At 38.8% G+C, this 144,179-nt stretch overlaps 6 protein-coding genes, 2 long non-coding RNA genes and 1 pseudogene across 9 annotated transcripts in view; 7 read left to right on the forward strand and 2 right to left on the reverse strand.

Annotated features, from left to right (window-relative positions):
• Window positions 1-25,116, forward strand: part of LOC124863347 (inactive phospholipase C-like protein 2) — an 85,482-nt gene extending 60,366 nt beyond the window's left edge. The window contains exons 4-6 of the mRNA XM_047357696.1: window positions 5,232-5,307; window positions 16,611-16,720; window positions 23,294-25,116. Coding sequence (XP_047213652.1) covers window positions 5,232-5,307; window positions 16,611-16,720; window positions 23,294-23,758 — 651 coding nt within the window. The 3' untranslated portion in view covers window positions 23,759-25,116. The remainder of the gene's footprint in view (window positions 1-5,231; window positions 5,308-16,610; window positions 16,721-23,293) is intronic.
• On the reverse strand, window positions 5,620-6,666 carry LOC124863348. Its single transcript, XR_007037110.1, has 3 exons — window positions 6,587-6,666; window positions 6,404-6,477; window positions 5,620-5,757 (listed from the first exon to the last, which is right to left on the reverse strand). It is a non-coding gene; the product is annotated as an uncharacterized LOC124863348 (long non-coding RNA).
• Window positions 25,117-28,065: 2,949 nt separating the features above from the next.
• On the forward strand, window positions 28,066-31,244 carry LOC124863474 (orexin-like). Its single transcript, XM_047357858.1, has 2 exons — window positions 28,066-28,230; window positions 30,794-31,244. Exons 1-2 carry the CDS (start codon window positions 28,174-28,176, stop codon window positions 31,103-31,105), a joined length of 369 nt encoding a protein of 122 aa, XP_047213814.1. The 5' UTR covers window positions 28,066-28,173; the 3' UTR covers window positions 31,106-31,244.
• A 2,507-nt stretch (window positions 31,245-33,751) lies between these two features.
• LOC124862488 lies at window positions 33,752-53,053 on the forward strand (annotated as a pseudogene).
• Window positions 37,801-39,450, reverse strand: LOC124863442. Its single transcript, XR_007037134.1, has 2 exons — window positions 39,175-39,450; window positions 37,801-39,103 (listed from the first exon to the last, which is right to left on the reverse strand). It is a non-coding gene; the product is annotated as an uncharacterized LOC124863442 (long non-coding RNA).
• Window positions 53,054-57,183: 4,130 nt separating the features above from the next.
• Window positions 57,184-67,374, forward strand: LOC124863445 (ras-related protein Rab-5C). 2 transcript variants are annotated; one of them, XM_047357813.1, is made up of 6 exons: window positions 57,184-57,340; window positions 61,816-62,164; window positions 64,693-64,844; window positions 64,962-65,084; window positions 65,165-65,258; window positions 66,234-67,374. In XM_047357813.1, exons 2-6 carry the CDS (start codon window positions 61,999-62,001, stop codon window positions 66,359-66,361), a joined length of 663 nt encoding a protein of 220 aa, XP_047213769.1. In that variant the 5' UTR covers window positions 57,184-57,340; window positions 61,816-61,998; the 3' UTR covers window positions 66,362-67,374. The 2 variants fall into 2 exon arrangements, with proteins under 2 accessions (XP_047213769.1, XP_047213770.1); XM_047357814.1 differs by lacking the exon at window positions 57,184-57,340 and adding an exon at window positions 57,570-57,737.
• A 2,762-nt stretch (window positions 67,375-70,136) lies between these two features.
• LOC124863328 (histone acetyltransferase KAT2A) lies at window positions 70,137-87,535 on the forward strand. The gene is made up of 18 exons (XM_047357662.1): window positions 70,137-70,425; window positions 70,712-70,835; window positions 72,796-72,941; window positions 73,031-73,120; window positions 73,205-73,386; window positions 73,480-73,671; window positions 76,995-77,101; window positions 77,755-77,859; window positions 78,425-78,561; window positions 81,584-81,792; window positions 81,874-82,000; window positions 83,632-83,742; window positions 83,829-83,972; window positions 84,058-84,172; window positions 84,252-84,288; window positions 84,398-84,461; window positions 85,485-85,569; window positions 85,823-87,535. Exons 1-18 carry the CDS (start codon window positions 70,222-70,224, stop codon window positions 86,014-86,016), a joined length of 2,373 nt encoding a protein of 790 aa, XP_047213618.1. The 5' UTR covers window positions 70,137-70,221; the 3' UTR covers window positions 86,017-87,535.
• Window positions 87,536-90,004: 2,469 nt separating this feature from the next.
• On the forward strand, window positions 90,005-94,112 carry LOC124863156 (probable ATP-dependent RNA helicase DHX58). Its single transcript, XM_047357419.1, has 12 exons — window positions 90,005-90,271; window positions 90,346-90,565; window positions 90,674-90,878; window positions 90,969-91,159; window positions 91,245-91,358; window positions 91,704-91,836; window positions 91,963-92,148; window positions 92,249-92,499; window positions 92,595-92,906; window positions 92,997-93,187; window positions 93,281-93,380; window positions 93,475-94,112. The coding sequence occupies exons 2-12, from the start codon at window positions 90,389-90,391 to the stop codon at window positions 93,658-93,660; spliced, it is 2,046 nt and encodes a 681-aa protein (XP_047213375.1). The 5' UTR covers window positions 90,005-90,271; window positions 90,346-90,388; the 3' UTR covers window positions 93,661-94,112.
• Window positions 94,113-122,999: 28,887 nt separating this feature from the next.
• LOC124863352 (zinc finger protein 385C-like) overlaps window positions 123,000-144,179 on the forward strand; it is a 210,300-nt gene continuing 189,120 nt past the window's right edge. Inside the window, exon 1 of the mRNA XM_047357699.1 lies at window positions 123,000-123,077. The gene's annotated coding sequence lies outside the window, so the exon portion shown is untranslated. The remainder of the gene's footprint in view (window positions 123,078-144,179) is intronic.

The raw sequence follows: 144,179 nt of genomic DNA on the forward strand, positions 1-144,179 counted from the left end.
AGAAGCTATTATTCCAAAAGCAACATAAAAAGCAAGATTACAGTTTGCAACTAGGGGCAAATACCTTAGTTAATGACATATGACATGACATGTTCTGTGGACACTTTAAGAAAGTTTACAAACCTTTCCAAAAAAGTTTCTGATTATTCTGGCATTTAGCAGAGATGTACACTTAGTAATATGAACAGAACTAAAACAAAAAAAACTTAGTTTGATTTATTGTCAGACAGTAGGAAAAATTGGTTATGTGTCTTTTTATACAGTGTATGTGAACATCTGGTTTTACATATATATTTTACTAAATACTTTATTTCATAAAAGCAATTGTTCACATTGTTTATGTGCTGAACTTTAAACATTCATTTATTTAGTTTTATGTGTGCAAACTGATTTCAGAACATTCTGTTCATAAGGCATAGCACAACTACAGATCTGCAGTAAGACGTAGCGCTACAGGAGATCCTTCCTGCTCACAGCCATCAGCATCTACAACGGCTCTTTGAGGAAACCTTCATAATATGAGCTACAACAACATTTAATTTCCCTTTGGGATTAATAAAGTATTTTTGAATTGAATTGAATTGAATTGAACACTGCCTATGAAAAACTGGACAAAAAACTAAAATGCATTCTGGACATTTTTAAAGAGAGTCCTTGAAGTTGAGCTTTGAGTCACTGTGTGTTTTGTAGGACTGTTTGTAGGTGTTTAGCAAAATGTATTTTATTGGAATAAGACATTCAGAGTTTTACTAAGTAAAAGTGGTAACACAAAAGCGTAAAAACCAGAAAGTCTCCAATCAGTAATCAATCACCATCAACCTTTAGCCTAACCAGAGGCTGATTCTGCAATAAATTTTATATTTTTGACTTTTTGCAATTCTGCGATAAAATCCGCTCTTTCACATCTGAGCCATCTTCCTCTGCTAAACTCCTGTGCATGTGCACTGTGCACATGTAGGAGTCCACAGACTGCTCCACACACCAGACAGATTCACTTCTGCTTCTATTTTGATGTAAATATGCACAGTGTGTTTCACACTGAGTGGTGCACCATATGCTGATGCATAGGACAGCTCTGTGGGTATCACTCTTTAACATGAGTGACGTGCAGACTGTCATACATTGTTAGGTGTGCACAGTCTGTCAGCTTGATTTTGAGATAATTTTATTCATCTGTTATTTTGAAGAATACATTAAAGTTTGATGTTGCAGAATGAGAAAACTAACCCCACCGGTAAATAGTCGGTTTGATTTTTTTAATACTTGTTTGGGTTCATCCTGACTATATACCTGAGTCAGACCTACCCCACCATTAGGGCACATTAAATCAATATTTTTTAAAACATCACAATCAGCACACACAAATAAACGCAAACTTCTAAATGCATCTTACTTTATGACGCTATTGTAAATCAGTATTATAGTCTTAATCATTTTAATATCTGTTTAGGTAAAGACAAAGTGCAGGTAAATAAATAGCTTCGTATGCTGATTTTTAGGCATATGATTGAAACATTCACACAGCTGGATGAGTCAAAGCTACCAGACATGACATAAAACCACCTGCAGTAATTGACCTGTCAAGCTGTCAAGATGCAGCTGCTTATTGAGTAAAAGCGCTTTTCCTTCTGCTTCCTTTCTTAGAAGACCTCAGTATTTTTCACAAGTTGACATATGAGCAACGCAAATAGATTTGAAAGAGTCTAATATTAGTGATCACCTGCTGTTTTACACCTTTGCTTTTTTATTTATTTATTTTTTTGGAAGCTGGGGAAGTGAGTCTTTTGTAAGGTTGCAGCCTTTATGTTTCACTTGTGAACCGCACACACACACATTTCCACAAAGAGATCACTACTGCTTTTTAATGATTATTTTAGTTTTATCTTTAGCCTTTAAAGCAGTACATAAACAAACTGTTCAAATGACATACAACAAATGAGCTATATGAGCATTTTGGCAACCATAACAGCTGTTCAAAAAATATTTTAATAAACTGTCTGTCAAACAACATATTGTTAGTTGTTTCAAATCTCAGTTTGCTTCCCAGTATCAATCGTTTTATACAGTTTGTCTCAAAATATACACACAGTTTTAAACTTTATTTTACAATTTGTCAGGTTAGTACCACATCTCTTTATAATTGTGACTTGGATTGTTTCTTTACAAGTGTGGCTTGCATATGCAGGCAGTATGGCAGCATCATGCTATAGGGATGCTTTTTTTGCAGGCACAGTAAAGATGATCAGAGTTAATTAGAAGATGGGCTGGAATTAAACTCAGGATATTCCTGGAAGAAAACCTGTTGCAGTGGAGGTGTACCTTCCAGCAGGACAATAACACAAAACATATAGTCGGAGCTGCAAGGTATTGGTTTAGATCAAAATTCATGTGTCGGATTAAGTCTGTGGAAAAACTTGAAAGTGGATGTTTACAGATGTTCTCCATTTAATTAAAAATTAAAATGTTAATGCATCTGTGAAAAGCTGGTGTAATGACAACAAAAGACTTATAGCTGTAACTGCAGTGTAAGGTGGTCTACAAAGTGGTGGTCAGGGCGGCTGAATACAAATGCACACCACACTATATAGATATTTAACTTCAAGGCATTCACGTGAAAATAAAGCTTTTTTACGACACTGTATATTGTATTACAATGTGCTACAAGACTTCGCCTTTCAAAAGCGGAATTAACAACCTAAGGATCTAATAAATGGTTGTCTGTATCTTCATTCACATATGGTTTTTGTCTTTGATGATAGGGTCATGGTAGCTAAGTGCTCACTTCCTGCTGTCACACCCTTGCTCAAGAACAGAGGGCCCAGTCTATGTGCATGTGTGTGTATCTGTGCAGTGTGTGAAGCCTATGACTTCACTGCTGTGTGGCTTGCCAACTCCAGGCCATTTTCTGTTGAATATCAGTGTGAAGTCTTTAGTAACCCACATGTATGTTGTTGGCAGCGAACGTCACAATTTCTTGCAAAACAAGACATCAGTGCTAATATGTTTTCAGTGCTTAGGGCTGGCTGTCATGTTTTTATAGCTACACAGAAAATACATTTCTGCTTTTTCTAGTTTCCCAGATAATATATTGTATTAGAAAACATCAGGTAGCTGTAGTTAAAGAAATAGTCGTTGGACTAATCAGCATTCTTTTTAGGAAATAATTTTGTTTTGTGTTTCTGTCAAATTCAGAACAATGTTTGGGTTCCAGAAATACTCTTCTATATGCATGCATTTTATTGTGCCCACACTCATGGGGTTGGACAAATAGTCTTCATGTTTTGCATTTAAACAGTTTTGTCTCCAGTCATTTCTTCAGCAAGTGTGCTGTCTATTATGGGAACACTGCAGTTAAACCATCTCCCAGGAGAAGATTACTTTGAAAAAGACATGTACATGCATATACTCATCCAAACAGTATGGCAGTCCACTTTCTGTCTCCCACAGGAGAGTAAAACGTAATTATCCTGCCTCTTTGTGCTGGAGCTCTCCTCCAGCTGCTCCTGATCAGCCCTGTTAGATGATGTCTCAGCACCACATCAAACATAGTTTTGCTCTGATGTTAAATTTTGTCATGTTTACCTTCGTAGATGTGCTAGTACGTGTGGTCAGAATCTGACAAAATCAGTTGCATGTTTTGTTAACTTAAAAATGGTAATGATTGGGGAGTAAAAAATCACTCGGCAAGAACAACACCTCAATAATACGTTAAACGTATTTCATTATACTTTTCTAAATAGTGTGACAGGTAGGAATGGAATGAGCAAGTATGAGATTTTCATGGTGGGTTAACCTTCAGTAAAAATACCACAGATTCATGGTATTTACAAAATAATTTTTAAACAACTGTTACTTTTGTGTTTTTAATTCTAACAGTTACCCCTGCTGCTGCTTCTATAATAAAACATATTAATTATTAAATGTGCAAAAATACTATATATACAGTATATTTATTATTTTGATATAGACTTAAGAAAAATTTTGAATAAAACACTAACCAACTAAATTTATCAGCAGTTTTTAAGGGGACTTTTTTATTTTCTCAGTGTTATACTGTTTTGCTGATTTGCTGTTTGAAGAGTGACACGAGTTAATCAGCACAGGCTGCTAACCTGCATTAAGAAGCTTGCCAATAGCAGTTTTAAAACAGGGTTACCTGAATATGAGTGAAGGGTGGTGCCTCTTTAGTTTCCACACCCAGATTGGTTGTAGTTTGTTGCAACAGTAAATGTTGCCAAACAGCCAGATTTGTCTTTCTTGTAAGCAAGGGAAAATGTAGGAGTCTTATTTCAGCTGTTTGAATCCTGGCCTGAGGCCTTTCTGCACGGAGTTTTCGTGCTTTGCCCGTGGGTATTTTATGTATAAACCGCAGTCCAAAACATGACTCTTAGGTTAACTGATTGTTTTGAATTGCTATACTTAAACTAATTTCAATGTCATTCAAAAATAGCCAGAGGAAATACAAATTCACAGTTTTCAGATGGTGATTTCATTCATTGAGGGAAAAAAAGCTGTACGAAACCAAGTTTGCCATTAGTAAAATCGTGAATTACCTGTAATTAAACACATGTTTTTGGAGAGCCAAGTTCTGTTAAATTAGCCACAGCCAGGTTTGATTACTACGAGATTTCTTTTACTTAAAAGGAACGTGTATGACAATATGAAGTAGACTAAAACTTTTCAAAAAGCAACACATTATTGATCTAAAGAAATTGTAGACTAGATAAGACACAAAGGTATTGACATCTCATGTTAGAAAACCATTTCTAAGGCTATGGGACTCCCCCACACTGTTTACACACGGGCTAATCATGAATTTGTCTTTGGTTTCCTGACAAAAACACCGTACAGTCTCTGTTGCCTGTGCTGGAAATGAGCTAAGAATCATCTGCTTTTCTTAATTGCAATCTTAATGAAATATAATTACATTTTTTACAGTCTAATAAAAACATTGAAATGACAGCAAGCTTCTCCAGCATTAAGAATTAGAATCTGAGAGAGTTCAGCCCAAATCTTACATAAGCTCTGGCTAATGAGAAGATCAAATTGGAAATAATTTGTGTGAAATAACTAGCCCTTCTAGCATTTCATGTAGTCTTTTCCTCACATTACTTTTCTCTGGTTATTATCGTTATGTATACAGCTTGGCTGCGGCTCAGCTGAAGGGTTGTCTTGTAATGACATTCAGATGCACTGCAAATTAACTCTTTGTCCTTTTTTTTGTCTTCCAGATGATCCAAACCAGCAAAACTCTGATTGAGTCAGCTGATGTTGTTTACTCCAAGCTCACACAAGCGCAACGGGCAGGTATGTAGCATGAAAGTATTCAGCTCAATTTAAAAAAAATCCCTCACAAAGGGAAATTGAATATGTTTGAACATCTGCTTGAGTTGAGCAAAATCCTGAAAACTTTGTTATTTTTCATGAACTTAAAAAATTTGCTATGTTTATCTGCCACTGTGATAAGACTGACTCACTATTCAAGGACATGAATCAAATTTTCTCACTTACAGACATTTTTATTTTTTCTACATTGATATCATGAGAAAGCAACTTTTTATTCTCTTGCTATAAGATCCAGAGAGTGTGCCTCTTGCCTAGCAGACTAGGCATGACGTCCCTTACACCGCAACATCTCCGTCAAAATCAACAGCGGTGTCTGCTGTCAGTAGAAGTGGCCATCATCAGTGAGTCAGCACGGCGTAGTTATAGGCAGTGAGCAGGTGAAAACAATCAGCGAGCCACTCAGACAAAGGGCTGCAGGGGAGAAAAGACAGAAAGTGTAAACATCCTTTGAAAGTAGGAGAGAAATGAAAAAGTTTGACATTGTAGGCAGTGGGGGAGGAGGTATGGTAAAGGGAGGGAAAGGGCAGAGTTAAAGTAGCATTAATCAGTGCATCTTTGGGCAAAGATGAAACCCCACAGAGGACAAAAACCATAAAAACTATAAAGATCATTACAGAAACGGCTTCAAATCAGGAAATCCTTGTGGCTTGTCCTCACCAGCTTCTTTTGGATTCCGCTCTAATTCCTCCTCATTTGCCTGACTTCTAGCCCCAAATGGAAGCACATAGCTGGAACACTGACATCTTAATTTTGCATGTTCCTAACTCACATTGTGCTGCTACAGTCAACCAAAGAACTGCAGATCTTGGCCAGTTATATGCTTTGATAGAGCTGGTGTAAACCTGGCAAATTATATTTTATGCCCTTCCCCTGCTTATTGTTTTGTGTATAACAATTAGGGCTTAGTTACACATTTCAGCCCAATATCATGAATCAAGTGAGCAATTTTAAGGCTCCTATATGCCAAGATTTACTCCCTAGTGTTACACAAAAGGAGGCATATGCTTTTCTCCCTTTAACATAATAAGCTAACCTAATATTCATGCTGTCTAATTACCCAGGGATGTAGGCTGAATGCTGGGGCTTCAATCACAGAGCTGTACCCTGGCTCCATGGTTTCCCAGCCAAGAGCTGGAAGAATGTTCAAAGGCGATGATTTCAGAGTTAAGCAGACCTTAAACCCCACACAGCCACGCTCACAGCTGTTTCTATTACTCAATACTAATGCTTAGCTTCTTACCTCTGTCAGGTAAAAGAACCTGTATGCAACTATAAGACAATGAAACTAATGCTTCTAGTGCAACTAAGGGACAAATCTGGACATTCTTCTATTCAGAGCTGCAAGCTTTTTATGTAAGTGAGAAGAATGATACACCAAGGAAAGGGGGAGCAGCGACAGCCCTCAGGCGCCTCAGCAGCATGCCAAACATAACATTCACCCCATCGCCCACTCTCTCTGCTGTGCTGCTGGTTCAGACACACATGCCTCAAATCAAACTATTGCCTTTTCCAAATATTATGTCTATTTTACATCCCTTCAGTGTCTTTTTATTAGTGCTTTCAGACATTTGTTGCCAATTTGATAACAATAAATTTGGCAGGGAGATGGAAAGAAACAAAAAGCTTCCTTTTCTCTTGTATAATGCACATTAAGGAATGCTGAAAAGAACTGGGTTCCTACTTGCTCTAGAAAGTATGGAATTTTATTTAGGTATTTTCCATGTTTGGATAACTAAATAAAAAGAGTAAAGACAAATATCCATATGTATTTCTATTTTCATGTTTAATTTTTATAAACTTGCCATTGTAAAAAATATTTAACATGAATTCAAAGTAAAGTTTTGCATTTATACTTTTAAAGTAAGCTAAAGCCGACTGAGAACGTTTTAGAAAAGAAGACATTTTGGAATGGAAAACGTGTAGGAACCCCAAAAAGAAGCAAATGCCCCTAAATTTAGCGTTTTACAGGTCCTTCTCAAAATATTAGCATATTGTGATAAAGTTAATTATTTTCCATAATGTCATGATGAAAATTTAACATTCATATATTTTAGATTCATTGCACACTAACTGAAATATTTCAGGTCTTTTATTGTCTTAATACGGATGATTTTGACATACAGCTCATGAAAACCCAAAATTCATATCTCACAAAATTAGCATATTTCATCCGACCAATAAAAGAAAAGTGTTTTTAATACAAAAAACGTCAACCTTCAAATAATCATGTACAGTTATGCACTCAATACTTGGTCGGGAATCCTTTTGCAGAAATGACTGCTTCAATGCGGCGTGGCATGGAGGCAATCAGCCTGTGGCACTGCTGAGGTCTTATGGAGGCCCAGGATGCTTCGATAGCGGCCTTTAGCTCATCCAGAGTGTTGGGTCTTGAGTCTCTCAACGTTCTCTTCACAATATCCCACAGATTCTCTATGGGGTTCAGGTCAGGAGAGTTGGCAGGCCAATTGAGCACAGTGATACCATGGTCAGTAAACCATTTACCAGTGGTTTTGGCACTGTGAGCAGGTGCCAGGTCGTGCTGAAAAATGAAATCTTCATCTCCATAAAGCTTTTCAGCAGATGGAAGCATGAAGTGCTCCAAAATCTCCTGATAGCTAGCTGCATTGACCCTGCCCTTGATAAAACACAGTGGACCAACACCAGCAGCTGACACGGCACCCCAGACCATCACTGACTGTGGGTACTTGACACTGGACTTCTGGCATTTTGGCATTTCCTTCTCCCCAGTCTTCCTCCAGACTCTGGCACCTTGATTTCCGAATGACATGCAGAATTTGCTTTCATCCGAAAAAAGTACTTTGGACCACTGAGCAACAGTCCAGTGCTGCTTCTCTGTAGCCCAGGTCAGGCGCTTCTGCCGCTGTTTCTGGTTCAAAAGTGGCTTGACCTGGGGAATGCGGCACCTGTAGCCCATTTCCTGCACACGCCTGTGCACGGTGGCTCTGGATGTTTCTACTCCAGACTCAGTCCACTGCTTCCGCAGGTCCCCCAAGGTCTGGAATCGGCCCTTCTCCACAATCTTCCTCAGGGTCCGGTCACCTCTTCTCGTTGTGCAGCGTTTTCTGCCACACTTTTTCCTTCCCACAGACTTCCCACTGAGGTGCCTTGATACAGCACTCTGGGAACAGCCTATTCGTTCAGAAATTTCTTTCTGTGTCTTACCCTCTTGCTTGAGGGTGTCAATAGTGGCCTTCTGGACAGCAGTCAGGTCGGCAGTCTTACCCATGATTGGGGTTTTGAGTGATGAACCAGGCTGGGAGTTTTAAAGGCCTCAGGAATCTTTTGCAGGTGTTTAGAGTTAACTCGTTGATTCAGATGATTAGGTTCATAGCTCGTTTAGAGACCCTTTTAATGATATGCTAATTTTGTGAGATAGGAATTTTGGGTTTTCATGAGCTGGATGCCAAAATCATCCTTATTAAGACAATAAAAGACCTGAAATATTTCAGTTAATGTGCAATGAATCTAAAATATATGAATGTTAAATTTTCATCATGACATTATGGAAAATAATGAACTTTATCACAATATGCTAATATTTTGAGAAGGACCTGTATAAACCGAAACCGACTGTTGTTGCCATTTCTTTAACACTTCGGCTCTCAGCTTGCTCTTCCTGCTCTCTATTCACATCTTTTCTTATTGAATCTATAAATAAATCTGCAGTAAATGGCAAGATGATTTCAATTAACTTACCTAACAGAAAATATGAAAAAATCAGGCTTCAGAAGAGCTAAAATAATGCGCTTTGGGTAACTAAAACTGCTCTGAACTGTTATAAAGAAATAGTTGATGAAACACTTAGGCTCCTTTAATTTAGTTTTTGTTTTAATAACAGTTATTAGAACTAATAAAATGCAAAACACATTTACCTTTTTGCACTCATGCTACAGCTTAACTCACTCTTTAACTGAGGTTTTTCCTCATCTATGACATTTCTGTTTTATTTAGCCTGTGTTTCAGTAGATTATAGTAATTTCTGTTCGTCCTAAAATCTGATTATCCAGAGATAGTATTGTGTTGAACCCCATCCATAAGTATTTGTAATGAAAGTATTGTAACAAGTATTGAAAGATCTTTTTAGAAACTCTCATAAAGCATATGTACAGACTGACAGCATTAGGACATACTGGTTGAACACAGAAAGCGAAGCAGAGAGAGGGATATGAAGAGACGGTGGATTTGCATGGAATGGAGGGTTTTGTCTGTATGATCATTCAAGACGACTAAGGTATAATTTAGGTTTAATGGCTGTGTGAGAAACAAAAAATGGGGCTAATAGAAGATACCCTGTCAGTATTAGGAGGACAATGTGGCGATGGGGTGGGATTTGTTTAGTTTTTCCTACTAATCAAAACCTACCAGGCTTTCGCCCTTCGCATTGCTCATCGACTACATGCTATTGTGACAAAGCCACAATCACAAACGATGGCTGTGCTGTAAAATAATGAAATCTCACTCAACTGTCACCTCTTATTTTTTTTTTTATAATACCAGGGCAATATGCAAGATTAGAACCAACAGCTTGGAACAGGTTTGGATTTGTTTTCCCTGTCCTGCAGCATCTTCCATTTTCTTCCTGTGCTCAGTTTATGCACAGTCATTGTTGCAGCTAATCAGTTTAATTTGAGCAGTGAAGCTTATGTGTTGATGAGGATGGAGAGGTGCTAGATGATTCCCCTGTGGGCCTTATTGGTGGCTCACCATCACGCACAAGGATAATGGGCAACCAGGAAAACAGCTGCGATGCACACTCTGGCACCTCCAGATGCTACCACCGTGTTTTTTGTGTCCACTCTGTACACAGGCTCTGTGTTGGCACCGATATCAGATATCTTTATGTGGCAACTCCAATTCACTCTTCTTTTTAATAAGTAATCATGTCTTTACTTTGCAGTGTTTATGTTTTTTAAAGCATTTAATTGGTTTTTGTTGAAGAAATTAATGAGCACATGCACATCAAAATAAATTACACACAATTTATTTAGAGATCTATATTCTAATACAGTACCTTGCAAAACATTTCATACCTTTTGTGGAGTTGTTACAGTCTTGAAAGATCTGAAAAGGAAGTTAATTTGTTTTTATTATTTTTCAGGTGTGGGGTAGAATGGAAAAATGCTGGATTTTCCAGACTTTTTTTCTTCCTTCATTTCTTAAAGGAAAAACATCTAATAATATATAGTAGATTTACCTTGATTGGCATTTTCTTTTATTTCTACATCATTGATTTTAACATTTTACCCAACAGTATTTTGGATATTAATTTATTGATTACAGGCACACCTGTTTCACTTCTTCTTTACACTCTAGGCAACTTTAAATTCACGCTGAACTGGACCTGATGTCCTGGGTCTGAATATATCACCAAACTATGCAGTAAACTGATATTTTTGGGATATTTTACAAATAGAAAAAAGGTGCAAAAGATTACAAACTGGCTTTGAAGAATCAACATTTAGTATAGGTCAATCAATACCTTACAAGTTCTCGCAATCCAAGACTTTTGAAATAAAGCATTTTTATTTTAGTCCAGATGCCAACAAGAGGTGAAGTGGCTCTATACCACTGTCAAAAATGAGAAGCATTGTTTTGTTTCATGATTTCTTTAGGTATAAAATAATTCAACTTGTGTTGAAGCAGTTGAAGGTTAATATTTGGTGTTGTTATTTCCAAAATGTCATAAAGTCCTAAGATTAAATCCTAGAAATTTAAGTTTGGTAAAATATGTGAATTTAAAAATAAGAGTGTGTAAGAACCCTGCCCTTAAACGTTTTCTAATGTTGTCTTGCTACAACCATAAACTATTTTACTGGGATTTTATGTGACAGACCAACACAAAGTAGTGCATAATTGTGAGTTGGAAGGAAAATGTTGTATGGTTTTCAAAAGATTTTACAATTAAAAATATCAAAAAGTGTTTCCCATGTATGTATTCAGCTCCTAGTTTTTTTTATTAAACCACCTGACACTGCAATTACAGCTGCAGGTCTTTTGGGGTATGACTTTACCAGCAGGGCACATCTACAGCCTGAACTAGTCTTTTTATAAAATGGTTTACGCGCAGATTGGATGGTGAATGTCTGTGATAAGCAGTTTTGCCACACATTCTCATGGGATTTTATGTGTGGTTTTTGACTTGGCCATTCTAACACATGAATAAGCTGTGATGTAAACATTTCTATTCTAGCTCTGGCTGTATGTTGCCAAAAGAGGAAGTGATTTTTTTGTTAGTGAAATGGAACCTCTGCTTGAGTCACAAGTCTTTTTCAACCTTTAACAGGTGTCTTTCAGGATTGAATTAGATTTACTGTAGCTCCTTTATCTTCTCATCAGTTCTCACCAGTTTCCCTGTCTCTGTTGAAGAAAGGCATCCCCACAGCATGATGCTGCCTCCAGCATATTTCACTTTGGGAATGATGACTTCAGAGTGATAGGTATTGATAGTTTTCTGCTACACAAAACATTTTTGTACGCAGCTAAAAAGTTCAGTTGTGTTCTTTTCTGACCAGAACACCATCTTCTGCATGCTTGCATGCAGACTTTTGGGGTTTTTCTTTCAGCAATCACTGTCTTCTTTCTACTCTTCCATAAATTAGTTTTCGAATGCAAAATGTATAGTTGTCTTGCTGACAGATTCCTACACCTGAGCTGTGGAAATCTGCAGCCCCTCCAGAGTTACCATGGGTGTTCTGGCTGCTTCTCTGATTAATGCTTTCCTAGGGGAAAACATTGAAGTTTGTTGTTGTTAAAAGAGAACTGTGGATAATCTTCAAAGGAAATGATTTTATTTTTGCAATACACAGTATGCAGTTGTGCTGTCATATATTTTTTTCTGATTAATGAACAATCGATTAATATTTAAATGTTGCCCAAAATAGATGTTGCTTTCTTTATTTATACTAGAATAGTATGGTGATGCGGGTAATACAACAGGACAAATCATCATAAAAGAAAAAGAGGTGTACCTGGAAATGAATAGATGAAAACAATTGTAAATACAGAAAAGCACACAGAGCTAAAGTTTGATAACTTCACGAAAAAGACTGATTCATCATCAATCCCATCCATATTTTATCAACTCTGTTGTTTTTGTCTATGTCCTCTTCCATGCAAACACGCTTTCTCTGCCTAACAACTGTGATTTTGTTCATTTTGTTTTTGACAGCTTTCTCGCTGTGAAAATCCAAGATAAAGACATTTCATTCCCATTTTCGTCTTTGGCTTTGTAGAGTCATTGTTTTCCCAGCTCATTTAAAGCCAGAAAAAATCCCGCTCTGTGTTTGCAATGATGACACTCCACATGGACTCTGGAGTGTGTATGAATTGGGATAAATTATGCAAATACTGGTAACGAATCTCCCTTTCACCATCTACCATTTCTTTTCACTGAAACAGGATCCACTTTATGGATCTGCATGTACGTTTGGAACACTTGTCATTATAAATGCAAAAGACGTCTGTTGTTTTTAAGGACTGTAAGCCATATTCTGTAATTGTGTGGCTATTCAGAAGAGATGTTGTCTCTTGTATCCTTCCATCTGAGCACCGCTTTCTCAGCACATACCCATTAGGGAAACAAACTATAAAGTCCCTGTCTTTCCACAGCATACCATGGGGTCACAATTTGCTTATTAGCCTGAATTTCCTGGAGTTAAAGTGACAGTAAGGAACAGGAATTACGTTAATGTTACAGGGAGATGGCTCTTAATCATTGGCACATTAAATACTCTGAGAAGCTATATTGGTACAGACCGCCAGCAGCTAATTTCGTATCCTTTACAGCTCCCTGCTTGCTGGTTTCTGCCCCATCCTGTGTTCACACTCTCCCCTTACTCAGCTCTGCACAAGCAGCAGCCCATTAACTATAGCAGATTACAAAATACTTATTTCTGTTAAATTTCTGGCTCTGGAGCTAGTATTCTGTAGTAGCACTACATCTTTTATAGTTATAAAATTAAGAAAGAGCAGCCTGAAATTGTAGATGGAGCATTAAAAAATTGACCATCAAAACATAGTAGTTTAATTTTCAATTTTACATCTTTTCCAGCCTTCTAAGATGTTCTTTTGGATGACGTTGCTATGTAAGAAAAGCCTTTCAGTTGGTTTGAGGTTTTCTCTAGTTTTGTTTTAGAAAATGCATAATTTACTTGTTCACAGCAGAGGTACAATATCTTCTCATATGTTGATAGGAAGTGCTGAAAAAATAACTTGAGATGACAGCGATTCTGTAGTTTAGAGCATCTACATGCATTGTTTCTTCAATGCCAGAAATCAAAGCTTCTGTTGCTTAAGGTCATCTTTCAGGGACAGACAGCAAGCAAGCTAAGTCTTACAGGTTTACAGGGAATTTATTGCTAAACCCTTTGGAGATTAGGAATGCCTTGGCTGCAATAAAACCTGACCCACTCTGAAGCCTAAGATGTTAGTCTCCATTGTACTACTTCAGTTTTAGCCCTATAAGCAATCCCAGACATCCATCTTTTATATATACCTGCTTAACTCTTGCTGAGTCGTTGTTATGATTTGGGGTTGTTTGGTTTTTGGTTTCTGTTTTTTTCTTATGTTTTTCACAGTTAAGGTTTTGACTTGTTCTTTTGTTATTATTCTTCTTAGATTTTGAATCATGCTTCTGTTATTTTCCTGGTCATGCTTTAGTTTTGTCGTCTTGTTCATGTTTTGTCACGTTTGGTTTTGTTTGTATATTAGAGTCTCTGTTTTTGCCGCAGCCACGTTTTGTTCTGTCTGTCAATTAGTTTATTCGGTTCACCTTTCCAAGTTAATCTGTCTCCTTGCTCCACCTGGTTTTCACTCCATATATACACACCTGTTCAGTTAGTTGTCTCGGAAACATTTTCTCATGTCTTGTTCTCATGCTCATGTCTTGTTTTCATGCTCATGTCTTGTTTTTTGATCATGCCATGCCTGTCTTGCCTGCCCGTTTGTTTTGTTCCTGCCTCCTGTAGTGAGTGAGTTTTTTGTGATTAAATCTGTTGCACTTAACGTCATGCTGCCTTCTGGTCTGCATTCTGGGGTCCTATATCTTGCAAGCTATAACAGTCGTGGTGGGGCCTGGTTCTTATATCTCCAGCAATCAATGACAAAGAGACGAGATACACTTTGCAGAGCATGTCAGTGCATCACATGGTAACAAGAAAACAAAATGTTTAAAAAAATGTTTGTTTTACTGAGGGCAGTTTAGACTCTCCAATTAATCTAACAAGCATGTCATTGGACTATGGGAGAAAACCCATGCATTCAGGTGCAGATCCTGCAAACTCAACACAGAAAGGCCCTCTGCTGGGATGTTAATTTAGGGCCTTCTTTCTACAACAATGCTTTCAACTGTTTTCAATACCAGACATTATGTGGTGAATGCAGCTCTGTTTTTCCAGTTCTTTCTCATCAATGTTAGTTAAGATATAAACGCTGGCTCTCGAAAGTGTACACGCCTATTTTAAAATGAATTTTGAGAACTAAAAAAACTGAGAACATGATGTATTTATGCTTTTTTTAATAACTGTACAGTATTTTTATGCTGTATATTGTGCCCTTACTGTACAGTCTCAGTCTTATTTTTTATATATATTTTTTACCTTTGTGTGTACCGTCATGCTTCCATTTGTCTTTCACTTTCCTGCTGGTATGCCTGAATTTCCTCGTTATGGGACAATAAAGGATACTTCTATTCAGTTCAAACTTTCCTCTTTTAATGTGACATTGAACCTGCAGCACTCAGCTGATGAACAAACAAATCTGTTAAAGGATGTCCACAAACTTGTACTTTTTTGCAACACCTTTTGATGCAATTCCAGCATTCCTTCTTCTTAAACAGCTTGCATTAATCAGAGACAACGTTTTTAACTGTAATTAAAGTTCAGCTCTTTATTAAAGTTCAGCTGTCCTAGTAGGATTCTTTTTAAATTTGCATCCTCTAGCTAAAGCAATATTTTACAAAAAGGCTACAAAGTATCAAACATAATCCACAGCATATAGCATGGTACACTAAAGGCAATATTTAGATAAAACATGGAATAACCATACTAAAACCAAATATTTCCCAAAAGTGATAAAAAAGAAGAAATGGGAACTGGTCAGGGAGACTGAGAGACTGGCAGCAGCACTAAAGAATATACGAGAATGTCTTCATATATCTAGACTTAGAGTAGGTTTCAAAATTAAAAACTTTTAAACTCTTGCAAAGCAAACATTCAGGCCTAGTTAAAACTTCCCAAAACCTTGTGGTGCGATGGAACTAAAGTTGAACTTCTGATTAACATTTCAACATTTTCACCAGATAAGTTTGGTTCCAAAACAGCACAGGACAACACTAAAAGAACACTGTACGTACCTTTCTTCATGTGGAACTAGACTTTTGTCTAGTTGGATGAACTCATGAATAATACCAAATATCAGTCAGGTTTTGACCCAGACCTTAAGTTATCTGCTTGAAAGCACAAAGGTCATGAGGGCTTTTATTATTAGCATCACTATGAGTCCAGCCATTTACTAAAACTAACAAAAGAATAGTTTCCCCTGAAGAAAACAGAAAAGTTTCGAAGTACACAAGCCTAAGTCCAGTCTCACTAAATCTGATAGAAAATGCTTGAGGTCTCTTTAGAAGATCTGGTAGAAATGGAAAAAACCTTTGCAAGGTATAGCGAGCAAATGTTTCCAAGTAAAAATGTGGGACAAAGTAGTTAAATCTTGTGCAAACTTATGCAACCAGGTTATTGCAGCTTTTTATTTTATATGTTTCTTTCTTCTAACAGATTTGTTTGCAGGTGTCATTTTTGTGTCACAAAATGTTTCCACTTTAACAGAGGTGTTCACACTTTTTAAGCCCACAGTAATATTGAATATAAAATTTTTCCACATTTCATTTGATCAGTTACTACTATACAAAGACGGGTTTTTGTGTTTCCTCGTGTCTGTTGTTGTCTTGAATAACAAATCTTTTAGCAAACGTGCCTTGACTTTGAAACCTGCTTTATGTAAGACCTTTAAGATCTTAACAGGACAATACAAATGTTGTTATTCCAAAAGTCACGCATATACTTATGCAATACTGATGTCTTTCATGGGTCCATGCTTATAAAAATGTGTTGACTTCAATAAATTAATAATCAGCTTGTTTTATTTTATTAAAATACTAACCTCCAATGTAGACTATAGCCTTCTTAGAGGTATTTGTGTTTTTGGAAATTGCTTTTTGGTCAAACATGTCTGTTTGTCCAATCCAGGTCTGGACTTCCATGAAGATCTGCATCGAATTGGAGTAAAGGAGGGTCTGAAAGGCCGTAAACTTCAGAAGGCCATGGAGAGCTATGCTTGGAACATCACCGTGCTTAAGGTGAAAAAAACATCACCTATCACGAGGCTTCAAACACAACTAATTTTATTTCACTGCAATATATTTAGAGTACAGACAACTGTTATGAAAGATAGGAAGTTGAAGGATTATCTTAAAAACTGCAACCAGCTGGACAAGCAGTCCTAGGCACTGTTACAGAGATTTAACCACATGATGTCTTAAGACAGCTTCTTGGGCTAATTGCGTCTCTCTCCTTCCTAATTCCTAAATCTCTTAAGTAATTAGTGTTCATTCCAAGCATTATTTCATTTATTTGCTCTTGTATCTATCTTAACAAGACTTGGATCATTCACACTTGCTGGAAGACATACAGCTACACGTATTTGGCCATATGTCCATGAGTAAAATATGATGCATTCTTGTCACTGCTTGCCCTGTGACTCCAGAAAAAAGGCCAGCCAATCCGCTCATCTCATTGCCTCTTTGAATACCGGTGATAGGAAGCTAAATGCGGACAGAGCATAGTTCGTATAATACCTCATTGCATCACCTTGACATCAGTTACTTGTAACTGATATTGACGATTGCACTTTATAAAAGCTTCAACCAGACGTTTATACTGTTGATTCTAATTTCCTTAACTTTTATGAGGGGTTATATGTCATCACAGTTTACTTTAGTCCAAGTAGATGTCTTTTAAGTACATATGCTGATGCATGTTTTTAATGATGTATATGTAGTTAAATACTACAATTAGTTATGTTGAGTTTTCTGATAATATTCTGATTCTTTCTGACAAGCTCAAGAGTCTGTGGGCAGACTTTAAAATCAAAGAAATAAATCAAAGCTGAAAGGAATAATAACACATAATCATTAGAAAGGTTTTGTGATTTTAGGTTTTCACAGAGCTGTGCATCCTTGAACTTCTGGCAAGGTATTATTTAATGCTGAAGGATCCTTGTTTATTATAGCCATTAATCGCCAAAATCTAAACAATGTCCTCATCAATGCTAATATTTAACTCTACCAAACACACTCACAGTAATAGTTATATGTCTAAGTGGTGGGCACCCAGGACACAATCATGTGACCAAATCTAAAACTGTTACTTCTCTATCTCCATGTAGCGGTTAGCTGTGCTACAGTGCTAATATTAGTAATATTAGTAATATAATGGCCTTTTAAAAAGGATTCTTATTACAAGGGTGTCACAACCGACATCACATGATAGACAAAACCAATGAGCTCAAAACATACTGATGGCCATAGTGTTGTGCAACAATAGGTTTGGCTTGGCTGTGAATAACTGTTAATAAGTGTCAAAGGCAGTTTCTAAGAAAGTTAGTCATTTTAATCAAAATTTCCAAGTCGAGGCACCACCTAATTATCAGGAAATAATAGCCCTTGGTCTCTGTCAGTTATTGTTCTATAAATACCTGCCTGGTGAGGTGCGGTATTATGGAACAAAAGATGGAGTGAATTTGCGCCTTGGTGTTTTTAAAAAAGGAAGGAAAACTGCTTCATAATTAGAGACAACATCTCTTCTTGAGGATTGTAAAATTCTTTCAGATTTTTTCAGCAGGGGCTCAGACAGCCAGTTTCAGGTGCCAAGTCTTATTTTTGGCCAGGGTACAGTCACAGGTTACACAAACAACAGACTGTATTTTACTTTAGCTTTTCTACAGTTTCCTTAAAGATGCTGTCTTTTACTCAGTCAGTCCTTCCCAATGCAGCTTGTGGAGAGCTGCGGCAAAGAAAAATAAATGCTGCTGAGTTTTCTAGATCTATGATGTCACAGGGAATTCCAGCTTTGACTCCACCTTCCTGGGAACTGTCATGAAAATCGGTTAATACTGTGAAATCCTGGGAATTTTTTTCCAGTCTCTTGTGTTCTCTGTGTGTAGTACAGTCCTTTTTTACCTCCCATGTGCTGGACTTAACAATTGATTACATAAAAATTTCTGAACTAGTGAAGGTTCCAGTAAGCACTTTTGGGACTATAATCTCGAAGTGGATACTGCATCATTACACCATAAACCGCCCATGACCAGCTGCTCCCCGCAGGATTTCAGACAGAGGAGGTAAAATATTTATTAAAGACCCAAGGACTATTTACCTTTGTTAAAGCACATTTAGATTTTGCTGAACAACATGTAGACAAGCCTGTGAAATAGTGTGAGAATTTATTGTGGTCAGATTAGACCAAAGTTAAAGTATTATTAGATGCCATAATACAGACCATGTTTGGAGGTCAAAAGGCACTGCATATTGGCCCAAGGTAGGATAAATGGACGAATGTACCGAGACATTGTTAATAAAAATATGCTGCCATCTCACCAGGATGATGAAGATAAAAGGAAGGTTTCAGAAAGACAATGATCTCAAGTCCCCTTAAAGGAAACTCTCAATTTGTTTCAGAGAAAATGAATGAAGCTGCTAGAATAGCCCAGCTCAATCACCTGACCATAATCTTACATCTGTGGAAAGAAGTAAATCTCAGAGTTCATACAAGGGGCCTGTGAAACATTCAGGATTTTGTAACAGTTTGGAAGAATGGGCCGACATCAAACTGGAGCAATGCATGCGGCTAGTTTCTCCATACAGGAGGCGTCTTGAAGCCGTCATAACCATCAATGGCCTACGTACAAAATATTTCATACATTTCATTATGCATGTTGTCTTATTTCTATGTCATTCCGTTTTATTACACATGAATTATGGACATCTATGGTGTCAAAAAGGGTGTTGAATCTATGCCATGCGATCAGTTAATCACATTTTTGTCTGTATTGATGTATCATCACACAGTTGCTACAGATTTGTCGGCTGCACAATGATGAAAGTCTCTCGTTCGCCACTTCCCAAAGATGCTAAACTTAACAGAAATTTGCTGACTGTGGACCATTGTATAAATGCCAGGGCCTAAATCTGAGTGCCGCAGCTGAAATCCAGACTTATGACCAGGCAACATTTCTCCTGTTTATTATTATTGGATTTTAGTTAGCCTGTAAAGTGACTGATAAATTGTAGATATACATATATTTTTAAAATCTTCAACAATAATCATAACTGAAATAATTTCTCATGTATATTTGATTACAGAGATGCTATGGCAATAGTTTTCCCACAATCTGGCAAAATATTACGTAATGCTGAAGAAACTATATTATTCTTTTAAACTCCAGTATCTAAACAATGTCCTCAACAATGCCAGAATTGAAAATGTTTAAACATTCTCACTGCAATAAATATTTAACTGTTTGGCACTCGGCAAAAATCAATAAACAAATCTTGAACTCTGATTTCCTGTACCAGCTAGCTGTGCTACAGTGTTAATTACAGTTGGCACAAGTGGAAATTATTTTGAATTATTATAAATAACTAAATTACTTCTATAACTATATTTGTTTAAAGTGCCTGTCTTATTTTTCAAATGTATTTTTTTTTTTGCTGGGGTTTGCTGCTATAGCAGCCAACCACTTCCTGCTCTAAAGGTTTCTCTCCAAAGGTTTTGTTTTGTTTCACCTCCCTATGTTATTACTGTTACTGTAGAAATGGTGCTGTCAGTTTGACCTGGTTTCAGACCTTTTTGCAGCTTACAACCCCAACAATCTTCATGTTTTAACTAGAACAGTCTGAAGGCTTATCTGAGAGGCAACAGTCATGGTTTCAGGTTTTTATGAGCATGCTACTTGTGGTTTGTGAAGATAAATCTAAAGCATTACTGTAAACGTAAAAAGGAGAACAGGATGCTGAGAAGCAACAAGCTGTACTCATCTAGAAAATTAGCAAGCATTTTAATCTCAGAATGTCTATTTATTTAACCTCTCCATCATCTCCCCTGACCCTGTTCCATCTATATCTACCTAACCCATCCATCTCCACCATTTCCGTTTGTCCTTTAAGTTGCCCGCTTCCCTGTGTAAAACTGAAAGCCATCTTGACATCCGCACAACTCCTCCTCCTCTTCCTCCCATTCTTAATTTATAATCTCTCTCTCATACAGAACATTTGGTGTGAGCCTAGAGCCTGTTTGCCAAGGCTGGCAGTCATACCTTGTTATTTCACCCCTCAACCTTTTTCAGATTCTCAGCAGGCTGGAAAGTGCTAGCTGGTAAAAGCTTGGGACAGAGAAATAGGCAGCTGAGTGGAAAAGAAGAGGTGTCCTGTCTTTCCTTCTCAGCTTCACAAACTCCCATTTCGACTGTACTTTGACAGTGACAGAAAGATCAGAGCTGTCATGGCAGATTATGTTTTTTGCACATTTCTGTCACTCATTGTACCTCTGTCAAACGAAAACCAGAAGCAGAGAGACAAAAAGGGCAGTTTTGAAGCGAATGTCAAGCCTATTGAAGTTCTTCTTTAAAAGAATAAAAAGCTCCTTAAAAAACTCATGGTAATGTGTGCTGTAATTAAAATGTCTCTAATGAATGCAGATTTAATGACGTCTCTACAAAAATACTTCAGATTGTTGGCAGCCATTACAATTTCGGCCTCTTTGGTTGCACCTTTAACTCTTTCTTTCAATGCCTGCCTTACGACCTATAAATAATATGCAGTAAATTCAAGGTATTTCAAAGGAATTGTCTTTTAGACAAAAAAAATGTAACTGTTATTCAGTAAGGGTACTACAGTGGGATAAGGTGGGTATCACTGCTTTGTTTTAGCCCCCTGTGGATCGCTTTGGGCCAGTTGTAGGAGTGAATACATCAACAAGAAGCGCAATCATTACTTGCTTTTTGCAGCTCAGGACCAGCTTCATGCTGTCTGTCATAGCCTGTTTCATAGGCTGTGAGTCATGAGTTACATAATTTTTATTTTTTAAACATATGACTTATTCATTCTCCTGTTTTTTATGCTGGAATGTCTTGGATAAAAGGCCACTTGGAAAGCATTAGCATCACCTGGGAGCTGAACGTTGACTGTTTAGTGGAGGGCAGCACATTTACTCCGTCTGCAATATGTCAGACTGCCATGTGCATTGTATTTGCTTAACATTTACCCTTCACTGTGTAGTACAATAGGTTAGCATGTGTCACTTCAGTGGGACGTCACTTAAAAAATATGTCACAGTAAGGGGGGAAATATTTACAGAATCACAGATCTGAAGCTCATGTCAGAGTGGGCAAACTGGAGAACACAAGCTCAAATTATTCTTGTTACTCTTTTTTTTAATCATTTAATATTTAATATATATATATAAAGGTGTGTGTGTGTGTACTTCTTCCACACGGAAATACCTCCACCCTATTTCCACACAGCAGAGACAGCTAGCTTAGGGAAGCAGGCTGAAAATGGCCATGGCCCAGATTTACTTGACAATGCTGTGCACACAGAAAACCTGTCCTGACCACTTCCTTCATATATGGCATACATTCATCTCTGGGATGCTTAAATAAAGAGCAGAAAACATAGTGGTAACATTATCACCATATGAGAGCACAGTTCACCAACAGAGAGGAGCTGTACAAACTGCTGGCATACATCCAGCGGCGTTTCAGTGGGTTTGTACTGCCCCCTTCTGGTTGTTTTTGGTTAATGCAAAAATAAATTAAAAGAATAACAAGGCGTTTAAACACAAAAAGGATTTCATATTATTTTAATCCAGGCTAAGTGTAATAAGTAAGTATCAAGTATTCAAAGGTCATTCTGGAGTTGTTGCCAAAAGTTCCACAATGTAATAATATTTTGTTTAGCACATGTAATAAATAAAATAAATAGGTCAATGCATTTCATAATTATTTAAATGTGGCAGATAATTAAAAGTAGAAATAAATTTTGAATGTGAAATTAAAAAATTTATATTCAAGTATTTAATTATTTCATGGTTAGTGTGCAGTAAAGGATCATTTAAAATGTCACAGCATTTGATTAGTTGAACTGCATAGCAAGTCAGTTTCAGACAAATTACATTAACAGGAGCTCAGCATTCACTGAGACTCTGATGGGAAAGGCTGACAACCAAAATAAATTCATAATGTATGGAAAGACAAAACCATCAAATAAATAAATTGTGAAATAATTATAGTTACATTTAAAAAGATAAATTTTATTAACAACATATTTCAATGTATTATATATTTGATAAGCTAACTATTTGTTTTTTGATTTATATAATCAGAACAATTAACTAATATTTTAGTCATTTATTGATGTATTGAATTAAATAATCAAATACATAAGTTTCCAATAATGTGTCCAATGTGTAATGCACTGACTGAAATTTTTATTAAGTATATTTTAAAACCATATATAATTACTATTTCATTGTTTTCTTATTCCAGTGATGCAGTGCAAATAATAATTTAAACCATCAGAGCAGCTTTTCAGATAGAACTCAATATTTATAGCATTCAACTGGGAATAATTAAAGTAAAGTGAAATACGCATTCTCAAGTAAAGATAGTAAAGATATATTTAGTAAATTATGTAATTTATATATTAAATAAATTATCTTTTCAGTTCTACTTAATAAAGGACCCTTTTAAGTCATATACCTATATGTTTATTTATTGTATTTAGGTGCATTTGGACCTCCACAGTTTTCTTTCTGATTCAAACTTGACTTTAACACAATATTTACACATCTGTCTCTTTTTTTCTTAATCTCAGGGCCAGGCAGACCTGCTGAAGCACGCAAAGAATGAGGGATTGGACACTTTGCGTCAGATCCACTGTGCAGCTCAGTCCTGCGGCCTTAGTAAAAATGGAGCGTCTTCCCCGCAACTTCCTCACCATCCTCACCAACAGCCACCACAAGTACAGCAACAGCCTCAGGCCAAGCTCCACCCACAACCTCTGCTGCTCCACCCACCCCACACTCCTCTGCAGCCCCATACTTCACCTCAGTCATATCTCCACACCTATCAACAGCAATATTCCCAGCTGCATTCCCAGCCACTTTCTCTCCCTCCCATCCAAACTGTTTTAAAACCGCCGGCCTACCCACATCCTCCACCCTTACCCGCAAATCAGTTCCAGTCACAAAGCCAGCAGCAGAGGGTGGCAGCATCTCTCGATACCATCGCAGAGAGAGAAAAAGAGATGGTCAGCGACGGTCCTGCAGGATCCTGCTGACTAGCAGCCTGCGCCCACAGTGAATCCCACCAAATGAGAGACAGAGAGATAGAAAAGCATAAGGAAGCAGAGGGAAAACTGGGTACTAATGAGGAAGGAAAGGTAGAGGACGTTACAGAGAAAGTTAAAGAGGCGATGGCAGTGAAAAGAAGTCACCGCCGTATTCGAAGCGAAACACAAGTCTGAGAAAATACACAACAGATTTAACATTCAAGTCATACATTTCTAAACAGGATGTTCTTATCTCAATTGTGAGCATAATCCATTTCAGCATGAAATGCCTTCTACCTTGCAAGAACTAAAAAAGAGGAACATTTTGGGCTCGTGTTTCTGGTTAGGAATGTAGTCCGTAGGCTGATCAATGACAAAGCTATCGGTCTCTCTCTGGGCATTGCTAGTTACATGCGAATTCACAATGTACACTAGCTCTGTGGGTGCAGGCTTTACCTCACATCAGTGTTTTATGCCACAAATATGCCTTTTTTCATTTCAGAGGCACTTCATGTGTTTTGAGATTTTATTTTCTCATATTCTCACGCCTCTCCCAGCATTTTAGATGTAATGCTCAGCATATACCCTCACATCTTTCCATAATGAGGGTGCGTTTTTAATTTTAAATGCACAAATTAGAGCAGCTCTGCTAGGCTGAGCACTGTAGGAGTCACAAATGACCTTTTTAGCACAAACCAGGGAGCATTATAGTATAGAGAAAAAAAATGAGCATTTGTTCAGTGTTCGTTCATTTATGCATTTTTAAGCTGCTGTCAACCTCCATCAGGCAGTCCATATCTCTTGGGTTGTGCATTCAGGTTTGAGTTCATTCCTGGACACTCCCCATAAGATTTTTTTGTCCTCTACCCAGGGGCTCTGCGTATGATGTTATGTAAGTTGATGTTTTGGTCCCCAGGGTGGAGCTAACCCACATCCTTCAGTGGCGGAGCTCAGTCAAAATCACAACTGGAATATTTGACTCTCCCTTTTAGAGGTGAAAGGTCAAAATCACCATGGTACTGCTGTCTGTGGAATAACACACTAACTATAGATGTAAACTTTATGTACAATGTATGAAGGGAACATATATTGCTATAAATCTCAGACAATTATGATTGATATTCTTATTGTTGTAGGTTTTATTGATATTGAGATTCTTTTTTTAACATTACTTCCACATGTACAGTGTTTTGACTCCTGTTGTTCTGTGGATCGGATCAAGACATTTGGAAAGGTAACGATGGGTTACAGGTTAGCGCCACAACACAAGGTTCAAATGATGAAATGACAGATCTTTCACTTAAAAGTGAGTGTGTAAACTGTAAGAGCTCCTTTGAGTTGCCCATTAAAGCTGGCTTCATTGGTTATTCTGTCTCCTTATGTTCATTTTTGTCTAACAACACATAGACACCCTCTAAACAATAACCAGTTTAATTAATATAAACAATTTTGTAAAACATTTTTGACACTTTTTGGTAATTTAAACATAGGTGTCTTGTCCACATAAACCTGGATTACACATTTTTAATCCTCTATTTTAATTTGATTGGAAGATGGTCTTTTTATCTGAAACAATAAGGCTGAAGAAGTACTTTGTTTTGTTACCTGTTGCTGCACCTGCTAGTCAGCTGGCTAAAAGAAAACTTTTTTTTTTGTTCTAAAAAAAAAAAAAGAAATTACATTTTTTGAAATATTTTCAGTAACAGAAAATGCTGACAGATGTGGTGTGGAAACTAAAGAAGCACGCCCAGTCATTCTTGTCAAGACAACTAAGAGAAAAGGCCGTGACAATTACAAAGACACAAAAACAATAAGAAGAGACGGTAGGGGCCTAGGGCGCAGGGAAATGACAGTCCAGTTTGGACTGGAAGTAATATTACATTTTAGAGTAGCCAAGCACGAGTGCCGACTTAAATCCGATAGAGAATCTGTGCAGGTGACTAAGGATTAGGGTGATGGCAAGGACCATTCCAACCCGAAACAATTGAAGCTCATCACCAAAGATAATTTGTCAAAATATCAGTGGAAACATGCAAAAACCTGATCAGTAATTATAAGAAAGGTTTGATTGCTGTAATGCTACTGAAAATGTTTCCACTTATTTTTGGCATGCCATTTGTTAATAATAAACTCTAAATAAAAACAGCTAAACAGATTTTTCCTAAATCAATACTCCTTTTATATGTTTGTGCCTATATCCATGTATGCATGTGTGTTTAGGTGTGTGTGTGTGTGTGTGTGTGTGTGTGTGTGTCTGCATGTTAGGGCTACTTTAGTTAATCTTATCTCGGTAATGATGTTTAAATCTATAGTTAGTATGTCTGTTAAGCAGCAGACTGCAAGCTGGTTTCCTGAGCAGATAGCACAATGAATTATTCAGCTAATTTAACCTTGTTATACTTGTATTGCGCTATAAAAAACAGATGGGCATAAAAGTATATTATTTTGTGTAGTAATTTAGCTGTTTATTCTATATTACTGATCAGTCTATATATCGAAATTCAAACTAATGTTAAATATAACATTATCTGCATATTAGGGCCACTAGTAACTGTGATATAGTGAAACGGGGGTTACTTTTACACAGTGAGAAGCTGATTCTGGCCCATGGCTGTTGTCGGTCTTGTTAAATGAATGAACCCAGATAAAACTGAAACAAGACAAACTGATTCATTCAGCAAATAATTCAAAATTAGTTCACCCAAATAGTTATATTGAAAACAGCCAGTTTTAGATGAATTACATCCAAGAGTCTATCAGGAGCCCAGAAACTCATCTACTAGTTTTAGACAAACATGCATTACAAGCAAACAGACCACAGGTGTGGATGTTTACCTTTAGTAACCAGTTAAACTTGGATGTATCACGGTGTTTTCCAAAGACTTCTATGCATATATATAAGAACTTTTGCACACTATTATATTTTGAAAATAATGAATTTTCAACCCAGTAAAACATCTAGTTGATTTGTGAAATGCTCTTCAATAAGCAAAATAAACAGTCATAGTCAATAAATTGGAATGTGTATTCTGTTAACAGTGTGTAAAAGTACAGTTTTTATTTAAAAGTGTTTAAAGGGGGAATATTGCAAACAGAATAAGTGACCTTTTTAAATGGCTTTCTGAGCCAGAGGGACTTCTGCCTGCCTGAGTAAAAGGTATTACAAATGTACTTTCTTTATTAGTCTTGTGTAATATTCTTATCCCAACTATCTTCTTTTCATTAGCTGTGAGTGGAAAATTGTCATAATTAAGATTCATAATGTGTTTCATTTAGTAAATTGAGTTACAGAAACAAATTAACTTTTTATGAAGATTCTATTTATCAAACGAGTCTAAATAACACAACAAACTAAACCTACTATTTTTGTAACATGTGAATGGATTTTTGTTCAAATAAATGAAACATCGCATTAGCTGTTTTTTTCAGGTCAGGAATAAACAACATTCTGATGCTAAATGAGACCCCAAATGTAAATGGGGAGAGTTTACACATTGACCGAACGGAGACCTGTTCAAACAAACACGGGTAACTCCTTAGAATACATTGATAGCAGCCCTCACATTCAATTTAAAGTAATCAATAAGCTTCCCAAATGCTTAATTGATTACTTCTGATGCACTGTGAGGCAAAGTTACTTCTCTTGACTTAAAAATATTTTTTTTATCGATCTAGGCTTTTCATTCTGCCATGAAAGGGTCCATGTATTTAAAGCAGTGCTTCCTGTTGTCCATAAGATGGCAATAAACATTAGCTAAATGGATGTTAGAATGAGAACAACATTTTGTGGCTGCTTTTAAGTTGTTGTCCTGACGTTTTGACATGAAATTCGTGTTTGTTTATTCATTATTAACCTGAGGGTTAGTTGTTCATTTATATAGATCCTTACCTAACCCCACCTGAACCTCTTGATGTTTTTAGTTGTGCAAATCTCCAGAGGAGGCTCTCAGTAACAGGACACTGCCCAGACCTTTGTTGATGTGTCACTATAGACCTTTTGTATGAAAAATGAAGGCACATAGAGCCATGCTCATTAGCATGCCCTTTAAAAAGCTTGTTAGTTTTTATTTATTTGTGTTATATTTTTGAGTTTACTGGACACATTAGATTTAGTCTTTTACTACTCATAGTGATGGTATGTGTTAATAATCCTTCCCTTTGCAGCCACAAAGACATACCTGTAGCTTGTCAAATCTCCATGGAAATGGTCTCTATCAGAGGTCTAATTAACAGTCACAAGCTTGACAGCAAACTTTAAATGAGCATGAAGCAGAAAAAAAGGATTTGTGGTTTTGTCTGTTTGTGGCTGGCCTGAATGACGTTAAAGAGGACCGATGATGTGGACACAGTAGGACCATATAAAAGATACGTCCTTCTGTAGGAAATAAGAAGATCAGAGGATTCGCCATCACACAAGAGTGAAGATGACATGGTACAACACCAACTTCCAGAACACTGCTGGGATGGACACATCTCACAAGGTAAGACATTTTAGAGTACGGTAAGTTTTTGTACAAAGGAACAAATAGCATTTGATGTACTCAATAGAGCCTTGTTTTAAATGTATCACACTCATAATCAGTGATCCAAAAGTAACACAATGAAGCAGTTCTTAGTTCTAGTGACACTACATTTTCTTCTCATTTATAATTTTGGCTTCCTTGAAAAAGGACTTTGTGTTAATGAATAAATCAAGAAATTGAAGTAAAATGTATAATAAGATCATTAGTATTAAAATAAAAATGCAATAGGACCAAACAAAAATAAAACTTGAAGTAGAAGTTCTACAAATAATTCAACAAAGGTTAAAACTGTAAATGTTTTATTTATTTAACACTCAGGTCTTCTGGAAGGATGTTCTAACTGTGAGAGTTGTATTGAGTGTATGACCCTAATTTTAGACACCAACAGAAGACCTTTCTCAGAAGAATGGTAGGGTCTAGACATTTTCAATAGTAAATGCAAACATGTTGAACTAAGACAGTTAATACCAATAAAATAAAACCATAAAATCCATGCTAAAAATGCACAGGTAGCAAATTTACTGACTTTAAAATCTATGTGATGTGAGCTTACACTCTGGTCCTCATCCTCATGCTTGCAGATCAATTTAATAAAAGAGGAGAGGAGCCATGCTCTTCGGATGACCAGAAAACTGATAGCATTGCAGTTGTCAATTCTGCATTTTATGAAAGTATCTGCATTAGAACCTAAGCAGAAATGACTGAACACTCGGGATGATCTTCATATAAGATTTTTTCTTTGTATCATTTTTAATGTAATTTTAAAAAGAATTACATTTGGATCAAATCTACCACTCAGGTTTTTGACTTGGCGTGCACAGTTAGTTGCCAATATGCAAGGTTGAGCTATGTTTTTCTCTCTCTTAACGTCTGTGCCAATAACTAAGACTTCAGTTTAGCAGGGAATATTGTCCATGACTTGATATCCCAACTACATTTCTAACGTTCATCAGTTATCAGGAGATATGACGTATCAGAGTTACGTTTTTGTTTTATTGTTATCTGAATTTTCTGTTTTTAACAGTTGATTTTTGTTATTTGAATAAATTTTCTTAATTATTATAATATTATTATTATAAATAAATTGTAAAATAAAACATATACTGTCGGTTATGCGTTTAACATACATTTTAGTTTGCTAATTACCTCTGGCGATGCCTTTCCAACACAAACAGTTGTACTCACCAACAAGCCCATTTAAAACCAAAATTACAATTTTTGTTAGATGAGGATTTTTATAACTGGATATCAGTCTGCACAACAACTGAGAATGCAATAGAATGCATTTGTGTGGAATTATTATGTAATATTTATGGAATTATTATGTAATATTAGTATGGAGTTATTGCATTAAATATACAGTACAGACCAAAAGTTTGGACACACCTTCTCATTCAAAGAGTTTTCTTTATTTTCATGACTATGAAAATTGTAGATTCACACTGAAGGCATCAAAACTATGAATTAACACATGTGGAATTATATACTGAACAAAAAAAAATTAAATAAAACCCATTTATAAGGCTTGAAATCCCACTTATTAAACCTGACAGGACACACCTGTGAAGTGAAAACCATTTCAGGTGACTACCTCTTGAAGCTCATCAACAGAATGTCAAGAGTGTGCGGAGCAGTAATTAAAGCAAAAGGTGGCTACTTTAAAGAACCTAGAATATAAGACATATTTTCAGTTGTTTCACACTTTTTTGTTCAGTATATAATTCCACATGTGTTAATTCATAGTTTTGATGCCTTCAGTGTGAAGCTACAATATTCGTAGTCATGACAATAAAGAAAACTCTTTGAATGAGAAGGTGTGTCCAAACCTTTGGTCTGTACTGTATGTGTTGGGGCATTTTTTTTATCATTTCTGTATAGACAGATGACTAGGCAAGGTAGAATTGTTGCAGTGTATAATAATTAAGTTCAGGTTGGATCAGTCCAAAACAATCTAGATTTTAAGTTAGACATGATCACTGCTGTCCAAATTTCTTTAAAAATAACTGCGAAGTTGTGTTTTACTGAGGCATCAGAATCAGAAGCTACAGAACCGAAAGCAACTTTAGGCTGCAGCAGGAGAACAGGGATATTTTCTTACAATGCTTATGCTGTGTAACACTGGGTGAGGTGAGGTTGCCCACTCCTTTTGATGGCTCATTCAATTAAGCAATAGAAAACTGGACTGAGGGACTCACAAGTGTGTTCCACCTTGGGCAATGAGCCATGTTGCCCAAATCAAAACCTTTGGATTGCACTGCTACTATCCAAACAATCGATCAATACACTGAGAGACCAACATTTTTCACTAGTTTTTACAGGGATTTGTATCAATATGAGGCATTCTAAACAAAGAATTGAAACTTGTATTTTTCAACCTGTTTCAGTATCTATACCTACCATGTTAAATAATGCTTCTTGCTTATAAAGATATGCTCAGTATTAGCTACATGCTAGAAAATTTACAAAAGTTGAATATATATATAAAGAAATACATTCTAAATCTAATTTCTTCCTCAAATAGAAGGCTCTGGTGTTCATGTTGCTACTGCTGCTGGCTCAACTGGGATGTAACGCGCAGAGTGTGCCTGAGTGCTGCAGACAGCCAGCTAGCTCCTGTCGCCTCCAAGTGCTGCTGTGTCGTTCCGGCAGCAAGAGCATGGGGGGAACCATCACAGGAGATGCAGCCGCTGGGATTCTCACACTGGGTAAACGGAATGAGGATGAGTTTCATTTGCAGAGCCGACTCCATCAACTTCTTCATGGCCACAAGAACCAAGCAGCTGGGATACTGACTATGGGGAGGAGGACCGCAGAGAGGGATAGAGAGAGATAAACAGACTAGTTGGGTCTCTCAAGAAATGCTATTGTGACACTTTTGCCTGTATAAACTAATAATGTTCATACAATGTTTATAGAAATATTTTAATTATATGAAATATTGTATGTAAACAAATAAAGAAAATTTAATAATTTACTTTATCTGTTTGAATATAATTTCAAAGAGATTTAGAAATTTGTGGTGATGTAATTAAATATTTAAGCTGATGATGTGTCTTTAATAAAGTGTGAATGAAGAACATATCGATGAGTCACACTAACATTGATCTAAATGCATTTAAACTCTATTTTGACCGAAGCAGAAAACATTTGTTTTATATTTCGCCCCTCCACCATGTAGAAGAAGGTTATGCTTCTCCTGTGGATGGTATAAACAACAGAGGATGGTGATTAAAAAAAGCACGACACATTGAAGACTACTTGAAGCATCATAAGGCAATAAAAGGAAAGAAACGAAAGCATGTTTCACAGAACTGGACCAATTGAACATTACATAAAAACTGCAGACCAGATCAATTGTTCACAGGATAGAGGAAGAAGGACCTAAAAACTGCTGTAGGTTTTTCAGGACTCAACCCACCTCCCAGAGGGCAACACAGTAAAAACATCAGAACCAGGGTGTGATAAGTCTATAGATGTATGCTCCTCTACGGAGGATGTCCTATTGGATCATAACCATCACAGAATTGCTCAGGGGCTTGTGCAAGTTTAAGTATCCAGTCCTCATGTGTTTTGTGGATCCTCCAGATCCACAAAAGGGTTATGATCATGACGTTTTGGGTATTTTGTGAGCGTCACGCAAAAATATGGCTTTTAGGGGCTTTTCGGTCCTTGTATTACCAAAGCAAGAGTTGTGTCCAGCTTGTTCAAAGCACAGGTAGGACTCTGTTAGGGGTTCCCCTTGACTTTGATTCCATCTGTCTCATGTCTGCTTTTTGGGGATAATGTGGTTCTGTTCAGGTCATGACCTTCAACGTGCACAAGGGGGTCCTGGGTGGAGCAGCTAGAATGAAAGTCAGGTCCTCTTAATCTGAGGTCATTGTTCTCAACTAGAAATGGTGGAGATAACTTTCCGGTTCAGGTTTTTGCCTGAAGTGGGAGAGTTCAGGTTTCTAGGTGTCTTGATCATAAGTAAACTGGTTCTGTCTTTTGTGCTGAAAAAAGAGCTGAGCCGAACCGCAAAGCTCCCAATTTACTGGTCTGTCTTCCTTCTGTCCCCCACTTGTGGTCATGACCCTAACCCTCACTTCAATGGGCTGGTCAAATTCAACCTTAGAGCTAAGGTAAGGAGCTTTGTCATCAGGTGGAGCTCACAGTAGTACTGCTGTTCCTATGCACTGAAAGGAGTCAGCTGAGGTAGTTTGGGCATCTACCTCTAAATAGGATGCCTCCTTGGTACCTCCTTTGAGAGGTTTTCTGGGCAGATCCCCTGGGAGGTCAGGCCCAGAACTGGATGGAGCGACTATATACATGTTTTAGCCTGGAACGCCTTGGGATGCCCCAGAACAAGCTGGAGAATGTTCCTGGGCCAAGGGATATCTAGGTTTCCTTCCTGGACCTCACATCTAGATGTCAGATAAATGGACAACAATAGATCCAAACTGTTAGTTGTGCCACTAAGTACACTACCAGTGATTTTTGTTGAAAATACATGACTGTTGATATGTGAGTTTGGATTCCACATTAAACTAATGTGCTCAAATTAAAAGTTGGATTTCCTTCCAATGTCAGAGTGTGCTACTGCATTATTATTGAGTTTTTTGAAAGACTTTCAGCCATTTTCACTAGAGGTGCCAATTATAGTAAAAAAAGCTTTGGGTGGGTTTAGGTACAACAAAGAGGACAATGTCATGTGTTTGCTTATAGCGTTTTGCTTTTATTGCTATTTATGACTGCATATTTAAGACTTGCTTTAGACCTTTTCATATATTCCTGTTTGTGTACTTTCTTATTTGCACTTGTTTGAAAAGTACGTGGATTAAGCTGAATTGAGGAATATTTGTTTCACTGTCTTACAAAATTACTTTCTGTGTTTCAGGGTATCCACAGCAACCAGCACCAAATGAAGCTCTGACCTAGTGTTTTACACTGCACAAGTAAAGTTAATTGATGAAATGCACTGAGAAACCTCTTTTTACATCCTAATGATGAGCTTGTAACAGCAAGGGATGTAAAGAGTGAGAAAGAGGGAAGAGATGGAGAATGAAGTCAATTTCTATACTTTTTTTAAGGGAAAGATAAGTAGGAGGAGCCAGGCATTTTTAAAGAAGGAAAGAGATATTGAGGCTTCCACGGTGGGAGGAGACTGGAGATGGCAGGAACCATGCTTTGTGGAGTTAAGACTCACAGAGTGGTAGAGCATATGCCGTGATGCCGTTGCAAGACAACACTGAACAATGCGCAGCTGAACCTGATAATTGTACTGACAGAAAAGCTTTGGAGAACTGCAAATATCCTCATCTTCTGAAAAAGAAATACAGTTTATCTGAGAATCTCTGCTTTAATTTTTGCATCCAGCAAAATACTTAGAACGTTATATTCCCAAGCAAGACCAAGGAGCAGCACTTTATCTCTCTTTTAGGTCTTGGATTAATGACAAACTCCTGAAAGCTGAAGCTCTCCTTTTAACATCTAAAACAAGATGCCTGTGATGAAGGGCCTCCTTGCTCCACAAAATACCTTTTTGGACAGTGTTGCGAATCACTTTGATGGAACTCGTAAGTACTTTAAAGAGTTGTCCTATATTTCCATATTTTTTACCAAATGATCAGAGATAGCTCAGCGGCTCACTTGTTAGCAATTCAGGTAAAAAAAATACTCAGCCCCAAAGAGGGCAGGAATTATTTCACTGTACTCTTTTATTGTGAATAAAATAAAATATGACATTGTTATTTCAGGTTTTTTGTGGATATACCAGCAACTTGAACAAAAAATGGAAAAATCCAGAAATGTATATAAACATTAATTTACTTAGTAAAACGTGGTGAGGCTGTTTCCACTAAGGTAAATATAATTAATAGGATTCAGGAATACGCAAGATACACAAGAAGGCCGACATAAAAAGGGACATACCGTGTACATGTATGCATTACTAAGAATATCTTTGCTAATTTATTTTTTTGGTCTTGGTTTTTTTGATAACTTGGTCTTAAAACTGAGCCAGTTTTGACAGAATTATATTTCTTATTTCTAGAAGATGGAAAATGTTCTTTATACTTTCAGTGATTCTTGTTAGAATTCTTTTTTAAAGTATTTCCAGTATCTTTTTTTAGTTTCGGTCATATTTTTGCGGTGATTTTCTGCCATTGCCTCTTTAATCAGCCCCTGCTTTATGCAGGTCTCACAGTTTTCACCTGTGCCATGCTCTATATATACAGTACACATCTGTTATGTTTACTCCTCGCTAGAGAACTCTGCTTGCTCTTGTCATGTCTGCTCATGTTTATAATGTGCTCTGCAAAATACAATTACTGTCTTTGCCAAAGAACAAGTTAAAGCCCACAAAATTGATGAAATAGAGTACATTTTGTTCTATTTGGATTTCCTATTTTATGAATCAAAGGGCTCCAAGTAATGGTTCTTTCATTTGGATAATTCTTTAAATTTTAATTGCTTTGTTTTAGATCGACTGAGCCAAGTCGGGTATTCTCAAGCAAGTAACGTAATGTGCACCTAGTCACATAAAGCTAGACATAAATACATTCAAGGACTGATAGGAATGTGGATGCCTTTTACAACCTTTACAATGTAAATTCATGAATTTTCCGTGATGACACTCCCAGACATGCCATTGCATATTCATGTAATCTTGCTTTGTGTGAACCAACAGAAATTTGTGACAGTGACCCTTCAAAGCAACAGTCTTAGCTGTCAAATAATTTGATTAGAGAAAGTTTCTGTAACAAACACTCTTCATTCTATGAATTGTCTTGAACCTGTCCTGATTGAAATGTGAGCACCGACATTTGAAAACACAAAGCCAACACGAATGTAGAAAGTATTCACTTGATCCTGCTATGAAGCCAGGGAGATTGATTAAAATGAATTATGCAGTGGTGGAGAGCTTATCAGACGTCAACTGAGGTCTTGTTCAGTCAACCTTTTTGAAAACTGGAAAATACCCTAAATTATTCATCTTGTCACCTACCACCTTGAAATATAGAAAACCTTTTCAGCTTTTTTTTTTTGTTTACTGATATCTGCCTCCTTATGGTCACTTTTTTGACTCAATTCTGTATTTCTGAATGCTGAATTATCTATCCATTCATTCATCCATTTTGTAAATAATTCTTGCTGGGTTGCAGGGGCTGGTACCAGTGGTCAACATGCAAGGTGCATTACTAGTTTATGATTATTAACAACAGGAGACTGGGATTTATATAAAAACAGGAAATGCACTTGGTTGAACACAACTGAACACTCTGCAGTCAGAAAAAAATATTTTTGCACTGTTTCACTGTCAACATTTTGTAAATCAAGCCCGCTTAAACTTGTTTGCTTGGTGGAAAATGACAGGTTTGATCAAAATGACAAGACTTTTTTTCCACATTACACTTTTGATTATGACAAATAAAAATAGAGAACTCTTGGAATTTCTGACTGTAAGCAATGGAAGAGTAGTAAATGTTTATTAAAAGCACATAGGAAATTATTTGAAAATAATTACAAATGACAAGTCCAAATACTTACGTGGCAATGGTCAGTTACTTTAAGAGTAAAATACATGCACTTGATGTGTGCTGCTAGATGTGTGGATGTTTTCTACTAAAGTATGTGGAGATAAAGTCAGAAAGCTAATAAATGATCTTTCTGCATTAGTGTTGCCATGGGGATTTCTATGATTTAGAAAAAGAAGGAAAACATCTGGCAATGCTGCCTTTCTAAAAGAATTCAGTTCTGGAACACAGATTGAGCCAAGCAAGCATGCAATATGCAATATTAGATTAAACTTATGTGGACGGTAGAACAGATTTTATCTTCTACAACTGAGTATTTCTTAGATAAATGTATGAGCACTTAACTGCTGAAAATGACCCAGCAGAGACTGCACCTCCTGGGTGTGCTTAGGAAAAATACAGATACCGCTGGTGTCCTTTTATCAGTGCTCTATTAAAGGCATAATACCCTACTGCATTTGTGTGTGGTACATCAGCTCAGAGGAAATCGCTCCAAAGGGTCATTACTGTTACCCAAATGATCCTTAGCTGCCATTTACCCACACTTGAAGAACTTTACACTTCCCACCGTCTCCAAAAAGCATAAACGACAAACAGCATAAAGGACATTTCTTAGGATATTTTATTATATTCTATTTTAAAGTTATGCTTCTGAATGATAAATAAGCTGTTCTGCATGTTTACTTTGTTTTTGGCAGAGATAATACAAAGCTCCCTTTGCATTCAGGCAGCAGGTGCTCTGCGCTGTTCTTTGAACTACATAATTGTCAAAATGTTTGCTATATCAAACCTTTCAAAATGCTGTTTGTTCATACTGAAAACTAAACTTAATTACTGGGTGAACAAGGACACCTTACTCATTATTTGCACAGAAATAGAAGGGAAATGTGCCAGTTAGTTTGCTTTATTGAATTAAGGACCCATTACCCCTAATAATTCCTTAAATAATGCTCTTCAAATATTAACATGTAGCTGATGTAATTAAACTATACAAACTGATTTCTTTACAAACATTTTAGAACATGATATGAACATCAATCTGCCGAGTGAATACCTTTCCTATCCTGGGGGCTACAGCTGAGCTAAACTATACACACCTCTGTTAAGGCCAGGTTTTGTGATTCATCACAGTCCAAACAATTGGACTGTGATGAATCATTTCAAATAATTTATTTTTTCACCTTTAATGTGACATATACCCTCGATAACTCAGCTGAAAAAACAACAAAAATAAACTGTTAGACCAAAAACTCAAAAATTGGTTAAAGTGATAAATGTAAAAAAGTATGAGCTGCAACAGCCTGGTAGCACAAGTCCATTTTGAAGAACATATTTAATTAAAGACCACCATTTTCAAGTTCACACATTGCAGCAGTGGCTTTAACTAAAGCCATAGTTTACAGAACCTTATTGTGCAAATATATCAGTCAGGGGAAGCACAATAAAATCCCACAACATTTTACTTATATACTACTAACCAAAAGTTAGGAATATTTGGCTTTTTGGTGAAAATTCAGGATGAACCTAAAATGTACTTTAACCTTTACAGGTGAACTTAATGTGACCTTCTCTAAACATTTGAATGCACATGTCCAACTGTTCAGTGTCTCAGTACTTTTAGCACAACTTGCTGTTCTCTAACAAGCAGCTTAATGGCAAAACTCATAACTGGTGTTTCATCCAAGAATTAAACAATACATTTCCTGGTTCAGTCATAATTGGTATCTAAACAGTCCTCCCCATCATGCTGTCCACATTTTGACATCATAAGACCAAGAGGACACCTAACAATTTAACAGTAACAGATCAACAGTACCTCACCATTGCAAGGGTTAAGACATGATATTCTCAGACGGAAGTGGCCACTGAGCTTAGAGTGTCATCAGCAGGTTGCAACAGAGATACAGAGAGACTGGAAGAGTCACAGAAAGGCATAGAAGTGGACATCTTTCGGCCACGTCCTACACTGATGACCGCTTAATTGTTGTAATGTCTTAACAGAGGAGGCTTTGGCTATGTTCGTACCTCTTTATTGTTGTGCTATTTTTCCAAGAACAGAGAGAGAGAACTTGCACGTCTCAGAATACAAGGACTGAACCAACTCAGAATAATCACAGGGGTGAATACACCACATCATCCCCTTTTAGATGGAAATAACTTTTTTATCTACATTAACTAAAATAAACTAAGGTCACTTATTTCAGCTTAAGTGCATTTTCATATAGAACCAAACAATGACCCAAATATGTATTTGCTTGATAATCAAGAATTTTTTTTCTTTCTGTTTACCTCTGCATCTAAACTCAGATGTAACCCATAATGCAACAAGAATAATAACAGAACACAACATGCATAACTGTTATGCCTAGATAAACACAAGGTTATTTCAGATATTGTTTTGGCGTATTCTGTGGTCGCGTGGAATGCCTCACAACCACTGAAGGATCTGGGGAACCAGGGGGGTGCACTCCAGAGTCCACAGCACTTTGTTCAGGTGTAATGTTTACATCACTTTGCTCTTGTGTTGGTGTTTGAGAGTCCTTGATCTCTGGTTCAGCTACAGTTTGGGTACAAAGCTGGACCCCATGTCGTCTGTGCACAGTGTTTGAGTACCACCCTTTCACTTCATAAGAGAAGAGACTGGACCAGTTTGTCTTACCACCTGTCCAGGTGTCCACTTGTGAACTCCTCCCCCTGTGTTGCAAAGATACACCATCAACAGAAAAGGAACAGTCCACAGCAGTGAAGTCATGTTGAGCTTTTTGTCGATACTGCTTCCTGCGAACGGTCTCCTCAATGTTAGGTTTGATGAAATCCAGTCTGGTGCAGATGTGTCTGTGCAAGAACAATTCTGCTGGAGACTGACCTGTTGTGCAGTTCGGCATAACACGGTACTGCAGCAAAAACAATGAAAGTTTGTCCTCAATGCTGCACGAGCGGCTGGCTAGCTTTTTCATGCCCACTTTAAATGTCTGCACATATCTTTCAGCCAAACAGTTTGTGGCAGGGTGTCCCGGTGCGCTTGTTGTGTTCAAAATGCAATTTTGCACACAAAATGTTTACAAAATTTGGGCTGCATTTCAGGTTTGACCCCAATGGTAGCTTTAATGTCTTTCAATGTGCCCAACTTCTCATTGAATACATCACTGTAAGTATCCAAAAGCTTATTGAGTGATAGGTGTTTTGGCTCACCTGTCATGATTTTTACAGCCGACTTAATCCACATGCAGAGACTCTCAGAGAACTTTGTAAAAGGAATAAGTTTTTATTGAAAGATTGATCAGGAACAACAGGAGCAACGAGTCTAATCTTCCTTACTGTGAAAACACAAAGAGAAAAGATAAATAGCTGAACCTCAGAAACATGAACCAACATAAACGTATCTTACTGGAGATTCCGGAATAACCCGCCAGGGAGAGAATAAATGTCAGGAAAGGAGTTCAGCTTGCCATGCACAGACTAGATCAGGAAGTAGCCTTTGCCACTACAGAGGACTGGAACAGATCAGGTAGGATTCACATCTGGAACAGGTAACAAAGCAAGTTAGAGTTTGCAACAACAGATCCTTCAAAAGATATCCATGGTAAAAATGATGCAAAGATTTCAGAGCTGGCCAGAAATTACCACGGAGGCAAAAACACTCAGGCGCCAAGGTGTTGGCAACCTTCCTCTATATGCTTCCCAGCTGATGAGTAGATCCACAACACCTGTCGCCTCAGGTACACTCCTACTGGCGGCACCTAGTGTCGAAAAGGTGTAAGCAGCAGGCAGCAGAACTCCAAATCCTGACATCACCCACGTATTTAATCTGCAGCCAGTTAAGCCGGAGTTTTGTCAACCAGTTCCTTCCACACAGTGATGCGCCATGTCCCTTAACAACCAACAGTGGCAAATCCACAGCTTGGTCTTCATACCCCACGATTGATACAGAACTTTTTCAAATATGTAGTATGTGAAATGACACTTTTTGCTGCTCTTGTGTCAATTTCCATTTCCAATTCAACATTGTCTATAGCAAATGTTGCTTTATATCGTTCACCATTCTCAGCACTAACAGTCAAAACGGCTAACTCCTCTTCTGGGTCTTCCTCAACTGCCACATACTTTGTCTTTCTGCTTGGCACACTTTTTTCATGACCCTTTTGCACTTTAGCTCAACATGCTTTCCTAATGTGTCCAATCTTCCCACAATTATGGCATTTAGTCTCTTTGAAATGACATGTATTTGCATTGTGATTTTTTCCTTTGCATCTGTAGCACATATTTGTTTTTACTGGCATCACCTTGTGAATGTTTGCCTCAATAGCCCGTTCACCCTTCGCGCCTCTAAGCTGTCAAGTGTCTCTGTCTGCGGTCTCCATATTGAGAGCAATCTCAAAAGCTTTGGCGAAGGTCAGCCGGTCCTCCGAAAGTAACCTCCTCTGGCACGCTTCGTTTTTAATTCCACTTACGAACCAGTCCCTCAGTGCATAATCCAGCGACGCACCAAAATCACAGTTAGCTGTTTGTTGTTTTAGCTTTGCAACATACAGGTCCTTCTCAAAATATTAGCATATTGTGATAAAATTCATTATTTTCCATAATGTCATGATGAAAATTTAACATTCATATATTTTAGATTCATTGCACACTAACTGAAATATTTCAAGTCTTTTATTGTCTTAATACGGAGGATTTTGGCATACAGCTCATGAAAACCCAAAATTCCTATCTCACAAAATTAGCATATCATTAAAAGGGTCTCTAAACGAGCTATGAACCTAATCATCTGAATCAACAAGTTAACTCTAAACACCTGCAAAAGATTCCTGAGGACTTTAAAACTCCCAGCCTGGTTCATCATTCAAAACCCCAATCATGGGTAAGACTGCCGACCTGACTGCTGTCCAGAAGGCCACTATTGACACCCTCAAGCAAGAGGGTAAGACACAGAAAGAAATTTCTGAACGAATAGGCTGTTCCCAGAGTGCTGTATCGAGGCACCTCAGTGGGAAGTCTGTGGGAAGGAAAAGGAGTGGCAGAAAACGCTGCACAACGAGAAGAGGTGACCCGACCCTGAGGAAGATTGTGGAGAAGGGCCGATTCCAGACCTTGGGGGACCTGCGGAAGCAGTGGACTGAGTCTGGAGTAGAAACATCCAGAGCCACCGTGCACAGGCGTGTGCAGGAAATGGGGTACAGGTGCCGCATTCCCCAGGTCAAGCCACTTTTGAACCAGAAACAGCGGCAAAAGCGCCTGACCTGGGCTACAGAGAAGCAGCACTGGACTGTTGCTCAGTGGTCCAAAGTACTTTTTTCGGATGAAAGCAAATTCTGCATGTCATTCGGAAATCAAGGTGCCAGAGTCTGGAGGAAGACTGGGGAGAAGGAAATGCCAAAATGCCAGAAGTCCAGTGTCAAGTACCAACAGTCAGTGATGGTCTGGGGTGCCATGTCAGCTGCTGGTGTTGGTCCACTGTGTTTTATCAAGGGCAGGGTCAATGCAGCTAGCTATCAGGAGATTTTGGAGCACTTCATGCTTCCATCTGCTGAAAAGCTTTATGGAGATGAAGATTTCATTTTTCAGCACGACCTGGCACCTGCTCACAGTGCCAAAACCACTGGTAAATGGTTTACTGACCATGGTATCACTGTGCTCAATTGGCCTGCCAACTCTCCTGACCTGAACCCCATAGAGAATCTGTGGGATATTGTGAAGAGAACGTTGAGAGACTCAAGACCCAACACTCTGGATGAGCTAAAGGCCGCAATCGAAGCATCCTGGGTCTCCATAAGACCTTAGCAGTGCCACAGGCTGATCGCCTCCATGCCACGCCGCATTGAAGCAGTCATTTCTGCCAAAGGATTCCCGACCAAGTATTGAGTGCATAACTGTACATGATTATTTGAAGGTTGACGTTTTTTGTATTAAAAACACTTTTCTTTTATTGGTCGGATTAAATATGCTAATTTTGGGAGATAGGAATTTTGGGTTTTCATGAGCTGTATGCCAAAATCATCCGTATTAAGACAATAAAAGACCTGAAATATTTCAGTTAGTGTGCAATGAATCTAAAATATATGAATGTTAAATTTTCATCATGACATTATGGAAAATAATGAACTTTATCACAATATGCTAATATTTTGAGAAGGACCTGTACTTCCTTTGTTCCATGCAAAATCTACCTGGAGAGTTTTTTGACAAAATGCTCAATCTTAGATTCATCTGACCAAGTTAAAGTCCCAGTACAGATTAGCAAACTCCACATGTTTATGTCAGCGATGGTCAGACAGGAAATTAATTTTCCTGGCACCACGTACTATGTAGCCATTTTTTGGCAACAAGTTTATCCATATCTATAACTAAAATTTTGCCCATTCTTCTAAAGATTCTTTTTTTTCCCAGTATTCTAAATTCTCATTAACTTTTGCCAGTTGCTAACAAACAAGAGGATCTGTTTAGCTTAAAAAGTTAGATTACTATAAAGTGAAGAATAATACAGGAAGTGTTAATGTGATTGCTAATATCAACTAGAAATAGTCGGGCTCACCTCCACACACAGCATGGGCTCTGGAACCCAGCTCCTCGGGAAGATGCGGCGAGCTGGGGTGGGTTCGCTTGTTGCCCCCCAGATCAGCCGTCTCGTGTAAGGGTTTACCCCGGTGGATGAGAGGGTCGCATCCCTGCAACCTCGGGTCGAGGACAGGTCTCTGACTGTCATTTCGGCCAACAGGCCAAGCGGTAGTGCGAAGTACCCTGCCTTCTTGGCGTCCTTGTCGGGGATGCTGCATAGTACCCCTCCCGGGGACTCTGTTATTCTGCTGGGAGACTTCAACGCCCACATGGGAAATGACAGTGACACCTAGAGAGGCGTGATTGGGCGGAATGGCCTCCCCGATCTGAATCCAAGTGGTGTTTCATTATTGGACTTCTGTGCTAGTCACGGATTGTCCATAATGAACACCACGTTCAAACATAAGGGTGTTCATCAGTGCACTTGGCACCAGGACACCCTAGGAAGGAGGTGGATGATCGACTTTGTTGTCGTTTCTTTAGACCTTTGGCCGCATGTTTTGGACACTCTGGTGAAGAGAGGGGCTGAGCTGTCCACTGATCACCACCTGGTGGTGAGTTGGATCTGCTGGAAGAGGAGAAAGCTGGACAGACTTGGCAGACCCAAGCACATAGTGAGGGTCTGCTGGGAACATCTGGCTGAGCTCTCGGCCAGGGATGTATTCAACCCACACCTCCAGCAGAGCTTGGACCAGATTCCGGGGGAGGTTGGAGGCATAGAGTCCGAGTGGACCATGTTCTCCGCATCGATGCACCCGTAGCTGTGGCCATAAGGTCTGCTGTGCCTGTCGCAATCCCCGAACCTGGTGGTGGACACCGGCAGTAAGGGATGCTGTCAAGCTAAAGAGTCCCATCAAGACTCCGGAGGCAGTTGACGGATACCGTGAGGCCAAGCGTGCTGCGGCACAAGCTGTGGTAGAGGCAAAAACTTGGGTCTGGGAGGAGTTCAGTGAGGCCATGGAGAAGGACTACCAGTTGGCCTCGAAGCAATTCTGGCAAACCGTCCGATGCCTCAGTAGTGGGAAGCAGTGCTTTGCCAACACTGGTTACAATGAGGGTGGGGAACTGCTGACCTGGACTGGGGACATTATCGGCCGGTGGAAGGAGTACTTCGAGGATCTCCTCAATCCTGCCATCACGCATTCCCTGGTGGAAGCAGAGGCTGGGGACTCAGGTTGGACTCTTTCATCACCCAGGCTGAAGTCACCGAGGGGGTTAAAAAGCTCCACTGTGGCAGGGCTTCGGGGGTGGATGAGATCCGCCCTGAGTACCTCAAGGCTCTGGATGTTGTGGGGCTGTCATGGTTGACACGCCTCTTCAACAATGCGTGGCAGTCGGGGACAGTGCCTCTGGAATGGCAGACTGGGTGGTGGTCCCCCTTCATAAGAAGGGTGATCGGAGGGTGTGTTCCAACTACAGGGGGATCACACTCCTCAGCCTCCCTGGTAAGGCCTATGCCAGGGTATTGGAGAGGAGAGTCCGGCAGACAGTCGAAGCTCGGCTTCAGGAGGAGCAGTGTGGTTTTTGTCCAGGCCATGGAACACTGGGCCAGCTCTACACCCTCTGAAGAGTACTTGAGGGTTCATGGGAGTTTGCCTAACTGGTCCACATGTGTTTTGTGAACCTGGAAAAGGCATTCAACTGTGTCCCTCGAGGTGTCCTGTGGGGGGTGCTCCAGGAGTACGGAGTCAGGGGCCCTTTATTAGGGGCAATCTGGTCTCGATACAAGTGGAGCAGGAGTTTGGTCCACATTGCTGGCACTAAGTCGGACCTGTTCCCGGTGCATGTTGGACTCTGGCTGGGCTGCCCTTTGTCACCGATCCTGTTCATAATTTTAATGGACAGGATTTCTAGGCGCAGCAAAGGGCCGAAGGGGGTCTGGTTTGGGGACCGGTGGATTTCATCTCTTTTTTTTGCAGATGACGTGGTCCTACTGGCCCCCTCTAGCCAAGACCTACAGCATGCACTGGGGCGGTTTGCAGCCACGTGTGAAGCAGTTGGGATGAAGATTAGCTCCTCCAAGTCTGAGGCCATGGTTCTCAACTGGAAAACGGTGGCTTTCCCTCTTCAGGTTGGAGGGGAGTTCCTGCCTCAAGTGGAGGAGTTTAAGTATCTTGGGGTCTTGTTCACGAGTGAGGGGAGAATGTAGCGGGAGATCAACAGATGGATCGGTGCGGCTGCTGCAATAATGGGGGCGCTGTGCCAGTCTGTTGTGGTGAAGACAAAGCTGAGCCATAAAGTGAAGCTCTCGATTTACCGTCACTCTACGTTCCTACTCTCACCTATGGCCATGAACCTTGGGTCATGACCGAAGGAAATGAGCTTCCTCTGTAGGGTGGCTGGGCACTCCCTTAGAAATAGAGTGAAGAACTTGCCCGTCCGGGGGGAGCTCGGGAGGTTTTCCAGGCCCAGGACATGGCCCAGGATATGCTGCAGGGACTATGTTTCTCGGCTGGCCTGGGAATGGCTTGGGCTCCCCCCAGAGTAGCTGGAGGAGGTGTCTGGTGCAAAATGTTGTTGCTGAAGGTGGGGACTTAGTGGCCCAGTTGTAATTCATTGCTTTTCTTTATTGTTTCGCAGAGTACTAATCTTTTGGTGTGCTATTTGTTACTTATCATTGCTACTTCTTTGAATGTTGACCTCTTTTGCAGAGGTCAAAAAGGGGAATTGTTGAGAATTAAAATCATTGAGTTTCATACTATGTGTTAAGTTTGCATGTGTGAGGTTAAAACTGAGATATAACGTGTGGGACCACAGGGAGACAGAGGTCACAGCAGGCTTCAGGCTGGAGGAAGGGTCAATCTCAGGTCAGAATGTTTGCCAGCAGCTGTAAGCAGTAAATGCAGGCTGTTCGGCATGATATGGGCAATAAAGTACTCCCATAGAGGTTAACTAATTTGTAGTGGGGACACAGGAATGTAAAAAACTCCATTAGGGACCTGTGGCTTCGTAACTAATTCCTTAAAAGGAAGTTTCAGCAGTCAGCTTTGAAGTTCGTTAAGGGTATAAAAAGCTTTAATACTGATTGTGAGACAGACCACTCGGTGAATACAACCTCGCTTTGCTGACCGAGCTCTCCCAAAGGGCCCTTTGTTAAATCTTTCTCTGGGGAGAGGGAAGTCTGGGTGTCTCTACTGAGTCTGCTGCCCCCACGACCAGGTCTCGGATGAAGCGGAAGACGAGTACAAGTGTTAATGTGTGTTCTGCTTTCCCTCATCTTGACCAGACCTCATTGCTGCACCTTCTGAAGACAGTTCGTCTGCTGCGCTTGCTGCGTCTCTTGCAGAAACTGGATTGTTAGTCCCAGTACAGCGCAGTGGTCCTCACGCTGCTCATGTCTGTGTTTGCCCTCCTGGCTCACTGGATGGCCTGCATCTGGTATGTCATTGGACGCAAGGAGATAGAAAGCAGTGATCCTGTTACTTGGGATATAGGTGAGTTCAGTATGTCCCAATTCAATTCAATACAGTTCAATTCAATTCAATTCAGTTTATTTATATAGTGCCAATAGTCTCTTTTAATTGGAAGCTACTTCTAGTTGATTTTTTGGCAGAACATCTCAAGTCATGATTGAATGCTTGAATGCCTGTGGCTTTTCTCTTAATCTCAGAGCAAGTATTGATCTCTCCAAATTGTATGACCATTTTCATGACTTGCCAAAGCAGAAATGTCCCTCCACTAAAGAAGAACAAAGCAGTGGAATGAGAGTAGCTAATTTAATGATATGCTTCCATACCATCAGGATGGCTTCAGGAGTTGGGGAAGCGTCTGGAGACACCATACATCAACACCACCATGGGTGGACCCTCTATTCACAGTGCCTACATCGCCTCCCTCTACTTCTTCCTCAGTAGCCTTACCAGTGTCGATTTTGGCAACGTGTGTGCCAACACAGATGCAGAGAAAATCTTCTCCATCTGTATTATGCTGATTGGTGGTGAGTTTATAACTGAAGAACTGATGAACTGAAATTTCCCACGTAGGCTAAACTTTCTAAGATCACCTTTACTGTATTTTCCACCATCAGCCCTGATGCATGCAGTGGTCTTTGGCAATGTAACGGCTCTTATCCAGTGCATGTACTCACGGTGCTCACTCTACCACACCCGCATGAAGGATCTCAAGGACTTCATCCGTGTGCATCGACTTCCTCAGCAGCTGAAGCAGAGGATGCTGGAGTACTTTCAAGCCACTTGGTCGGTCAACAATGGCATAAACACAAATGAATGCTACTGACGGTCAGATGGCTGAGAAAAGACATTTCGCTCATGCTTACAGAAAAGATAAATTTGACTGTTTAGAATTTGGCTGAACCAAAAAACATGACAAGTAATGGTGTGAAAAGTATACCCCTACTCTTCACTCTTGTGTTAAAACTACACAGTGGGAACAACTCACAGTGGGATTTGTGTGTGCTGCATTAATATTGTTTGCAGTATCATCCAAACGTTGTATAACTCTTAACCTGAAATTTCTATGAAGTGCTAAAGCACTTGTAAAGCACTTGTTGTAAAAACAAACACGTGCAGGTACAACCATCTTACTGGCACTCCCCCTTCTGAGTATTGTAAGGGACATTCACATTGCATCATCCTATGCAACATGCAACTACTGCATGCTAGGCTTTTGTAAGATCAACTTTTACATACATCCTCATTCCAGATCAAGCGAATGCCCCATTACCCTGCAAAACCTGATAATTTGCTAAAGAGGTATTTCAGCCATTTGATTTCAATGTGTTGGAGCAGGGATCCATTTAAAAGCTGCAGAACAGTGGCTCTGGAGGACTTGAAATGAACAGTAGCTAAACCTACGTGCAATGTTATATGCCTGAGCATAGAGCTTACCATGTTGTCTTTATATATCTTCACCATCGCCATTAATTTGATAATGAATGGTAATAGGTATTTTATATTTTTTACAGATCTCAAAATTGTTGCTAAACAGCCCAAACCAATTTAGTCTGTTGTCTGGCTTGGTTGGTCTTATGAAAACAACACTTTTACTGGTATTTTACACCATATTATACACAAACTATTATTTAAAAGCAAACAAAACATGCTAAATATTTGTAAAATTCTTCATATACATGGTGTGAAATGGGAAAACTATGACATTTTTGCACCTTTTTTTACAGTCATCCTGCATTAAAAACTTATACCTACAACACATTTATTTGTTTACATATGTCTTTTTTGCTCATATTTGTCTTTGGCTGACAATATGTTGCATGAAAAATCAAAACAATATGCTAAAAGTAAATACAATAATAAATCTTTATTTATCCAAATGAAACCTCACTGAGATTTAAAATCTATTTTCCAAGACTGACCTGGCAAGACACCACCAATTCAAAGTATCACCAATTAGATAAATCTTAGAGTAAGTAGATAAATCTTAGAGTAAGTAGGTAATTTATTTGCACTGCCGAATGATCATATTTTGGTAACAAAAGCCCTTTTTTTTCATTCGCCCTCAGCTATTGCATGACTTCCCAGATGAGCTGCTAGCAGATATTGCCATGTATCTGAACAAAGACATCCTGCAGCTGCCTGTGTTTGAGAGAGCCAGCAGAGGGTGTCTGCGGTCCCTGTCCCTTCACATCAAGACTTCCTTCTGTGGACCAGGGGAGTACCTCATCCGCCATGGGGATGCCCTGCACATTAATTATTTTGTCTGTTCTGGTTCTCTTGAAGTCCTGAAAGATGGTATAGTCCAAGCTATTCTGGGTGAGTGTACACAAAGAGCGACACCCTTTTTGCTGTTGATTAAGCTCTGTGTCTCCTAGCATCTCCTCTCTCTGACTATCACTACAGGCAAAGGTGACCTAATAGGGGCTGACCTGCCAGAGCATGATCAGGTGATCAAGACAAATGCAGATGTGAAGGCACTCACCTACTGTGACTTGCAGTACATCAGTGTTAAGGATTTGAGGGAAGTCCTGAGACTGTATCCAGAGTACAGCACTCGCTTCAGCTCTGACATCCACCACAACCTTACCTACCACCTGAGAGAAGGCAGTGAGCCTCACGTAAGAAATATAACTTTGTTTCACTGCAGAATTATTCTAAGAGGTCCTTTCACTGAACAATAACAAAATAAACTCACTGACTACCTCATTAGGTGTGCCCTGTTGAACATCTGCCACAAAGAAAAAAGGCAATCCAGTACTAGCAAGGGGACCTTGATGTAAATCTATTGTATATTAAGATCTGCTGGCTGTGGAGATCATTGTAGTACAGTGAATAAGAAGCTAGTGGGGGATAATTTGAGATTAGTGACATGGTGAATTTTTCTGCATGAGGTGGCTATCAGATGGACACACTGTTGTCATATAGGGATGAAAATGGCCTGCAACTTTACTCAGACTCCTTGTTTAAACAATTCTCTTCTAAAGAATCCAAAGGGTGCCAAATAATCTTCTCCACACCCTTACCACCAGCAGCAGTCTGAGCCACTAATATAATGCAGTATGTTTTGTGCCTTCATCTTGTTTTTGCCAGAATCAGTGGACGAGGTGACATTTTTTCAGTCTCTTATTGTCCAATTTTAGAGAGCAGTCTCAGTTTCCTGTTTTTAGTGTCAGGCAGTATGGTCTTCAGTTGTTGTAACCCATCTGCTCTAAGGTTCCACAATTTGTGGCTTCAGAGATGGTATTCTACCTTTATTGTAACGAGTGGTTATTTAAACTACTGTTGCCTTTCTATCACCTTAACCCATTTGGCCATTTCCCGGGGACGTCTGGCATCAACAATGCAGTCTCATTCAGCTGTTGCACAAACCATTCTCTATAAACCCAAGAGATGGTTGCATGGTACATCCAAGTACCGTGCCACATTCAAAGTAACTTAAAACCTGTTTCTTCCACATTCTGATGCTTCATTTGAACTTTAGCAAGTCCTCTTCATGAAATGCCTAATTGCCTTGATTGGCTGTTTGTTCACAACCAACTGAAAAAGGGTACCCAATAACTTGGCCAGCAAGTGTATATTTACTGTGCATAATAATACTTTAAAAAATAATTAAATAATTAATTTGTTTTCTTTGTTATATCTGCAGATATTAAGGAGATTTCCATGGACTCCTAGGCAGTCTGTGGTATGTGCGTCTTTCTATGGGTTATGTTAAGATTTCCTGTAATGCCTCCCCTAACTTTAACAGAGATGAGTCAGGTGTTTCTTTTATGAAGACTGGGCATGACAAACAAAAGTGAGGAAGCATTATGCAGTTTATGGCAACTACTGATGATCAGTGAACAAAAACAGTATAAACTTTAGCTAAGATACTCTAAATAAATGCCTATTACTTCTCAGGTTAAGCCAACACTTTTGTTTAGTTGCATCTTTAACACTGTGCTCATGCTATGTTATGTATGCAACCTTTCAGAGGTCAGAGAGGAAAAAATAGAGGTAACATTTTGTTACATTGAAGCTACCAGATAAAATCATTTTATGTGGGTGTTCTGAATATTTTAATCTTGTGATTTAGTTAATGTTTGCCAAGAACATACTCACAGCAATGCAGCTTATCACTCACTGGACCCATGGTTTGCATTTAATGAACTCTAGCTTAATTTAAATTACTGGAATTGTTTGTAAAATTATGACCTAATTATATTTTGGCAAAGCATTCCTCTGATCTAGGGAACATTAAATTATTTAGTGCATTATGTGACATTGCAGAGGGAGCCTGGTTTGCTGTCCTGAGTATTTATGGTTAACTACACTAATATAATTTAAAATATTTAACGACATATAAAATGAATCAGATTTAAGTAATCAGCCATCCAAGTTATTGCTTCCATCAGTGCCTTGTGTTAGTCCCCTAAACCTGAGTCCCAGGTGACATTTTCCCCGTTTTTACACTTACTTACTGTTTGCGCTTTTTAAAATGATGTGACATCCATTTGTTTCATTGACAGGATCGTGGATGGAATTGAGGACAATAGCCACACATTTCAGTTCAATATAGAGCAGGACAAGACGAGGACTAATGTGTCAGGTAAACTTTTAAAAAAGCATGCTGACTGCAATTCTTTTAAGTTAATGAGGAAAAAAAAAATTCAAACAGTTTTGTGAAATGCTTCGCTAACTGAACTGGCATGAGAAACTAGACTTTTTACATACTTGCTTGTTTTAATTTCTTCCAATATTTAAACCTCTCAGTTTATGTTCAGATTGCTGTGCATTGTAAGTATCAAAGACAATGATTTCAGGTTAACCCCTTTTCTTTTCATTTTTTTAGATGAGTTACAGGTGAATGTGAACCTCCTAAGTGAGACAGAAGAGGTGAAACAGAACATGATCAAATTAAATAAAGAGGTAAGATTCAAACATAAATCGTAAAATAATTATGCTCCATGAAACTCCATCTGTTTTCCTTTTTTAAATGCAATACTTCACTCATATTGTATTATAAGTTACATGGCATCTTTATGCCTATCAATAATCCACAAGGTTCCCATTTTATTCTTTAGCAAAAGGATTTTGTGCTTAATTCCCAGTATAGATCTATCTGTTTGAATTATAGCTATAGTTTTATAAACTGCCTCTGGTAGAAATGAACTTTTTTTTTTATTGATTTGAAGGCTTGAATATGTTGTGACATTCTAGTTTCAATTCAACACCAAGCTCTTTGGTATTACAAGTATGCTCCAGGCACTGCATATGACTCTTCCTTGCCCCTAATTTTCTGAAGCAGAAAACTCTGGTTTTCCAAGGATCCAAAGAAAGTCTTGGTAGTGTCCACTTCTAATTGTCAGGAAAGACTCATCAGCAGTGTAAATTGACTATGTGTCTCCATCCTTATAGCTGAAAAGCTAGTGAATTCAGGTCTAGGGTCCCCAAGAATGACCCGAAGCAGAGCAAAAGCATGCTGCTGCCACGAAGCCAAGGGATTGGACAGGATGATTTTGCATATACCGATATGCAAACTAATTAAATAAAAAAAACACATAACATTAAGTTTTAAATTTGAGTTTAAATTTTCTAAGGCAATACAAGTTTATTTATATAGTAACATTCATACACAGGATAATGTAAAGTGCTTTACAGGAAGAACAAAGGAACAGAGAAAGATAAAAATGCCTGATACATAAAAAAGACAAATGAAGCATCACCTAAAAATATGAGACATAAAAGAAAGTAACCTTAATATAAAACAAATAAACAAATTAAAGTCTAACACATATGAAGGACGTGATAAAGCAGTCTTTGGTCTTAATGGGTGAGTTGCACTACACAGTAAAGTTTTCAGTCCTTCTTTAAAAAAAGCCAACGGTTTCTGCACATTTTAGGGTTTCAGGCGGTTTGTTTCAGAGATGCAGGCTGTAGAAACTAAATGCTGTCTTTCCTTGTTTAGTTTTGGTCCTGTAAACAGAGTGAAGAGGTCTCTGATAACCTGAGGGTTCTATACGGTTCATACCTGACCAGCAACTCTGAATATATTTAAGCCCCAGGCCCAGCAGTGCCTTAGAGATATCAACCGCATTACTAAAAATTGTTAATGCTTTGATCTAAGACCATTTATTCTGGCAAAGTTTTAAAGATTTAGTAGTTTGATGATATATTGTTTTTTTTTTGTTTGTAAGTCCAGGATAAAATGTAAAAAACACACCATTAATACAGTGAAACATGGTGGTGGCCGCATCATGCTTAGGGGCATACCTTTCTTCAGCAGGGACAGCAGAGCTGGTCAGAGTTGATGAGAAGATTGGTGGAGCTAAATAATGTGAAATCCTGGAACAGAACATGTTAAAGGCTCAAAAATGCTTTTTGAATAAAACAGATAAACTTCTCAAACATATCTTCAACTTTTCTTTTCTCTCTCAGGTTAACAACTTAAATGAAGAAGTCTTCAACCTGATGAAGGAGCTCCATGGCATAATGCATTTCCTGCAGTCAAATATCCCCATGAGTCGTCATGTCTCTCCCCCTGGTGTGACAAGCTGTAGCCACTGGCACCCTAATGTCTCTTTAGATTCATCTAGTGAACTACACCTACATCATGAAACGATTAGCTACCCAGCTAGAAATGAATGGGACTGTGGTGGAATGCTGTCTCACAGGAGAAATTCCACTTTGCTGCATTCATCAAGCTCTGTTTCCACTTGTTTGCATCTATGCTGCTCTGACAAAGAGGGAACATCAGCTGAACGGCTACAGAGCCAGTACAGTCCATTTCAAACACCCAGAGCCACCCCAAGCTCCCCTTGTATAATCCACCCTTACAACAATATAGGTTCACCCCTCCTTGGCAATAGCTCAACCTTTAGCAGCTTCCCGGTGATTTGTCAGTGCCCACCAGCTACCTACAAAATATCTAGCCCGGCAAAAGATAACACTAATCCAGTATCTAATCACCCTTATCCTGTATTGAACTTGCTAACCAACTCACAAAGTCTCGCCAATCCCCAGACACCAGTTAATTCTGCCAACAGTCACATTGGACAACCACAGTATCACACAGCCTTCAGCTCTCTGATACCCTCAGGAGCCCGCACTTTAGTGTCCACAGAGCACAACATGAGCCAGCTGAGCTCTACAAGACAGAATGACCCAGTGGGTTCCAGCCCTGTCCATCACTCACAGAATTATGCATGTTCTTTGATGGGACAGGTTTCAAACAGAGAGTGTGGAGGTTCACTCTATCATGAACGGACAGACAACTGTGGAGCAAGTGAAAGTGTATTAGAAGAATTACAACATGAATGACATCTGCCCGTGTTATTTTGGAATAATCATCTGCTCTTGAAAAGATGTGAGATAAAGGGATGTAGTGCCAATGTATGGTTACATAAACAAAATGCACAGATTGGAATTAATAACTGAGCAAGAAAAACTGTATTGGATGGAAATCATCCTCGTCGTACTTGTCGTCTCCCGCTTTATCCAGGACCGGGTCGCGGGGGCAGCAGACTCAGCAGAGACACCCAGACATCTCCTCCAGCTCCTCCAGGGGGAGCCCAAGGCGTTCCCAGGCCAGCTGAGAGACATAGTCCCTCCAGCGTGTCCTGGGCCGTCCCCTGGGCATCCTCCCGGTGGGACGTGCCTGGAACACCTCCCGAGGAAGGCGTCCAGGAGGCATCCGGTATAGATGCCCGAGCCACCTCAACTGGCTCCTCTCGATGTGGAGGAGCAGCGGCTCTACTCCTAGCCCCTCCCGGATGGCCAAGCTCCTCACCCTATCTCTAAGGGAGTGCCAGAGGAAGCTCATTTCAGCCGCTTGTATCCGGGATCTCGTTCTTTCGGTCATGACCCAAAGTTCATGGCCATAGGTGAGGGTAGGAACGTAGACCGAGCGGTAAATTGATAGCTTCGCTTTTCGGCTCAGCTCTCTCTTCACCACAACGGACCGGCACAGCGCCCCCATTACTGCGGCAGCCGCATTGATCCGTCTGTCGATCTCCCGCTCCATTCTTCCCTCACTCGTGAACAAGACCCCGAGATACTTAAACTCCTCCACTTGAGGCAGGAACTCCCCTCCAACCTGAAGAGGACAAGCCACCCTTTTCCGGTCGAGAACCATGGCCTCGGACATGGAGGAGCTGATTTTCATCCCTGCCGCTTCACACTCGGCTGCGAACCGCCACAGCGCATCCTGTAGGTCTTGGCTAGAGGGGGCCAGCAGGACCACGTCATCTGCAAAAAGAAGAGACGAAATCCTCTGGTCCCCAAACCAGACCCCCTCCGGCCCTTGGCTGCGCCTAGAAATCCTGTCCATTAAAGTTATGAACAGGACCGGTGACAAAGGGCAGCCCTGCCGGAGTCCAACATGCACCGGGAACAGGTCCAACTTAGTGCCGGCAATGTGGACCAAACTCCTGCTCCGCTTGTACAGAGACCGGATGGCCCCTAGTAAAGGGCCCCCGATTCCATACTCTTGGAGCACCCCCCACAGGGCATCACGAGGGACACAGTCGAATGCTTTCTCCAGGTCCACAAAACACATGTGGACCGGTTGGGCAAACTCCCATGAACCCTCGAGTACCCTGTAGAGGGTATAGAGCTGGTCCAGTGTTCCACGGCCTGGACGAAAACCACACTGCTCATCCTCATAAATCCTATTATTTTGTTAAAAAGAAAGTTTCCATGACAATATCAATGTAGTTAAGGGCAAAACTATGTACATATGTGGTGCATCGAGTGCATTTTAGACGTAAAGTAGCAACCAGGGGCTTTTTCTGAAATTCAATTAATGAATTGATCATCAGTAGGTATGACTTCTTCTGTAAGAGCACATCGGTACAACACATGGCCTCACATACAACTGCAGCATTAACAATCCAAAAAGACAAGTGTTAGGTATTATTTAGTCAACTCAGAGGTAAGAACGATACAGTCAGAGTTACTTGCAGCAAGGGTAGCCCACTTTGCAGTGAAACTACAAAGTTTTTGACACCCTATCTCTTTATTTATATGCACAGTTCAACAGACAGTTCAGACAGGGTGTGTGTGTGTGAGACGGAAAGGAGGCTGGTTCTCACAAAGATAACAATGATCTCACACACACAGGGAGGAAGGCATAGTGCAGGTGCCTTGCAACACAAAGTTTTTACATGAGTGATAACAAGTTTTTGCACCCATCCAACAACAAGCAAATTTACAACAGAACGACTGGAAAAAAGTGAACTGCAACAAACAGACCTACATCTGGCTAAATGTAAATGCCATGGCTGCAAAGCTGAATCAACTGAAGCAATCTTAGGAAAAAGTGGGTCAAAATTCCTCCACAATAATATGAAAGACTGATCAAGCCTTTCATTGCATTCTCAAAATTTATTTCAATTTAATTTGAAAAAAGAACAAAAAAGAAAATGATGCTTAAACCATCCACACCTTCCTTTCCAGCCCTACAGAAGAACAACACAGTCTACAGGTGTATAATTCATTCACAGTTTACTTTCAACATACATAACAAAAAAGTTGTAAATAATTTACTAATACTTCCATAATGTTTGCACAAAAACATGCATATTTTAACTACTGAGGCCTCACAGATTGACATGGATGCTATATTGCTGTCAATATAAATTACTGTCTGCGGTAACACAAGGTTTGTGGACACAAACTAGAAAGACTGCCCTAAAATCAAAATAAAGACTAGATAAGCAAGCTTTAACAATATTAGATAAAAGGCGAAACTCATATCATCACTGCAATGTTTTAACTAAACATATTAATTTTTCTTGGGATAAGGTCATTAAATATTTTGATATTCTATATATGTATAAAATTTGGCATTGTCTGCACCTCCCCCATGAATTAAGCAAAATCAAAACTTTTCCACAAGAGTTGTAACCAGAAGAGACTGTAAGATCCCTCAAAGGAAAAGTACTGTCTCGTATCAGGCAGCTTACACTCTCAGTACTGCACAGCCAGAAATAAGTAAGGCTTTATTTTAAAGACGGTTCTCCAAATCCATAAAACATCAGTTAGTAACTGATTAAATCTGTGATCACACAAGTGTACTGTCTTTATAATACAGCATGGTTTTTAAAACAGAAATGTTATGTAGAGGCCACATTATAGCTTAGAGAATCATGGGAAAGACTGCTAACTAGACAGTTGTCCAGCAGACAGTCATGACACCCTCCACAAGGAGGTGGGTAAGCCACAAAAGGTCATTGGTAAAGACGCTGGGTGTTCACAGGGTGCTGCATTCATGCATATTTATGGCAATTGCGCAAAAGAAAAATATGTGGTAGAAAATGGAGCACAAGCCACAGGGATAACCACATGATTGTGAAGAAAGACCTATTCAACACTATCGCCGTGTATCACATGTTGTTTAGGACAAGGGATTGCTGAAAAGTCAGTGACATGATAACTTGAATATGTTTTACCAACTGGCATTGTGGGATCAAATTGAAATGTATGTAATTGAATTTTAATGTCTATATGATTGTACTGATTTAATATATATCTGTACATAAATTGTGTTTGATTGTCTGGTAAAGTGACTTGAGATTCAATTTGTTGTGAATTGGTGCTACATAAAACAAAAAAACTTTAATGAATTAATTTCAAATGTTTTGGAAAGATTGTGGCTGGAGCCCATGCCTCCAGAGCTACCACACAGAAACATTTCCAAGATATGGGCTATATCTGTCACATTCCTTCTATTGTCTGAACCAGAGACCATGTAGCAGGCATCCTGCCTGGGAGAGGAAGAAAAAAAGGACTGGGCTGTTGCTCAGTAATTCATAAAAGTAAATTTTGAGTTGTATTTGCAAGTCAATATCTCAGATCCTGGAGGTAGACTGGAGGCTAAGAATGCAAGTTGCTTGAGGTCCAGTGTGGGGTTTCCACAGTCAGTGATTTGAGAAACAATGTCGTCTATATTTTAGTAAGCCCAAAGTCAGCGCAGCCATCAAACATAAAATTTAGAGCACTTTATAGTTCCTCTGCTGGCGAGCTTTATGGAGATACTGATATCAAATTCCAGTAGGAATTGGAGCCTGCCCACACTGCCCAAAGCACCAAATACCTAGTTTAATAACCCTTGTATCACTGTGCGATGGGCAAGCATCATTTTGACAAACTGAATTTTGGGATTTCATTAATCAATAATTCAAATCAATAATTCAAATGAACAGAAAAAAAAAACTATACTAATTTTATGTGACAAACACATAAAATTAGTTTCCTTTTTGGAATTTATTGATTTACTGAAATAGATGAACTTTTTAATTACTTTAATTTTTCATTTTAAGCTGGTTAATGTGCATTGTAGCTTTTAAATAAATAAAGTAAAGATAGAAGCGAGTGGCATAGTATACCTGTCAGTGGCTCGCTGAAAAAAAAAAAAAAAAAGTTCGGATCATGACCGGTGTTCTGAATCTAATGGGTTGTGCAGGCTGACGTTGCCATTGGTCAGACAGCCACTGACAAAACCAGTGGGAGGTTCCCGGAAAAATCGCTTAGCGGAAGGGAAGGCCAGACCCAAAGAAGCAGAAGACAGCCGCTGCCGATGAGGCCAACGAAAGAAGGAAAAGTCACGTAAGTCGAACTGCTTCATTTGATCGAACATGTTGAGAGAAGGAACCCTAAAAGATTGTGGACTTTCTTTTATCAAAAAGCTGTTCAGCCTTATTTGGTACAATTTCGTGGAACCGATTAGCCAAGTCCGAGCTCAGTCTAAATGTCCATTAGAGTGGATCGAGTGAGGCTACGAGCTTCAAACTCTTAAGAGACTGCAAATTGAGAAAGCCGTGCTACAACCGCTGCTGGCAAGCTTCTGATGCCGTTTCATGGCAGGAGGAATCGCAGAAATAAAAAAAGACCCCGAATTTCTCACGGACTGCGTGGAACAGCTGACGACGTACGGGGCCGAGAAAATGAAAGTTGTCCTAATGACGTTTCTGTCACAGCTGCTAACAATGCTATCACACGTCAAGTTAAGCAATTTTTACCTTCTTTTTTTTTTCTAACCATAAACGAATTCATTTAGTCGTCGCATTTAACACTTTAAACAAAGTTTCTGTTTCAGCTGCAGTTAGTTTTGTTGTCGTTCCACGCCAGGAGGCTAGTGCTACAATGCTAGGCGAGGAGAAAATATTAAGAGTTGGCGTTTGTTTCAGGCATTTAGTCAGATGTATAGTGCTGACATTATTACCGTCCACAATCAGACTTTTATATAGTTCAAAAAAAAATCTGCTGAATAATTAATCTTTCATTTGCCAGCCAACGTTGGGCAGGCTAGCTCTTGTGCTAAAGCTAACCACAACCAGAAAGAAGTTTAGCTAATTTGGAAACATTAAAACATATGAAGCATTTCATGTGTGTTTAGACGTCACTTGTTTTGGTTTTATCTATGAAACTTGGCAGTCTCACTGACGGAATCATAACTAAGCGGTTTTCTTACAGAACACACACCTAGGAACTCTTGTGAGGTCATTTCACGTACATTTTATTACTTTATGATTTTTGTTTTGACACTTAATATAATTTTGCGTTGAAAAGTTCACCCAAATCATAAATATCTTTCAATTTCCCACTTGTATATCTCTAAACGTCCACATTATCATCTCATAAAAATGTCATTACCATTGACGGGTGTTGTGTTGCAGAGAGCTAGGACCTTTGAGACACAAAGGGATAACCAGTTATGTGCATGGGCTGTTCTGGTGTTTATGGTGTGTGAACCTTGGCCTCATAAAGCTGCAATGCATTTTGGCAATGATGAGAGGTTTATCGTTTTTTAAAAGTATGCACAAGTCTGTTTTGGTTCCAACTATTTCTGTGTATGCTGTTCTGTTTCACATTGTTTAAAGTTGTAGATCACAACACCTGAATGGAAGCCATGGTTTCTATTTCTTGTTACGAACTTGTAAAAAATGGATGGCTTTGTGTTTTGTGAAGTCATTATTTCTGTAGTGATACCTTAGCTTTGAGATATATTGAGCTTTTTGAGGAAAAAGCTAAACAGTTGAAGGTCTACTTATCCAAAGAGGTGAATAATAATACAATATACTTACTAGAAAATAATGTTTTTTTTTGTTTGTTTTTAGTTTCATTGGTCATTTGGAAACATTCAACTAAATAAGATGGTGATTGGACTTCTGATTAACTATTCTTTTCAGTTTGTTTCTGAGTTTTTCACATAGACATCACAAGGAAGAGGAGTGCCTGTGATTTTCTATCAACCTTGAAAGTGATTACTATCTTGTATCTTGTATGCTTGTCCTATGTTACATCAAAGCTTTTGAAACTTTCATGTCAAACAAATTCTTGATTTGAAACAAAGTTTCAAGCACCATTGATGAAGAGGGTTCCTCTTTTCATTATCGATCTTAGGTGTTGCATCCACCTGCAGTGAGCAGAACCTGAAATCTTAGTGACTGTATATTTGAAACTGCCATAGCGAATGCTGGGTAGCTTCTTGTTATAGTGGACAAATGGAGATCTTTTATATCAGATACCACCAGCTGTTTGGTGACCACACCCGTTTCCACAGCACGTGTCTCTCCCTGCTTTCCATTCAACTTGGAACTGGAAGACCCATTAAGACCTGAGGTCTCATCTATATGAACATACTGGCACGTCAGTATGTTGCTTACAGATATGTATTATTTTTTTCTGTACTAAAGGTAAGGTTTTTGTAATATTTTGCACAGGGATTAAGTTGAATATGTAAATAATTTAGATTTGTTTTTGCATGAATTTCAATTTATATTATAGATTCATTTGGTGTTAAATATGCAAATAGACCACAGTTGTCATGGTAGAACTCAGACAAGTAGCATGAGGTATACAAGGTAAATATTTACCTGAGGGACAACAAATACCTTTAGTTTATTTAATCTTAACTGGTATACAGGTATTTAAAGTTTGCACACATTATCATATTTTGCATTAAATCTACTTCACTCCCTGTTAGTGTCTTGGACATCGTGCTGGCAGCAGAGCAAACAGGAGGCCATGATGAATATTTAACAGGCTCTTGTGACTGCTCCCTTTTTTTCCCCTGACCATGTCCTGCTTTTTTCTCTCTCCGTCCCATTTCATCATTGAAGTTCTTAGTGCACTTTATGGATGCCATCAACGCATCTCTCTTATGACGCATGATTATGGTGTAAGTGTAACAAAAAGTCTTGGTGGTATTTTAGTTATTGCGATTATTATGACTGATTCCTTAAATGAGAAATGCAGGTGATGTCTGCCTAGCTACCCGTGACCCAATAAGTACAGACTGACCTTTGTTTGTCCAAATGAGGAGATCGCCTTCCTTCCTTCCTTACTTTTGATGTGATGTGAACTTAAATATGAATGCTTGTCAGCAAGTTCAGAGTCCAGAGCAACCTGCATGGCAGTGTTTACATCTGCAATGTAGGGAGAATGCTTCACATACATACACTCTTTCGAAAATGGATTTTGCAGCTTGCTGTTGTTTAATTTTAATACATTAGTGGAACATGATTGCTGTACTCCCAAAGAAAACATGCAAGTCCTGAATATTTTATGGCCAAAGCTGTGATCTACAGTCACATGCTAAAAATTAAGAACGAATTCAGCTTCAAGCTGGAAAAAAAGCTCTGCTCACTTAAACTGTCTGCGCTTATGTATTTATTTTAGCACATTTCCACTCTCCACCAGCGGAGATCTACCCTCGTATTTTTACGTATTGAACGAGTCCTGCGTCAAACAGTTTGTGTTAGAAAGCTGGATTTATTGTGTTCAGCAGTTAAGTGTTCTGCAATCTTCACTTCCTGCTTTTAGCTGAGTTGTTTCCTGTCCTTTGACTGAGGAGAATGTGACTGACCTAATGTGTATCGTCCAGCTGAAAAATAGATTAGGAAAGTTTAGGACAAATAGGCTGACAAACGTGAAGCAAAATGCACCGGTGTTTAGGTATGCTCAGAAAATCCTCAGTAGTGTCGTCTTTACTAAATTACGAGTAATCAAAAAATTGTGATGACTAGCTTCTGCCTCTTTTTTAAGTTCCCTTTTTTAATATTGACTGCACTGAGTCAAGCATGATTAAAAAATGAGTTAAATTTACATAGTCTCTACAAAACAAGTGTGACTATTGAAAGTGGACATTTTAAAACCTGTTTAAATTGCAATTTAGGGTTTATGTTCATGTTAAATCAACATGAATGATCAGTTTTCTTTTGGCCGGCGGGCAAAAAAATCCCCTATATTTTTATAATAGTGAAAGGTTTAACAAACAGTTTTAAACAATTTCTGCTCAGTGAAAAATTGTCTATTTTAAGCTTGAGTTTAACCATTTTAGATTTTGAACTAGAGATGATTAAATGCTGCCCAGACTCATAAAATCATAGGATCTGCATGCCTGATTTTTTACATGTTATGGACTGCAGACCTGTTATTCATCAGACACTTAAACATGACATGCTAGAACCAGCACCGGTGCGCTCCATGGAGAGAAAGCTCTGCTTCTTTGCATGTTCTAGAGATAACAAACAGGCCCAGGTAGAGCAGTGTGGTGCAGCTTATGGTTAATAGGTTGGTTTTTGCCATGGACTGAACTCATGTTTTCATAATCATGTTCAGTAAATTAATTTTGCATATGTGGATTAAAGAAAGCCAGTAATTCTAGTAATTCAGCATTGACAATTTCTGCATTTGGTTTCAGCCCTTAGTGTATGGAGTAACATCTTAACAAACTTGGTGTGATCTGAGCAAAACCTGTGGGAGAAAAACAGGGGGGGACCATTTCAGATGAGCCATTTAGCGTTTTCCTTCAGCTCTTGTTTACACTAAACAAGGCAAAATGAATAACTCTCAAAATTGGTACTTTGTGGGCTTTGATGTAGTGTTTTGCATCAACAATTTCAGTTTTAACGCAATTTAGTTTAAATCCTAGGTTTTGGAAGCTGAGATCATAGATCTAGTGCTGATAGATGTGTGTTTAAGTGAATTTTGATGTTGAGTAACTATTGTATTCAGATACCATGGCTGTTTAATAGAAATGCTATAGAGCTTAACTGGTTTTCTTGTTCTTTTTACAGCTCCCACTACTGAGGAGTTGTGTTGCTCCAGGAAAGCAACCTGCATCACCTGAGCCCACCTGTGTTTAACTCAGATTCACCGTCCTTCCGCAAAAAAAAAAAACCCTTAAGTCTTTACTCATTCATCCTCCCCTCCCCCGACACACAATCTTTTTTTTCCCTCCTAATTTTCAACGCTGCAATATGGCAGGGCGAGGCGGACCAGCACGGACCAATGGCACCGCTGCAAGCAGCAAGATCTGTCAGTTCAAGCTAGTGCTACTGGGAGAGTCGGCAGTTGGAAAGTCCAGCCTGGTGCTGCGCTTTGTCAAGGGCCAGTTTCACGAGTACCAAGAGAGCACCATTGGAGGTAAGGAGTCCAGGATTTCTACATGTTTTCCATTTGAAACTAACAGATACACATTTCAAAATTTTTCAGTCTTTATAGCAATCTTTACATTTGAGTACAAAACATTTAGTTATTTGGGTTTTGTTATTTTTGGATTTAAAAACTCATAAAACAACACGGCACTGGTCCTGGCTTCCAGTTCAGCATTGTGGATATTTCAGGCTATTTTTGACCTTTAAACCTTCTTAAATCAGCTCTATTTGAAAACCTACAACACTTAGACGTGTACAAACTGGAGTGGATTCCCCTTCACTAACTACAGATTCTTTAAAGAACAGTTTGTAAAATGTGATATCTTTTATTTTGGGTTTTTTTATTTAAAAAAATGGGACATTTAAGCTTTGTTCGACTTATGAAATTTCCAATGAATAGTTTTAATTTGAATGTTTGTACGTTTATAAACAGTCAGTGTTCAATGCTTCAACACCAACACAATCAGTGAGTTAGACTAAAACTTTAAGGATACGTGGCTTAACCAGAATAATCAGAAATTCTGATTATCTTTTTTGATAATGAAACAGGGAATAAAGTCTGTAAACTGCAACAATTTTCCATACTCAGTTTTTTCATATATAGATACTTAGAAATGTATCCAGTTAAATTGCATACTTTTACAACAATGCTGGATATGAAGAACCCTGGGAATCCAATTTGAGTCTGCTTTTTGTGCTATATGATTTGCACCAACTGGTGGCTTACAGAGGTTCTTCACAAATCATTTTAGAAATTTAATAGGCCCCAGAAAACTGTTAACCTGAAAATGAAATATTACTTTTTTCACATAAACTCTTACGGTGGAGTCAAGTTATTCTGTTGTTAAAATACTGTCCTTGTCAACCATCCACCTCGGGGTTTACTTATAAATAATGTATACCCCTGATTAAAACATCAGAGCTTTAGAGCTGAAGCAGAAGACCCCATGTCAGTATAAAGGAACTGATTTCTGGCAGGTCTTAATCATTTATGTTGTTGGAGAAGTCAGGAGAAAGACCTGTAAAACCGGATTTTACAAGAGGAAAGGTTGGCTTCAGTTGGCTCTAGGCTCTTAACACAAATAGAGACATTTTTATCAAACCTGGTCAAACTGCAGAAATTGACGGAACCACAATTGGGGATTTCCTTCACCACCTATTAACTATTTAAGCTGACCTAGATTGTAGCATCAGATCAAAATGAGAAGAAATGCCAATTCAGTGGACATAAATTCAGCTTTGAATTAAAGGAGGGATATCGTACTCGTCGCCTTCCGCTATATCCGGACCGGGTCGCGGGGGCAGCAGGCTCAGTAGACACCGAGACGTCCCTCTCCCCAGACATCTCCTCCAGCTACTCCGGGGGGAGCCCAAGGTGTTCCCAGGCCAGCTGAGAGACATAGTCCCTCCAGCGTGTGAGTTGGTTCCTTCCCCCCAGCATTCTACGTCCCTTGGGTCAGCCTAAGCATCCGGAGATCGGGCCGCCGAGGTCTCCACCATCGTCTGCTGCCCAATCTTCTTTGCAGCGGTCCCTCATGGTTCCCCCTGCAGGGGGTGGGCCCACTGGCGGATGGCCCTGTGTCTCTCGTTCGGGCTTGGCTCGGCCGGGTCCCGCGAGGAGCAGCCTGGCCACCAGGCGCTCTCCGATGAGTCCCGACCCCAGGCCCGGCTCCAGGGAGGGACCCCGGCTCCGGCGTACCTTGCGACGTCACGTGCATCGATTGTGTGGTCCTCACAAAGGTGTCTTGAACCTTAAAGGAGGAATATTAATAATTGAATTACTAAATAAACATTTTGATAATCCATCTGAAACCAGAAACTATCCACCATTTCAAGTCTTTGTCACTGGTATTCCACAGCCTCAGGATTGTGTGGTTTTTGGACATTTCTGCCCTTTTTAGACAATACAAACACGTCATTGTCTAATAGAGTAACTGTTTTAGAAAGGTTTGTCGTGTAAACATGCTCCATTAGAGTTTTTAAAGAATAAAAAGGTCCAGTATCTTAAGGGAAATCACCTGCAAATTTAAAATGGTAAATATGTGAAAAAGGTCATTTAATAGTTACTATTTTCTTAACTGTTTTCATTTCTTTATCCAGTGTCTGATGAGTCAAGTTTGCAAAGGATGTAGAGACAGGATACTCTCCAAAGAATGGGGGGAAAAAAACAAGTCAGCATTTTTCTCGTTTGCATTCTACTGAACTTTTGGTCAGAAGCATGCCTGGTCAAAGATTACAAAGCTCTAAAATATGTGCGATGTAAGAAGGAGCTAAGCTTCAGGTGTCATGTGAGATTTGGCTGATTGTGTGAAATGAGTGCAGTTCATAAACTTACATTTCCTCCTGGTACTCCATACGTGTTGCTTTCTTTTTGTGTATTTCTACAACATTTTATTTTTTTCTAACCGATTTGTGTTTCCAGCAGACTGGTAGCATAAATAACTGTTATTTATTTGTCTTTTTTTTTTTGTCTCTATATTTAATTGGGGTCTAAAAATTTCTATATTCCTTTTTTAGCTGCCTTCCTCACACAGACAGTATGTTTGGATGACACAACAGTTAAGTTTGAGATATGGGACACCGCAGGACAAGAACGGTATCACAGCTTGGCACCCATGTACTACAGAGGAGCCCAGGCTGCCATCGTGGTCTTCGACATCACCAACACAGTGAGTAACATGAGCTAATGCAAGACAGTGACGGTGGCCAATCAGACGCGTTTCTCAATTAAGTCAAATTAAAGGATTAAAACCATGTCACGTGATTGTGCACATTTCTTTGTAAAGGATACATTCACACGTGCAAAGAACTGGGTGAAGGAGCTCCAGCGACAAGCAAGTCCCAACATCGTTATTGCATTGGCCGGAAACAAAGCCGACCTGGCTAACAAGAGAGCCGTAGATCTCCAGGTAAAGAGGAATAAACAAAGTATCTCGATCAGATTCTACTACAGATTAATATACAGTCAGTTTTTCCATTGGTCTCGTAGGAAGCACAAGCATATGCAGACGACAACAGTTTGCTCTTTATGGAAACTTCAGCCAAGACCGCAATGAATGTTAATGAGATTTTTATGGCTATAGGTGAGTGTTTCTCAGAAGTCCAACTAACTCATTAATCATTTAGGCAGGCTAAAAATAGATCGGTACTTCCTAGTAACACTAGAAATGTACTTTCTAAAAATTGGTCAAAATCCAAAGAAGTTTTTATTGCTTTTATTTATTTACATTACTGGTCAAAAGCTTTAGATACACATTCTGACTTAATGGGTCTCTTTATTTTCATGACTATTTACATTGTGGATTCTCATCAAAGGCAACAAAACTGTGAATGAACACGCATGCAATTAAATAGTAAACAAAAAGTGTGAAATAAGTCTAAACATTTTTATATTTTAGATTCTTCACAATAGCCACCCTTTGCTTTGATGACTGCTTTGCTAACTCGGCGTTCTCTCCATGACCTTCATGAGGTGGTCACCTGAAATGGTTTTCCAAAGAGTCTTGAAAGAACTTCCCAGAGGTCCATTGAGAAACGTCGAAAGGTTAATATTTTAGTCATCACAGCAAAGGACTACTTTAAGGAATCTATAATATAAAACATTCAAAGTTCTTTTGCAATGTTTGGTTTGCTACATAATTCCATATGTGTTCATTAACAGTTTTAATGCCTTCAGTGAGAATCTACGTACAATGGAAATAGTCATAAACATAAAAAAGAACAGAAAATGAGAAAGCGGTTTTAAAACTATTGACCGGTATAGTGTACATCTGAAAAAATATCAGATCCTTCCCTCTTTAATATTTCAGCGTCAAGGAAGATTTCTGTTAATTATAAACATTTAATGATTTTAGATTCTGAAATTTTAACATTGGCTTACTTTCTTTTGTATCAAACAACTTATTTAATATCTGTTTTAGAAAAAATGTGATTCTACTTGAAATTCTGATCATTTTTCTCTAGTTTTTAGGTTCACACCTTATTATGAATCAGTATGGTCTGTTGTTGAGTTAACCCAAAGGCAGAGAATAACTGATATTTTTCATTCTCTGCAACAGCCAAGAAACTTCCAAAGAACGAGCCTCAGGGTGGAGCGGGACCAGGTGGACGGGCCAGAGGTGGCGTGGACCTGCAGGAAGCTGCTCCACAGGGCAGAAGCTCTCAGTGCTGTGGGGGTGGAAACTAACTAACTCAATTAATCAGCTGATCCAACCGATTTACAGCTTCAATCAACCACACCAGATATTAGCCGGCTGTAAAACGACACCTTATTGGTCAAACCAAACCATCAAAAGACCAACTTATCCTCTCAGCACCAATTAACTGTTTGAAAAAAAAAAATGAGCATACTGGCCAGTAGACTGCCAGATTCCACTGAAGGTTCCAGCTTGATGAACCTGCCAAAAATACCAAGAAATCAACCTACAGGCTTATTCACAGAATCATGTTTTACACCCTGGACTCGCCAACCTATGACCTCTCTTTTGATGATCGACACGACTTCACCTTGGAGGGAAAACCAAAATCCCTCTCATGGAAGGAAAACAAACAGAAGTTATTACCCATTGTTCTGTGTTTTGCATAGAGGAAAATTAATTAACAAAAAAGGAAGGATAACCCTGTCCTTGCTGTACAAGGACTCACTTTACAAGTGCACCATAAATGATTCTATCGTGGTCTTATGTTAAAGCAAGGTGCATGTAGAGTCTTTAAGGACCTGGATCAGGAGAAAACAAACGGGTGAATTTCTTATAGACCTGAGTAGAATAAATGATTGATGTTATCTCTATTATTACAGTTTTTCTTTGGCACAGACTGGTCAGTATGATTTTGAAACCTATCCTAAGGTTTTACAATCATTTATCTATGTTATCGAAGCATATACAATGAATGCAACTTTATTAACAATTTCACCCGTATGTAATTTTAGCATTAATGTAATGTTTTTGAATTATCAGTGTAAAATAGGAGACATGTAAAGATTTTCTTTATTGTCCAAAATCACGACCGCATTTAAAACATTTCTGTATTTGTAACAGACTTGAGGTTTGTAATCGATCTGTAGTTACTGTCAAATGAAAAAAATCTTCCCAATCTGTCTGTATTCTGTCAACCTTAATCGTTTTTTTTTTTTTCATGTCTTAACTTCTTTTTCCTCTGGAGATTTATGGTATTAAATGCACTGGTTCTGTCTCATCAGCTTTGTGAATTGAGATGTTATCCTCTGCTTCTCTCGTTTCAAGGAGGGATTGGTTTTGAGTAATCTTGTCATCCTGCTGTGGCATCAACATCTTGCACAAAAGAACTTACACCAGAACAGGGTTCACTGCTGTGAAGTAGGAGGATAACGGGTAGAATGGACGTGTAGAGAAAGGAAAGAAAATGTAATTTTACAAATAAAAGAGTGGAAGGTATCTTTTTGAGTGTTTCAATCTTATTTTATATTAAGCATTAACTTTTAATGATTATACAGGTCCTTCTCAAAATATTAGCATATTGTGATAAAGTTCATTATTTCCATAATGTCATGATGAAAATTTAACATTCATATATTTTAGATTCATTGCACACTAACTGAAATATTTCAGGTCTTTTATTGTCTTAATACGGATGATTGTGGCATACAGCTCATGAAAACCCAAAATTCCTATCTCACAAAATTAGCATATTTCATTCGACCATTAAAAGAAAAGTGTTTTTAATACAAAAAACGTCAACCTTCAAATAATCATGTACAGTTATGCACTCAATACTTGGTCGGGAATCCTTTTGCAGAAATGACTGCTTCAATGCGGCGTGGCATGGAGGCAATCAGCCTGTGGCACTGCTGAGGTCTTATGGAGGCCCAGGATGCTTCGATAGCGGCCTTTAGCTCATCCAGAGTGTTGGGTCTTGAGTCTCTCAACGTTCTCTTCACAATATCCCACAGATTCTCTATGGGGTTCAGGTCAGGAGAGTTGGCAGGCCAATTGAGCACAGTGATACCATGGTCAGTAAACCATTTACCAGTGGTTTTGGCACTGTGAGCAGGTGCCAGGTCGTGCTGAAAAATGAAATCTTCATTTCCATAAAGCTTTTCAGCAGATGGAAGCATGAAGTGCTCCAAAATCTCCTGATAGCTAGCTGCATTGACCCTGCCCTTGATAAAACACAGTGGACCAACACCAGCAGCTGACACGTCACCCCAGACCATCACTGACTGTGGGTACTTGACACTGGACTTCTGGCATTTTGGCATTTCCTTCTCCCCAGTCTTCCTCCAGACTCTGGCACCTTGATTTCCGAATGACATGCAGAATTTGCTTTCATCCGAAAAAAGTACTTTGGACCACTGAGCAACAGTCCAGTGCTGCTTCTCTGTAGCCCAGGTCAGGCGCTTCTGCCGCTGTTTCTGGTTCAAAAGTGGCTTGACCTGGGGAATGCGGCACCTGTAGCCCATTTCCTGCACACGCCTGTGCACGGTGGCTCTGGATGTTTCTACTCCAGACTTAGTCCACTGCTTCCGCAGGTCCCCCAAGGTCTGGAATCGGCCCTTCTCCACAATCTTCCTCAGGGTCCGGTCACCTCTTCTCGTTGTGCAGCGTTTTCTGCCACACTTTTTCCTTCCCACAGACTTCCCACTGAGGTGCCTTGATACAGCACTCTGGGAACAGCCTATTCGTTCAGAAATTTCTTTCTGTGTCTTACCCTCTTGTTTGAGGGTGTCAATAGTGGCCTTCTGGACAGCAGTCAGGTCGGCAGTCTTACCCATGATTGGGGTTTTGAGTGATGAACCAGGCTGGGAGTTTTAAAGGCCTCAGGAATCTTTTGCAGGTGTTTAGAGTTAACTCGTTGATTCAGATGATTAGGTTCATAGCTTGTTTAGAGACCCTTTTAATAATATGCTAATTTTGTGAGATAGGAATTTTGGGTTTTCATGAGCTGTATGCCAAAATCATCCGTATTAAGACAATAAAAGACCTGAAATATTTCAGTTAGTGTGCAATGAATCTAAAATATATGAATGTTAAATTTTCATCATGACATTATGGAAAATAATGAACTTTATCACAATATGCTAATATTTTGAGAAGGACCTGTATTAAGTTTCTGTTTTTTAGAGAATAACTCAAGCTGCAGTAAATGCTACAAATCTAACAAACTAAAATATAAAAACAAAATATTGCATTTACCTCTAAGCATAGGCTAGTTACCAATATTGGGGTTTTAGGGTTTTAAAAACTTACAGGTTTAAAACCTCAACACTTTACAGTTGTAAAGTTGTTGGAATAAGCAGAGATCTCCGGTTGTTTTAAGCATAGTGAAACACGACGCTGCCCCTCCCTCTTCCGTTGCTACACACTTCTGGCCAGCTGGTTGAGAAAAGGCTGCTACAATAGCCATGAATTTGTTTGTTGGTTCGGGTTTAGAAATGTTAGTTTTCCTATTTGTTTTATCAATATGTAGGCCAACTAAAGAAAAAAAAAAAAAAAAAAAAACAGCCAGCCTGATCTGTCATTTAATACCCCCACTGTTGCGCGATAAAATGCAAAACAGTACAAAGGTAAGCTATTTTGCGCAGTAAACACTTGAAAAATGCTGAATTTTGCATATTTACTCTACTTTTGCTTAAGTCTGTGTATAAAAAGAATAAACTTTACATAAACATTTTAACAGTAGTAGGAAATGTTTTTGTGTACATGCTTTGATTGCACGGTAGTTTTATTTAAGTTTGTAATGCCATCAAAACTGCATTCATATGTCCAAAGTTGACAGTAATTGTGTTGCAGTTTCCCTGTATATCCACTAGGGGTCAGTATGGACTTGCAGGTTCACTTTTGCTGTTGCTGATAATCTCAGTTTAGAAGATAAATATTATGTTTTACGAATAGAATTTGCTTTTTAACATAGCGTGACATAACATTATTACATCTGAATATAAAACGATTTCTAGGTATACGGTACCGCGAAGTCTGTATGTGGAAAACCCATTTTTCTGACTGCACCTAAAGGCAGCACTGTATGAGCTAATCTGTAGCGGAGGGAGCCTGCCGCCGCAGCGTGGATATGTCGGACCCGGCTACACAGGCCTTACAGCCCCGGCTTCTCCAAGCCCAGTCGAGTGGCTCAGCGGGGTCCGGCACAGGGAACAGCGACCCGGTTAGACCAGGACTTAGCCAGCAACAGCGTGCGAGCCAGAAGAAAGCCCAAGTCCGAGCTTTCCCACGGGCGAAAAAGCTTGAGAAACTTGGCGTATTCTCCGCGTGCAAGGTAGCTAACATGGCTAGCCAAAGTTCACAACAACAAAACAATGATCGGATTGTATCACATTTAATATGCCTAAATTATAGCAAACTATTAACACAGTTAACCAGCATAGCTGCAGAACATTGTAGCTAGCTACGCTGGCAATGAAACAGGCACTTATAATAACCTCAAACCTGTGGAAGGATTTTTCTCCTTGACTAGCTTAATTGATGTCAGTAATTGGCATGCAAAAACGTTAATTGCTATGCAGTTAAAGTCGCTGTTGAGGCTTTTTTGTTCTTATTCTCAGGCCAGTGACACATGCAAGTGCAATGGATGGAAAAACCCGAACCCCCCCTCAGCTACACGGATGGATCTGCAGCAGCAAGCAGCTAGCCTGAGCGAGCCCTGCCGCAGCTGTGGACATGCCCTGGGTACAAACTGACCAGCCCCCCGAATAACAAGGAAGCATTCGGCATTTTACTTGTAGTGGCTCAAACTGCAACGTTGATTCGGTTAATCAATCCTCTAGCAACCCACACACAAATAATGTTTTGCCTTTATATAACTAGAAATGTCCCATAAAGTCTCTTATGTTGGAGTGATGCTCAAGATACGGTATAACTATAAATATGAGGCGCCCCTGTTTATATACAAAAAACATTTTAAGATGATAAAACATTTAAATAGGTAATGGCGAACACAAACATATCCAACTAAATCTGAAATTGTTATTCAAGTGAAAATCAGCAAGTCTTGATTAACATCAAATTAAATATGCCAATTTCTTAAATGTCATCTCAATGTAAATTTACGGCAAATGGGCAATCGATATCCAATTAAATTCATTATTTTTTTTATTAAATCTAATTAATGAAACCTAATAATGTCAGAATTGGGATTTGGGGCTAGTTCCAAATAGTTCAGTTCTGTCCAAAAACTATGCAATACAGTCAGATTCAGTTAATTATAATCTGGCAAATGGCAAAAAACAAGATTTATCTCAGAAAGCCTAAAATCCTCACTTGGGTGTGCTCCTTCATCCTGATGGTGAAGATAAATCATTTCCCTTTAACACAACCGGGCTCAGGATGACCGTCCACAAGTGCCTGAACTAGCTGAGCGTTGAAAGGAGAGGAAACAGACACCACAAGAAGCACTGGAGCATGCATAGTTAAATGAACAAAGAGAACTCCAAGTTAATAGCAGTTATAATTGGAAACAATGCATAAACAGAATGTGGTAAAAGTAAAAATGGAGTTCTTAAAAGATGCTTAAGATGATGAAAAGAGGAAATATCTGAAGACAAGGCAGTTATACCAAATTCTAATTCCAACCTAGATCATTAACCACAATCAAACTGGTACCTCATATCATAACTGCTAATATGATAAATAGATAGTTTAAGCAGCTGGTACACAAAACCTGCCTAAAGCTGACCTAAAGGGGTGTGACCTGCAACGCGTGGCTTTTACCAGAGCAGTCATTTTAGGTGTTGTACATATGGAGAAGAGCTCAGGTATATCTGCAAAGGTATTTTGTCGTTTAGGCGTTGCGTCAACACGGATTCAGGGAAACCAAAAACACAAATTTTTAAATCAGGTCCCAGAGTGGAAACATTTCAAAGTGCCAATTCCATGGCCTTTTCTGAAACCATGACATCATAGCTCCACCTTTCTCTGTAACCCTCATCTGTCTCTTTGCTGCCATGTTGCTGTGTTTACCTTGCATGAGATGTCTGCACATCCCAGCTTTAGATCCATTTTAAAACGGCTATTTATTGCAAAAATTCTTAAAACGTGGCCACACAGCAGCTTTTAGATACTCTTAATGGCTTTAATTTACTGGACAAATTTCTGTCTGGGTCTTGTATGGCCCATTCTGCTAAATCTCTGGTGAGACTATCCTTAAAAGTGTAGCTTTTTAAACTGAGGATCATTCAGCTCCAGACAGTAAAATGTTGGGCAGACATATTGGGTACAGCTTGGGTTCGTTTGCTTCTAATTTATCACTTATTATGCGGAAGTTTTTCTACAGAAGGTTAAAACAAATAATTTTCGGTAAATCTTAAGGACGGAGTTCCACACGCTTCTTTTCCCGGCCCTATTTTATTAAAATTAAATTAGCTTCACTTTATATTATCTTTTTGGATTGTTTGATACTAGTGATTTATCATTTAAGGAATAAACTTGTGTTCTATAGAAAGATCAGATGGAAATTGTTTGCAGACATTATTTTATCTTTGTGAATTTTGTTGTTTTGCTTTGAAGCACCTTGTGAAGGTGAATAATATATTTGTCTGGCCTTGTCTGTCATCTTGAAAAACAGTCTAATGTGGAAAAAGTAGGATTTCTTAGTTGTCTTCTAGCAAAGGATGATGTCTTGTTTTCACAGCTGATCACGTGTCGCATCTGGAGAACGTGTCTGAGGATGAGATTAACAGACTATTGGGAATGGTGGTTGATGTGGAGAATCTTTTCATGTCTGTACACAAAGAGGAGGACACTGATACCAAACAAGTGTACTTCTACCTTTTCAAGGTAGGCCAGAGCTTAATTTCAGGGCTGCATTGATTTTAATGGTCAGAGTAGACAGTAGACTGCTCAGTGTTTTCTCTTGTTTCCTAAAGCTGCTGAGGAAATGCATCCTACAGATGAGTCAGCCTGTTGTAGAGGGATCCCTCGGAAGCCCACCTTTTGAAAAGCCCAACATCGAGCAGGTAATTTAAAGCATCTTAGAACATACCCAAGTTTTAAGAATGCTTTTTTTGTTTTGCTAATTTTGTCCTTCCTTCATTATGCAGGGCGTTTTGAATTTCGTACAGTACAAGTTCAGCCACCTTGCCCCAAAGGAGAGACAGACCATGTTTGAACTGTCAAAGATGTTTCTCATATGTCTGAATTACTGGAAGCTTGAGACACCAACACAGTATCGTCAGCGTACCCAGAAAGATGACGCAACAGCATACAAGTTGGACTACACCAGGTGTGTGGCTGAGTTTATAGAAAGAAAGCATGTGTTTATATACCTGATTTAGGTTCTATATATAACAGCAGTGTTTATCTCCATTGCTGCCAGGTGGTTGTGCTACTGCCACGTCCCGCAAAGTAACGACAGCTTGCCGCGCTATGAGACCACGCAGGTGTTTGGCCGAAACTTGCTCAAGTCCATCTTTACGGTTACTCGCCGCCAGCTCCTGGAGAAGTTCAGAGTGGAGAAGGACAAACTGCTGCCAGAGAAACGCACACTTATTCTTACGCACTTTCCCAAGTAAGGGCAGCTTCTCCAGTGCTCATATTTAATGGGGTTAGTAGCTGTGCTTGCAGGTGAAGCAAGGTTGTAGTTGGGGGTTCTGCACCAGAGTGGAACTGGATCTCATTTTACTTGTGGCAGCTCCTCCATCCACCTGACATTGAGTTGTTATGAACTGGTCGACTGTTTGTTTCATCATGAGGAAAGTAACAGAAAACATCCACAGTATTAGAGGAGGTTATTCATTTAAAAAACAACTGAATAATAGCAGTTTAACTTCATCGTTTAATCAGTCATTATCTAGAGAGGAATTTTCATACACAACAAGGGCAACACAAAGTGCTTTACATCAGATAAAAACAGGAGGCAATGAAAACAAGGCTTTTTATTGCCTCCTAGGCAAATATGCTATTATAACAAAATGTAAAAATATGTGCAATAATACAGGTGGCGTTAGTTTAAACTTATTAAATCTACACAATATATTGAATCACAGTAAGAGGAAGAGCTACTCCAGGAAGAGTATAGCTGTGCTTTTTACAGCTAATGGAGATCAAAATAAATACAAATACAATGATCATAGCAGTATTCATATATGCAATACCACAATTAGAATGAGCTTGTTGGATTCAAAGTTAGGTAGGAAGTTATATTTCAAGCATTCTGCGTGCATGTTGAGTGTATTCTTATTGGTCGGGAAAGTTGTGAGGACATTGGGATAAAGGAAAACAAAGAGTCATGAACCAGAGTTAATTAATATTATTACCTCAATATTCAGCAATAGTATCACCTGTTTTTTTCACACTATGCAGTCTTAGTTTTAATGATGGTGAGAAAAATTCTCTAAACATAGATTCTAACGTTGGTTAGTGTTAAAACAAAGATCACAAAAAATAAAAAGTGAAATAATGAATTAATAGAAAATAATTAAACTAATATCTACATTTAATTCAAACAAGTGTTACATAAGTAAATTTGTCACAGCAGTGCAACAAAATAAATCAGTGTAAAATATGTTTACTGTGTATAACTATAGTAAATAAAATTAAAACTATATACACTACCAGTCAAAGGTTTTAGAAAAAATATCTGATTTAATAATGTCCTTTATGTTTATGACTATTTATATTGTATATAGATTCTCTCTGAAGGCATCAAAACAATGAATTACCACATGGAATTATGCAGCAAACAAAAACTTGTAAAAAACTTTAAATGTGTTATATTTTAGATTCCTTAAAGTAGCCGCCCTTTGCTGTGATGACTAAAATATTAACCTTCGACCGTCTCTCAATGAACCTCTACGAAGTTCTTTCAAGACTCTTTGGAAAACCATTTCAGGCGACCACCTCATGAAGCTCATGGAGAGAACGCCAAGAGAGCAAAGCAGTCATCAAAGCAAAGGGTGGCTAGTTTGAAGAATCTAAAATATAAAAATGTTATTTCACACTTTTTGTTTTCTTTTTAATTGCATGTGTGTTCATTCACAGTTTTGTTGCGTTTGGTGAGAATCTACAATGTAAGTACTCATGAAAATAAAGAGACCCATTAAGTGAGAAAGTTTATCCAAAACCTTTGACCAAAAATGTATATAAATAAAGATAAACTACAAATAGGAATAATTGTGTTGCTAAAAGTTGAAGCAAAATCATCTTTCAAACTTCAAGCTGTTAAAAAACATTAATAGGCTCCACCTGCTCAAATTATGGATCCCATGGATTTTTATGCATTATAGAAAATAACTTTTGCAAAGGATCTGAGGGATTTGGATGGCTTGTGTCATAAAAGCAGATGTTGTTAATTAGTGGAGCTAAGATCCTTTTTAAATACTTAAATATCTATTAACACTAGAACTCCCGAGCCCGTCAATTTGACGGCGAGCATTCTGGATGCGAGGGCGGTGATGACATCATCGCATTACATTGGTCAGAATGCTAAAGGTTTTCTTGCACGCTATAAAATGATGGTTTTGACAAGAATTAATAATAGTATTTGATCAAAATCTATTATGTTTTATTATTATTTATAAATAGTACTGAAAAATAATACAGAGTAGTGGGTACATTTGAAAAAAAAGCTTTACTAATCTGATCAAAAGCTGGACAGCTCCATGTTATGCCCCCCTTTCACTTCATGGACATAAACTAGTGCTAAAAATGCCTTCAGCTCATCCACACTCATGTCTGAGGAGGAATCATCTCCTAAAACTCTGCGGGCCTCAGCCACCCTGAAGCCAAGAACGTGGATGAGCATTTCGGCATCCACCAAGCAGAGGAACGCGGTCTGGGCATCTTGGATCTGGCGTTCTGTCAATGCGTTCTGGCTCTAACGCCTCCCTCTACTTTCTTCCTCTCCTACCACTGTCCACACAGTGCCATCCTTTCCTACCTCCTCCTCTTTCCAAGGTGTGCGCTCGTCTTGCGATGAAAACGCTGTAAAGCGCAGAATATATTGTTGTCACTGGGCTACTATATCTATGACCTAACTTATTGTTTATTTCTTTTTCCATTATCAGTACCTTGTTTTGTAGTTTCTCTCCTGCCAGTGAGTTGGATTGCTGGGTTTATAGCTGGGGACTGGGGACCTGGCTCGTCTCCCTGTCTCTGAACCTGCGCTGATTGTGGCACTGTTGCTGTATAGTTTATATATTATTAGTTTACTAATCTAGAAACTATAGCCTAATATGATAAAATCGTTACATAGGCTAGTCTTTTACTACCTTGAAATAATGCGCCACAACCTCCTTGCTAACGGGACGACTCGTGTTTTTTATCCGGGGGAGGCTCACTCTCTGACCCGCTGTCACTGGAACTGAATGCTGACCAAGAGCCGTCAGAATCCGTCTCGACCCTAGAATCACAATCATCTAATGTTTGAAGCATTTCCAATGCCTCTTGAGCACAAAATATCCTTCTAGAAGCCATTTGTAGGATGCTAACAATCTCCTTCTTTGACTGTTCTAGAGTGGCGGTTGCTAGGCAACGCTCGCGCGTATAGTCAGCTGCGGGAAATAAATATCAATGTAAATAATAGGGCCGTCAAAATAGCGGCTATGGTAGTTAGAGGTAGAAATACTTAGATCTTTTATTTACTTTTTTAAAAATAGAGACATAGGAGCACAAAAGACACAGGTTTAGAAAAAGTCAGGATGCCAGGAAGATAAGAGTTTTAATAAACCAGAGTTATGGCATGTTAAACTTTCAAAACCGTCAAATTGACGGCCCTGGGGGTTCTAATGTTAAATGCAAATGAAAATATTTTTAAAATCTATGGGTACCCATATATTTTTTCGGCCCTGTTAATCTTTTAGGTCTGTTATATGTATGCGTGTGCGTTTTCAGGTTCCTGTCGATGCTGGAAGAAGAAATATATGGTGAAAATTCACCCATATGGGAGGCGAGCTTCACCATGCCAGCCTCAGACAGCACGCAGATTGGACATCAGACCGGTGAGGCGGTGGTGGAGTCTTGAGACAGATTTAATCAAAATGTGCAATTTATGTTTAAAAATGTATTTGTTGTTTTTATGATGTGGGTTTTGGGCTAAAGGGTAAAAGGTAAAATTGTTGATCTTCAATAAGAAAACAGAACAGTTTAGTTTTAAAAGTGTGTGTTTTAATTATGAACTGGTCTCTTTCTAACAATGTCTTTATACATGTACACCTTCAGCAACTAGCCATTTCATTAGGAACACCCACAGAGACCCCAGTCACTTTCTTGCAGACCAATCACAGCTCAGATAAAAACATCTCTGGTTATAGTGGCTGTGGTACTTGGCCTATAGAAGAAAATCTGTCAATCTTTGTCCAACCAGATTACTAAATTAAAACACCATGTCAAGTTTATTTGATTTTACAGGAATGTTTTAAATGCCTTCAGTTGTAATGCTTATTTATATTACCTGGATTTTTTGGGATTGTTAAATTTTATTTTAAATGTTCATAGGTCCAAATATTTTAGAAAAACACATAGGCTGTCCTATTTTTTACCTTACTGTACACTTGCAGAAACTATGTTAGTGACCCATCTGAGTTTGAATACATTGGGTCTAACAGTAGACACAGTGGTGTGGTTTGTAACTTAGTGTGCCTTTTGTTTGCAGTGATCAGTCCTGCTTCAGGGTCTGGGTCTCCTGCTTTGTCCAAATGTCTGAACAGCACCTCCTCTCTGGGCAGCACTGACATGGGAGGTGTAGAGCCCATCACAGGTCAGTGAATGACTCTCCTTTGCTCTAATTTCTCTTTAACACTGTGTTCAATCTCTTGTGAACAATCATGCAGACTTGCAACTAATTAAAATGTGTCATCTAAAAATAATTTAAGTTTAAATTCTATGCCTGAATGTTTTTTTAAAGTTTCCTTTAAATGTCGTTGTTAAGGTACCCTTATTCCTAAATATTGGCTTAACAACTATTAGGTTTATGAGAAATTCATTTTTTATTGTAATTCTTTGTTTTCATTAACCAGAGATTCGTGGCAATCTTGAAAGTAGAAAGAAAATAGTGCAGTTTCCAGACTTCATTCTCTATTCACTGTTTGAAAGGGAAACATTTAAATTTCTAAAAACATTAAGGTCCCTTTGCAAACCCAAAATGTTGGGTACCTAAATGACCAAAATATGTAATAGAGATCAAATAGATAGTATTTGATGTCTAAACTGAAAAACACACGGTGGTAACTTATATTGTTTTGATCTAGCCCTTTTCACAAAATGTAACATATTAAAAGGTCTATTCATTGTTTTACACTGAGAAACGCCACATCCTCTTTTAGGGGACAAACGCAAACTTCCAGAGGCATTGACGCTGGAAGATGCCAAGAGGATCCGTGTGATGGGGGACATTCCTATGGAGCTGGTGAATGAAGTCATGATGACGATCACTGATCCTGCAGCTATGCTCGGACCGGAGGTCAGTTCTTCTAAACTCCATTCAGAAATGAGACTCTTTCCTTTTAATATGAGTGAACCACCCACCCACCAACACACAAATATTTCAAATGGTTAAAATGCGAAAACAGGTTACTGTTACATGAATGTGGCCTGACTACTTTGATGTTGGATCCAGTCTGGATTTAATAAAGTAATTATGATTCTGTCTTGAGATATACTTTTTGTAGAGCACACCTGCCATGGCGCATGTCGGCAACCAGCTTCTCTACATGGTATTCCCGAAATGCTGCGGCAGGATTTGTGAAAAAAAGAAAATATCCATGAATCATAACCAAATGTTTTGTGTGTAAACCAGCCTTCTCACTGTACACATGTAGCTGGGTATTTAAAAAAACCAATATCTCCCCTACATCGTCGTCTTCCGCTTATCCGGGACCGGGTCGCGGGGGAAGCAGATTCAGCAGAGACACCCAGACGTCCCTCTCCCCAGACACCTCCTCCAGCTCCTCCAGGGGGAGCCCAAGGCGTTCCCAGGCCAGCCGAGAGACATAGTCCCTCCAGCGTGTCCTGGGCCGTCCCCTGGGCCTCCTCCCGGTGGGACGTGCCTGGAACACCTCCCGAGGAAGGCGTCCAGGAGGCATCCGATATAGATGCCCGAGCCACCTCAACTGGCTCCTCTCGATGTGGAGGAGCAGCGGCTCTACGCCGAGCCCCTCCCGGATGGCCAAGCTCCTCACCCTATCTCTAAGGGAGTGCCCGGCCACCCTACGGAGGAAGCTCATTTCAGCCGCTTGTATCCGGGATCTCGTTCTTTCGGTCATGACCCAAAGTTCATGGCCATAGGTGAGGGTAGGAACGTAGACCGACCAGTAAATCGAGAGCTTCGCTTTTCGGCTCAGTTCTCTCTTCACCACAACGGACCGGCACAGCGCCCCCATTACTGTGGCAGCCGCACCGATCCGTCTGTCGATCTCCCGACAAGACCCCGAGATACTTAAACTCACAAGCCATCCTTTTCCAGTCGAGAACCATGGCCTCGGACTTGGAGGAGCTGATCTTCATCCAAGCCGCTTCACACTCGGCTGCGAACCGCCACAGCGCATGCTGTAGGTCTTGGCTAGAGGGGGCCAGCAGGACCATGTCATCTGCAAAAAGAAGAGACGAAATCCACTGGTCCCCAAACCAGACCCCCTCCAGCCCTTGGCTGCGTCTAGAAATCCTCTCCATAAAAGTTATGAACAGGACCGGCGACAAAGGGCAGCCCTGCGGAGTCCAACATGCACCGGGAACAAGTCCGACTTAGTGCCGGCAATGCTGACCAAACTCCTGCTCCGCTTGTACAGAGACCGGTTGGCCCCTAGTAAAGGGCCCCCGATTCCATACTCCTGGAGCACCCACTGGGTTCAGGGATTGCCGCCGCGACAGGCACCACAGACCTTACGGCCACAGCTACGGGCGGCAGTATCGACAATAGATGCGGAGAACATGGTCCACTCGGACTCTATGTCTCCAACATCCCTCGGTATCTGGTCAAAGCTCTCCCGGAGGTAAGAGTTGAATACATCCCTGGCCAAGGGCTCCGCCAGACGTTCCCAGCAGACCCTATATTGTTTTTAAAAATAATATCGTACACACGTGAGGTTTCTGAGAAAGGTTTTTATCCAAACCAACCCACAGAAATATGCCATTGAGCGTTGTGTTAAGCACTGCAGACGCATAGGGGGCAGTGTACTGCAAAAATTAAACCTATGTCAGCCGATCAGAATCCTTCAAAACAATCACGATTTCCTGTTGGGTATAAAACATGGCACCAGGAGGTTCGTTTGTGTGGACAGAATTGAACTTCTTTTAAACGCAGTTTTAGAATATAAAGCTGATAAAACACAAGATAGTGTCGATTGGGAATCATTAATTTTTACTCCACTGTACCGCCGAGTCTATAAACAATGGTCGCACATTTGACGTCAGCGCCGCAATATTTGTCGCAGACAGTGATGCGCCAAACTGTAAAAGTCTGTTTGAACATGGACAGTCACAGGCTCAAAAACTGAGTTTTTATAAATCTCCACTTTGGCCGAAGTTTTCAGAATTATTCGTTTTTAGTTGTAGAGTTTATGTATGGATGAAAAACCAAAACACATCAAAAGTTATTCGTTTTCCCAGATATCCTCCCATGTGTGGACAAGGCCTCAGTTGGATTTGTAACCTAAAAGTTTAAACTTGTCTCAAATGTCTCAATGAGTAAGGATTTTAAAAACAGCTGGAGGGCACACAAGATGAATTTGTATGGGCCAATTTATTGTATATTGTACTTGTTAGGAATGACATCTTTGAATTTAATGCTTAAAAGCAATGATCGAATATATGAAATCATCAGAAGGTAATTTATTTCATACATTTTCTTCTAAGCAACCAACATTTACTGTAATCTTTTGAAGTGGTTTCATTAAATATTTCTCCAGATTCTTTTAAGAATCAAGAGATACCAGGGCATCATTATCTCAAAGATGTGAAAAACCCAGATAAGCACATGACTAAAGAGGTTTCAGGCCTAAAGAAAGCTAAGCACAGCAGTTAAACTTGCACACAACATAAAATATTTGTCTGTTACGGTTTGATAAAACTCTAGCTTCTTTGAATTTTTGCGTCCATTTTGTAATGAAATGATTCAATGTTTACTGTTAAGAAGCCTGGGAAAGCACATAAAAAAACACCTTCCTATTAAACATTTCAAATACAGAAACTGTGATGAAAAATTATTTATAACAATAAGGAGCCAGTGTTCTTTAGAAGGCCTGCAGAAAGTTGGGAATAGGCCACTTAAAAAAACAAAACTGTTGGATTTGTTGGATGAAAACATGAGGAAATGTTGGGTGATTCAGTTGATTTGGACAAAAATGCCATAAGGTTCTTATAATAACATAAAACATCCCAAATGTTTGAATGATACAGAGCCTCACAAAACCAGAATGACTAAAATGTTGTGTATATGCAATCCAGTGTCATTGTTTTTGTATAAATCTCATAATTAACGTTTCTAGACTAATTTGCTGACGCCTAATGCTGCCCGTGATGAGACCGCAAGACTAGAGGAGAGACGAGGCATCATAGAGTTCCATGTCATCGGAAACTCCCTTTCCCAAAAGTCCAACAAGAAGATCCTGATGTGGCTGGTTGGCCTTCAGAACGTCTTTTCCCATCAGTTACCCCGCATGCCCAAAGAGTACATCACACGACTCGTGTTTGACCCGTGAGTCAATGTTTTCCTTCTTTGTTGGACATCTTTTGTTTTTTCCTGGCAAACCTTCCCTGATAGTCCCTATTTTCACAGGAAGCACAAAACCTTAGCCCTCATTAAAGATGGCCGTGTCATTGGAGGCGTCTGTTTTAGGATGTTTCCCACTCAGGGCTTCACAGAGATCGTCTTCTGTGCTGTCACATCCAACGAGCAAGTCAAGGTAATTATGACCTACAGTGCTGTGAAAAAGTATTTGCTTCCTTCCAGGTTTCTTTTGTTTTTTTTGGGGTTTTTTTCTTGACACCCCTTAATGTTTCAGTTGTACTTTTTGAGCCTCGTTGAAGAGTCTTTAAGCATTAAGTGCCATTTTAAGGCCTTGATGTAGCATATCAATCAGATTTAAGTTCGGGCTTTGATTAGGCCAATCATAAACCTTGATGTTTTTTATTTTTTATTTTGACCTATTCAGAGGTGGACTTGTTGGTGTCTTTTGGACAGAGCTGGCCCAACATAACCATACTAGGGATCTCCCATAAATATTTGAATTTTTATATTTTTTTTATCAAGAATGAGAATACTATTACATTTGATTTAAATTAAAAGATTTAAATTGAAAATTTGAAATTAAGATTTTTTTTTTTTTATTAATGTCCCGACGGGAAATTAGTTTTGCAGCAGACTTCATAGTCACAAAAAGACACGGTCACATATGACATCAACAGTCACTCTCTTAGCACAACATAATTACAAGCTTCAGGAGAGATACAACGACCATTAGCACATATTAATACTCCCAGATGCTGTTAATACAGCTTAGTACATGAGAAATTAAAGGCATTACATGCATTACAGTTCAAAAGGCCTGGGAGGTGATCTAGTCTGGGTAGTGCAGTTCTATCCAGGGAGATGAAGCTCAGAAATGGCAGCAGGAATGAAAGAACCCCTGGCACGCCTTGTTCTCATCTTAGGCATCCCAAAACAGCGGCCAGATGGAAGGAGGTCAAACTCCCTATAAAGTGGGTGTTCAGGACAGTTAAGGATACATTTAAGCTGTAGTTCTTACTCGCTTATTGTATATGTTCTGGAGCTGGCCTTGCTGCACTCCGGTCACCCTGCTTGCCACATTATTGAGCCGCATCAGCCTATTTTTGCTAGACAAGGCAAGGTAACTCGATAAAACACTGATAAAAAAAAGAGTCATTAATATATTACAAACATTAAAGGAACTCAGTTTTCTCAAGACAAAGAGGCACTGCTGGACATTTTTGAACACTGCAAGTTGGTCCAACTTCAACTTATTATCAATAACAGTTCCCAAATACATCTTTGTCCTGAATGATTGTGCAAGAGGTGTTCAAAGTCAATGAGCATATCTTTTGATACATTAATTGACTTTAATGACAAACATTCTTTGCACCAAGTTATAAAATCATTTACTACAGCACCATGCTCAGTTTCACTGTCGTTTTAAAAGACTTAATATAATGGAGTCACCAGCAAACTTCAGAATATGCCTCTTCTCATGGGTGCTCCTACAAGAATTTGTGTAGAGAATGAACAGCATTGAAGAAAGATTCTCTATAAAAACACATAATTAAATGATATTTGATTATTTCATTTCATCATATATTATTTGATTATTTTATGGGACATTTCCTGATATATTTATTTAATTTAGTCCCTTTTGGCCCTCCATCACCCTCGGCGAACATCTAAATCTTGATCTTAATTGAGGCAGCTGAGGCCTTCAGTGCTTTAAATGTTGTTCCGGGTTCTTTTGGCTCCCCCTGAATGTGTGTTTGATGTGCTCTTTCAGAAAAAGATTTGACATTGAATTTTTGTTTTTTTAAGGGTTACGGCACCCACCTGATGAACCACCTGAAGGAGTACCACATTAAACACAACATCCTTTATTTCCTCACTTATGCTGACGAGTATGCCATTGGCTACTTCAAAAAGCAGGTACTGCGGCCACAGCAACTTTATCTGTGCTCCTGCTGACTCCTGTCTACTTAGCCTTTAAACTATTTTTTTTTTATTCCACGTAGGGGTTTTCCAAAGACATTAAAGTGCCGAAGAGTCGATACCTGGGATACATCAAAGACTACGAAGGAGCAACCCTGATGGAGTGTGAGCTAAACCCTAGAATCCCCTACACAGAGCTTTCTCACATCATTAAAAGACAGAAGGAGGTATGCAAGGATGATATCTTTATTGCAGAAAGAGTGGCTGTATTGGTGTTTTAAATCATTTCTAATTCTGACATGATCATTGTAGATTATTAAGAAGCTGATTGAGAGAAAACAGAGTCAAATCAGAAAGGTTTACCCAGGTCTCACCTGCTTCAAAGAGGGTGTACGACAGATTCCAGTGGAAAGCATCCCTGGAATAAGTGAGTTTTCATAAGGTGTAAACTGACCAGAACAATTAAATTATTTATCTTATGGCTAAGAGATTTGTATTCCTTTCAGGGGAGACAGGCTGGAAACCCAGTAACAAGGACAAAGGGTAAAACACTATGTATAGGTTGCATTTATTTATTTTATCCTTTCATTGTTGAGATTGCATTTAGACTGTCATCTGCATCATTTATAGCTTAATAGATGATGTTTTGCAGGAAAGAGGTGAAGGACCCCGATCTGTTGTACAACTTGCTGAAGAACCTCCTGGCACAAATAAAGGTTAGAGTCACTTGCCAACAGACACCTGTCAACAACACTGAGACTAATACCAGGGTTCCTATGCAGGCTTGACAAGCATAGAATCTGTATCATTTTCCGGGTCTGGATCGCTATGGGAAAGAAGAAAATATAGAATACAAAGTTTTAAAGTAGTTCAGTTTTTCTTTTAAGATTGTGTTCCCACTGTTCCTTTTGTAAGATCCGTCATTTGCTAATTTTAGTATTTTGCAGCAGAAACCTCTCCACAGTTTCAGAAGCTGCTGCAACAGTTTTCTTTTCAGAATAAAACAAACAAATTCTCCTCTGGCTGACAGGAAATTAATAAAGACACACGCAGCAGTCAAAAAGTTGCTCTAAGGTTTTTCTTTTTTCAGCTAGTGCACAGAAGCCACCTTGTGGTAGCATTAATTAAACATTACAGTAACAGTCGACCTTTTCAGTAGTAACTTTTCAGTTTGTTTTGTCATAAAAAAACAAGAAAAAGAAAAAAGAAGCCCTCTTGTGCAATAAGTATCTTACATTTTTGCTTAGATACGTAATTTTCATGGTTTAACATTGGAAAAGTTAACAGAAAGGAACCTGAAAAGCAGGAATCCAAATGGAAAGGTCAAATGTCTCTTATCAACCTCATCCAATGTTTTATTAAATCCTCCACACATGATGAAATTCTTAACAAGCAAAAATCAATGTGCTTTAAACAAATCTTTTGGCTGTTAATTTGTTCAATTTTACTGATACGAGACCAAAAACAGCAACCCCAGTACCACCAGTGGTACCACAGTTTGAGAACCATCTAGGCTTTTCTTATTACCACCACCTTGTGGTACCACAATACATTACAGTCAGTGGTGACAAACGGCATTTAACCGTCAAGTGATTGGATTTTCATTGAAACTGAGTGGTGAGTCCAGTGCAAGCATTTTCCAGGTAAATATGTTTTACTTAAATGTCCAGAATGTTCTTAAAGCGAAGTGGAAAGGTGGATTTATGAATGTAAAAGATTTGATCCTGTTTCCTGGTTAGACTCATCCTGATGCGTGGCCCTTCATGGAACCTGTGAAGAAATCTGAAGCTCCTGATTACTACGAAGTCATCCGCTTTCCCATTGGTGAGAGAGCATCTCTGATAAAATAACCATCCACCTCTTTTTGATAGATTACCTTTGTCTGTATATTTATCCTTACTTTAAAAACCTAAAGCCTGAAATAAAAAGTATATCTAACAATTTTCTCAGTATAATGAAAAGTAAAATATATTCTCATCTGTTGCCACAGTTTGATAAGCCATTTCACAACCGTGTCACAGATTTGTGACTCCATAACAATATTTAAGTGTTTTTCTTCTTCATTTTGCATTCATAGACCTGAAGACCATGACAGAGAAACTGAAGAACAGATACTATGTGACCAAGAAGCTCTTTATTGCGGACCTACAGCGAATCATCAGCAACTGCCGCGAGTACAACCCTCCAGACAGCGAGTACTGCAAGTCTGCCAACACCCTAGAGAAGTTCTTCTACTTCAAATTAAAAGACGGTGGCCTGATAGAGAAATAAACTACTGCTCATGTGAAAAAATATTGGCACCATTGTCATATCTGGGTTCAGAAACAGATATGAATACCATACATTTTGCAGGGGAGTTGTGGGACTTGAGCAAAGTCAGCTGAGCATTAATAGTGTCAAACTGATATCCTCTTCAAGTCTTCTTCTAACATTTCCCAGAACTCAGCCGGAGTGAATCATTCATGCCTCATGGAGAGTACCAAAGTCTTACAGGTCCAGGATTTAAAACTGCTTCTGCTCTCGCTGTTATTTACTGACGCATATTTATTGTCATTGATGATGGTTTAATTGCATAAAACAAGTCACAGGAGACATTGTAGGTGTTAGAAAACTGAATATCGGGACCTAAAGCCATGTTGCCTTTTGTTACTGAAAGACACTTGAACATCCCAGCCAGTTTCACGGGTGTGAAGTTGGCCTTTCTCAGAGGATTCGTTTGGAGAGTGACAGTACTTTGCTCAAAATACTGAGTCCACTTGAATCGGCCATTAATTGAGAAATGTATATAGTTGTTACTTGGTTATGATGTGAAAATAGTTGATTTTCTTTTTTCCTCGAATACTGGTCCGTCATTTTCCTTTTGATTATAGAGTAACCATTTTTATTATCAGTTAGGAAAACAGTTTTTAACACATTGTTTACTCTAAACAATTTGACTGCACATCCAAACTGTGCTAACCGATAGATTTGGTTTCTGATTTTTCCTGTGCCAAACTAAGCAATTTCCAGAAGGCAAATGCTTTCATGATCACATCATGATACACTTTCATAATATCCAAGAAACTCTTCAAGTATTGCAAGGTTTTGTAACACATGCAATGTCCAGGTCTCATTTGGCTTCGCTTTGAAATGCCTCTACTGGTGAACCACATGCGTTGGCCCCGATTTAGTTTTTTTTTAATCAGTTTTCACAAACATGATACAAATAGTTTTTTGCATACAGCCACAATGTTTTGTTTGTTACTTGTTTGCTGGATCACGTTCGCTGGGGAGAATCTAACCAGTAAGACTTCCAGAGTATTCGGGCTTTAGGTTGAGCATTAAGACATTGATTTATTTCTCACACCATATTGACTGCACACAACAGTTTACATTTGTCCTTTTCCAAAATGACTTACTTTGTTTTTGCTGTTTACTCATTTGCTATTTACTCAAACAAATTGTTTTCAATTATTAGTCAGTGTCAAAGTGCTTCCTGAGATGCATCCAGTTTTTCAGGGAAGTAAATGTCAAATGCTGACTGATTCAGCTTATTGAATGTTTCATTGACACTGTATGTATGTATGTATTTATGTGTGTGATAATCTTTTATTTTGTACTTGAAGAGCTTTGTTGAAGTGATATCAGTGCTTCATTGTTCAGGGTTTTCAATAATGCGTTTCACCTTAAATCCACCTATGCTGCATTTCAATCCAGTAAAAGAAGCTTCAGTCGGAGTGAAGTTTTCGGTTGTTGAGTTGAATGCAATTTACTGTAAAACTGTTCATGACAATAAATGACTTTTTTTATATATGCATAAAATATACATTTACGTTGGCACAAACAAACTATTTTAGTCAATGTTACAAGCTTATTGAAAGTGATTCTTAAATAGATTTTTTGTATACACACACACACACAACTATGTTTTTCAGGTTATTTCAACATCTGACTCACTCAGTAGTTGAAGAAAACAACTCAAGTTCAACACGTCATTTAGCTTGGAGTTCATCCAAGAGAATAATCTAGGGAAATTCCACTTTTAAAAAATATAGGAGTTGATAAACTGTATTTAAATTTTTAGTGTGACAATAAGTAGAATTTGTGAAAGATTTAACCTGCTTTAATAGGGGCGTTGGAAAACGGACAGGATCGGGGCCTCTTCTGCTGTAAAAGTGGTCCTGTCTTGGTGAAGACAGATACATTTCATGTCATCCTGCAAAGCCAGTGCAAAAAGAGTTGTAGTTGTACTTGCATTGACAGCTGGTTGCCTTCTTAGTTTCTCTTTCTGCTTCACAATTATGCCCTGGTTTGTGTAAAATAAATTGAAGTTTGTGGTTGTACCATAAACCTGAAAAGGTAGATAGAGTATGGACACTTTTGCAAGGCGTTGTAAATTTTCTTTTTGTCTTGGGAACACCATCGGACCCCCTAAAGTGAGCTGGAGAGGAATCTTTGGGTTCCCTTCCTGGACCTGTTTCGTCCTCAACCAAATCTTGGAGAAGTGGATGAATGAATGGATGTGCCTTTCCTGTTGAGAGTGCAGGTTTTTTGTTTCTGTGTACTTGATTGCGCATATTGGTTGAAAAAGTCCATAAATATCTGCCCATGGTTTAAACAGGATACATTAGACTCTATTATCTGTTGTTTTTTTTTTTTACATGGGCAGTACATATTAATAGACTTCACTGTGAAGGGATCTGGTGTTTCAAAGTCACCTGTTTCATACCGATTAGGTTGCAAATAGCTCTGCTTCAGCTAGACAGTAATATGAGTTATTACCGTACATAAAATGATCCAGGTAGGCTCATATTTTTCACCATATTACTGTAAGAAAAATATTTGTGTCATTGGATACATTGAGCGAAACTAGAACTGATCCAGCATTGTGTTTGTACTTAAACAAATGTTTCAGCATTAGAAAACCAGAAACTGCCAGCAGCTAAATGGGTGTGTCTCCTGCAAGGCTTTGGGTTTCACTTTCCCAACATCATAAAGAAAAACAAGCATGCACTGCTGTTAAGGTTCTGCATGCAAAACCTTAAAGCTTGTTGTGGCCTTGCAGATATTTTAACAGTTTTGCACATTTGTAACATCCCATGTTAGATTATATATAACGTTTGTGGGAGAGCTGCTCCATATGTGTGGGATTTTGGTCTTTGGTGGCATATACAGAAGACTTGTTTCTTCTGACAGATTTTCACATGCTTCTCTGGTAGCGGGTGCCTCAGGAATTTAATAAACCTTTTCTAACCCAAGATTTTTAAAAACACTATTTACCGAAGGAGGTTCTTATCCATGGCACAAGTCATGCTTCTGGTGGCCTAAGTTGCACCTGTTTTCTTGAAGGACCCATTTGGGGATCATATAAAGTGGATGATGAAGCAGATCCATGAATACATGAACCTTCCTACTGACGTGAGACTCCGAGAATGTGGCACACAAGAATATGAGGCAGATGTGATTCTGGAGCAGCGAGGTAAGACTGGTTGGATTTAATTGTTCCATTGTTGTTGTAGAGACTTGGTGAAAAGAGGCATTCTGGTCATTGAAGTATACAGAAGACTTGTTTCTTGTTTTTTTTTTTACATTTGGCTTGATGCATGCAGCTTTTACTGCTATGGCTCTATCAAACAGCTGTTCCAAACATGAATAAGATGCATTCATGATAATGTTTATTTGCGAACCGTCTTGCTGGTCTAAGTCAAATTGTGTACTTGTTAAAAGCAACCCCACAATACACCGGCAACCCTTTTTTTCATTTTTGTGTTTGTTTTATAAGTGGGCGTGTTTCTTTTTGGTTGTTCCTAATTTATGGTGTGAACTGAGTCAAAAAGAGCTTCATTTTTCTGTTTACTCAGTACAGTTTGCTTATAAACTCATAAATTAATATTTCTATGCATCTAGGTATTCATATTTTGTTATTGTTTATACTTGTTCAGTTTATTCTTGGAACTGGTTGCTGAAAAGGATTTTCTTTATTACCTTTATGCTGCATGTTATTTGTTGCAGCTTAATTATTTAAAATAATGTAATCAGAGTAACTCTGTAACAAAAGCAAATGAAAACAAACAGCAGGAGTTAGAAGATACATAAAAGGTTTTGTATATGAGCTGTAACTTGCTGTGAGTTTTGTTTTCCTGGTGTTTGAACAAGAGAGGGCCCAGTTAGGGCACATTGAACTGACCCAGATGTGCAACATTTAACAGATTTGTGCTTCAGGCCACAGACTGAATAAATATATATAGATGTAATTCATAACTATGGGTATGGATAGTATTTTATTTTGATGGAGGTTGTAAAATACCTTCTCTTGGGTGAACTAGGATCAGGTTTCCTGTGTCATTGCATAATTACTTCAAAGCGTTGCTCTTCCAGAGTCTCCCTCAGTAGGGCCACATGTCTGAGGTCAAATGATTTTTGCTTTCGTTTTCCAGTTTAAACGTCACACACTTAAGATATTTAAAACCCCACCACCTGCCTTGTGAAGTGACAGTAGAGAAGGAGAAGCTGAAAACATAGAACCGATCTCTCTTACAGCTAACCGGTAAGTTAAAATGCCTCACTTGTTTATAACATAGATTATTGATACTGAGTATATCCCTTATGCTTCCCTCCCAGAATGCTTGCTGTATTTTAGCAGTTTCCCAAGACTAAGCGCAGGATGGCTGATTTTGAACTGCGTGCCTACCAAAAGGAAGTGGTTGAAAGGGCGCTGAACAGAGAAAATGTCATTATTTGGCTGCCAACGGGAGGTGGAAAGACCCGAGCTGCTGTCTATGTGGCCAAAAGGCATCTGGAGAGCACAGCAAATGCTAAAGTAATGGTGCTGGTGAACAAGGTAATAATATATAATATATTCTATAATATATTTTATATAATAACTGTTACCAATTCTGTTTAAACACCACATGTTTTTGGGTTACTTACAATTCATTCATCATCACAGGTTCACCTTGTGGACCAACATTACAACAAAGAGTTTGAGCCTCATCTGGGAGATCATTATAAACTCATGAAGGTCAGTGGTGAGAGTGAGGAGAAGGATTTCTTCGGGATAGTGGTGAAGTCCAACGATGTGATCATCTGCACAGCACAAATTCTGTATAACGCCCTGATTAACAAGGAAGAAGCAAAGCACATTGAGCTCTCAGGTTTGTAAACTTGATCGAGAACATCCCTCGTGATGCTCATTACTGTGCTAAGGCAAAGTAACCACATTCTCCATTTATGATTGCACTCAGACATCACTCTACTGATAATCGATGAGTGTCATCACACCCACAAGGAGTCAACCTACAACAAAATAATGAGATGTTACATAGAGAAAAAGTTGAAAGGACAACGACCAATACCTCAGGTCCTGGGTCTCACTGCGTCACCTGGTACAGGAGGTGCAAAGACCCTGGAAGGTGCTGTGGAGCATGTGCTGGAGGTCAGTTTAACTATTAATTCAGGATTTTACATTTGTTGTCAGTAACTTCTACCACAACATACTTGTTTTCCTCTTCACTTTTCAGATCTGTGCTAATTTAGATTCAGTTATTGTCTCAACTAAAAGCTACACTCCTGAGCTGGAGGAGAAGGTACCCCGGCCCAAAAAGACCTTTGACGTTGTGGAGAAAAGAGAGGAGGTAAGCAAATTTCTTGATTTTTAATACAACAGACAGTATTTAGCTAATTCAGGAAGTTGGGTCTCAAAAAGATGCTGTAACTCCTACTGATGGCCTTTGATATGGATGATATGGCACAACACCCAGGGTGGCTTCTCACAGGGGGCAGAAAAGGACTCTTTTGCAACCAGAAGTGTTGCAAGTGACAGATTTTCACATGCTTCTCTGGTTGCCTCTGGGTGCCTCAGGAATTTAATAAACCTTTTCTAACCCAAGATTTTTAAAAACACTATTTACCGAAGGAGGTTCTTATCCATGGCACAAGTCATGCTTCTGGTGGCCTAAGTTGCACCTGTTTTCTTGAAGGACCCATTTGGGGATCATATAAAGTGGATGATGAAGCAGATCCATGAATACATGAACCTTCCTTCTGAAGTGAGACTCGGAGAATGTGGCACACAAGAATATGAGGCAGATGTGGTGATTCTGGAGCAGCGAGGTAAGACTGGTTGGATTTAATTGTTCCATTGTTGTTGTAGAGACTTGGTGAAAAGAGGCATTCTGGTCATTGAAGAGTGCATCTCTTTTCTTGGCTCTCCTATTACATGTGTATCTTGTGGATCAGGTGTTAGGGAGAACAACAGACTCTTGGCACAATGTGCACTCCATCTCAGAGAGTATAATGATGCCCTGCTCATCAATGACACTCTGCGAATGATGGATGCGTATCGCTCCCTGGAGGAATTCTACAACGCAAAGTTAACCACGGCCATTGATGGAACAGACTACTTCCTGGTGGGGATTTTTCAAGGTGGGAATCCGGAACATTATTTGTTTTGGTTTTCTGCCTCACATGAATTTCTGTGTTCATTACTCAAACATTGTTTTCTGTGTGTTTTTCTGCTACACAGAGAATCAGGTGGAGCTGAAGAATTTTGCCACAAATCATCGCTTTGAGAACCCGAAAATGGCAAAACTTGAGAGCACTCTGCTAAGCCAGTTTGGTCCAGATGTCAATTCTCGAGGAATTCTCTTCTCCAGAACCCGCAGGAGCACCCACTGCCTTCATGACTGGGTCCTTAAGAACAGAACCTTGCAGAACGCTGGGATAAAGGCTGCTATCCTCACAGGGGCTGGTAATGGCATCACCTATATGACACAGGTGTGTCTATAAATGGTTTATTCCAATGTAAAGCTTTTTCCTCTCTGTAGCAACCCTCCAAAAAGGCTTAAGACATATTTTATGTACTCTCGTAGCACGAACAGGCAGACACAATCCGCAACTTCCGAAAAGGTTTGCTGAACCTCTTGATCTCCACCAGCGTGGCTGAGGAAGGCCTCGACATCCCTGAGTGCAACCTGGTGGTACGCTATGGACTCCTTACAAATGAGATTGCACAGCAGCAGGCCAGTGGACGTGCCCGAGCAAGGGACAGCCAGTATTCAGTGGTTGCCCAAAAAGACGGACGGGAGGTCCGCCGAGAGCTTATCAATGAATACCTGGAGGAGCTGACTGGAAAAGCCATTGACAGGGTCCAGATTATGAGTGAGCATGAGTTTCGCAGAAAGGTGAGGATGGAACAAAACATACATTTTTGTTACATTATTTTTTGCTGCTTACCATTTCTGATTTTTTACTTTTTACTTCTCATTTATTAGATAAATGAGCTTCAAACACAGGCCATCATTATGAGTAAAGTTTTAGAGGATCGTAAAACAGAGAAGAAAAATAAATATACTGCTTCTAGAATCAGGATCCTGTGCAGAAACTGTTTTGCACAAGTGGCATCTGGGAATGACTTCAGACTTCTTGAAAACGCTCACTATGTCAACATAAATCCAGACTTTAAGTGAGTTAATCTCTAGCTGATGACATGTTGTGCAAAGTAAACCTCTGTTAAAATATTCTTCCATTCCTAAATGATGTTTTCTTGTTTGCTCAGAAATCACTACAAACTGGGTGGAAAGGTGGCGCTAGAGAGACATTTTGAGGACTGGGAGCCAGGATGCACAGTCAGCTGTAACAATGGCAATTGCAACAAGGTACAGCCAGTGCTCTGCTGAATAATGCAAATAATCATTAGAGGTAATGGTGTTTATTTTGGAATATGAGACTTAGTTCTGTTTCGGTTTACAGGATTGGGGATTTGAAATGAAATACAAGAAGGTGGCCCAACTGCCAAATCTAGCCATCAAGAACTTCGCCCTGGAGACGCCCGATGGAAGGGTCACATTTAAGAAGTGGAAGGATGTTCCTTTCATGGTCGAGGAGTTTAGCTTTCAACACTACTGTGAGGCGAACTTCCCAGACTTGTTTGATTAAGACACAAATTCGCTCAGTGGCTTTTTCTTGACTCCACTTTCCTTTTGTTTCCACTGTATTTTTAGATGAATAAGGTAAGCATCCATTTTACTGTTGGAGGTGCTTAAACATAAGCACATCCTTTTTTTTAAAAATTCACTCCGCGCATGTGAAGTCATGTTATTGCTGGTCGGCCAGTAAGATAGAAACTTAAAACCCCATTACTCACCGATCATGCTTGAAATTAGCGAGACGGCTTTGTTTATGCCCAAGGTCTTGCCCGGGTGCGTGTATAGCACGCTTTTCCTTTGCTTCATTGAACGTCAAAGCAGAAACTAACTTTGGTGTTACATTCAATTCAATTCAGTTCAATTCAGTTTATTTATATAGCGCCAATTCACAACACATGTTGTCTCAAGGCACTTCACAAGAGTCAGGTACATACATTCCAATTAGTCCTAACCATTGAACAGTGCAGTCGGAGTTAGTTATTTATTCAAATTGGATAAAAAGTTTTTCTATCTAAGGAAACCCAGCAGATTGCGTCCAGTCAGTGACTTGCAGCATTCACTCCTCCCGGATGAGCATGTAGCGACAGTGGAGAGGAAAAACTCCCTTTTAACAGGAAGAAACCTCCAGCAGAACCAGGCTCAGTGTGAGCAGCCATCTGCCACGACCGACTGGGGGTTTGAGAGAACAGAGCAGAGACACAAAAAGAACAAAGAAGCACTGATCTAGGAGTACTTTCTATGGGAAGGAAAAGTAAATGTTAATGGATGTAGCTCCTTTAGTCGTTTCACCTAGAAAGAAAGAACAGGTAAACTCTGAGCCAGTTTTCAAGGTTAGAGTCTGAAAGAGAGCACATAGAGTTTGTTACAGTAAAAGCTCAGTCAGTCGCCATGTCTAGGAGAGAGAAAGGGTTAAACACTGAAAGACAGGGCTATGTGGATCATCTGTAGAGGGTGAGCATTAAGCTGTTGCCAGCAGAAGCTCGGACGATTCCCCTCTCCAGAAAGGTGTCATAGGTAGACACAGAGCCAGGCCAGGTGTAGCTTCTAGGAAGAGAAAAGAGAGAGAACATAAAGTTAAAAGCTGAAATAACAGCAAATAATGCAAAATTGGAGAGTAGTGTGAGAATGTAGCAAAGAGGGTGAAAGTGGTCGTTATGTCCTCCAGCAGCCTAAGCCTATAGCAGCATAACTACACAGATAGTTTCAGTTCAGATTATTTAGTTAAACGGTGCTTATTTACAACAATGTCGTCTCAAGGAACCCCACAAATGGTCCCACTGATGGTCATTGTTATACTAAAAACCACAAGGATTGGGATACCTCTCTCTGTCAGACTGATTATAACCATTGGAAAAGAGAAGGGGTCATACAGGTAGCAGAAATGGAGGGTGTGTTTGCACCTCAACCATAACTGAGCCGGTTTAGGCTAAACCTGACTCCCCCTTACTCCAACCAACAGGGAAGGAGGAAGGCTCCCTCCCTGATAAACTAAGACACTCTTACTATAAGCTTTATCAAAAAGGAAAGTTTTAAGCCTAGCCTTAAAAGTAGACAGGGTGTCTGCCTCACGGACTAAAACTGGGAGCTGGTTCCACAGGAGAGGAGCCTGATAACTAAAGGATCTGCCTCCCATTCTACTTCTAGAGACTCTAGGAACCACCAGTAAACCTGCAGTCTGAGAACGAAGTTCTCTGTTAGGAACATATGGAACAATCAGATCTCTGATGTATGATGGAGCTAGATCATTAAGGGCTTTATATGTGAGGAGGAGAATTTTTAATTCTATTCTGGATTTAACAGGAAGCCAATGAAGGGAAGCTAAAATAGGAGAAATATGATCTCTCTTTCTAATTTTCATCAGAACTCTTGCTGCAGCATTTTGAATCAGCTGAAGGCTTTTAACTGCATTTTGTGGACATCCTGATAGTAAATAATTACAATAGTCCAGCCTTGAAGTAACAAATGCATGGACTAGTTTTTCAGCGTCACTCCTGGATAGGATATTTCTAATTTTGTTCCGGAGGTGAAAGACGGAAATCCTAGAAACCTGTTTAATATAGGATTTAAATGACATGTCCTGGTCAAAAATAACACCAAGGTTTTTTACTTTATTACCGGAGGTCAATGTAATGCCATCCAGGTTAAGTGATTGACTAAGCAGTTTCTTTTTTAAAGACTCCGGTCCAAAGACGACAACTTCTGTCTTGTCTGAATTTAGAAGCAAAAAATTTAAAGTCATCCAAGTTTTTATATCTTCAAGACATGCTTGTAGTCTATCTAACTGGTTACATAAGCTGAACATTCACACGATTCCATATGAACCCCCTTTAGACACTTTAGTTGGAAGAAACATTTAGGAAAAATTTGTAAAGAATACATTTCAATATTGTTGTTGAATGAAATGTTTTACATTTTTCCATTGATCTATGCATTTTTAACTAAATCTAAAGCTGAAATAAAAAAGTGAAATGAAATTGTCCTTTGATTTTCCACTAGGTGGCAGTGTTGGGTAATCAAAGTTAACTGCTGTATTTCGTTTGCTCTAACAAAAACAAGCGTTCAAGGTTTTTTTTTTTTTTTTATGTTTCCAAGCTGAGAGAAATGACACTGACGCTTAGAGAGCCTCCAGTAGCAGATATGATTCCTAAACCAAAGATGGGCTGCAAACAAACAAAATTTAAAAAAGAGGACAACTAAATGGGTCACAGGAACCGTATCTTGCAAGTATTTCCTTAAGAAGGGCACTCAACCGGTGTCTTCAGTGAAGAATCTCCTTATACATAACATATAACAGTGGTCAGTTCAGTTTGGAGTAAATTAACTTGTTCATTTTTCTTGTAGAGAAATATTTAGCACACAAGATTGAAATGAAACTTCTGTTGATACTAGCCTTCATCTTCTTTAAACCCTCAACATGTGATTAAAAGAGATAGATTTTGGTTAATATTAATAGTTTAAAATATCTGCCCCGTGTACATACTTGAATTAACTTGTATCAAACAACAGCAAAGATTTAACTACAAAAAGCTGCATTAGAAACAAACATGCAATATCAAGTTAAAGCAACTGGCAAGGAAGCCATTAATTTCAGTACAGAAGCCATGTTGGACAGATTCATCTTTGACCTATAAAATGTCTTTGAATGTTTCTTCAGGCAGGGACGTGAATGGGTCGGCCCCGCAGTGTCGAATGTGCCTTAATCCTTTTGAATCTGTCGGAGAGCTAAAATCAGGGCTGCTTTCATGGACATAATTACAATAAAAACAGACTCTGTTCCACTGTCACTCCTGACTCAGATGTTGGTGAGCAGAGGAAAGCCATGCAGGATGATTTGCTCTGATCAAGCTTTTACAATCAGCACTGATTGCTTCCTTTTTCTTCCCAACTCAACGCCCAATGCATCCTAATTGCAATTAGCTGTCTTATCAAATTAAAGCAGCTTGGAGTGCATGAGCAGATGATAGTCTCTCTCTTTAGGTATGCGAGTGTAGCTGAGTGTGTTTGTGCTACAAACACAATAGAGTCTGCTCATTGGAATTTAGGGTGCACACATGTACTAAGCACACCTGTATGTGCAAAAGCAAGGCAGAATATTTTTCCATGTCATCACAGAAACCCTATGAATAAAAAATATGCAGCTTCATGTAGTTGATGGCAGAAACTAGAAAATAGCATGGCATCTAGTTGTGTTTCTTACTTGCTTATTATGTGTTGTGTAACTAGACATTCTTCCTGGAAATGATTTTATTGGATAATTTGTAATTAGTGGTTTTGACTGAAATATGTATAGCCCGTTGCCTTGTTCTTTGAACAGGACCATTGCCAACCTTTTAGTTGCGCCCTGATTGCTGGCAGGTGGACTAAGCTGACTAACTTATTTAAAGCAGGACCTAAAGCAACACTATTTGTTCATCATGTGCCTATGCCAAACTATATGCTGCAGTTTGTTACCAAAGAGTAATTTAGTCAGTCAGTCATTTTCTACCGCTTCTTCCATAATGGGTCACGGGAAAGCTGGTGCCTATCTGTAGTAGTCTATGGGCGGGATGCGGTTACACGCTGGACAGGTCGGCAGTCCATCCCATAAGAGTAATTTATCCAAAATTTATAATTATATATTAGAAACACTATGTATTTCTAAATAATCATATTTCTCCAATTTTGCTTATTCTGATTGGCTCCCTGTTAAATCCAAAATATAATGAAAAATTCTCAATCTTACTTTTATAAAGCCCTGAATAATCTCCAATAATAAGCTCCAACTTCTATTACAGATCTGATTGTGCCATATGTTTTCATCGCAGAATGTAGCTCTCACACTGCAGACTCATGGGTTGTTCCTAGGTGGTTCTAAAGTAGAATGGGAGGCAGATCTTTCAGTTACCAGGCTTTGCTTGTAGAACCGGCTCCCAGTTCTTGTATGTGAGGCAGACAGCTTGTCTATATTTTGTCCAATATACATGTACAGTTCTGATAAAAATGTACTTACACCAGACGGATAAAATGTTAATTTGGGGACATTTAAATTGTTTGTTGTTTATGTTTTGCTTGAACTGTATATATACCATAGAGGCATTTTTGTTTTTGTGTTTGTTTTTTCTTATTACTAAAATCGCTGTAAAGCTACAGTAAAGGCTGCAGAGCACATCACATGTTCTGTTTTGTCTCACCTGCTGGGTCATGTGTCAAATTGATCTCTCACAAAAGAATAACTCATGCTGTCTACAGTCTAGAGCACATCCTTGTTTTCTGTTTTCATAGTTGTCATACACACCACATTCCATGACACCAGCTCACCCAGGACACTGACAGTTACACTCTGCCCAGGTACCTTCTTTAAGGTTGTCGACCTTCTTGTTGAGGCAAAACAACTTCACCTGTTTCTCACAGCAGGAGTGAAGGATCAGGTAACCTTCAGCGAAAAGACTCAAAGGGACACCTGAAAAGTCCTTCTGTGTGTTGACATGAATGCCTGCCGCAGATCAGCTGTGTTTCCAGTCTTTGATTTGGAGAACTAAGAGTTCTTGGGAATTTATTATCTTCTTTAAAACATGTACTGAGGGTTTGTGTCATACTGCACTAAGAAAGCTGTAGATTTTTTCAGACTTTACACAAAAATATTATGTGGAACTTAATTAAATGTTTTATTTTCATCCATATAATTCAGATCACACATCTCAAAACATGTTTGAAGCTTCATTATAGAGCGGGTAAAAGAGGTTTCTGCCATGTTTTGCCTCAGTATTTGTCCACTACTTCCTGTGTCATTATTTTCCTCTGTTTTACAAGAGACTGAACTGCATTTATAATTATTCTTTATCCCAGAAGGAAGTTCGCTGAGGCTCATTGTAGGACTAACTGCCAAACAGCTGTTTGAATTCATCCTAAAATGTTTAGATTTCCAAGTTTTTTTTATAGTCATGCTACTTTAGATTGGTACATTTGGACAAAAGGATGATCGACTCATGATTTATTTCTTTTAAATGTGGGCAATATAGAAAGGTTCTGGGTTAAATTCACTCTTTGCCATTTTCCGCTAATCCGCAAACAGCTGATATCAGCTAATTTTGTGGTGACAACCAACCAAACTTCCTAAGAGCAGTCCAGACATCCTTCTCCTTAAGGATCCTGGGGGATTACGACTTATTCCTAGGCCAAAGGGACTATACAGTCCATCTAGTAGGTTTTTGGTCTCCCGGTGTTCCGTGCTCAGAAGACCTCCAAAGGTAGGTGGCCAGGAGGCATCTGAATCAGATGTCCAAACCACCTACAAGTGACTTCTTCCGGTGAGGAGGAGCAGCAGCTCTAGTCTGAGCTCTCCACAAATGATGGATCTTCTCACCCTATCTCTGCGCCCGACCACTTCAGTGAGGAAGCCAAGTTTAGTTGCTTGTATCTAAATGTAGTTAGTTGGCAAGAAAAGGACCACATAAAAAGGTGATTTTGAGAAATCAAGTTTTCGTTTAGTAAAAGCATATAAGCAAGCATACAAGCCAACTTAAATTTTTGTATCTGTTGTTAGTGTTTCTTGATGGTTTTAAAACAAAAAACTGAATGCCAATGTAGTGATTCATGCTGTACTAAGAAAATAGTCAACAAGGGTCACTTTAAATACCTGACAATTAGCCACAGGGAGCTTTTTGACTATATTATAAACAGCGCCAAATGCGTTACTTTATAAAGTGGTAAGTGTAATAAACTTGTCTGTTTATCATAAAGAGGCACTCGAGACTTCTTTGTAGAACGGCCAACACTTTAATGGGCCCCCTCCTGTTGTAAGACAGATGTCGCTAAACCAGTTACCTGACATCTTCCCCTTTTATAAAGGTTAACACACGTTAAACAGTAACATCCACCCACAGGGTAACATATTCTATTTTCTTATCAGAACCATTCAACTATCTGAAGTTTTTTTTTTTTTTTTTTTTACAGTTTGTGTAACTAACTTAATCACAAATTCAGCCTCTGAACTGGCCTAGAAATTCTACAAGACCACGTCCGAATCTGTCCATCAGGAGTCACTGTTGGACCAGAGGGACTGTTCTCTAAATCCAGTGAAGCATCTGAAGTCTCTGTGGTCCTCTTTTTCTCTTCAGATGAGGGCAGGAGCAGGAGATGGCAACGATTTCGCCTGTAAGAAGCACCTTGCTCCGTCTCGACGATGTATGACCTCTCTGTGCTGCTCTCACCTGTCACTGCAGCTGGTATAGACCAAGTCTCTTAGTTGTTCACTCTTACGAGGACAGGATCTCCTCGCTGCAGGAGAGGAAGCTGTCTCACACCCTGTTGTCTGTTGTAGTAGAAACCTTGTTTTCTTTTCTCCTCCGCATCCTTGGCTTGGATGAGGTGTTGGTTTGGCCATCCTGGCTGCAATTCTTAGTCAGGGTGGGAAGCTTCGTTCGTATCTTTCTGCCCATCAGAAGCTCCGCTGGGCTTACAACAGTACTGCTGAGTAGGGATGCTCTGTAGGCCAAGAGTGCTAGAAGAGGCTCTTTCTGTTTCAGAATGTTCTTTGCTGTCTGGACTGCACGCTCTGCATGTCCATTTCCTTGTGGGTTATGGGAGCTGGAGGTTGTGTTTAAAGTCCATGTCCTGTGCAAACTCTTTAAAATCATCACTGCTAAACTGTGGTCCATTATCACTAACCTCTTCTGGTGCCGTAATGTGCAAATGTAGCTCTAAGCTTCAGTATGACCTGTGTGCTTGAAGTGGATGTCATATGTAGTATTTCTAAGTATCTGGAATAGTAGTCTGATATGACAAGAAAGTATTCTTTGTCATATTCACATAAATCCAGGCCTATTTTCTTCCATGGTCTATCTGGGAGGGGAGTTGACATAAGAGGCTCTTTGACCTGTGCTCCCTACAATACAGGTCCTTCTCAAAATATTAGCATATTGTGATAAAGTTCATTATTTTCCATAATGTAATGATGAAAATTTAACATTCATATATTTTAGATTCATTGCACACTAACTGAAATATTTCAGGTCTTTTATTGTCTTAATACGGATGATTTTGGCATACAGCTCATGAAAACCCAAAATTCCTATCTCACAAAATTAGCATATTTCATCCGACCAATAAAAGAAAGTGTTTTTAATACAAAAAAACGTCAACCTTCAAATAATCATGTACAATTATGCACTCAATACTTGGTCGGGAATCCTTTGGCAGAAATGACTGCTTCAATGCGGCGTGGCATGGAGGCAATCAGCCTGTGGTACTGCTGAGGTCTTATGGAGGCCCAGGATTCTTCGATAGCGGCCTTTAGCTCATCCAGAGTGTTGGGTCTTGAGTCTCTCAACGTTCTCTTCACAATATCCCACAGATTCTCTATGGGGTTCAGGTCAGGAGAGTTGGCAGGCCAATTGAGCACAGTGATACCATGGTCAGTAAACCATTTACCAGTGGTTTTGGCACTGTGAGCAGGTGCCAGGTCGTGGTGAAAAATGAAATCTTCATCTCCATAAAGCTTTTCAGCAGATGGAAGCATGAAGTGCTCCAAAATCTCCTGATAGCTAGCTGCATTGACCCTGCCCTTGATAAAACACAGTGGACCAACACCAGCAGCTGACACGGCACCCCAGACCATCACTGACTGTGGGTACTTGACACTGGACTTCTGGCATTTTGGCATTTCCGTCTCCCCAGTCTTCCTCCAGACTCTGGCACCTTGATTTCCGAATGACATGCAGAATTTGCTTTCATCCGAAAAAAGTACTTTGGACCACTGAGCAACAGTCCAGTGCTGCTTCTCTGTAGCCCAGGTCAGGCGCTTCTGCCGCTGTTTCTGGTTCAAAAGTGGCTTGACCTGGGGAATGCGGCACCTGTAGCCCATTTCCTGCACACGCCTGTGCACAGTGGCTCTGGATATTTCTACTCCAGACTCAGTCCACTGCTTCCGCAGGTCCCCCAAGGTCTGGAATCGGCCCTTCTCCACAATCTTCCTCAGGGTCCGGTCACCTCTTCTCGTTGTGCAGCGTTTTCTGCCACACTTTTTCCTTCCCACAGACTTCCCACTGAGGTGCCTTGATACAGCACTCTGGGAACAGCCTATTCGTTCAGAAATTTCTTTCTGTGTCTTACCCTCTTGCTTGAGGGTGTCAATAGTGGCCTTCTGGACAGCAGTCAGGTCGGCAGTCTTACCCATGATTGGGGTTTTGAGTGATGAACCAGGCTGGGAGTTTTAAAGGCCTCAGGAATCTTTTGCAGGTGTTTAGAGTTAACTCGTTGATTCAGATGATTAGGTTCATAGCTCGTTTAGAGACCCTTTTAATGATATGCTAATTTTGTGAGATAGGAATTTTGGGTTTTCATGAGCTGTATGCCACAATCATCCGTATTAAGACAATAAAAGACCTGAAATATTTCAGTTAGTGTGCAATGAATCTAAAATATATGAATGTTAAATTTTCATCATGACATTATTGAAAATAATTAACTTTATCACAATATGCTAATATTTTGAGAAGGACCTGTACATGCAGTTTTCCATTAACTGTGTGATCTGAGAAGCTAAACCTGGCAACCAAACTGAGGTGTTTGCTCTCATTCTACACTTATTTAGCCCCTGACGACCCTCATGTATTCTCTCTAAGATTTCTGTCCTCATTGTCTCTGGGATCACTATTCTACTCCCCCTTATCACCAAGCCATCTTGCACAGATGGCTCATTCCTCCCAGTAAAGTACTCTCTTGCTAAACTGTGTGTGTGTGTGTTGTGTTCAGGCCACCCCTGCCGAAGGTACCTTATGACCTGTTGGAGTTTCTGGTCAGATGCTGTCTCTGCTCTGATAGTGTCCATCTTCATCAGTGATGCAGGAATGCTGCTCAAAACGACAGCTACATAACACTCAATGTCCGTGTGGCTGTCTTCATCGTGCTCCACCTTTTGTTGTGGACACAACATGTCTGCCACAACCAGAGTTTTCCCAGGTGCGTACTCCGCCTCAAAGTTGAACCTCATCAACCGGATAAGAAGCCTCTGGTGCTGACCTGAACTGGGCTGTCCTCTTTGTCCACTTCAGTAGCAGTCTTGTACCAAGTAAAGCGTTTCTTCCAATCAGGCCACCCCGCCGGCTTCTCAAAGCAAAAACTCTCCGGCGGCTGAAACTTTGCCATCTTCTGACACCATGTAATAAACTTGTCTGTTTATCATAAAGAGGCACTCGAGACTTCTTCAGTGAGCCCCCTCCTCCTGTCGTAAGAGATGTCGCTAAACCAGTTACCTGACAGTAATGGTGCGTTCACACCGAACGCGGATTCTGCGAATATTTGTGCTTTTGCCCGCTTCACATTCCGCGTGAACTCCGCGTTGCCAAATGGCAACAAACGGCAACGCTTCGCCGCATCATCAAATAGGAGGAGCTTCTATCTGCTGCTTGCTGGTTTCAACTGAACATGGCGGACATGGATTTCACGGACCTAATTACGGTGTTTTGCCTATGGAGAGCTGAAAAACGTCGTCGACGTCCCTGGTTCACCAGATTCTTCAGGGATGGGAACATTTCGGAGAGTACCACCACCTACTCCAGGAGCTGCATCTGGATGACGGTCGATTTCAGCGGTACTTCCGTCTATCCAGGACCCAGTTCGAAGATCTGCTGTTCCGCGTTGGGAGACGAATCGGCCTGCGGGACACCAACTACCAGCGCTGTATCCCTGCTGCTGAATGTCTGTCCATCTGTCTTCGGTGAGTAAATAAATCTCAGCTCAATAGAAAAAACTGCCGATTTTTAATGTCCACATCTCCTAAATATAAGATATTTGTACCTAAGCATAACCAGGCCAGGTCCTTTCTGTACTTGTCTTGGTAAAAGTAATTAGTTGAGTCATACAACTGTGGCTTGTCGCACACCGCCACTATGACCTGGTCCTCCATCTTCACTGACAACCGCTTCTTCTCCCCTGCAGTCTTTCACCCTACGTCACAGCCACATCCAGTCCCTGATTGGTTGACGCGACGCGAATTTAGGAAAAAGTTCAGATTTTTCAACTCATCCATCGCTCTCGCTCCGCTTCGCTCGGCGTGCCTTCCGCACCACATCCTTCGTCTCCTTCGCACCGCCTCGCGCCACTCCGCTCCTGAACGCGCCTCTACATAGGGATAACGTGTAAATTGGTCGCTCCTATCGCAGAATCCGCGTTAGGTGTGAACGCAGAATGACAAATAGGTGTAAGTGCTGTTTTTCTTGAAGCTGGCTGATTGGAGTTTTTATGGACTAGACACACAAGAGGACAATGAACTGAAAAGACTGCCTGTGAGGTGTCCTCTGAAGATATCGATCATGCCATAAAAACCTCTGCTTTCTGAAACAGAAAGTGCTCTGTTATTATGAAGAAACTTTAAAGTTTAGAAGAAAAGAAATACAAAGTAGCTGCTTGTGTTTGAAAATATACTTTATTTGACATATATTTATATTTTAATTATACAAAGAGATATTTAAAATTAAAACATAAAGAGGGAGAAGAATTAAAGTAAATCAGGCCACCTTCATGGGGTGTGGAAATGCAAAGCCTCCTGGAGGAGAAAACTTGTCATATGAAAGTGAACTCTTCCATTATCTGCAAACGTACCGGGACTCAGAACAGAGTCTTAAAAACCTGATGTAACCACAAAGAAACAAAAACGACACTGTTCTGATCAAATAGCACAGTAAAACCCTTGTTCCAGTGTGTACCGGTGCAGCCATGTGGTATAAACAGAGCAAAGTATTGATGTACCCTGCTCATCCGAGACAGTTAACAGGCAGAAGATGCTACAGGAGAGTTGTTTACATATCTTTGATTTTCTCTTCTCTCTCATTTTCAGGAGGCTTACTGTCGCTAGAGAGTTTCATCAGAGTGACTTTTATAAAGAGTAGTAGAAGATAATTCAGTGTGAAAGATATTGTAAAATAAAGCCTTAAAATGATGTCCTGTAGAAAATATGCGACTTATATCTCAATGCCTTAAAAATGTTTGGTGTATTTGCTGAAGCAGAACAGAAATTACATACTGTAATTATTTATTTTTAAAACATTTCTATTTTGACGTAACAAATGTAAAGTTTCAATTGACTGAGCTGCATTGTATTATAAATAATAATAATGCATTACAGAGAACTGCCTTACACAGACCCAAAATAGATCAACATTGTTCTTTGGAGCCCATAAAGAGCCAACTTTCTTTTTTTTTTATTCTGATGATCCAATATGATCCTACTATTTTCTCTCCATTAAAAATGGATAAACCAATCATGAATCAATCTAAACATTAAAATAGACTTTTCATGAAGAGTCTCTGTGAGCTTTATGTTTGAAGGGACAACATATTCCCTTTTTCATCACCACATTAGTGATGTGGCAGCTACTTTTGCAGCAGTCTGACCTATATTGATACTTTATTTTAGAGTATATGTTAGTTTTACTTTGAAAGTCAATTTATCACTTCTTATTCCCTAGTTTATTCAGACTGTCAGCGTATCTGTTATAATCTCTACCAAAAAAACAAGACTCATGTTTTGAAAAGTAGCTTTTAGCTTGATTTCGAAATTGTTCCATGGCTTGTTTGGCTCATTTTGAATTTGAGACCTACTCTAATAAAATTATGACCTAAATAGGTCTGAGTCATAAGGGATTTGAATCATTTTACTGCAATATAATTTCCCCTGTAAAAAAAAAAACAAGAAAAATGAGACTATTCTTTACAAGAGTATCTGTTATTTGTTTTTGCCTGATGTGATTTAGTTTGAAAATCTGACTTTTAATTTTAAAGGGATCTATGAGTCCTATTTTGCAAATATAATTCCTATTTCCATTGTGGACAAAACCCATTAGGACAGCAGATTCATTTTTATGTGTCAGGTGTATCAGAAATAAAACTAAAACAATAATGATTTAAAAACCATACATCAAAACCTTACCATTTAAAAAAAAATACTGGCAATGATCACAGAGATTATCACTGATGACCAAAACAACCCCAGCGGTAACACCTTAATAGTGGTTTGAGCCATTTATCACAAAGCTGAAGCTTTTCCTAATAGAGGCAGTAAATTAACTGGTGGTGAGTGTGGACAGATCCAATTAAAATGAGGTCCATATCGCTACCCAAGCTCTCCATTTTATGCAACCAGCAGCTCTATGGGCAACATTGTATCAGCAGTGCTTCAGCTAACCCATCGCATCTTTAGTTTCCAATGTATTATTTTACGTATAACAGTATTCTGCAAGTGGTGGTAACATTTTGCAGCAAAAGTCCAGCATTTTATATTGTGTCTTCCTTTTCTCTTGACTTTGACTGTTGTTATGAAAAGTAGCCATACTCTATTCATAAACATTTTATTAGTGGAGAAAGCATGCTTTCAAGCTGAATACATTTAATGCTGCCACCACACCCCCATCTTTTTCTGAGTTTGTTAGAATTTCTATCCCTGTCTTTGGTCTCCCATTTTTCCACAAATGTACAAATGATAGGTTTGTGTCGAACGAGAAAAGGGAGCCTTGCTTCACCAGATGGAGAATGGCAGACCATCTGATTCATGCCAGAGTGGAAACAAAGCAGGCTCATTTTTGCAAAGTGTGTCCTTTTTCTCCCTCATCTGTGGCCAGCTTTCTTTGTCTACCTCCTCACTCTTCCTTCAGTCATTGTAATTATTCCATAGAAACAAACCAATTGTCAATCTTTTCCACTCAATAGCTAATGTTCTGTCCATCCCCATCCGTCCAACAGTAAAGCCAATTAGTTTGATCAAGCTATTTGAAAGTAATTTTAAGGCACAGCGGGAGGGTAATGTTAGGCTGACAGTGCTAAATATATCCATTGTCAAGAACAGCAACACCAAGTAAACCAAGGGAAATGAGTCTGAATGGATCCAACTGTAATTTTATATCTGCATCAGTCTAATGAGTTATTGTGTGCATCATTTCCCTGTTATTCTACCTCTGCAAAAATATAAAGGCTTACTTTAACTGTCATGTTCAATATAAATAATGTAATGCCAGCATTACAGATCAGTGTGAATCTTGAGAATTAATATACATACATATATGCATTCTGGAGTGCCAAAGTCACCATCAAGTGCAGGATACACCGATGTGATGCCCTGTGTCTGCTACTGCTCTGTTTAGATCTGAACCCCTTAGCCAGATCTTTACAAACAGTGGCTCTGGATGTGCTGTTAGAAATGGAGTCACATTCAGTCAGCTTGTAACCAGGATAAACACCCAGGACATTACGATTTCTTTTGGATATTTTAAGTGTGGCTGAATGGTTATATATACTGCTCAAAAAAATAAAGGGAACACTTAAACAACACAATATAACTCCAAGTAAAATCAAACTTCTGTGAAATCAAACTGTCCACTTAGGAAGCAACACTGATTGACAATCAATTTCACATGTTGTTCAAATGGAATAGACAACAGGGGGAAATCTTTGGTGATTAGCAAGACACACTCAATAAAGGAGTGGTTCTGCAGGTGGGGACCACAGACCACTTCTCAGTACCTATGCTTTCTGGCTGATGTTTTGGTCACTTTTGAATGTTGGTGGTGCTTTCATACTCGTGGTAGCATGAGATGGATTCTACAACCCACACAAGTGGCTCAGGTAGTGCAGCTCATCCAAGATGGCACATCAATGCGAGCTGTGGCAAGGTTTGCTGTGTCTGTCAGCGTAATGTCCAAAGCCTGGAGGCTCTACAAGGAGACAGACCAGTACACCAGGAGACGTGGAGGAGGCCGTAGGAGGGCAACAATCCAGCAGTAGGACCGCTACCTCTGCCGTTGTGCAAGGAGGAACAGGAGGAGCACTGCCAGAGCCCTGTAAAATGACCTCCAAGCAGGCCACAAATGTGCATGTGTCTGCACAAACGGTTAGAAACCGACTCCATAAGGATGGTATGAGGGCCCGACGTCCTCAAATGGGGGTTGTGGTCACAGCCCAACACCGTGCAGGACGCTTGGCATTTGCCAGAGAACACCAGGATTGGCAAATTCGCCACTGGCGCCCTGTGCTCTTCACAGATGAAAGCAGGTTCACACTGAGCACATGTGACAGACGTGACAGAGTCTGGAGACACCGTGGAGAGCGATCTGCTGCCTGCAAGATCCTTCAGCATGACCAGTTTGGCAGTGGGTCAGAAATGGTGTGGTGTGGCATTTTTTTGGAGGGACGCATGGCCCTCCATGTGCTCGCCAGAGGTAGCCTGACTGCTATTAGGTACCGAGATGAGATCCTCAGACCCATTGTGAGACCATATGCTGGTCCAGTTGGCCCTGGGTTCCTCCTAATGCAGGACAATGCTAGACCTCATGTGGCTGGAATGTGTCAGCAGTTCCTGCAAGATAAAGACATTGAAGCTATGGACTGGCCCACCCGTTCTCCAGACCTGAATCCGATTGAGCACATCTGGGACATCATGTCTTGCTCCATCTGCCAACATCACGTTGCACCACAGACTGTCCAGGAGTTGGCGGATGCTTTAGTCCAGGTCTGGGAGGAGATCCCTCAGGAGACCATCCACCGTCTCATCAGGAGCATGTCCAGGCGTTGTAGGGAGGTCATACAGGCACGTGGAGGCCACACACAATACTGAGCCTCATTTTGACTTGTTTTAAGGACATTACATCAAAGTTGGATCAGCCTGTAGTGTGTTTTTCCACTTTAATTTTGTGTGTTTAATAAATTTGATTTCTATTGATGATTTTTGTGTGATTTTGTTGTCATCACATTCAGCTTTGTACAGAACAAAGTATTCAATGAGAATATTTCATTCATTCAGATCTAGAATGTGTTATTTGAGTGTTCCTTTTATTTTGTGGAGCAGTGTATATTAATATATATATTCTGCAGAAAATAGGACCACTGTATGGATTGGCATGATAATGTACCATCTAAATAAAACTGGATGAGACTGTTAAAATAAAAAAAACATTTTCCCATTTTGTGCTGAAGTGAGCATTCAGATGGCTGATGCAGGACTTTGATGTGGCACTCTATTGTCTTGCAGAGGTACAGGAAATTGAAAAACTGAGATCTTGAGACTGTTAGTGGGGGAAGGAGAGGAGGTGGAGGACCAGGGGTGATGTGAAGCCCATCAGGGCTTTCTGGGATGTTGAGCACGGAAATGAATGAGCCTTGCATTTGTTATGTCTGTTAAAATCCTGTAGCATTTCCGCAGCATACTTTCAAGATGACACATCCTATCACATTTGCATCCAAGGTTCTGTTCTAGTTCAGAGAGAACAGTAAGCCTTAGGAGAACAACGTCATACTCACTCGTTCTGCCTTAAAAGCAGCATTTGACATTTATAGTTAAAAGTAAAATTTTAATGGAAACAAAATTGGATTTGATTTTTCGTTGTGCCTTTAGGAGAAAAAAGTCTTTTTTTTCTTATCAGTGTAGCTGCTTTTTCATATTTGTCAATGGATGTACTTTCTGTATTAATCTTCCCTGCGCTGATATATTATAAAGACGTAGGTTGTAGGTTGGGGACTATAAAGTGGTTTTAGGCAAGGTTAACAAGTTCATTTATGTTTTTTTCAAGCCCAGGAAAACAACATTAACATTTTTCAACATTGCTGTTGCATACTTTGTGAATATATTTGTATATTCCAGCACTACTTCAAGACTTGCTAAAGTGCTTCTTCTAAGGAAAATATCTATGAGAAATGCAACCTTTTCTGTGCTTGATTTATAAGTAGCTCCTCCAGTGAGTGATTCAAATTTGCACATAATTGTATTTTTACATTTAAATTAGGATAGTTCAGCCTATCCATTTTTACTTCTACCTTACTTCAACCTTCACTTACCTTCAAATCATGCTGCATTAAATGTACTTTGGAAGTAAGAAATCGCAAGTTATTTTCTTGGAAGAAAAATGTAACTTCCTGTAAGAAATCATTCCTTTGTTGTTCTAGGATTTTCTATGCATTTTACCTTTTATTAGAATTCACGAATTTTCTTCTGGGCAAAGGTTGAAATTCAAAATGACCACACAAGTCATCCTTTCTTCATTATGTATACACAACACCTCTACAACACAGCTACTTATTAAGACTAATCTGTTTTTGGGTAGAAATGTGATAGAAGAGGTGGTAAGAATTTTTAAATGTCAACTGTTGTGGTTTGCTATTAGGTTGTTTGATGCTGGGCAAGTTTAACATGTGCTGCTACCAGATCACACCTAAGAAATTAATTAATTAATCCTAACTGCTATGATGAAACAGCAGAAGGGATAAACTTGGTTTTGTTGATTTTTTATTTTATTTTGATAATGTATCTTTTGTTTTTGTCAGGCTTATTGTCTCCCATACTGCAAGTAGGTGCTTTATGATAATTTGAGTGTTGTCCATGTTTAGATAGTATGGCAAAATGTAAGAATTACTCTCTGAGTGCTTCATGCTGCCCTCTGAAACCAGCTACAAGTAAGGGATGTGTAAAACAGAGATTATATTGCATGCATACTGTATGTGTATGTTGCAAAAACCTTCTTGTATTTGTACTTTGCAATCTTTGATTTGGCAAAGAGCAAGAAATAAAATGTGGGTCCTTTACCGAATATAACTCCTACGGAATCTCTTCTATGGATACTAAATAACACACTTCAGTCAATCTTTTACCATTTAGAGATGAGATCCAGTAATTTTTTTTACATTTTGAATTTTGATGGGCTCAGTAGTAGCACAAGCCAAGACCGTTTTATGTCAAGGTGATCTACTGTTTTTCTGCTTTCTTTTCTAAGAAATATAGGTGATAAAATCCATATTTGTCAGCCAAATGTTTTGCTTTTGATGAAAAATAATCATTTAAATACTACTTTGATAGAACTGGTCACACAGACCTATTGTTGTTACACAAACAACTGGTGACACTCAAAAAATAAAAATACTTAATTTTTCTTAGAAAGCATCCATGAAAAATTTTATCTATGAATCTAAATAAATGTATGATTCAAAGTACTGAACTACTGGACATGGCTGAGAAGATTTTATGGTACGGGCTTGCAGAGTTTATTGCCAAACACTTAATTACTGACACACCAACAAAAAGATATTAATCATTGTAGAAATGGAACAAAACAATATTTGCAAACTGTAAAAAAAAAACACAATATAAACCAACCATCCCAAATCAGAATTTTACAAGAACTATACTCTGGTCTGTTTTTATTCCGTTTATTCAAGTGCCCCAGCAGACAGCTGTTCAAACAGTCATTATCACGTTAAGTTTTTCTTTTTTCTTTTTTGTCTTAAAATGTGTTTGAGATCAAACTCAAAACTCCAAAAATACTCTATGTTGTAATCCTAAAGCCACTTATAATGGCTTATGTGCAAAATTATAAAGAGCTTTCATTAAGAATGAAACATGGATCTGAGTTTGTATGACAGCTTTTCCCATGTGTGGAGAGGACACCTGCAGCACTCTCCCCCCACCGTAAGAGTGTTCAGGTATTAGAAGAGGAGGTGGGATATGTCATATGGGCATGTAATGTGTTATGCAGCAGGTCAGACACAGGAAAGTGGGTTTGCTCTGGCGGGAAATGGCTATTTACGTAGCTGAAAATGGAGTGCGCCTCTCTGACATTTTCATAGCCCTGCAGGCAGGAGTAACCTTCATTGGAAAACAGAACGATTAAAGACATGAGAGGTAGAGATGGAAAGGGACAGGCAGAATGAGAGATGGTTCAGAAATCATGGGAAGTGATTGCATGGGAGAGTATAAATGATTGAATATGAAACACTGAAGGAGAGGGAAATAACGAAAGGCGGAAAATAAACTATAATTATTTGGAGGTCAAAGAAATGTTAAAAGAAGACGGAAGTGATTAACAAAATAAACTGAATAAAAACTTTAGTGGTGGACAAGGTTAGTAAAGTACTAACAAAAATATCCAGAGAAATAAAATTCCAAAAGCAGAATATTTTCAAGTTTACTTTGTGAATTTCACAAAGTATTGCACGTTTTAACAGATACCGTATGACATCGTTTCTCTCAGTGTTACAAACCATAAAGCTCCTGTACAGTTTCCTTTTTAACCACGTTTGAACAGGTGGCTGACCAACTCCTTCCTCTTCCCCATGCAGGGTGTCTCTTTTTTGACCTTGGGCTTCTATACAAATGTTAAACAGAACTAAAAATGCACACTAAACCGTATGGTTAAGCATATCAGATAAAATCTAATGCAGCTTATTACCTCAAATACCTTAAATCATCATCTTTTTTTTTTTTTACAGTTCTGATTCCTTTTTCGAGGCGTAATTTTACTGCCAATCTCATGTTGAGTTGGCCAAGCATGGGAATTTGGTGGAAATAAAAACGAGGACTCTGTTTAACTCAACTCTGAACTGGGCCTTTGACCTAATGACATTCTCACACTTTACCAAAACATTAACCGAGTAAGATCCTTTTGACTTTGGAAAGAAAATATTTATTGTATCAAAAATTTGCAGCTGAAGCCATTAAAGACATCAAAATAAAAGCTCCCATATACAAACAGAAAAAAACAAAGTCACCTCTCAACAAAATCATAATTGAAGTCAAATCCTGAAATGTCCTTACATAAACCATGATGACCATGCAAGACAAATCAAGTTAATCCCCCAGCTGTCAAAAACTTACAATTACACTCTACACTTTAACATTATAATCATTTAAAGTTTTATGTGCATAATTGTATGTAGGTATATATGTCTGTAAACATCTGAACACAATCAGATGCAACCACTTATGGAGTAAAGGCCTAATTAGAACTGTGGGGCAAACCAAACATTTTTCAAGATGTTTTGAAATTAAACCAATCTATAATTTAGATATAAATATAACTTTTATTGAGGGTTTTCAGATTGAAAGCAAAGCATTTTGATGCTTTTTAAACTGGCAAAAATAGCAACTCAGAGGAATGTCTTTGTAACTTTGCAAAGCAGGATTTGTTGAGGTTCATCTTCGAAGTAGAGAGAAAAAACGAAGAATATGTCAAATACTTTTTCATCTCTATCTTAACACATTTTATCATGTTTATAACTATTCAACCTGTTTTGTTTCCTCTGTGAGCTGCACAGTGGAAAAAAATGATAGCAATGTTGCCTTGCAACAAGGTCTGGAGTTAAAATCCCAGTCTGGGGTGTTCTGCAAGTAGTTTGCATATTCTCTCGTCGATGCATGGGTTTTCTCTTGGTACTCCAGCTTCTTCCCACAGTTCAAAAACACGACTTTTGGATTAATTGGTTACTGTAAATGGCCCTTAGTTATTAGAGTGTGTATGCATGGTTGTCCGTCCTGTGTGTCTTTGTGTTGCCCTTTGATGGACTGGTGACCTATCCAAGGGGCACCACGCCTGTTGCCTAATGACCGTTGAAGATAGGCACCAGCCTATCTTTCAATAACCCATAAATCAAGAAATCCCACAGGCTGATTGCCTGTCTACTGAAGGAATTCTAGACCTCAACACCAACAGGCATTTTAGAGTTTCATTGTCAATAAACCATTATGACATTTCAAAAACTAAATATAAACCCATGCAAAACTCAGGGTGAATAGACAAATCCATGCAAATGCTGTTACAGTTGTTCAATTAAGCACATTTTGGAAACTCTGTGGACTATATCAAACCAAATGCAAATCACGTGACAGTGCAACCAAATGAGGTTTGATTTTATCAGCAGATGAAGCAAATAGACTCTTATTGTGACCAACTTCATTTCCTACGTATTACTCTTGCAGAACCATAAGGAGCTCTGGAATATTATTTTTCTTTAGTGCACACATTTTCTTTGACAGAATAACAATGTCACCATAATGAGAAATTCAGTAAAGACGTAAATGTAGGCTGTTCGACTTATCTCTGAATTTTCTTTTTGATATATCAGTGGCACTATAATTATGTGAAGGTGACAGTTCATGGGCCTGACAGTTTCATTTATTTAAATAGGAAAAGATATACTGATATGAGTAAGAATTGGTGCACAGTGAAAAAAAAGCCTTTATTAGATTTATTCAGGGAATCATTCAGTGTCCTCCCTGGACTATACCATGCAAATGGTCATACGTTTGGTGGCCTATTATAGGCCTGAGGCATTATTTAAATTATTTAAGTGCAACATATTTTAATAGCAGCCAAAGATTTGGTTAAGAAGCACCTCTTTATGAAAATTAATAAACTCACAGGAGATAATAAACCTTGTTAAGATCCAGCAGGCTTGCGTAATGAAGTTTTAATTTGGGAGAGAAAAAACAAGGTTTTACATGAATATATGCATTTGTTTTCTGCACTTCACATGCAGAAATACTTATTTTCAGTTATATTATAGTACATTTAAAAAAAAAAAAAATATATATATATATATATATATATATAATAATAATATATTATTATTATTATTATTATTTTTTTTTTTTTTCTTTCATCTGACCCTAAAACCAAAAGCTGTTTCCTCCATAGCAAAAAGGGCCGCATCATACTGACAATCGTTCAACTCAGAGGCATTTTACTCTAGTGCAAAAAGATGCGAGAACAGATACCATCTCTACTTATAAATATGTATAGCTTCAGCTTTGGTGTGCTCCCTGTGGAATACGAATCTGATAAGAGTGTGGTAGTAGGGGCTGGGAGGCTTTGCTCCTCAGTTGCGGCTGTGTGTCTCTCATGGGAGAAAAATGCTCTGAAATTCACTGGCACCTCCGGAGGTTAATTGCCATATTGTAAATCACTCAAGACAGTTTAGGAGCTGCTGGCATACGACTGGAGTAAAAGGATACAGCAAACGACTGCTGCCGATGGCTGAGCTTGTCATTCACCAAAACATTATTAATGTGTCTTCCTTTTTCTGATATTGCAGGTGAATTAAACGTAATTGAAATACAAATATTTAGTCCTCTGAGTCAATTTAATCATAGTGAGACCATTGTGTGCCTGCAAATTCAGTCGGGGCACATTTTGATCAAGCTTCAAAGATTCAATCAGGGATCTCTAATGCACCTTGAGTAGGAACAGACAAAAGGAGCTTTATGAGAAACTAATTGTGATGCTTGAGAAATAAAAACAAAAGATCTTGCTAATACCTGTGGATAAGTTACATAATTGCTGGTAATTTTTCATTATCAGTGACCTATCACCAGTCATGTCATCAGTACGAGTTTTCCTTCAAGACTTCTTCCCCTAAGTTATCTTTAATTGTAGGGCTATATTTGATGAAATATAAGGCTACATTGAAAAATATGCATTTATTATTTATAAATCAAATATCCAACAACACAAGTTGCACTGGCAGGTAATCTCTCTTGATCAGGGAAAACTCATCCATCTATGCTTTCTCATCATTACCTGGGGGATCTAACCTTGCTGATTGTTAAGAAATGTACCATTGCCTCAGATCAGAGCACCCCTTTGAGCTGTTCTGCATTAGTCAATTAATTCACCTAATTCCAGGTCAGTAATCACTCTTTAAAGCATATGCTCCCTAGTTTCATTGGACCTTTGTCAGCCCATCCTGCTGCTCACCAGTGTTTCTGCTGATCTCTCTCTGTGGAGGTTTTTCTGGTGCCTCCAGTTTTGCCAACTGTGTCTTCCTTGGTTTTTTTAAGTTCATTTACATTCTTCAATATAGGCCACATTTAGTGACTCTGTTTTCAGTCATACACACTTGCGCATGACTGCAAACAGAGTCACCAAACTTGGCATCAAGCTTCCACTGGGTTAAAATATCGGATTTCATTTTAACTTCCAGTATGCTCATATTTATCATTCTTCACTGTTCACACATTGAAGCGTTCAATTCCATATCCCTTTTCCATCTTTGGTATTGAGTCTTCATTTGCTAACTATCAATCACACATAAATCTGTCCTACTGCTGACATCTTGAAACTGTCAGAGTGCAAATGGACTTCCAATGTCTGACTGACAGTGTCTGTGAAGTAGAGTTTTTTCCCCATTTCTCTTCTAAAAGGTCAGTGTATGCACAACACTTTGGTTACAGTTCATTTCTTCATAGGTTTCACCCTGCTTCTGTTGAATTGCTGAAAGTTTGTTACCATTACTTGACCATAATTACATGTATGGTCATCTAAGATATACCACCTAAGACAAATGACTAGACAGGGCAAAAGTAATCTAGATTTAAAATGGCTTTTCGTTGCTTTCCTCGGATTAATTGTATACAACTCATACTCCCTTACAGGTACACCAATTACATAAAACTGGGCTTTAGAGCAATACTTAAATGAAAAAAATGGGAAGCCATCTGAATGTGAACATTTTAAATGCTAGCAAAACAGTTTTTATTCTTTAAAGAGATTAACTGTGGAAGAAACATTGTGAGCCCAAAAATAAATATTCTAAATAGAAACACTCAACAGTCTTGATTTCTCTTTCTCAGAAGCATCTAACCTGACATTTCTTTATTCCTTTGTTTTTCTCTTTATACATATAAGCTTCCACTACATTTTACTGAAATTAATCAACAGCCTGAAGGGGCTCCGTTTCTTCTCTCACCTTCTTTTTGTCTTGTTCATTGCTGACGTCTATCTCTCTTGTCTATTAGGTTCTGCTTTTTAAAATGGGTTTTAAAGTTCACGTTGGATGAACACAGCTTACCACTTTCGTTGCTGGGGAAACCATGGACAGATTGTTGAGAGCAGTCTGAGTGGGACTTTGTGAGGCTACAAAGACATGTCAAATTTTAAGGAAATTATTCTAAAGTTGATCCTTTATTCACCTTACAGACAAAGGGTATACAGTATGTTTGGAAGCAGATACAGAGACAAAATTTAGAGCCAAAGTCCAGATCACAGCCACTAAAGAAGTAAAAATAAAATATTCTCCCTTTTTTTAATTATTCACTGTACTGGGCACCAAACGTCCAGATGAGAAGATTCTCACATCTTCCTATGATTAAAAAAAGATAGGAGAAAGACACACACAACTGAAACACAAAGGAGAAGACTGGTTTCATAAGTGTGCATTTCCTCAAACATATGTTGCTGTGGTATGTTTTGATTCAGATCCATCATTCAGTCTTCCTGGGTTCTCACCAACCATCAGTAGTGAATCTAACACAGCTGTCTTTGTTGAACATTTGAACTTTTTAGCTAAAGCTTTTAGTTGGGTTACAAAGTATCAAACTGATCTCATTGTACAAAGGTATCAGTCAGGAGAAGGGTACAAAGGAAATCCACAGCTACAGTTAAGCTCAAAAGTATTGATATCCCTGGCAAATTTAAATTTAAAATTATTTTCATTGAACCAGGAATTCTGTTTCTGATGGGAAATGAGAATCAGATCCATCAAACACAATAAAACAAACTAAAGGGAGCAGCATCTATTTTATTTACATTTTATTCATTTTGAAGATGTCAAACTAGGTATACCCTTCTTAATAATTAAAAATGTCTTGGCGTGACAACTTAAAGCATTAAAAAGTGCTTTCCACCCTTTTGCATGTTTCCACTGGTATTTTGATGTTTTTTCTTTGGTGAAGAAGCTGCAAGGTTGTTGCAGCTTCTTTCTATTTTATATTTTCACATTCTAACAGATTTGCTTGTTTTTGTTTAATTGTCCAGGATATACTGTATGTCACTGTTGGGAGTTATGATTATTGATTGATTAATCTTGATCAATAATTATAATTAAAAATCATAATTTGACAAAATCAATTTCTTAACCAAAATCCTCATTTATGAATCGAGACCAGAGATGTTTCTGGTGTAATTGTGGCTCAACGCCTTTGACAATTACAACCGTTAAATACTCCGTAATAATTAATAACTATTGCCGGAGATGTCACTGTTTAATTGACCGTTTCTGCCGAAACGTGTGGAACGTTTAACCTTATCTTGACTGACGAATCACTTTTGCACACAATGAACACAAAACGTTCTCTCTTTATCTCTGTGAATATTTATTAATCTTCACCTACTCAACATGCACAATTCTACATAACATGGGTAACACATCTAACTAAGCAAAATAAAGCAAACAGCAGTGGGTGTGTATTGAATCAACCAGCAGTTATGGCAAAAAGAAGCAATGAGAATATGAAAAAGAGGTGTGGTGGTGAGTGGAGAGTGGGGGGTGCAGCTCCAACTGTAACTCAGTTATTCTGAGTCATAAAACTTCCCCCAACTCCTGAGCAGACAAAGAGTTATAAAGCTTTTGGCGGCAAGCTAGCGAGCAGTGAGATTGGAGACAAAGGAAAATGGAGAATTTCACCATGAGGTTATTTTAACAGTCCAGTCTGACCGCGCACCTGCGCTGACTCTCGGATGGTAAAACACGCACAAAGCTAGGAACGCAGCGGCTCCAGACATCAACACAACACATCAAAGTTTCAATAAACAGGGTTACATGCACATATCGTTCAGAACACATGAGATTCTAACTAGCGATTCTGATCACTCTACCACCTCTGACCCTGCCCAGGCCTTCTAATAAAGGAATAAAAGATAAAAATAAAAGATGGGTTTTACTTGGTGGAGCTTCCTTCTGGGGCAGCGAGTGAGAGGGAAAGAGGGGGGGGGGTTTGAAGCGTTGCTGCGCGTCCGCAGTTAAACTCCAAGAAAGCGGTCAGTCCCCGTCCTTTGGCCTTCTTGACGAAAAGGAAAAATAGGATCTGACCATCAGCAGTCGACTAGAACCAAGCAAGGAGGGAAAGTTGCGTCTCCTTGAAACTCCATGGTTTGGGTTACGTGTTAAAGTCACGTCTTCGATCGGCAAAGTGACATTTCTGGCCTTCTCATTCCAGAAACCTCTTTCATGAATTTTTCGTTGACCAACGAAGGAGAATAGATGAAGACTCCACGTGGGAACTCTTCATCTCCAGAGGATGCTTCAGTTGCGTGGTAACCGTGTCAAGGTCTCCAGCTGAAAGTGTATGTTCAAAATGGGCGCCTCCATATACAGCGTCCTGTGACGTCAGACTTGGGACACTCGTCATATCAGTCGCAGTGCTCGACGGGATATGTAGTAGCGGGCTGTCCTGGGTACAAAATGGCCGATGCCATTGGACTGTCATGATGTAGGGTTGTTTGGTGTTTGGTTTCGGGTTTCTTATGTTTTTCACAGTTGAGGTTTTGACTCATGCTTTTGTTTTGTCATCTTGTTCATATTTTGTCAAGTTTGGTTTTTGGATCTGGTTATGCTTTTGCTTCATGTTTTTCTAGTTTGTGTTCAAGAGTCTCTGTTTTGCTCCAGTCACGTTTTGTTCTGTCAATTAAGTTTATTCGGTTCACCTGCACCATGTGAATCAGTTTTGTTGCTCCACCTGTACCATGCTCCATTTATACACACCTGTTCAATTTAGTCTTCGCGAAAACATTTTTCACTTTCATGCTCATGTCAAGTTTTCATGCTCATGTCTTGTTTTTTGATCATGCCATGCCTGTCTTGCCTGCCCGTTTGTTTTGTTCCTGCCTCCTGTATTGAGTGAGTTTTTTGTTATTAAATCTTTTACATTTACCGTCATGCTGCCTTCTGGTCTGCATTCTGGGGTCCTATATCTGGCAAACCATAACAGAATGTTTCCGCCAACCACGGACCCCGCGGACGCGCAGAAGGCAGACACCTTGCTGGGTTCAGCGTCAGAAGGAGGAGGCTATGAGCAATCCGCCGACCAAAATTAACAACTCCGGAAGAGGAGAGTATATATATATGCATATATATATATATATATATATATATATATATATATATATATATATGCATATGTTTTACAGATATGCGATATTGCAGACTTGTTTTAACCTTTAACCCCTGATAAAATATTTTACAGATATATCGAATGATTTAATCCAGAACCCAAGCCTGGATAACATTCAGCAGAACTGTACCAGTTCAGTGCAGGAAGAGTTGGAACCGCCCGGAACCGTTCAAATACCCCGTGTACGGAGTAAGTTATAGTATTTCAAATTCTGATCTATCCAAATCTTCACAGAAACCAGATTTTTTTTTTCAAAGACCTGCATTGTAAGGCAACTTCATTTTGTTTCACAGAATATCTTAAGTTGAGGAAAAGACGGCGACTTTTCTGTCTGTATCACGCGGACTTCCCGTGATGTCACTGTCCATATAAACCCCCCCCTTTTTCAACGAACTGACCTCTTCCACACTGGTCAACTGCGGAGCTGGACAGAGAGACACAGCGCGCTAATGTCTCTTTGCAGGCAAACAGACATAACTCTTCAAACTGGATCCAAGAGTGTCATGATCACGTGATCATATGCACTAAGTTAAGTACGAATGAATTGCTGTTTGTGTATCCGGTATTCATTCATGAACGGGGGTAATTAAGGTACAAGCATGGCTTGACTTTTCTCTCTGAGGTCTACAGAAGCAAACTGTGTTCCAGAGAGTTCCCAGCAAAGACCCTGTCTCTCTTTGGTTTGGTTTGTGTTGAAACTCAGCTATTTTAGTGCTAGCAGATTATCTACTGAGCACACATGCTCAGTTTATGTGTTCTGTTTGTGTTTTTTTTTAAAGTTAAGACAACTTTATTTAAAGGGTGATTTTAAACACAGAAGATCAGCCATAATGTGCCGTCCGCGCTTATGCATTTTAACCCCTTTTATTAGTGGTATTTTAGAGGTATATGTGTGATTCTGATGATAAGCCATAAGCTTCTTTTGTTAGCTTTAACTGCTAACAGCTAAGAACACATGCTTGCCTGCTAAAGATCATTTACACAAAAAGGTTGTTAGTTTTCAATCCAGTAAAATAATATTTCCCTAAATATTATTTTACCAAACTTGAAAACTAAGTAAACACAATAAACCCATTTCTCCAGAAAGATTTGGCTCTTAATCAAAATAATATTTCTTTAAACATTATTTTACTAAATAAAGGCAGCTAATTAAACACAATGTTGAGAATTAGTCATCCAGAAGGTTGGTTTTATTCAGCAAATCATTCTTAAAATATAATTTTATTAAAATAATATTTTATCTGATCTTGCATTGTGAATGGTTGTTTAAAGGTATGCCAATTATTGCCTAAATTAGTTCCTAACTTCACTTCACTTCCAGATTCTTCAAGATAATCCTTGGTTCTCAAACATGAACATTGCATGGTAATGTTGCATCACTCTTTCGGTCATGGTTTTCAACCATCTTTGATCAACTTGTTTATGTTGTACATAGCCATTAGTCTTCCTTATTCTGCTTGGTAGTTTAGTTGGATTGTTTTAGCATGGTAAAGAGTTTGTTGATTGTTTAACTTTGAGTTGACTTATTTTTGTTAATAAATTATTGTATTTTAAGAAATTGTGTGAATTCATTCCATATGTGTGCAGAGTTTTGCTGTTCAATAATGTCAGAGCTTGGCTCATCCCTTTCAATTTTGTCCTAATACCACCACCTTACTGGGATGGTATTCACAGGACAACCCTTAACAGACCAAAATATTATTTAATAAATATTAATATATTAATATAAAACATTATATAATATATTCATATTCATAATCACAACAACATAGATTTGGAACTCGAATTAAAGAATGTTTAAAATGAAACATCCACCTTAAAATATTTACAAATATATTTATCAATAAGGCCTGTCTACTTTGATACTTGATTCAGATTTGATTTAATAAACTAGATGGCACAATTAGGATTCCATCTTGAGATATCATTTTGTAGAGCAAAACTACTCTTATGTATGCAGGCATCCAGCTTCCCCATATGGTTTGACTGAAATGCCATGACAGGACACATAAAAGTAAAAAAAAAATCAAAAAGGATAATAATGAAGGAGTCCAACTCATTGTTTTTCAGGAAATTCCCCTATGTTTCTCACAACAGATTAAAATCAGCAAGATAATAGGAATTTTGAATATAGAGGAGGTATGTGAACTAGAACAATGACCTTTAACTGGTATTTAAGTCAAGTCATCAGCAAATTCAATGTTCCATGATTGTTTTACTTGGATGATCAGAAAGAAACGGGCAGTGTTGTATAATTTAGTTTAACTGCAGTCTGGAAATGAGTCCAACCAGCAACTTTGGCTGTAATAAAACAACCCAGAATTTGTTAGATTTTGACTGGCCTTGATCAGAAAAATAGATTGAGATTCAGTACTTCACAAAAGTGTTGCCTTTGATCTGCTGTAGTTGGAAATCAAAAATACTTAGATTGATCAAATATGAACTGGATTCATAACTCATTACATACACTAAAAAATAAATTTTGTGATTTAGAAATCTTTCTTAACCTTGTGAAAATCAAAAAAGATGTGACTCAAAGGCGTTTTTTGCCTTGTCACTCTTAACAAACATTTAATAAGAATAGTGTAAAAGACTAGCTTTGACCTGCCTAGGTAGCTGTTATTCTGATCCTCTGTTTAAGTTTTCATAAACTAAATAAAGGTTCCACAAACTGTGCTTGTATAGATAGATAGATAGATAGATAGATAGATAGATAGATAGATAGATAGATAGATAGATAGATAGATAGATAGATAGATAGATAGATAGATAGATAGATAGATAGATAGATAGATAGATAGATAGATAGATAGATAGATAGATAGATGATAGATTGATTTTTTTAAATAGACATATAATGAAAACCTGGTCAGGAGCACAAGTCAGTCTGTCAGAGTAAAGTGAGCCTTAAAAAGCGCAAAGACATCTGGTTTTCCATTTCAAAATAAAACTGACAGTGAGTTTAGAGGACATGATAAACTAATGCTTTGATACACAAATCTGAGGTATATTAACAATTTTGTATGCAGAGAAATGCCAGCAGATTTTTATCCCTAAAGTGTTTTGGTTTCGTGCAAACCGGACCTCAGATGGTTATTTTATTATGAAAAGATGTATCCTTTCACACACTTCTGCATTGACAACAGCACTTTCCCGGACAGGTTTGCTCTTTGCGTTGGCAGTCAGTCTTTACCCATCTGTTTTCTCTCTGGACGCGCACCGTGGAGCTCGGAAACGGAACGGAGCCGGTAAGTCAAAGCATCTTTCTCTGACAGCTGTAGATGCTAACACGCGTGTAATATGTTTGTGCTAAAAGTTTTGATTTGGCTGAAATGGTTTAGGGTCCAGACTCTTTTAGGCGCACCTACTGCTTTGCTGACAGAGTGGAGAAAATGATGCGTGTTCGTTGTAAAGTTTTATTTTCCCAAATGTAAGACTAATGGTTTGGTCTAACACATGGAGCCTGTGCGTAATTGCGCATACATGTATGTCCGTGTGAAGAATAGCCTTTAGTCTCACTTGTCTCAAGGCTTTTTAGCTCTTGTTAATGATAATAAAGCCCATTTCCACACCTATACCTCGACTAAATAATGAGTAGTCAATATAAAAGGGCAGCAAGAGTAGAATGTTATCATGTTTAATTTTGAAGTTTAGATTAGCGTAAGTTAAATTTAAAGGATAAACTGACAGACATTCAAGTCTAAAATAAAACCCAAATATTCCACAAGTTGAAGCTACATTTCGTTTTGTTTGAACTCCCAACGCACATTCTTAGTCGTCTTTCCTTGATATGGATTTTTTTATTTTTGGGTTTACAGTCTATTGATATCACCTCAAGTTATATGATGTGAAATGACTTTTGATCCCAAGGAACATTTCTACTGCAACGTTGTATATATCTCATAAGAATCAACCCTCAATTTCACCTTTTGGCTTGTATCATTACATTCTGTTCTGTGAGTAAAATCATTCTATTGATCGAGATATTATATACCCTTTAGTCATGAGTTTGAAAGTCATGTATAGCTTAATCAAACTAAGGACTTTCCCTATTCAGTCACTGACAAAATGGACTTTGCATGTAAAATACAATATCGAATTATGATCCGGTCTAGCTTTGAGATCTTTGTTGCTGCTATATTACATAAGACGTTCAATAACTTAGGTGAACAAAAAATGCAGCTTTTATTATGAGAAACTGAAATTGTGCTGCTGCTTTCTAGAGACATTATTTATGGATGGAACTCTTCCTGAATGGCATGGTGATGAATGCTTCTGCTGTTGTGACAAAGTGTGCAATATTTTCCTTGACTCATTTGAATCTATAATTATTTTAAATTTTCTTTTTCTTTTCTAACTTTTGCCGTTTTTTGTACTTTTTCCTTTCTCTCAAATTTCCGTCATTGGGCTTGCTAAAAACATCATATGAAGATCCAGATTATTTAGCAAACACTTTGTGGTGTACTCTAGGGAGGGTGTCTGTCAATGACTGTCTGCTGGATAATTGTCAAGTCAGTGTTCTTCATTGTTGTTGTATTCATTAAAGTTGGCCACAATAAACTTTTGCTTTAAAAATGCTTTTTTATTGATCTAGCGTAATATTATAATTTTCTGAGAAACACAATTTGGGATTTTTATTAAGCTGTTGGCAAAATGTATCAAAATTAATGGGTATAAATACAAAATATATTCACTTTTTGAATTGAATTACAGAATTCAATAAATTTTCAATGATATTCTAATTAATTGAAATATACTTGTATTTACTAAGCTTCATAGAAGATTCCTAAAAGGACTGACCTACTGGTTATGAGTTAGTTTTTTAGATCGATAAATGTAAATGTTTATTGGCCATATGTTTTATTCCATGTATGCAATTAAGTTGGTTTGAGTTTTAAACTAGCATTATATGTTTTAAATGTGGTTTATAATTGTCATCATTTAAGCTTCAAAGTTTGTGGTGTTTTAATTATCCCAAGAGGCAAATAGGTTTACATTAACATCAGTGGTGGACTTGCTTTTGTGTTTTGGATCATTGTCCTACTGCATAACAAAAGTGTGTTTGAGTTTAGGCCAGTAATTCAGGATTTTCTGGTAGAATGCAGAATTCAATCACAGCAAGTTTTCAAGGTCCTGAAGCAGCAATGCAGCCCAAGACCATTAAACTACCACCACCATGTTTGACTGTAAGTCTGGTGCTCTTTTTCTGAAAAGCTGTGATATTTTAAGGAATTTAGGGGTTTCTAGATTCCACAACTCTGGAGGAAATCAGGCCTGGAGGAGTGGCTAGTGAAAGGGAACACCAACCCCAATGTCCAATGTTTGGATTGCATTTTTTCTGTTAAGGGAACCCATCATTTAAAACTGCTTTTTATATTTACTCTAGGTGTCTTTGACCCAGTAAAAAGTTGTTGGTTTTTAAACATTTTACTGTGGGAAAAAATCCTAACAGAAGAAACATGCAAGGAGGCAAAATACACTTTTTACAGCACTGTACATATTTAGAGTGCTTATAGCTGATGGGACACATGACTTCACATTCAGTTAGTTCTGCATCATGGCAATGAGCATTTATAACCTGATGGAAAAATATTAAACTTTGTTTTTTAATGGATGATTCAAATCAACTTAAAACATGGAGCAGTCGCTTGAATGCTTTTCTGGAAATGTTGAAATTCAGCCACAGAAGAAACTATTGGTTTGATATTATCTTACCTACAGCCCTTAGTTTCAATCTCCAAATAACCACCTGCTTCCTGATAAAACTCCACAAACATAAGGAATTGATTCGGTGAAAGAGTCATGGTTTGGTTTGAATAGCTGTATTTATGGTACAAGTCACCCTAAAGCTACTGTTTAAAGTTGGGAGCTTTCAAAACAATTAGAAAAGTTGTTTTTGCATTAGCTTTTAAGTAAATGTAAATGTTAAAGTACGGAATGTTGCAGACACAACATGAAAAAAGTGTTTGCAGTATATTTGTTGTTGGCATTATGGATAAGCAGCAAACAGCCTGTGCACCACCATATGTTGTTACTGTAGCTGTGCTTCTTGGCTCTACATGAGAAGGCTGGCAGCTGAATTCTTTAAGGTAGTTTCATGCTCCCTTTGCAGCTCAGTGCTGAGGACAGTTGTTCATCTTGGAGGCTTAATGGAGAAAAACAGAGAGTGCTGTAAATGGTCATGTAACATTGCTGGTTTTCATGAAGAATGAAACAGAAATTAGAGCAGAAATTATTGAACAAAGTGAGAGGAAAGTCTGTGATAACTTATGTCCAGTCTTTTTCAAGGAGCTGACTTTGGACAGTCTATAAGAGAATTCGAGCTTCAGTCCTACCTGCAATGCACTGTTGTTATAACATCTGTAATGCAAATATTAGATTTTTTAATTATATAGTATAGTTTTCTTAGCCCTTTCTGACATGAACTGCTGCTCCTCGCCTTGTAATTTAGTTTCTGATTTTGCACCTTGCTGTCCTCTGGTGTTTTGGGTTTGACCTTCCTCTTATCCCCTTTCTTGCTGCTATTATCTGCTCTATCATCACCTGCTGGGAAAAGCTAACCCCCCTCGTCACACTGAGAAAAGCACACAGCTGAAGCTGGAAGGCCCCAAAAAGACTGAATATACACACTTTTGGATGATTTATTGACCTCTCTGAATTCGTCTTTTCTGTTTTTCTCCTACACTTGATTTAGTAGGAGGCTGGAACTGCAAAAAATAGCACAATGACCTTCAGTGAGATTCTCTGAAATGTTTTGTGCTAAGATTGTTGACATACTTGCTGGTTGCTGCTCCCCCCTTTGCCAAAGCAAATATACAGTTTATTCCCTTTTAGCTGAAGGGGAGCTTGGCACTGGAGGACGTTACCATTCCATCATTGCAAAGAAGAGCATCACTGTTGTATTTAACACTGTCACACAAATGGCTAACAAAAAAAGTATTTTATTATGCTTTTCATGCCTCAAACATTTTCTTGCCGTATCAGCCATCAATGTCACAAATGGTGAAACCTATTTTGCTAAAACAGCAAAAGGATGTTTTTATTTCTAGTGTTGTGCAGATCCAGTATGAGATTTGTACTGTATGATAACCCTGAGTAAACATCTGTTAACACAAACATTTTGAACAATTCAATTCAATTCAGTTTATTTATATAGCGCCAAATCACAACACATGTTGTCTCAAGGCACTTCACAAAAGTCAGGTACATACACTCCAATTAGTCCTAACCATTGAACAGTGCAGTCAGATTCAGTTATTTATTCAAATTGAATAAAAAGTTTTTTTATCTAAGGAAACCCAGCAGATTGCATTCAGTCAGAGACTTGCAGCATTCCATCCTCCTGGATGAGCATGTAGAGACAGTGGACAGTCACTGGCGTTGACTTTGCAGCAATCCCTCATACTGAGCATGCATGTAGCGACAGTGGAGAGGAAAAACTCCCTTTTAAAAGGAAGAAACCTCCAGCAGAACCAGGCTCAGTGTGAGCGGTCATCTGCCACGACCGACTGGGGGTTTGAGAGAACAGAGCAGAGACACAAAGAGAACAAAGAAGCACTGATCTAGGAATACTTTCTATGGGAAGGAAAAGTAAATGTGTCTCATGAACTAAATGCTTTTATTTAAAACAGAAAAGCATAAATTAGTAAATTCCTCCGTTTAGATAATATAATACATTGATTTGTATAATTATAATATGCAGTGATTCTCAAAGTGTTGGATCATGGTTCCATGGTGAAAGGTCGTGGTGCGAATTAACAATGAGAACCGGGTCCTAACTGCCGCAAGGAGAGTCTGTTCGGGTGTCATAAGCAGAACTTTGCAGGGGGAGTTTATTTCCTTGGTAGCTTTGGAACAAAACTTGTTTCCTGATGTAGATATCATATACAGGACCTGTCAGAGTAATGATGACGGAGTATCGCTGCATGCTGCACACGCTGAGAGATGGGGACACAGTGAAGCAGGAAGACAAAGAGGGACACCTGCTGGAAAAGACAGAGAACAGTAAGATAAGAAGGCTGATAGTTTTGCCAAAAAAAAACTATGATGAACTCTGTTCTGCAGAAGTGTGGTGTTTTACTAACACATACCGAGACATTTGTTTCTGTGGAGTCAAAATAACTGCAAAATATTAGTTTTTTATTTATTTGTTTGTTTTCTTTGAATAAATCTGTTTTTTGTAAAAAAACAAAAAAAAACAAATGTATAAATATTCAGCTTTACTTCTATTTTTGAGTGAGTAACTGCTGTTGGAGTGCTCAGTTTTTTAGTAAAGTGTCCTGCACCACTTAATTGTTTGCTTTATTTTTAAAAGCACAGAAGAGTCACCAGATAAAGAACATGGAAACGAGTTCACAGTTTTTTGAAGAAACAGGAGATTGAGAAAACAAAGCACAAATAAAAGATATTCAAAAGAATAAAATACATTTAAAAATTATTGTAATTTTTCATAAAATGTTTAAAGATTTCTGACACTGTCTCAAGAATACACTATTTTTGCTATTTTTCTAGTTTAACCTTTTCTACACAGATAAAGTCATTAAGACCCCAGTTCTCATTTTCCAAGCAGATCTATTTTAAACAGCTAAAAACAGATAAGGTGTTACACAATACATTTACTGTGTCTTGGTGAGTTACTGTGTGATGATGGATAAGGTAAAATATAAAAGAGAAAAAAAACATCAGCACTACCATAAAATCTGAATAATTAATTATAAGTTAAATGTAAACAATGCTGAATATTGAGTTTAAGAGTTAGGTGGGCTTCTTTGCACTAATTGATTTCATAGTGCTCAAACAATTTCACTATTAGTATGTTTGTTCTGTTTTTATTTAGTAAATAACGGAACAGTTTCTATTCTTTCGTGAGAGATGTTCCTACTTTATTGCTTTAAAAAAACAAACAACTAAATCTCAAGGACAAAACAACAAAAATAAGTTAGTTTTCTTCTTGACACAACAGGACAGAAATAGTAAGAAAAATATAGAGAATTCAAAAGAATACTCTAGGCAAGTTTATCAAAACAACTTATATTTGGCCCATTGTTTCCAGCCTTTCTGGTGTGGGGGTTAGAAAGTTTCTTTTCTCGGGAGACTCCACCTGAAATATTTGAGAAACACTGCAGTAATATTATCTTTAACAAAAAACAAAACAACGAAGTAACAAGCATTTAAAGTGCGTATCAACCATTTAAAAAAGTGTAGCTTTTAATGTTATTTCCACTGCTTTTACATATATACACTGTGGGAAGAACTCAAAGAAAAACACCCAATCATTTAGGTGTGTGTTTCTAAGTTAACATGCGTATTGCTTAGAATATTAGCCCTTTTTGTTTTCACAGAGTAACTATGGGAATCTAACAAGCTGATAATTGGTTAATTAGTGAGGTTGACTGCTCACATAACACGCAATAGACAGGTTGCTCAGGCCTCATAGCAACTGTGCTCTTAAAAAAACAGTACCCTAATAACAGTAATGAGTGATGCTCTTTAGTTTCCCTGCCTTGACTTTCCAAATAGCTATCTTTCTTGTGCAAATTGTGTAGGAGTGAGCAGTTGTGTGCCTAAGCAGGTAAGGGTAAGAGGAAATATTTTACTGGTTTTACGTGGGTTTTAGAAACTTGTTGTACCTTGATACCAGTAAATGCTCCATGCCTTTTGCTTCTAGCTGTGTTTTTACCACACTAGCACAATGGACTAGTACAAAATGTGCAAGACTTTGGATGACAGGTGCAAATAAAATGGGACTTCTATATTAAAAGGCACAAAATGTTGCCCTTCAAGACATCAGTTGGGTGATTCTGTTCCTCCACCCCTGAGCCTTTGGCTGGCCTGCACTGGTTGTTGCCCTGTGTGAGGCCAGAGGTGGCACACTTGGCAAGGGGTTAGATATTCTGGCAGCTGCACAGAGCCATTCTCAGAGCATGCAGGCTTTCTTTCTCCACTGCCCCCTGCATGGTTGACTGGCAGCTTCGGGCGGAGGTTCTGGAGAAGACTTGGCGGAGGGCCGTCGGCTTCTCAGTGAGGCAGCTGGAGAAGCAACACTGCCGACCCTGTAGGAAGACCTGGTTTCATCTTCACGTTTTTTCCTCCTCTTTAAGCCCTAAGCCCAAACAGGAATAGAGCAGGCCGTAAAAAGTTAAAGATTTCTGTGAGTTTGTGTTTGCATCTGCAATAACAGCAGGAGGCAAATTACAGCAGCACATTTAAACCATTATTCAGTCTAATTTTAATTTGTGAAATGATTTTCCTCATTAACAGAAGGCAGCAGAAGTCAGCCTGACTGCACCATGTGTACACACAATTTCACAAGCACTTGTAATAACTCACAGTAGCTCCAGTGTTGCAACGGTACATTCGCTAAAACAAACATACGCATGTACACAACGGTTCATTTATGGCGTGAAGCAGCCGGTAAATGACGCTACTCTGAGCCTGAACACTGGCGTAGTGTTTCCAGCCAGGTATACCTCCATGCAACAACAACAAAAACTAAATAGACTGCTTGTTTGGGTCCAGCTGAACTCCTCAGGAAGGGTAGTGGCTAAATTACTTGATCAAAAGCATGCCTTTACAGACAGCTTCTGCTAGTATTCACATCTGTTTCTGTTTTGATATGGTCTTTTTTCATTTAAATGGTTCCTGCAAGCATTTTTTATTAACTCCTTGCTCTACTTTCACACCTGGTGACTGCCAAAGGCGTCCATTGGACCTGGTGTAGGTTACTCACCTTGCTTAAGTGTGTAACAGCCATCAGCAGTAACAGACGTGAGTGTTACTCACATACTTACTCCGTGTCAAAATTGTTTAGATGAGTTGATGACTAGTTTCTCAGTCTGCTTCTGTGAATATGTCCAGTTCTTGTCATTTTTCTGGCTTTGTACTGTGGTGATAAAAGTGATAATATTCCTTTATATTAAGCATTAGGAGGTTGTATCATAAAATGCAAGGCTGTGGTGTTGCGGTGAAAAAACATTTTCGATTTCATAGCTAGCTGGTTTTAAAATGCATGAATTTTGGTTAAATATATATTTAGCCTAGATTACGCTAAACCAAAAATATTATAATAATTTTGAAGATCTGGAATTATCAATGTTTACAGATATTCACCAAAATTAAAGAGAAATAATCATATCACTAATAATCTCTGAGTTGGTTTTTTTTATTTATTTTGAGCTGAATATACTCCACTTGCTTTCTGAAATATGTGATAAGTCTTGGAAAAAAAAGGAACAACATTTTTACTGTGGTGAAAATTTAGTTTTGTAGAAAATACAAAAAAAAAAAATAATTAAATAACTAACAACAGATGGATTTGGCCGTCACTGTCTCTTAATGTCTCTGAATGTTGAATGAAAAACAGGTGTTTCTTGGTGTTTTACGTTTTAAGTGTGTATTTTGGGAAACCATAACCACATAGTAAAGTTAAAAGTGTGACCTGCATATGTATTAAGCACCCTTTATTCTGGGACCCCTAACCCAGTCTTTAGAAGCTATCAGTAAATAGAGTCCACCTTAAATCTCAGTATAAATACAGCTGATTAGTTCCACAAATCTGGCCGTTATTAAAGATTGGCAAGAAGACAGTCTTTGCTGAAAAAGAAAACAAACTATATACAAAATCCAGTTTAACATTTGCCACAAGCCATGAGACACAACAAATGTATGGAAGAAGATGTTCAAAACACCTTGTTTGCCAGGAAACAAGGTGCAAAGAAAACACTGAACATTAGTTCAAACACACAATTTCTACAGTAAAACAAGGAAATGGCAGCATCATGCTGTGGGTCAGCTTTCAATCAGCATGGACATGGAAGCTGATCAGAGTTGATGGGAATATGAACTGAACTTAATACAAGTCAATACTGGAAGAAAATCTGTTGGAGGCTGCAAATGACTTAGGACTGGGCAGAGGTTTGCCTTTCAGGAATGGAGAGCTTTAGTTAAAAAAGTATATTCATGTGTCTCAGCCAATGTATAGACTTAAATTCAATTGATAGGTTGTGGCATAACTTAACATTTGGTGTTATCAGATGCTCTTTATCTAATATGTTGAAGCTTGAGCTATTTGGGGAAGAAAATGGGCAAACATTTAAGTCTGTAGATGTGCAGAGCTGGTAGAAACATACCCCCAAAAACCTGCCGCAGGGATTGCAGTGACAGGTTGTTTTACAAACTTTACACTCAGGGAGATGAATACAGATAAAAGCCACACTTCCGATTTTCAATTGTAAAAATAAAAATAATACTTTAACCATGCATAATTGTCCTTCCACTTCAGAATTGTGCGCAACGTTGTGTTTTTACAATGTAGATGATAGGATTAAAGTGGGTTTTATCAGTTAAGGAGATGAAGGTGGAAAGTTTGATTGGTGTCATCCCTGGGAAACATGTAAAGAAGACTGTTGGATTTCCACAGCCATTGATGACATGGAGCTGCGTGTCAAGTAACAGAGAAGGGCAGATGTTGATCATTACTTTTGCAGTCCAACATTGGACTGAGAGAGTGAGAAAAGTGTCTGCATTTTTTAAATAGGTTTGGTGATGAAGTTGTTTATAGGATGACAATGTGCCTTACCACATAACAAAGAGCATTGAAACTTTTGTTCAGAAAAGAGAAAACAACACAGTGAGACGACCAGCGTATGACACAGATTAATAAAAAGAATTAGGATGGAATCTGGGACAAAAAAAGCTGCATGATAATTTTGTATCCTCCATCCTGCAAAGCTTATCTGTCAACTGATCAGTAAGGATGTTGGAAAATTATTGATAAAGAATATTTTTCATTTGTGAAGTTCATGCTTTACAGAATGCAAGCTGCCACAAAAGCCAGAGAAGGTGCAACAAAGAGCAAACTGGGACTATGTGAATGAGAAAGTTCCATTTCCCCTTCGCTCGGTTCCAGCTTCCAACAGTTTCAAATAGCTAGTGACCCCAGACACCTACTGGTTAGTTCAACAAGACAAAAGGTTAAAGTTGGTAACGCAAACCTAATGAGCTATATCTTTAATCCTTTTCCATCACTTTCTCTTGGGTGGTCAGTAAGGAGTTTATCCATTAGTGCCTTGATGTCCTGCAGGGGGTTGTAAGCATCTTTCAACCAAATCAACCACCATCTGTATTTCTCATTGATCATCTGTAAGGACTTCTAATCCATGCTGATCACAGTGAGCTCTACTGTTTGAGGGGTAGATTGTTTCTGTGTGTCACTTATGAACACATGAGGGCTGTTGGGACCGGAACGTAATACTGACAAATGTGGCTCAGGTCAGCTTAGATGAAGATGCTGAAGATAGGTTAGTGATGCCACCATTGACGTAGCTGCTGACTCAAAATTACTTATATGTGACGCTGTACTCTTTTATTCATTTTTGCTGTCTCCTCACAGTGAACCGGGCTTAGCGAACCAAACAGCAGTGGCCTGGCCTTTGATTAAAAGTCAGATTATTCCCCTCTTACAATATGTGGGCTAAGCAGCTTTTGGAAAGTGAGATTATTTATTATTTCTGCCTCAGCTTTCACACTGTTCAGCTTGAGTCATCTGTGTACTTTTTCCAGTGGTATCTTCCTCAGCCCATTTTCTCCTTTAAAGCTGAGATGTTTTTTTATTTTTCTGTTTCATGAGCGTGTGTGGGTGATGTGCATTTACACGCTGTTTGAGGCCTCTTATCATCCATGTCAAACTGGTGGGCTCGAGGGTGGATGAGGCCAGCTCTGTGCTTTCCAAGATCACACATTAACTCCACTTCCTCCAGTTTAAAATCCCCTTTAGCACTTCACCATGCAACTGACGCACACATTGACTCACTGATCCACAGAGTTCATTCTGCTAACTGCTTTGGCTCACCGTGTCTCTCTCCATTTCTTAGCCGTTTGGGGTCCATTCGTCTTTTCCTGAGTGATGTTGAAAAGTCTGTCATGTATTATCTTAAAGACAAAATTAAACTTTGCTGTATGAGAGGCTGAACATGGCAGCAAAACCCCACTTGTACTGCAGTAGTTATCAGCTTGACTTTGTCTCACCCAGCAGCTCAGTTCAGGTCATCGCAGGATCATGCTAGCCTGACTATAATTGAACTATATATTTTTCCACACTCGGAGAAAGGGGGCATTTCTCAGTGTGCTGCTTTAGAAAACATTTCAGTTGACAAGCCAGAGGCCACTGGGCTGGGTTAATGTTCACAACAAAGCTGCTGTCAGAGAATGGGTGTAATGAAAAATAAAGACGACAAAGGACTGGATGGCTCCAGTGGAGACATCTTAGGTTTTTCAACCAAAGTGAGAAATAGAACAGACATTAAAGGTTTTTCTCAAATCTGCTTGACCTGTACGTCATCTCTTTAAATAGAATTTCCCAGACTTTAAATGATAAGCATTGTGCATTTTAAAGATGAAATTAGCACAAACAACAATTTCAACCGAGAAATTGAATTTCCTTTTCTATTTTTACTGTAACTGGAGATAACTGAGTTTTATTGTTGAAAATGCAATTACAGTTTTGGTCGCAAGCTTACCCACCCTGAAAGAATGCAATATTTTTAGTCTATTTTTCAGAGAATGTAAATAATTACACAAAAAGGTTTTTTTCACTTATGCCTAATGGTTAAATTCACTCATTTATTATCAAAGAGTTGTGTTTGCTTTTTGTAAATCATAATGACAACCAAAACTAACCAAATGATCTGGGTAAAAAGTTTACAAAAACTATACTTTTTTTATATACATGAGTTATAATTCCTACTGAAAGGTAACAATTGTCACCACTAAAAAGATATGAATAAGATAATATAGATTTGAAAAGATGTTCAAGGAATGTAAAATGCAAAGCAGCACTATTTAAAGTCTAATAAAGAAGTGGAAAGTGACATAAATGGCTCTGTGAAATATATAGTCATTTTTTCAAGATGCACAAAAATTGGACCCATGAGTTGAGTTGCCAGAAGAAAGCTGTCACTATGCCAAACAGTACTGAGACGAGCCTAAAAAACATGACCAAAATTGAACTTCGTGACCACAGTCATCAACGCTAGGAGACTACAAGGCCTTTGTATACCATTTCTACTGTGAAACACAGAGGTGGGACACTGATGGTTTGGGAATGTGTGAGCTACAAAGGCAGATGAAGGCTGGTCAGAATTAAAGGTAAGATGAATGCAGTAAGTTATCAGAACGTACAAGAGGAATGTTTGCACTCATGAGCATGGAAGCTGCACATGAGACTTCTGTAAATTTTTGATTAGGGTAATTTGGGTAGATTCTCACTCCATTATGATTTAAAAACAAAAACGATTCTTAATAAATGGCTTTACCCAACTGCTGACCAAGATTGAAAGAAATATTGTGTGTCATTGTCTTCATCATCATATTCTCTGAAAAAAGTCAAAAAGAGCTGCAGTTCTGCCAGGATATGTCAACGTGCAAGCACATCTCCAAGAAATGACTTGTTTACTGGTTCTGCACATTTTTCTAATGTTTATTGTTTTATTTTATTTGTTTGTTGATCTCTTCTATTATAATTTTATATTTTGTTTCCAGATCATTTTAGTTCAACTGCAATTGTCTTAAATTTGCTTTAATAAATGGATGAATCAGTAAGAAACAAATAAATTTCCAGTTTATTTATCTTATTTAGGTAAAAATAAGAGTAAAATATATTTTAAAGGTTTCAACAATAGTCATGGCCACTTGATAAGTGTAGGCACTTTACAAAAATTAAAAGTTAGACAGCATACCCTAAACACAAAGCTCTTTTTTACTTGAAGATATTTGCTAATCAAACACAGACTAATGCATCTTAAACTGGGTCTCTAAACCTGTTTGCATAAAAAAATAGCCTATGCTAAAGGTTTATAGTAAAACTCTGACCTTAAAGGATATTACCAAGCACTTTTCACTATGTCGTGGTGCGACATTTTGGACTTTGTTGTGGTTTTATGTTTTGACTTCAGTTTGATTTTGTAGTCATGGTTTTTTGTTTATTTCCTGCCTCCAAGTGTTTGTTGTTTTCTCTCCCCTCACTCCTAGTTCCTTTTGTGGTTGCTTTCCTATTTCTTGTTATGGTTTTCTTCTTCTTCTTCTTGTTCTTGTTCTTCTTCTTCTTATTATTATTATAATAGTTCTTTGTCTCCCTGGATTCTCTTGTTTAGTTTCTCATTTAGTATCTCGGTGTTTTATTATGTTAGGTACTTGTTCTCTTTTCTAGTTTAGTTCCTCGGTTTAGTTTCTATAGTTCCAGCCTCCCTTATTGGTTAGCTTTAGTTATTGTTTGCACATATTCTAGTTTATCTGTTTATTTTAGTTAATCATTATTCTAGGTTCTTATGTTTCTCTGGTTATTTATCGTTGTCCATAGCTTCATTTAGATCTGGTTCCTTGATTCTTGTTTATTCAGTTCTTTGCTTATAGTTATAGTTTGTTTTGTAGTCATTTTCCCCTGGATTTATGTTATAGTCTAGCCCTCGTGTTCCCTTTTGTTTTATAGCCTTGTCCTCTTAGCTACCATTCATATTCCCTCAGTTCTCTGCAGCCTGGTTCACACCTGTTTTCCATTCTCCTCGGATTACCTGCCTCTGTGTCTCATTGGTTCATACCTCACTCCCCTCTGTTTATAAGCTCTCTGGTTTTGATTGTTCTTCGCTGGTTCCTTCCGTTCACATCCCGTTCACTACTCTCGACTATGTTCATAGTTTTCCATGTACCTGCAGAGTCTACCTTTGGTTACGTTTTGGATTTCGACTATGTTTGTACCTGCAGTGTTCTTTGCTTCGCTTTTTGAAGAACTTTGGAATTAAAGCTTAAGCTTTTCTACAACATCCTGCTGCCAAGCTCTTGTCTGCGCTTTGGTCACTCTAAACCTCAGAACGCGACACACTAAGCATTTCCCAGCATTTGGTGAGGTTTCTCAGTTGTTTCATCTGCTGGATCTGGGTCACCTCCCAGCTTCATAGGGTATATGAAGGCAGCCCTCCATCATAGTAAACCTTCTGAGTTAGGTTCACATAGCTTTTTCTGGGCCTTTGATCACATTTAACCCCAGAAGCACACTGTAAATCTCCATATCTCCATAGAGGGAGAGAAACTCTGCACAGACAGTAGCCTTGTTCTCCTGGTTACTCAAGGTAGGATACACTGGGGCCTTCAGAGGGATAGGGGCACAGGGACTGGATCGGTGGAAAGGATACACATTGGAGCTCTGTATTTTAGTATTTACCTTCCTCCTCCACCTCTTTCTGGCATAGCCCTCTCTCTGCTCTGTCGTGTTTTTGCTATCTCCATATGCGAGCCTTTAAGACACATAATACTAGAGCAGTTCCCTTTTCTTCTAATTTCCTTGTTCACTCTTTGATCTTCTAAGAAGTTAATTTAACTTCCTTAGTACCAGAGTTCCAGAGTCTTTCTATCAGCAAAGAAAAGGAGTTTATGACGTAAAACCGAAAAAGCCTTTCTTTAAAAGGAGTTTTGAAATCTGTGGGCACCTCTCTGGTTTTATCTAAACCTGCTTAGCGCTCAGCTTTCAGCATGGCAAAAGAGGTGTTAAAGAAATGACAAAATATCCTTGACATCCACTTGATGTATGCTAAAAGCCTTCTCCTAGGTTAGTGTTGAAATTAATGATCTCACTCAGAGTTTTTTGAAGTGCTTGGATGTTGAGCTGCGAGTCTAGGAACGAAGAAGTGGCTCTGACCTTGTCCCACTTCATGGATTTGCTCTGGTTTCTGGCTAATAGAGTACGCCCTTTTCTTTCTTCCACAACATGCACTCAAAATAACTCTGGCATGCCCCATTAGGCAGTATTGTAGTTGTTAACACAGCATACTCTGTCCTTGGCACACATTACCTCCTTCATTTAAATGTCAATCCCAATTAAACAAGGGGGCTGAGAAGATAATTGTTTTAACTGCGAACACGTATGGTGTTGCAACCTCAATTGCCTCTGTCAGGGTTTTTGGACACTTGCTTGGTGACTGACAGATTATTCCGAAACCAAGACCAAAAAAGTGTTTGAATTTACAGTCAAGTTAAAGTACATCATTTGATTTGGTCACTAGTAGGAACTAAGGATATTTTGAGGTAAAACTTATTTTACTAACTGAGAACTGAGAGATAGCAGATATAGATACTAGGTCTAAAAATTATACTGTATTTACACAAGCAAATGCATTTAAGTCAACTCAACTACATTTTCAATTGAGTCTTTTTGATCACCCTTATACAATCATAGCTCAGAGAATATATATATTTTTTTAATCTTTAACATTAAAACAACTACTTAGTCACAAAAACCCCCTCTGAAACTGTGTTAACATCACTGAGACTTTATGGAGAAACAGAAGACCATATAATTGTGCATTGATTTGTGGTAAATTTATTTAAAAAAAACATTTACCAAGTATCAGTGTGCAGATTATAGGACTAATACTTTTAAAGGGATTGATTGATTGATTGATTATTTTAAAGCTTTTAATGTTAACTAGAGCATTGTAATCCTTTCCTTAATTTGTTTCGCATAAGATCTTCAGAAAGGAGACAGTAACACAATGATTACTGAACACAACATACTAATGTATTCATAAGAGCACAAACTGTAATGTATTTTATTGAGGATTTGTGTGAAAGACAAATGGAGAGAATACAAAGTATCAAATAATTGCAAAGTGAAAGGAAAATGATACATGGTCTTGAAACTCTTTTGTAGTGTGCGTTTCTATTCAGCCTGCTCTGGGTCAGTACTTAGACAAACCAGGTTTGACTTCAAGAAGAGCTACAGGTGTTTTGGAGCAGTCCTCTACCAGCTTTGCACATCTAGAAACATCGTAAACACTTTCTATTCTTCTTTGCATAATAGCTTGAGCTCAGTCTCATAGAATGGAGAGTGTCGTGGCCAACTGCTGCATACAGAGGGATACATACTGTATACTCAATCTATTCCCAGCTGTGGAGTGCAATATGGCAGACAGGGATACGTCCAGGTCCAAATTACCTTTCGCAGCTGGATGATAGGGCTTCCAACTGCGGAAGCTCAAGGCAAGCAGGGACTGGGATGTATTCACACTTTGATGTTGTAATTAATACATTAGGTCTTCTCCCACTGTCGTTTTTGTTATGTTTCATAGGGTGATTTTATTGCTTTGCTGTGTGGTGGTATATTTTATCTGAGATTGTAGTTTAATAATGTGTAAAGCATCGGCGACTGTACATCTAATTACAGGTAGAGGTGCTCACATTGGCAAGCAACAGCAGTGTTGTCATGGGGATGATGTGTGCACCTCTTTTCCTGCACTGGAGTGAACCAGTAGGTAGTGCTTGACTGCCCACCAGTCAAAATGTGCAAATGCACTCTCTCTCTCTCACTTGGTTTTATACACACACACACACACACACACACACACACACACACACACACACACACATATATAGATTCTTTATGTAGAAGTACCAACATGGTGTAACCAGCAGAGAGGATGAATCAGTGTGCTCTTGAGCATCTCAAAGTAGAGGAGGTGCTGGAAGATAGGGTTGTCCTGGTTGATCTAGTCACTTAGCGCAGACAAGGATTAATCAGTTTTACCTGCTTTTTAAATTAGCACTCAAAGGCTACAAATGACTCACATAATTTGCATTGCTGCTTTCTATTTCCATGCTAATGTGCTGTGTGGTGACCATCGCCCTGCTTGTGCAGATTTTATAATTTTGTCTTTCTTTTTATAGCATTTGTCTTTCTCTATCTGTCTTTGTCTTGCTTTTCTCCACCCTTCCACCTCCACCCACCTATCTCTTAAACACACAACCTTACAGCTCCCTTGTCTGTCCACTGCCATGCTCTCATGCCTCCAATCAGGGCAGCAAATGAGGTAAGGTACTGACCCAAAAGTCTTGGACCCCTTGGTGCTCACCCAGAGACAGAAAAAGACAGGGATAGAGGGAAGGAAGGAAGAAGAAGATTTGTAGGGTGAGGAATTATAGAATTATATGCACATTAAATGTTTACAATGAATAAAATGGTAAAGGAAGGTACTACATTGTGAAGACAGACCTTATGATCATGCTGAAAGCTTTTTCCAACACAACTAACAGCACATAAACCAATGGATGTAAATTGGATGTGTAAAATAAGTTGATACTGCTTTTATGTGTTTGAAAATAAATTCGACACGTAAAAATGCTCCCTATAAAGCATGACAAAAAGAAGAAATCCAATCCTCGTTGGGGTGTGAAAAAAACAACTTTGGTAATCCTAGGTCAGTGAAAGGATTTCTTCATTTGTATCCTTCATTCCCATTTGGAAGAAAGTGAAGGATTGAGCCACCCCAAGACTACTCTGCCTTGTTGGTATCATTACTAAAAATAATGCAGAGGTTGTGAGAATCTTGCTTCAGGTTTTCTTCAGTCAATAAAGAGACAATGCACTCTTATGTGAAGACATTTGTCCAAGCTAGTGTGCCTCCAGCATGACAGTTTAGCTTTAATTACATGGTGTGCCCAATGATTTGAGGAGAGCATAGTGGAATCCTATTAACTGTAACAATTATCTTTGCAGCCAGAGGAGCCATTTGTCCGACTGGACTGTGGCTGTGGTGCCTGTTTTCGGCAGTTAATGCTTAAGGTAGCTGTAAGGGTAGCTTAAGGTTATCTAGACAAAAGCTAAGCTGAAAAACACTTGCCCGTTATTGCAGTGATTCATGTGAGTAATGCACACTCATGAAGTATATATTAAACTGTAAGTTTTTGAACATCTTCACTGTTTTGGCTTTCTATAGAAAATTATGTAAAACATTACACCAAAAATAAGTCAGTCAGAAACCCATTCATCTCATCATCTGTGAAATTTTCAAAGAACTTACTGCTTACCTGCTACCAAGACTGAACACTTTTTTGATATTTTATGGGCAAAACCACAATATATATATATATTTTTAACTAATGTGTAACGTTTAATGTACAACTTAACATTGCAAATATATGGTGAATTGAAATAGTCTATGACAGCCTATTAAACACTACTCCCAAGCCCCTCAATTTGACGGCGAGCATTCTGGATGCGAGTATGGTGATGACGTCATCGCATTACATTGGTCAGAATGCTAAAGGTTTTCTTGCACGCTATAAAATGATGGTTTTGACAAGAATTAATAATAGCATTTGATCAAAATCTATTATGTTTTATTATTATTTATAAATAGTACTGAAAAATAATACAGCGTAGCGTTTACATTTAAAAATAAAGCTTTACTAATCTGACCAAAAGCTGGACAGCTCCATGTTACGCCCCCCTTTCACTTCGTAGACATAAACTAGTGCGAAAAATGCCTTCAGCTCATCCACACTCATGTCCGAGGAGGAATCATCTCCTAAAACTCTGCGGGCCTCAGCCACCCTGAAGCCAAGAATGTGGATGAGCATTTCGGCATCCACCAAGCAGAGGAACGCGGTCTGGGCATCTTGGATCTGGCACTCTGTCAACGCGTTCTGGCTCTAACGCCTCCCTCTACTTTCTTCCTCTCCTACCACTGTCCACACAGTGCCATCCTTTCCTACCTCCTCCTCTTTCCCAGTTGTGCGCTCGTCTTGTGATGAAAACGCTGTAAAGCGCAGAATAGATTGTTGTTTCCGGGCTACTATATCTATGACCTAACTTATTGTTTATTTCTTTTTTCATTATTAGTACCTTGATTTTTAGTTTCTCTCCTGCCAGTGAGCTGGATTGCTGGGTTTATAGCTGGGGACTGGGGACCTGGCTCGTCTCCCTGTCTCTGAACTTGCGCTGGTTGTGGCACTGTTGCTGTATAGTTCATTCAGTTTTTATTCAAATCAATTTTAATTATATAGCGCCAATTCACAACACATGTTGTCTCAAGGCACTTCACAACAGTCAGGTACATACAGTCCAATTAACCCTAACCGTTGAACAGTGCAGTCGGAGTTAGCTTTTTATTCAAATTGGATAAAAAGTTTTTCTATCTAAGGAAACCCGGCAGATTGCATCCAGTCAGTGACTTGCAGCATTCCCTCCTCCCGAATGAGCATGTAGAGACAGTGGACAGTCACTGGCGTTGACTTTGCAGCAATCCCTCATACTGAGCATGCATGTAGCGACAGTGGAGAGGAAAAACTCCCTTTTAACAGGAAGAAACCTCCAGCAGAACCAGGCTCAGTGTGAGTGGCCATCTGCCACGACCGACTGGGGGTTTGAGAGAACAGAGCAGAGACACAAAGAGAACAAAGAAGCACTGATCCAGGAGTACTTTCTATGGGAAGAAAAAGTAAATGTTAAGTAAAGGTTTAATTACAGCTAACTTAAAAGCCTGTGGTACATATCCATTTACTAAAGATAGATTAATCTTATCTAAAATGGGGCTGGTAATCAGAGGGAACACTCCCTTAAATAATTTGGTTGGGATTGGGTCTAACATACAAGTTGAAGGTTTAGATGAAGCTAATATTTCTGATAACTCAGGAAGCTTCACAGGATCAAAACAGTCCAAACACAAATCAGGTTCTGCAGTTATTTCCAATGTTGTCTCACTTGCTGAGGATGAAGTAATCATCTTCAGGAGTATGTCAAAGATTTTCCTTTTAATAGAATCAATTTTATTTAAGAAGAATCCCATAAAGTCATGGCTGCTAAGAGCTAAGGGAATGGATGGCTCAACAGAGCTATGACTGTGTGTAAGTTTAGCAACTGTACTAAAGAGAAACCTAGGATTATTCTTGTTCTCTTCTATTAATGATGAGAAATAAGCTGTTCTAGCTTGGCGAAGTGTCTTTTTATACAACAGTAGGCTATTTTTCCAGATTAAGTAGGAATCCTCTAAGTGTGTAGAACGCCATTTTCTCTCCAATTTTCTAACATTGTGCTTTAAAGTACGCAGCTCTGAATTAAACCAAGGAGCTAGCCAGATTACCTTCTTTTTCAAGGGGGCTGCATAGTTTATATATTATTAGTTTACTAATCTGTAAACTATAGCCTAAAATCAGAATCAGCTTTATTGCCAAGTTCGTGCATACAAACAAGGAATGATATAAAATGATAAAATCGTTACATAGGCTAGACTTTTACTACCTTGAAATGATGCGTCATAACCTCCTTGCTAATGGGACAACTTGTGTTTTTTTTTAGCCGGGGGAGGCTCACTCTCTGACCCGCTGTCACTGGAACTGAATGCTGACCAAGAGCCGTCAGAATCCCTCTCAACCCCGGAATCACAATCATCTAATGTTTGAAGCATTTCCAATGCCTCTTGAGCAGAAAATATCCTTCTAGAAGCCATTTGTAGGATGCTAACAATCTCCTTCTCAGACTGTGTTCTAGAGTGGCGGTTGCTAGGCAATGCTCGCACGTATACTCAGCCGCAAGAAAAAAAACCAATCTATTTAAATAATAGGGCCATCAAAATAGCGGCTGTGGTAGTTAGAGGTAGAAATACTTAGATCTTCTATTTATTTTGATATATTTTTTTAAAAGAGATATAGGAATACAAAAGACACAGGTTTAGAAAAAGTCAGGATGCCAGGAAGATAACAGTTTTAATAAACCAGAGTTTGGCATGTTAAACTTTCAAAACAGCCGGCCCTGGGAGTTCTAGTGTTAAAACATGCTGCACTGTACAAATTGAAGTCACAGTTTAACTGATCAGAAGAGAAGCTATTCTTTAATAAGAAGGGGTTTTGTTGTGAAAGATGTACTTTCATATTATGGAGCAGTTTATTGGTTTACTCATAAAAACAAACTGTACAGCATTAATGACAAATCTTTAATAAAAAATAGTGGAGAATATTACAGACTATTTCAATTTAAATTACTTGACAGTAAACCTTTTCTTTTTGACTTGGTTTGGATTTCTTCAGCACTATTTAACCTTTTTTTCAGGGACTACCGAGTCATGAGAATGCTGTTTCCATGTTTGTTATTTACATTACAATAATTTAGCAAAATTGTCATCTTCAATTATTTACAATATTTAGGTGCTTATGACAGGCATTTAAAACTGTTTAAATATGGAGTTTTGTTTTGGAAACAATGTTAAGATATAATACAGATCTATAAATGTTTAGACGACATATTTTGCATGTCCTGCCACTGAGTTGTTGCCATGTGATTGGCCGATTAGAAATTTGTGTTAACAAGCAGTTGGACAGGTGTACCTAATGAAGTGGCCGGTGAGTGTATTTCTGCAGTCTAATGGATTAGTTTTTTCATCTATTTCTGTGCCTGCGCATAAAAATAGTAGTTAATGAACTGCTAGATTGAAATTAATCAGTTTGCTAAGTATTTACTTAGAAAGTGTTTAACTCAAATAAGATTTAACGCCAACTTACATGATAAAACGCAGTGTCAAATTTCCCCCCTG

The sequence above is a fragment of the Girardinichthys multiradiatus genome, chromosome X (genome assembly GCF_021462225.1).
Source record: "Girardinichthys multiradiatus isolate DD_20200921_A chromosome X, DD_fGirMul_XY1, whole genome shotgun sequence".
Lineage (NCBI taxonomy): Eukaryota > Metazoa > Chordata > Actinopteri > Cyprinodontiformes > Goodeidae > Girardinichthys > Girardinichthys multiradiatus.

Coding starts and splice junctions, on each gene's coding strand:
- LOC124863474 (XM_047357858.1), top strand. CDS start 28,174: ATGACATGGTACAACACCAACTTCCAGAACACTGCTGGGATGGACACA. Junction 28,231..30,793: donor GGATGGACACATCTCACAAG/GTAAGACATTTT, acceptor TTCCTCAAATAG/AAGGCTCTGGTGTTCATGTT.
- LOC124863445 (XM_047357813.1), top strand. CDS start 61,999: ATGGCAGGGCGAGGCGGACCAGCACGGACCAATGGCACCGCTGCAAGC. Junction 64,845..64,961: donor TCTTCGACATCACCAACACA/GTGAGTAACATG, acceptor TTCTTTGTAAAG/GATACATTCACACGTGCAAA. Junction 65,085..65,164: donor AGAGAGCCGTAGATCTCCAG/GTAAAGAGGAAT, acceptor TTGGTCTCGTAG/GAAGCACAAGCATATGCAGA.
- LOC124863328 (XM_047357662.1), top strand. CDS start 70,222: ATGTCGGACCCGGCTACACAGGCCTTACAGCCCCGGCTTCTCCAAGCC. Junction 73,121..73,204: donor AAAAGCCCAACATCGAGCAG/GTAATTTAAAGC, acceptor TTCATTATGCAG/GGCGTTTTGAATTTCGTACA. Junction 84,173..84,251: donor GGAAAGCATCCCTGGAATAA/GTGAGTTTTCAT, acceptor TATTCCTTTCAG/GGGAGACAGGCTGGAAACCC.
- LOC124863156 (XM_047357419.1), top strand. CDS start 90,389: ATGGCTGATTTTGAACTGCGTGCCTACCAAAAGGAAGTGGTTGAAAGG. Junction 91,160..91,244: donor CTGTGGAGCATGTGCTGGAG/GTCAGTTTAACT, acceptor TTCACTTTTCAG/ATCTGTGCTAATTTAGATTC. Junction 93,188..93,280: donor AACATAAATCCAGACTTTAA/GTGAGTTAATCT, acceptor TTGTTTGCTCAG/AAATCACTACAAACTGGGTG.